Below are 144179 nucleotides of genomic sequence, written 5' to 3'. Positions count from 1 at the left end.
TTTATTTCATATGTTAATACTTAGTGGGGCTGCTTTGGCCCTAATGACATTGGATACTCTCTGTGACATACTTTCCACTAATGTGTGATACGCTTCAGCTTGTATTTCCCTCCATGCATCCTGCAAACATCTGCTGAGTTCTCTCAAGGAAGATGGACACTGTTCATATTTCCTGACCCGACATTCCAGTTCGTCCCATAGATGTTCAGGTTGGGTATCCTTAACCAAATATAAAACAGTGTTGATTGTGTGATAAGGCGCGTTGTCTTGTTGGAAGCATGTGTAGTGGTCCAGAACGTCTATTTCTGGCCCCTCCATAAATGTCATACATGTCATGTCCTTTGTGTAGATGCACTGTGCAAACTGTCTAGTCTCTTGCTATGTGTATTGCACAGCTGCAGCAAATGAAGGGTTAAAGGGGTTCCAGCGTCGAAACGTTCGGCGCGAGACAAACCCGATGCAGGGACTTTAAAAAAAAAAAAACGCACAGCGCTTACCTGAATCCCCGCGCTCCGGTGACTTCTTACTTACCCGGTGAAGATGGCCGCCGGGATCTTCTCCCTCGGTGGACCGCAGGGCTTCTGTGCGGTCCATTGCCGATTCCAGCCTCCTGATTGGCTGGAATCGGCACGTGATGGGGCGGAGCTACACGGAGCCGCTCTCCGACACGAGCGGCCCCATCGAGAAAAGAAGAAGACCGGACTGCGCAAGCGCGTCTAATCCAGCGATTAGACGCTGAAAATTAGACGGCACCATGGAGACGAGGACGCCAGCAACGGAGCAGGTAAGTGAATAACTTCTGTATGGCTCATAATTAATGCACAATGTACATTACAAAGTGCATTAATATGGCCATACAGAAGTGTATACCCCCACTTGCTTTCGCGGCACAACCCCTTTAATGTTTGCATGAGACTGGGAGATGTCTGCAAATGTATCAATTTATGTCTTGTCATGTGGTATGTGAGAGATGATAAGTATGAGTGTCTGAGAGCGGGAAAAGGTCTTCTTGGTTCCTGAGGAGTGGAGTGCCTGCCACATGGGGGGTACCTTCAACCCTCATGTGCTGAAGAGTGATGGAAGAGGAAGAGCGGTTTCCTGAGGGCTCTAATGCCAGGAACCAGTAGAGAGTGTGTGTGTGTGTGAGAGAGAGAGAGAGAGGAGAGCATGAACAGTGAAGAAAGTCAAGACCACCGTGCAGAGGTACTTCAAAAAGTAAGTGTCTGTGGAGAGTTTGCCCCTTCCCCTTCCAGGAGCGGTACCATACAGATAACGAGGACTATATGATCGGTGTCATCCTGAGTTCCTCCCTGACCTCCCTTCTTCTGTCTTGCCAGCACCAGTGTGTTTTACGTTGTACAAGTGTCAAAGTTTACAGGAAAGTTTTGCCAGGCCCTGACCATTCCTAGGGACTGAGGTGCTTAAACACTAAAGTGCATGTGGACTCTCTTTATTATTGCTGAGGTTATTTCCAGTGATTAAAGGAACGGTGGCGTCACGTGACAAGTTTTTCGGCATGTATATCCCTTTCTAGGGGTGTCCGGAAGAGGCCCAGCGCTGCTCTGGCCGAGGCTGTGTGTGTCCCTTAAGGAGGGAGCCTGGTCAGTGCCACCATGACAAGTGACAGCTTTACCCTCCCAGCTCCTCAGCGTGTACCCCATGTCCTGAGCTACCCTATGGGACGCTGCATATGGCCGATCATTCCCAGAGTATTGTCACACTGTCTGCAGCACATTAGTGTCTAGGATGTCACCTCTGTGTTAATGGTTCTTATTACTACAACCAACAGACTGAGGCCATGCCATGTAACACACCCCCAGACCAAAACAGAACCTCCGCTATACTTAACTGTTGGCACAACACACTCAGGTAAAAGACATTCCCCAGGATCCTCTACACCCGGGTACGGCCATCTGATGTGAGGATGGAGTAATGTGATTTGTTCCTCCATGGAACGTTCTTCCATTGCTCAACTGTTCAATCACGACCCTCCTTGCACCATTGTAGCTGATGACTCTTCTTTAAGAGTCCCGACTTGAACCCTACAGAACATATTTAGGACGAACTACAACGTTGGGTCGGGAAATTTGAACAGTGTCCATCTTCTTTGAGAGAACTTGCCAGATGTTTGCAGGATGAATGGAGAGAAATATCAGCTGAAGTGTATCAGACGTTAGTAGAAGGTGCCCTAAGGAGAGTGTCTGATCCCAGTGAGTATTATCATATGGGCATAAATGTTACTTGTGATAGTGGCTCAGGGGTCCAAATACTTTTGGTAGGACAGTGGTTTTCAGCAATGTGTCTCTGCTGTGGGATCGGGCCATTACAGGCTCATCTTTGCTCCACATGAGTATCAATGAACCTTTTTCACCCGACTGCAGCACGGTTACCGGTTCGCCGGTTGTCCTTCCTTGGACCACTTTTGGTACATAGTAACTATTCTAGAACCAGGAACACCCCACAAGACCTGCCTCTTTGGAAATACTCTGTCCTGTCTGCTTGCCTTCACAGTTTCACTCTTGTCAAAGACACTCAGATTTTTACGATTACCTTTTTTGACCATTTCTCAGTCAGTACCTCTAGTATTCCAAACCCCGACTCCACAGTATGTGTTTAGTCCATGGACAGATCTGCAGACACCTGTAGGCTCTTTCGCCTCTGCATGCCCCCACTGTCCCTACACCGGTCAACAAGCATGTCTCATGTTTCCTTATGAAGGACACATGCGTGTGCAAATGGTCTGGCAAGCAGCAGCTGCTGACAAGGAAAGCGCCATTTGGCTGAAACCTGACAGCACAACGAGTGGCAGCTGTTTTATCTCCGGCTGCTAAGACTGCCGGTGACAATCTGTAGGAGCTCGAAGGAAAAGTCCTGTACGAATGCGGAGGTTGCAGAACGTCCAGCTCAGAGCGGCGCTGGGTGTGATGAGGCGCCACGAGCCGAAATAATGCAGAAAAAATTACTAATCCGATTACTATCCAAGGAAGTGATGGTTTCGGAGGGACGGGGATAGGTGGGGGAGGGGGAAGGTTTTAGTCCCTTCCATTGACTTCCAGCCGCCTTGCAAATCTAAGCGAGCATCTGGAAATCAGGCAATTTTCGCGCACTGCAAGAGTCAGTAAAAACGCAGAATTATGGAATCAATGATTTTCAATGGTTTCCTTCACATTTGTGATGTTTTCACTCATTAGATGTTGCAAGTAAAAAAAATCGCGGAATGTTCTTTCTTTCTGCGATGTGCGATTTAAAAAAAAAAAAATTTCTCTCCCATGTTTCTGTCTAGAACTTCCTTGTTATCGCATCGCAAAGCACGAACTTGCGATTTTCATGTGATGCGACGTGTTTTTAACAATAGAAAGTCGCAGTGACTGCTGCGGTAAAAATATCGCATCAAAATCACAAGGGGCATTAATGTTTTTGCAAGAAAAAGCAGCACTGACGCTCAAAAATCGCGAGGGAAAAGTTGCGATTTTGCCACGATTTTCTCGTGGCGCTACCGCGATTGCCAGTGTGAAGGAGCCCTTACCCAATAGTGTCAGCGGACAGGAGAGATTGATGTATCGCTGTTAATGATGAGCGAGCATACTCGCTAAGGGCAATTGCTCGAGTGAGCATTGCCCTTAGCAAGTACCTGCCCGCTCGAGAGTCAAGGTTCGGGCGCCGGCGGCGGGGAGGAACGGAACGGAGATCTCTCTCTTCCCCCCCCCCCCCGCTCCCCCCTGCTGACTGCCGCTACTCACCGCTCCCCCGCGCCGGCACCCGAACCTTGTCTCTCCAGCGGGCAGGTACTCGCTAAGGGCAATGCTCGCACATCTCTAATCGCTGTCCTTATCCTTACGTGTGTAGGGGCGTCCTTGTGGGGTCTCTATTCCATAACTAGAGGATTGCTTATTTTTCGGATGTTCTATAGTTACGAGGTCATGTTTACTGATTCTTGTGTTACGGACACGGCTCGTGGCGTTCTGGTGTTCAAGTGTACGCACGTTTGGGACTTGATAAAAAAAGTGGGTGCGGTACGGATGTTTTTGTGTGCGTAAAATATACGCAAAACACGTAGAATAGAACGCATTGATCTGAATGGGGACGTTTGTGACCATGCACACAGAACAAAACAGAAGCTGCTCTATCTTTGTGCATTCTTCATCAAAGGCCCCCATAGAAGTATATTGGGGAGTGCAAATATGCAAGGGGAAGCGTGAAACACTGCGCAAAACCACAAAAAACCACATCTGGTCTTGATCAGGCTAAATAGCCTTTTATGTCACACACGCGTGTGAATTGGCTAAGCATGCGCAAAAAGTGCAGTACTATGCGCAGACGTGCGCAAATCGACTTCAACAACATCTTTCTTGCGCAAATACGTCTTGCTGATATAATGAACGCCGGTTACCATGCGTGACGATTGTTGCTTGTTTAATCTTGCTTTACACGGGCCGAGAATCAGCTTAACGGCTAACGATCACTGCTGCAATCATCTGTCCCCATGGGCCGGCTGTACATCGCCCGGATCACACGAGATGCCCTGCTGATCAGCAGGCGTTTTTATAATCACGTAAACGCGTCCATCAGCCAAAGAACAAGCCTTTGCTGGTTGGTCATCGGTCCCTTTACAAAGCCCAATTGTCGGTCCATATTTGGTCCATGTAAATAGACTATTAGGCTCCGCCTTCATCGCATGTAATATAAGTGAATGTGGGAGCACTGCAACTATCAAGTTGGCGCGACACAATAGTATAATAAATCCAAACTTGCTGGATTACTTCCCACTGTTGTGTCACAGTGGCATCAACTTGTAAGGCGTAACACAACCACATCCACTTACATTATACATGACGAAGGCGACACGACCCATGTGATGTGTACTTATAACACTTAGTTACAGTGTTTCCCGAGCATTAAAGAGCCTCTGTCATCTCTCCAGACACGGCTATTGAAGTAAATGCGTGCATTCTCCGTGAAATATCAATTCTGTATCATGTTTTCTTAAAACTTTGTTCCTCTGTTATTCCTCCTGGAAATGCATGAATAAATACATAAAAGCAACTTGGTTTTGCTATTTGCCTTGTCAAAGAGGTTTGTCCCTACTACTGATTGGACAATGTAAGATTCTGTGGGACACCCCCTACCAACTGGTAACACTTGGCTGTCAATTTATTCTGAAATTTCAAGGAGGAATAAAATGGCACAACGCAAAGTTCTAACAAACGATGCCTGAAAAGTTTTATTTCGTACAGATTATATCTAGCGGTCGAAGGTCTTAGAGCACCTGGATTATTTCAGTTATCTTTTAAATTAGCACAGTTCAAGTCCAGGAAAAATGTGAAATTGTTCAAAAGTTAGTTAATATATATATATAATTAAATGTGAACCTGAAACACAAGAATAGTCTGAATTTATGATTTTAGCCAAAGGGCTTTTTTCAGGGAACACATCAAGGTCCGCTGCTCTCTAGTACAGAAAATAAATGATGGTTTGCAATTGGATGCAAAATATCCCCACAAATGTCTCCAACTTTTGTAGATTACTTTCTAACCCTCTGATTCCATATAACCAGGGTTGGAACAGAATGCATTACAACACCCTGGAGGGCCGGATTTGGACAGTTTTGCCCTTCAGGACAGAAAACATTACTATCATAATGGCCAGAAAAAGGCAACTGACCAAAGAAAGAGACAGACCATTCTAACCCTTAGAAGTGTAGGTCTGTCCTGCAGAGACATTACCGAGAAAGTCAGGGTTGCGATCAGTACAGATTCATATGCCCTTGGGCACTTGGGAACTGGAGGAAACTCTGACAGACCGAAGACCACTACAAAATCACATGACAAGTTTTCCAGAGTTAACAGTTTCTCTGACCGGAGCCTCAAGGCACAACATTTCCGAGCACAGCTTAATGCAGCAAGAAATAGACAAGTTTCCATTTCAGTAGTGAAGAGAAGACGTCTGTCTGCAGGTAGAGTATCAGTAAGAAAGCCAATGCTAAGATTGCAAAATAAAAAAAGACTTGCCTGGGCCAAGCAGCACCTCCGGTGGACTACTGAAGAGCGGAAGAAGGTCTTATGGACTGAGGAAACAAATTTTGACATCTTTGGTACATCAATCCGGGAGTTTGTAAGCTGTCGATTAAGTGAAAGGATGGTTCCTGAGTGTGAGACACCAGCTGTCAAACATGGGGGAGGAAGCGTGATGGTCTGGGGCTCTTTTGCTGGATCTAAAATTGGCAACTTGCACAGGGTGACTGGCACACTGGACATAAAGGGCTGCCACAGCATTTTGATACACCATACAATACCCTCTGGTGTGCGCCTGGTTGGTCAGTGACTCATATTACAGCAAGACAATGATCCAAAACATACTTCCAGGTTATGTCAGAATTACCTAAGAAGACATTAAAAAGCCTGAAAGAATGGAATGACCTGCAGACATAAACACCATTGAGCTTGTTTGGGATGAACTGGACAGAAGGGTGAAAGCAAAGCAACCTACAAGTGCAGCACATTTGTGGGAACTTCTGCAACAAGTTGGCAAACAATTTCTGAACACTATCTGAATACAATTGTAGAAAGAATGACTCAATGGTGTAAAGCTGTTATGTCACCTGGAGGGACATCTGGAAAGAGTCACAATCTAGATCTAACTTTGTGAAACAAAGTTAGTCCATTATTTGTATTCATCTTGTTGATTTGTGTGCTTTCATTTCAAAGTACATTTAAGACATTAAACTGTAAATATCAATAATAACTTTTGATCGTTAGTGTAATTATTTACTAAAATAGACATGAATGGTGCGATAAGGGGTCTTCCGTGAATCTGAAGGGGGGAACTACAAGCTGCTGGGAAGAGAAGTTATATATTCCCATGTACAACGAACGCTTTAATGGAGCTGCGTCACGGAAGACAACCAGTTTTTAATTTGAATCTAGCCAAGTGTTCTTGTGATTGCGGCAGATCTGCCCTCCAAATCTCCCTGCCATCAACTTTTATTGCCAAAGGAGGCTGCAGCTGTTCATGCATTTCACCTGCAGCATTAGATCTCATTCAGACTAGCATGTATTCATGCACACACAAAAGCGCGCATCCACAGACGTGCCAAAACACGCGTGAATAAAGGTTCATGCCCATTGCTTTCAATGTGGCCGCTGTTGCTGCCGGTGACCCCATTGAAAGCAATGGGCTGCCAGCAACCCCTACAGTTATTTTCACGGAAGGGCTTTAAATACAAGCCCTTCCCTAAAAAATCACCCCTAGCTTGTGTAAAAAATAAAAAATATATATACTCGCCTCTCCGCTGCTGTCGGAGCTCGGCGCATCTAGCCGCTTGGTCTCCTTGTACTGCTCTGAAGCTCTTTCAGTCGGTGGGGATTTTAAATCCCTGCCTGCTGAAAGAGCTGTGTCTGATTGGCTGAGTGCTCAGCCAGTTACAAGCAGCGCTCAGCCATTCATTGAATGACAGCTGAGCGCTGCCTGTGATTGGTCACAGCGCTCAGCCAATCACAGGCAGCGCTCGGCCATGCATTGTATTCACAGTCAATCAGACACAGTCCTTTCAAAGGGTGGGGATTTTAAATCCCTGGCTGCTGAAAGAGCTTCAGAGCAGTGCAGGGAGACCAACAGAGAAGTTGCGCCTGAGCCCCGAGAGCAGCGGAGAGGTGAGTATATATATATTTTTATTTTTTTTACACGTTATGGATGATTTTCAGGGAAGGGCTTATATTTAAAGCCCTACCCCGAAAATCACTGCAGTGGTTGCCTGCATCCCATTGCTACCAAGCCCATAACATAAATACAGTACCATAACCAAGCTCATAACATAAATACAGCGGCTACACTTCTTAAGTTTGCTTCCACCGACGAGGGACTTCTACAGACCAATCACGACATTTCAGAAGGCCTGTCTGGGGTCAAACCCCCTCCCCCCCCTCTCTGTCAGTAATCTACTCCCTTTTGATCTCACAGCCAAGAGACTTTAAACTTCTTTATCTGAACAAGTGGGAGAAGGAGCTTGGAGTATCGTTCTCCTTGGCCCAGGTGGACAGGATCTATGAGTTTGTGCATAAATCCTCCATCTCAAGCAGACATCAGGAGGCGGGCTTCAAGCTCCTTTCAAAGTGGTACATGGTGCCCTCTTGACTGCACAAAGTTTACCCTTCTCATCCCTGATATGCTGGCATTGTGGTACGGAGATGGGTACCCTCATGCACGTTTTTTGGGATTGCCCTCTGATACGTGGTTTCTAGACGACTGTCCATTCTGCAGCCTGTAAGATCTTACACACACAGATGCCTATGTCTCCCTCTTACTACTACATCACTCAGATCTCCCTGCATGCTTTTATCGTAAATCTATACCTAAAGACCTTGTCAACACGGCCCGCTCATGCATCCTGGCCCTTTGGAAGTCCCCCTCACCGCCCTCTCTGGCCCTATGGACCCATTAAGTAGAAGATATTCCGTGGATGGAGGAACTCACTGTACGATAAATATTCCTCCTGGTATCTCACTTGGGCCTCCTGGATTAGTTTCCAATACACACAAGAATATTGGGGTATCCTGGGATCTACTTAAGTCATCAGTTGAGAAGAATACGAGTGGCTTAACGACAAGATCATCAGAGACATTCCTGAATGTTGGGTGTGACAGATGGGCACCTGTCGGATCCTCCTCTCCTCCTCCCTTTTTTCCCCTCTTCTTTCCTTTATTCATCCCCCCTCCACTATTCTTCCTCTTTATACCCAGACATGTTTCATGAATATCGTTCCCCTATTGCGACAGTACTTTATTTCTATTTCCATTGTCCAAGTGTTAAAAGGTTAAACGCCAACCAGTGGTACCCTGAATAACAATCTCTGTAAGCGAGCTCCATTCCCAGAGACTGAGTTGTATGGTAACACGCCTTGAGAGCTGCGCCATTCTTTTGCTTGAGGAATGGAGCATACTACGATTGGCACTCTCTAAGCTGTTTGAAATGTTACTGACTGCACTGCCCTCTCAGAGGGACCTGTTCTTTGTTTTCTTTTTTGGAAAATTGATAAAAACCTTCAATAAAGAATTTATTCAAAAAACTCAACCAAGCTCATAACATAAATACAGCACCAGAACCAAGCTTATAACATAAATACAGTACGAGAACTAACCTCAGTACAGAGAAACAATACCATAACCAACATACAGTACCAAAATCAAGCTCATAACATACATACAGCACCAAGCTTATAACATAAATACAGTGCCAGAGCCAAGCTCAGTGATAAATGCAGCACCAGAACCAAGCTAATAACATAAATGCAGCACCAAAACGGAGCTCAAAACAAATACAGCACCAGAATCAAGCTGAGTACATAGATACAATAACAGAACAAAGCATTCCATAAATACATCTATACAAAATAAAACTAATAAATATAGTAGCAGAGCTAAGCAATTGTGTTACAGGGACATCAATGGACTGAGAGCAGCACCTCAGAACATCATAGAGGAGACAGAGCCAGGAGGAAGAGGATTCATGTAGCTCCACAAGACGCTGCCATATGGAGGAGGAGGCTGATTTGGCAGGGTGGACCCAAGGGTGGTGATCGCCCTCAGCTTCCATCCGCCTGGTGTCCTCCTTACAAGCTGCTAATCGGCACCCTCTGCAACCGCATAGGTCACAAATAGCTATGGCCGGCCATGCCGAGCAACTCTCCGCTCTGGCCATAGAGGGGGCTCCTGAGTGAGGGACCCCTCTATTATGTTTGTATGTCATAATGGGGCATGTGGAAAGGATTCATCTTCACAAGACAACCGCTTCAAACTATTTCATCCAGGTATGAGAATTACATAAATACATGTGAGGTTTCATCTTAGTTTTATGTCAGGACCATGATGCAGGGTTGGGGGTAAGTGACTCAGTGCCCTAGGCAGATTAGGATGTTAGCACCCCTCCCCCGCTACCCCTAGAATTGATTAAAAGCCAATTTAAGAGCCATTTATATGGGATGATTATTGCGAGAATTTCGTTCAAACCAACAAATTTGCACGATAATCATCACATCTAAATGCACATCCATCATGTACTCTTCATTAACAGTTCGTTGGTTGCTCACTAGCAACTAGCATCATTGCTTTATATTCCGAGAAGTCAGCGATGATCTTCCTGTTTAAACGCTCTGCACAAGTGCTAACAACCTAGCAATGACGTCAACGCTCGTGCCGGCTTAGATGGCTGTCGTCTCGTCTAAATGGGACATTACTCTCTAATTAAACACATCTTAAAAGAAACGGATGCAGGCGGAGTAAATATTTAATGTAATGACTAATCTTATTCTCCATTGGGCCCAGACCAACCTGATGAGTTCTCCCAAAGACTGTAGAGTTTGCTGCAGAAACATCTCCCCTTTCCTGGGTTCTCTTCTGCTGTTGTCACCGTGCCACAACTTGACTATAATGCACACTACATCCCGACGTGAGCAGCGTTGGAGTTCAGTGCAGCAGCGGCATCTGGAGCAGAGGAGGATCAGCCGGGAGAGAGGATTGGTAAACAATACAAGAGATGCTCGTTGCTTCAAATGTCTTCTGTAACAATGAGCATTTCCATCACTGATGAAAGTGCTCGTTGTATAGAAAGTTGCAAGAAATTTTTTTTTTTTACCAATAAACTACCTGTGGCCAGGAAATGCCCTACGAGGGGTAGACTGGAGCCTAGGTGGTCACCCACCCTCATCCCCCCCTCGCCCAGAGCCTGCCTTGATACATTGCAGCAGGGTTTGACGTTAAAATCCTCCTAGCTTTGTATGGGCTCTGAGGACCTCCTCCCCTTCCAATTACTTTACAATGTATGTGGTGTGCGGGGAACAATTCCTCTCAGCTTACTACATAATAAATGAATGCTGCATAGAGGCGCTATAATGCCCGGCACCATAAAATATGTTAATATGAAGTGCAGCGTAATACAGAGATACAATGAATCCTCCCATATGATATACAATCGGAAAGAAAGGCCATCAATTATTTACATTCAGCTCATTATCACGTATGTCTGGTGAACGCCAACACATATCCCTTTCCTGTCATCTGAGGACACCCCTAACCCTCTCCTGCACTTGTTGGAACAGGTTGACATTTCACCTGAACTCGGTCATCGAATGTAAACAAGTCTATATACCAAGTAGCTTCATTTTCTATATACAGGGTGTCTCATAAGTCTGGAAACGCCCAAATAGAATGAAATCTGTTTGGAAGACGATGATGCAATTTTGAATACAAGCTGCAAGGGAAAGAGGGAAACCTGTTAGGCCATGTCACCAACATGACGGCCATTTTGAATGCCATCATCTTGAATTAAACTTTACTTTTTCTAATGGGAAGGTTGGTGTGTGATATATCAAACTGATAGGGAATTTCAGCAGAAAAACAATTTTGTCCTCGATTCCATAACAACTTTGTTCGTTCTCATGTAATATAGTGATTTTGCGTCATTGCAGACAATGTGAATGATGGCGTTATTTCAAGCAGAACGTGTTGAGATCGTCCTTATGTCAGGGGAACGAAGCACATGTGTCATTGCCACAGATTTCAATCAACGCTCCCCAAGTGGACCTCCAATTACCCACAATGCCGCGGCCAAACTTCTTTCCAAACTCTGAGAAACAGATTCTGTCACTGATAAAACAAAATCTGGACAACCAAAAACAGTTACTGATGAAGCATCGACAACCGCTGCTCTGACCTCAGGCATCGGGAACAGTTTTTGGTCGTACAGATTTTGGTGTGTCAGTGATAGAATGTGTTTCTCAGAATTTGGAAAGAAGTTTGGCCGCTGCACTCTGGTGGTAATGGGGGTCTGGTTGGGCGGCGTTGCTTGAGATCTGTGGTGATGACAAATGAGCTTCATTCATCTGACAAAAGGATAATCTCACTATGTTCTGCCAGTAGAACCCTGTTTTGGGTTGAGCTTTTCTAACAGAAGAAGAAGGAAATGAAAAAGGAAGAGAAGGAAAAAGAAGAATGGAAAAAGAGAAGATGGGAAAAAGAAGAAAAAGGGACAAGAAGGAAAAAGGAGAAGGAAGAAGAAGAAGAAAAAGGAGTAGAAGGAAACAGGAAAATGGAAAAAGAGAAGGAAAAAGAAGGAAATAAAGAAGATGGAGAACAAGAAGAAGAAATAGAAGGAGAAGAATGAAAAATAAGAATGAGAAGGAAAAGGAGAAGGGAAAGTAAGGAGAAAGAAGGAGAAGGAGAAGGAAACGAGAAGGGAAAATAAGGAAAGAAGAAAAAAGAATTAAAAAGGGGAAGGAAAAAGAACAAGAAAAAAAAATAAGGAGGAAATAGTATTTTTTCCTACTTTTTTCTCCTTTTTTCCTATTTTCCATCTTCATTAACCTTCCTAGGTGACCCAAGAGTGTTATTTGGGGCTTTTATGCCGCATAGACGGTGCTGCTTCAATTTGAACTAATTTGGCCTGTGCTGAACTTTTTACTGAAGATTGGTGAGCCAACCGAACTTTTCAAACGTTTGCTCCTCACTGCAGATAACGGCAGCGATCAGAGCTTTACTCGTAAAGTCATATATTTCTCTGGCATCACAGGCAACAATATAGATCATCCGTATCCTGCATTTGTAGTAATTCTGTTCCGCGCCTGAATACCTCCTGGTGATTGTGCTTATTCGGCTTTTCTCTTTATTTCACTCGCCTACATTCCATGATTCGCGGTGCTTTCCTCATGACGACTTCACCTCGGGCTTCCAGCTCATGACACATCAGCAAGTTCAGACGTCTTAGTCATTCATGTTCCTGGGAGACGTAACCAGTTAGTCATCACATCCTGATTACAGGTGAGCAGGTTAGTCCAGCATGTAGAGATGTGGCCCTTGGCACTCCGGGAAGACACTATAAGGACATACCGCAGCTACCATGTACCTACAGGACCCTGCAAAAGTTTTAGGCAGGTGTGGAAAAATGCTGCAAAGTAAGAATACTCCCAAAAATAAAAGTGTTAATAGTGTATTTTTGTCAATTAACAGAATGCAAAGTGACTGAACAAAAGAAATATTTGGTGTGACCGGCCTTTGCCTTCAAAACAGCATCGGTTCTTCTGGGTACACTTGCACACAGTTTTTGAAGGAGCTCGGCAAGAAAGTTGTTCAAGACATCTTGGAGAACTCAGCACAGATCTATAGATGTCGGCTTGCTACTATCCTTCTGTGTCTTCATGTAATCCCAGACAGACTGATGATGTGAGATTAGGGCTCCGCGGGGCCATATCCTCACCTCCAGGACTCCTGCTTTCTGCTCCAGAATTACAGACGTCTTATGGAATTGTTGTTGTGGATTTATAACATTCAGGAGATATAATTCTACAATTAAGGTCTGTGGAATGAAATGCAGGAAAACATTCTGCAGTTAAAAACGCAACAAAATCCGCACTAATTGCACAAATCCATATCTGCGCTGCGTCCTGCGGCAAATTCTGTCCCGTGTGAAAGGTCCCTAAAAGAGGTAATGATCAGCTGACAAACGAGCGATCACTCAGTGATCGGCTGATCGTTGATTTTCAGTGAGCAGGAAATTGGCATTTTTGGTGGGAGTTTTCTGCAATTGTGATGCATTTCAGCCTAAGGGCGCCCACCCACTGGCGTTTGCGATTCTCGTGCGTGAAAAACGCGGCGTTTTTGCGGCGTTTTTTGCCGCGTTTTCGCGGCGTTTTCGCGGCTTTTCCATTAATTTCCATTGACTTTCATGGGTGCATTAGGAGAAAAATAAGGACACATATGCAACTGACAGTTCCTATGTTAAAAAACGCAACGCAACGCAAAAAAAACGCCAGTGAACAGGAGTACATTCAATTCTAATTGCTCTGCAGGAAAAACGCAAAGAAAAAAAATCGCCAGTGGGTGGGCGCCCTTAAAGGGGTTGTCTCGCGGCAGCAAGTGGGTCTATACACTTCTGTATGGCCATATTAATGCACTTTGTAATATACATCGTGCATTAATTATGAGCCATACAGAAGTTATTCACTTACCTGTTCCGTTGCTAGCGTCCCCGTCGCCATGGATCCGTCTAATTCTGATGTCTTCTTGCTTTTTTAGATGCGCTTGCGCTGTGCGGTCTTCTTCCTGGTGAATGGGGCCGCTCGTGCCAGAGAGCTGGTCATCGTAGCTCCGCCCCGTCACGTGTGCCGATTCCAGCCAATCAGGAGGCTGGAATCGGCAATGGACCGCACAGAGCCCACGGTGCACCATGGGAAACGACCCGCGGTGCATCGTGGGTGAAGATCCCTGCGGCCATCTTGGTGAAGGAAGAAGAAGGAAGACGTCGCAGAGCGGGGATTTGGGTAAGTAATACATTTTTTATTTTTTTTAACACATCCTTTGGGGTTGTCCTGCGCCGAACGGGGGGCCTATGGAAAAAAAAAAACGTTTTGGCGCGAGACAACCCCTTTAAAAAGGCACGATTCACACCAAAATCCATGCATTTTTCATGTGTGTGAAAAAAATTCTGCATCGTTCATAGTTGAAATGGTAAAAAAATGTATGTGCACTCGCATCAAATCGCACGGATGCGAATGCATTGCTATTTTTTTTCAGACTCACATAGAAAATAATGAACGATTCTTAAAGAATTACACAAAAGTGCGATTTTCTTATCTTGGACTCTCGGTTCAAGAGAAAAATTGGTCATGTGTATTAACCCTTTCAATCCAATTGGTATCCTGGTTTTCCTAGGGGGCTTACTCTTTTTCTGCCGTTATACAACGGTGCTATCTGCTGGCTAAAGCCAGTACTGCATGAAGTGACACGTTGGATAGGCTCCGACAGCAGAGAGGCTGGCAATATACAGTAAGAGAATCCCGATGGACGTCTTACAACATCTGAGCTGTACAGCCTTAAATCATAATGTCTTCAGACAGTGGATTGGAAAGGGTTAACTCATTGAAACCAATGTGTTCTTCTCCCAGACAAGTTTCATCCATATCGCATTCAGGCGGAACCTGCATGGGGATATCACCCGTGTGAACACACCCTTACTGACCCTCCATAGATCGCCCCGTGCAACTGACGCTCCACAAGCTGATTCTCGGCCCGTGTAAAAGAAGATGAAACAAGCGCCGACTGACGCATCAGACAGATGACTCGCCTGGCGTACAACGACACTAAGGCTCGGTGCACACGTGCATCACAAAAATCACCTCGCTACGTCCGCAAAAAATGAGCATTCTTCCATCCACGTAGCCTCCAGTTGTGGTCCGTGTTTGTATTTTAACTTTTCTGCCATCAATGTTGTTTGTGGCATGTACAAGGTTAACAGATGGAATGCCCCCTTCTGCGATGTCATTGGCCCTCTGACATGAAATGGCAGGGGGCTGACAGGTTGCCAATCAATACTGTCTGGGTTTGCCATTGCTTGTCATAGTCAGGGATACTGATACTACACCGCAATACTTCTGTAGTGCAGTGTATTATCTGAGTGATGTTGAGATGACAGGTACAAGTCTTGAAAAAAAAAGTAAAAATACACCTTTTTTGTTCACTTTTCTCCTGTTTTATTTAAAATAAAATGTAAAAATTCACATGCTTTGTACAGTAACATCAGTGATGACCCCTACAATAAACTCGAGCACATTGTTTATCCTGCATGGTAAATATTCTAAAAAGAAAAGCAAAAAACTGAGCCAAAATGCTTTTTTTTTGTTCTTTTCACTTGCCAAAACATGCAATGAAAGTGATCAAAAAAGGCGCATGAACCCCAGAATGGTAACGATAAAAACGACAGATCGTCACACAACAAGTAACTGCTGACAGAGCGCCGACCGCGGAAAAATAAAATAGTTCTGGATTAGAGATGAGCGAGCACCAAAATGCTCGGGTGCTCGTTACTCGAGTCGAACTTTTCGCGATGCTCGAGGGTTCGTTTCGAGTAACAAACCCCATTGAAGTCAATGGGCGACCCGAGCATTTTTGTATTTCGCCGATGCTCGCTAAGGTTTCCTTGTGTGAAAATCTTGGCAATTCAAGAAAGTGATGGGAACGACACAGTGACGGATAGGGCAGGCGAGGGGCTACATGTTGGGCTGCATCTCAGGTTCACAGGTCCCACTATTAAGCCACAATAGCGGCAAGAGTGCCCCCCCCTCCCAACAATTTTTACTTCTGAAAAGCCCTCATTAGCATGGCATACCTTAGCTAAGCACCACACTACCTCCAACAAAGCACAATCACTGCCTGCATGACACTCCGCTGCTACTTCTCCTGGGTTACATGCTGCCAACCCCCTCCCCCCCCCCCCCCCCCCGCATGACCCAGTGTCCACAGCGCACACCAAATTATCCCTGCACAGCCTTCAGCTGCACTCATGCCACACCACCCTCATGTCTATTTATAAGTGCGTCTGCCATGAGGAGGAACCGCAGGCACACACTGCAGAGGGTTGGCACGGCTAGGCAGCGACCCTCTTTAAAAGGGGTGGGGCGATAGCCCACAATGCTGTACAGAAGCAATGAGAAATATTATTCTGTGCCACCGCCATCAGGAACTGCAAACGTGGGCATAGCAATGGGGAACCTATGTGCCACACACTATTCATTCTGTCAAGGTGTCTGCATGCCCCAGTCAGACCGCGGGTTTTTATAAATAGTCACAGGCAGGTACAACTCCGCAATGGGAATTCCGTGTGCACCCACAGCATGGGTGGCTCCCTGGAACCCACCGGCTGTACATAAATGTATCCCATTGCAGTGCCCAGCACAGCTGATGTAACGTCCGATTAAATGCAGGTGGGCTTCGCCTGTGCTTGTCCACGTGTCCGTTGTTAAGTGGACCTTGGCAGTAACCGCGTTGGTGAGGGCGCGTACAATGTTGCGGGAGACGTGGTCGTGCAGGGCTGGGATGGCACATCGGGAAAAGTAGTGGCGACTGGGAACCGAGTAGCGCGGGGCCGCCGCCGCCATCATGCTTTTGAAAGCCTCCGTTTCCACAAGCCTATACGGCAGCATCTCCCCTGCCCTGCCTCTACCCCTGGCCACCGCACTGGCTCTTCCAACCTGCCCTGCTGCTGCACTTGCCTCCCCCTCTGAAGACCTGTCCTCAGTAGGCTTAGCAAACCAGGTGGGGTCAGTCACCTCATCGTCCTGCTGCTCTTCCTCCGAATCCTCTGTGCGCTCCTCCCTCGGACTTACTCCAATTACTACTACCTGAGTGATACACAACTGTGTCTCATTGTCATCGTCCTCCTCACCCACTGAAAGCTCTTGAGACAGTTGCCGGAAGTCCCCAGCCTCATCCCCCGGACCCCGGGAACTTTCCAAAGGTTGGGCATCGGTCACGACAAACTCCTCCGGTGGGAGAGGAACCATTGCTGCCCATTCTGGGCAGGGGCCCGAGAACAGTTCCTGGGAGTCTGCCTGCTCCTCAGAATGTGTCATTGTAATGGAGTGAGGAGGCTGGGCGGAAGGAGGAGCAGCAGCCAGAGGATTCAGAGTTGCAGCAGTGGACGGCGCAGAATTCTGGGTGGTCGATAGATTGCTGGATGCACTTTCTGCCATCCACGACAGGACCTGCCCACACTGCTCATTTTCTAATAAAGGTCTACCGCGTGGACCCATTAATTGTGAGATGAATGTGGGGACGCCAGAAACGTGCCTCTCTCCTAATCCTGCAGCAGTCGGCTGCGATACACCTGGATCAGGAGCTCGGCCTGTGCCCACACCCTGACTTGGGCCTCCGCGTCCTCGCCCGCGTCCACGTCCTCTAGGCCTACCCCTACCCCTCAGCATGGTGTATTACCAGTAGTACAGAAACAGAACGCTGTAATTAAATGTGCCGCTTATTGGCCTGTGGTTGGAGGCTGACTTCGCTTACGGAACGCACAGCAGAGCCAGGAAAGAATTTTGCGCAAGCCTGCTGAAACACTTAGCTGGCTGCGTATTAATTAGGACTACTACCCCCAGCAGAGACGTAGTACACTGAGGACAGTCACAGGCAGCCCAAATAGATTTTTTTTCCCCAAATTTTTGGGAAAAAGCCCACTGCCTATATAGATAGTATATCTCTTTCACCTTTTTCACTGTCCCTGCCTCACCACTACTGGCCCTATACTATGTAAAATTACTGCAGACTGAGGACGCAATGCTCTGCACGGCCAATATACAAAAAAAAAAAGTGCAACACTGCAAAAAGCAGCCTCAACAGTACTGCACACAGTCAGATGTGGCCCTAAGAAGGACCGTTGGGGTTCTTGAAGCCTAAAATCACTCCTAACGCTCTCCCTATAGCAGCTCCGGCATCAGCAGCACTGTCCCTGATCTCTGTCAGAATGCATCTGAGGCGAGCCGCGGGAGGGGCCGATTTATATACTCGGGTGACACCTGATCTCGCCAGCCACTCACTGCAGGGGGGTGGTATAGGGCTTGAACGTCGCAGGGGGAAGTTGTAATGCCTTCCATGTCTTTCTATTGGCCAGAAAAGCGCGCTAACGTCTTAGAGGTGAAAGTGAAAGTAACTCGAACATCGCGTGGTGCTCGTCTCGAGTAACGAGTATCTTAAACACGCTAATACTCGAACGAGCATCAAGCTCGGACGAGTACGTTCGCTTATCTTTATTCTGGATCTTTGGAATCAGCAATGCAAACATTAGGCCGCCTGCGTGCGGCAGAGACGGATTTTGCATGCGGGAGCCTGCAGCTGAATCTGACCCTGCAGCAGCGGCGTCTGCACGTACTTGTAGTCTCTCTCCGTTCCCTGTACTGCGGATGTTCGGCTTGCTATTGGACATGCGCAGTACAATTTTTTTTAAAAACTTTTTTCCTGTGTCATCACCTAGCCATGATGTGGAATCCGCGATCCTTCGGCAATGTCAATTGCGGAAGGGTCGGGGGTCCCACGGCTTCCTTTGACTTCAAAGGAAGACATCCGTGCAAAAATGGAGCATGCTGCAATTTGTTTTCCGCGAGCAGAGAATCGCAGTCGCTGTCCACTCGTGCGAGCGAACATGTGGAGGCTGTGTTAGTTTGAATTGGTGCAGAATGCCATGGATCGTCCGTGCGGGAGACGAGCGCGGATTCCACAATTGAGACCCGGTCGTGTGCAGGGGGCCTTAATATGGAGAAAAAAAGGCTTTTATTGTACAAACGTAGAAAAACCTAAAAAAAATATAATTTTGGTATCATTCTAATCGTACCGACAAGCAGAAAGGAGTGATCTCTTCCTTTATACTGCATGGCGAACGCTGTAATACAATGATGGCAAAATTGATGTTTTTTTAACTATTCTTTCCAAAAAATTTATAAAAGTTGGACAATATATTGTATGCACCCAAAAAGGTATCAACAGTCACTGCAATTACTGCAGAGCACCACAACAATCACTGCAGCGTACCACAACAATCACTGCAGCGCGCCCCAACAATCAATACAGCGCGCCCCAACAATCACTGCAGCGTGCCCCAACAATCACTGCAGCGTACCACAACAATCACTACAGCTCGACCCAACAATCACTACAGCATGCCACAACAATCACTACAGCACGCCCCAACAATCACTACAGCGTACCACAACAATCACTGCAGCGCGCCCCAACAATCAATACAGCGCGCCCCAACAATCACTGCAGCATGCCCCAACAGTCACTGCAGCGCGCCACAACATACACTGCAGTGCGCCAAAACAATCACTACAGTGTGCCACAACAATCACTGCAACGCGCCCCAACAATCACTACAGCGCGCCCCAACAATCACTGCAGCACGCCACAACAATCACTGCAGCATGCCACAACAGTCACTGCAGCGTGCCACAACAATCACTACAGTGTGCCACAACAATCACTGCAGCATGCCACAACATACACTGCAGCGCGCCAAAACAATCACTACAGTGTGCCACAACAATCACTGCAGTGTGCCACAACAATCACTGCAGCGTACCACAACAATCACTGCAGCGCGCCCCAACAATCAATACAGCGCGCCCCAACAATCACTGCAGCGTGCCCCAACAATCACTGCAGCGCGCCACAGCAGTCACTGCAGCATGCCACAACAATCACTGCAGCGCGCCACAACAATCACTACAGTGTGCAACAACAATCACTGCAGCATGCCACAACATACACTGCAGCGCGCCAAAACAATCACTACAGTGTGCCACAACAATCACTGCAGTGTGCCACAACAATCACTGCAACGCGCCCCAACAATCACTGCAGCACGCCACAACAATCACTACAGTGTGCCACAACAATCACTGCAGCGCGCCACAACATACACTGCAGCGCGCCAAAACAATCACTACAGTGTGCCACAACAATCACTGCAACGCGCCCCAACAATCACTACAGCGCACCCCAACAATCACTGCAGCACGCCATAACAATCACTGCAGCGCCCCACAACAATCACTACAGCATGCCACAGCAATTACAACAGTGTGCCACAACAATCACTACAGCTCACCCCAACAATCACTGCAGCGTACCACAACAATCACTGCAGCGCGCCCCAACAATCAATACAGCGCGCCCCAACAATCACTGCAGCGTGCCCCAACAATCACTGCAGCGCGCCACAACAGTCACTGCAGCGTGCCACAACAATCACTACAGCGCACCCCAACAATCACTGCAGCACGTCATAACAATCACTGCAGCGCCCCACAACAATCACTACAGCATGCCACAGCAATTACAACAGTGTGCCACAACAATCACTACAGCTCACCACGACAAACACTGCAGCGCACCCCAACAATCACTGCAGTGCGCCCCAACAATCACTGCAGCGCGCCACAACAACCACTACAGTGTGCAACAACAATCACTGCAGGGCGCCACAGCAATCACCACAGCGCGTCCCAAGAATCACTACAGCATGTCACAACAATCACTGCAGCGCGCCCCAACAATCACTACAGCGTGCCACAACAATCACTACAGCGTGCCACAACAATCACTGCAGCGCGCCAAAACAATCACTGCAGCACGCCACAACAATCACTACAGTGTGCCACTACAATCACTGCAACGCGCCCCAACAATCACTACAGCGCGCCCCAACAATCACTGCAGCACGCCATAACAATCACTGCAGCGCCCCACAACAATCACTACAGCTCGCCCCAACAATCAATACAGCTCGACCCAACAACCACTACAGTGTGCAACAACAATCACTGCAGGGCGCCACAACAATCACTACAGCGTGTCACAACAATCACTACAGTTCACCACAACAATCACTGCAGCGCACCCCAACAATCACTGCAGTGCGCCCCAACAATCACTGCAGCGTGCAACAACAATCACTGCAGCGTGTCACAACAATCACTACAGTTCACCAAAACAATCACTGCAGCGCACCCCAACAATCACTGCAGTGTGCCCCAACAATCACTGCAGCGCGCCACAACAACCACTGCAACGCGCCCCAACAACCAATATAGCGCACCCCAACAATCACTACAGCACGCCACAACAATCACTACAGCGTGTCACAACAATCACTGCAGTGGGCCATAGCAATCACTGCAGCACACCCCAATAATCACTACAGTGTACCACAACAATCACTGCAGCGTGTCACAACAATCACTGCAGCGCGCCACATCAATCATTGCAGCGTGCCATAACAATCACTCCAGCGCACCCCAACAATCACTACAGCGTACCACAACAATCAATACAGCTCGACCCAACAATCACTACAGCGTGCCACAACAATCAATACAGCTCGCCCCAACAATCACTACAGCTCGACCCAACAATCACTGCAGCGCACCCCAACAATCACTGCAGCGTGTCACAATAATCACTACAGTGTGCCACAACAATCACTGCAGCGCGCCACAACAATCACTACAGCACGCCCCAACAATCACTGCAGCTCACCACAACAATCACTGCAGCGCGCCCCAACAACCAATACAGTGCACGTCAACAATCACTGCAGCGCGCCACAACAATCACTACAGCACGCCACATCAATCACTGCAGCGCACCCCAAGAATCACTGCAGCGTACCACAACAATCACTACAGCATACCACAACAATCAATACAGCTCGCCCCAACAATCACTACAGCATGCCACAACAATCACTACAGCGTGCCACAACAGTCACTACCGCGCGCCCCAACAATCACTGCAGCGCACCCCAACAATCACTGCAGCGTGTCACAACAATCAGTACAGCGTGTCACAACAATCACGCCACATCAATCATTGCAGCATGCCATAACAATCACTCCAGCGCACCCCAACAATCACTACAGCTCGACCCAACAATCACTACAGCGTGGCACAACAATCACTACAGCGCGCCACAACAATCACTACAGCGTAGCACAACAATCACTACAGCGTAACACAACAATCACTGCAGCACGCCCCAACAATCACTGCAGCGCACCCCAACAATCACTGCAGCTCACCCCAACAATCACTGCAGCGTGTCACAATAATCACTACAGTGTGCCACAACAATCACTGCAGCGCGCCCCAACAATCACTGCAGCGTGCCACAACAATCACTACAGCGTCTCACAACAATCACTACAGCGCGCCCCAACAACCAATACAGCGCACGCCAACAATCACTACAGCATGCCACAACAATCACTACAGCACGCCACAACAATCACTACAGCGTGCCACAACAATCACTGCAGCGCGCCACAACAATCACTACAGCATACCACAACAATCAATACACCTCGACCACAACAATCACTACAGCGTACCACAACAATCAATACAGCTCGCCCCAACAATCACTACAGCGTGCCACAACAATCACTACAGCGTGCAACAACAATCACTACAGCGCGCCCCAACAATCACTGCAGCGCACCCCAACAATCACTGCAGCGTGCCACAACAATCACTACAGCGTGTCACAACAATCAGTACAGCACGTCACAACAATCACTACAGCGTGCCACAACAATCACTACAGCGTGCCACAACAATCACTACAGCGTAACACAACAATCACTGCAGCGCGCCACAACAATCACTACAGCGTGTCACAACAATCAGTACAGCACGTCACAACAATCACTACAGCGTGCCACAACAATCACTACAGTGTGCCACAACAATCACTACAGCATGTCACAACAATCACTGCATCACGCCACATCATTCATTGCAGCATGCCATAACAATCACTCCAGCGCACCCCAACAATCACTACAGCGCACCCCAACAATCACTGCAGCTCGACCCAACAATCACTACAGCGTGCCACAACAATCACTACAGCGTGCCACAACAATCACTACAGCGTAACACAACAATCACTACAGCGTGCCACAACAATCACTACAGCGTGCTACAACAATCACTACAGCGTGCCACAACAATCACTACGGCGTGCCATAACAATCACTCCAGCACACCACAACAATCACTATAGCGTGTCACAACAATCACTGCAGCGCGCCACATCAATCATTGCAGCGCGCCATAACAATCACTCCAGCGCACCCCAACAATCACTACAGCATACCACAACAATCACTACAGCTCGACCCAACAATCACTACAGCGTGCCACAACAATCAATACAGCTCGCCCCAACAATCACTACAGCTCGACCCAACAATCACTACAGCGTGCCACAACAATCACTCCAGCGCACCCCAACAATCACTACAGCATGCCACAACAATCACTGCAGCGCGCCCCAACAATCACTGCAGCGCACCCCAACAATCACTGCAGCGTGCCACAACAATCACTACAGCGTGTCACAACAATCAGTACAGCACGTCACAACAATCACTGCAGTGTGTCACAACAATCACTGCATCACGCCACATCAATCATTGCAGCGTGCCATAACAATCACTCCAGCGTGCCACAACAGTAACTACAGTGTGACACAACAATCACTACAGCGTGCCACAACAATCACTGCAGCGCGCCCCAACAATCACTGCAGCGCACCCCTACAATCACTGCAGCGTGCCACAACAATCACTACAGCGTGTCACAACAATCACTGCATCACGCCACATCAATCATTGCAGCATGCCATAACAATCACTACAGCGCACCCCAACAATCACTCCAGCGCACCCCAACAATCACTACAGCTCGACCCAACAATCACTACAGCGTGCCACAACAATCACTACAGCGTAACACAACAATCACTACAGCATGCCATAACAATCACTACAGCGCACCCCAACAATCACTACAGCTCGACCCAACAATCACTACAGCGTGCCACAACAATCACTACAGCGTAACACAACAATCACTACAGCGTGCCACAACAATCACTACATCATACCACAACAATCACTACAGCGTGCCACAACAATCACTACAGCGTAACACAACAATCACTACAGCGTGCCACAACAATCACTACAGCATACCACAACAATCAGTACAGCTCGACCCAACAATCACTACAGCGTGCCATAACAATCACTACAGCGTGCCATAACAATCACTACAGCGCACCCCAACAATCACTAAAGCTCGACCCAACAATCACTACAGCGTGCCACAACAATCACTACAGCGTAACACAACAATCACTACAGCGTGCCATAACAATCACTCCAGCATGCCATAACAATCACTACAGCGCGCCACAACAATCACTACAGCGCGCCACAACAATCACTACAGCGCGCCACAACAATCACTACAGCTCGCCCCAACAATCACTACAGCATGCCATAACAATCACTCCAGCGCACCCCAACAATCACTACAGCGCACCCCAACAATCACTACAGCGCACCCCAACAATCACTACAGCTCGACCCAACAATCACTACAGCGTGCCACAACAATCACTACAGCGCACCCCAACAATCACTACAGCTCGACCCAACAATCACTACAGCGTGCCACAACAATCACTCCAGCGCACCCCAACAATCACTACAGCATGCCACAACAATCACTGCAGCGCGCCCCAACAATCACTGCAGCGCACCCCAACAATCACTGCAGCGTGCCACAACAATCACTACAGCGTGTCACAACAATCAGTACAGCACGTCACATCAATCATTGCAGCGTGCCATAACAATCACTCCAGCGTGCCACAACAGTAACTACAGTGTGACACAACATTCACTACAGCGTGCCACAACAATCACTGCAGCGCGCCCCAACAATCACTGCAGCGCACCCCAACAATCACTGCAGCATGCCACAACAATCACTACAGCGTGTCACTACAATCACGCCACATCAATCATTGCAGCATGCCATAACAATCACTCCAGCGCACCCCAACAATCACTCCAGCGCACCCCAACAATCACTACAGCTCGACCCAACAATCACTACAGCGTGCCACAACAATCACTACAGCGTAACACAACAATCACTACAGCGTGCCACAACAATTACTACAGCGTGCCACAACAATCACTACAAAGCACCACAACAATCACTACAGCGTGCCACAACAATCACAACAGCGTGTCACAACAATCACTGCATCACGCCACATCAATCATTGCAGCATGCCATAACAATCACTCCAGCGCACCCCAACAATCACTCCAGCGCACCCCAACAATCACTACAGCTCGACCCAACAATCACTACAGCGTGCCACAACAATCACTGCAGCGTGCCACAACAATCACTACAGCTCGACCCAACAATCACTACAGCGTGCCACAACAATCACTACAGCGTAACACAACAATCACTGCAGCGTGCCACAACAATCACTACAGCTCGCCCCAACAATCACTACAGCGCGCCCCAACAATCACTACAGCTCGCTCCAACAATCACTACAGCGCGCCCCAACAATCACTACAGCTCGACCCAACAATCACTACAGCGTGCCACAACAATCACTACAGCGTAACACAACAATCACTGCAGCGTGCCACAACAATCACTACAGCTCGCCCCAACAATCACTACAGCGCGCCCCAACAATCACTACAGCTCGCTCCAACAATCACTACAGCGCGCCCCAACAATCACTACAGCGTGTCACAGCAATCACTGCATCACGCCACATCAATCATTGCAGCATGCCATAACAATCACTCCGGCGCACCCCAACAATCACTACAGCTCGACCCAACAATCACTACAGCGCGCCCCAACAATCACTACAGCGCGCCCCAACAATCACTACAGCTCGCCTCAACAAACACTACAGCGTGCCCCAACAATCACTGCAGCTCGCCACAACAATCACTGAAGCGGCCCAACAATCACAGCAGCGTGCCCCAACAATCATTGCAGTGCGCCCCAGCAATCACTACAGCGCGCCACAACAATCACTACAGCTCGCTCCAACAATCACTACAGCGCGCCCCAACAATCACTACAGCGTGTCACAACAATCACTGCATCACGCCACATCAATCATTGCAGCGTGCCATAACAATCACTCCGGCGCACCCCAACAATCACTACAGCTCGACCCAACAATCACTACAGCGCGCCCCAACAATCACAGCAGGGTGCCCCAACAATCATTGCAGCGCGCCCCAGCAATCACTACAGCGCGCCACAACAATCACTACAGCGCGCCACAACAATCACTACAGCGCGCCACAACAATCACTACAGCGCGCCACAACAATCACTACAGCGTGCCACAACAATCACTACAGCGCGCCACAACAATCACTACAGCGTGCCACAACGATCACTGCAGCGTGCCACAACAATCACTACAGCGCGCCACAACAATCACTACAGCGCGCCACAACAATCACTACAGCGCGCCACAACAATCACTACAGCGTGCCACAACAATCACTACAGCGTGTCACAGCAATCACTGCATCACGCCACAACAATCACTACAGCGCGCCACAACAATCACTACAGCGTGCCACAACAATCACTGCAGCGTGCCACAACAATCACTACAGCGCGCCACAACAATCACTACAGCGCGCCACAACAATCACTACAGCGCGCCACAACAATCACTACAGCGTGCCACAACAATCACTACAGCGTGTCACAGCAATCACTGCATCACACCACATCAATCATTGCAGCATGCCATAACAATCACTCCAGCGCACCCCAACAATCACTACAGCGCACCCCAACAATCACTACAGCTCGACCCAACAATCACTACAGCGTGCCACAACAATCACTACAGCGCGCCACAACAATCACTACAGCGCGCCACAATAGACGCGCCGTCATGCGGCCGTGTCAACGGGAAAGTAAAAACATTATAACTTTTGAAAAGTGCAGTTGAAAATCGCTCAAAATGATTGCGTCCTTTGGGGCGCCCTGACTGTGAGGTGACGCCAGCCTCGGGGGGAGGGGAGCAGCGGGTTGTCACCCGTCCGGTGATTAGATCTTACTGACCATATTAATGGTTGGTATAAAGTAATTTCCTGCGTGCTGGCCGTATTCCCGGCTGACATACGCTGCTGCCTCGCGGCTTTTCTGCCTATCAGCAGTCTTTTTACGTGCGTAAAGAATCGCAATGATTTTGTGCCTCAGTACGCAGCGATTGCACCGCTCACCTGCGCATTTTCACACTCAGTAGATAATCCCCACCAAGATCCGACATGCCGCACTTTTTCGTCGTGTGACTGAAAATCGTGTGAAAAATACGCAGCTGTGAATAAATACATTGAAATCAATGGGCTCTATTCCGGGCTGCTTCAGACGGGCGCAAATCCGCTCGCCGCTATGAACCCGTCAGGAGGCTTTTTTTCCCCTTGTTTAAACTTCACACTATTATGAGCGGAAAAATAAATCAGAAGGATAAACTCCGCCCTGTTTTTTCTCACACATTTAAAAACTACACGCAAAAAAGATAGGGCAAGGTTTATTTATTCTCGCGCGTAGTAATACGGCGTGATAATCACACTAGTGAAAACGAAACTATTAAAATCAATGTTTTTGTATCGTCGCGTTTTGCAGGTGTGATCACCTGCAAAATTAACCAGGAAAAACAGCCGTCTGAAGAAGCCCTCACGCTTGTAATACGCTGCGTACTTACGCTCGTCTGAAAGAGCGCTTATACGGAAAAAAATTTTAAATTCCGATGAAAATCCCAAGAAATCATCATATGCTTAGGACCAAAATAAGTCCCGTCATTAAGGGGTTAAGAAGCCAAGTGTCTGACAACTTTACACAAGTTGGGCAAGTCATAAAGCCCCTCTTCTTTGTTTTTTTTCGCCCTCCCGCACGTCTTCCGCCCGGGGCAGCGGCTGGTGAAACACAGAACCCACGAGCGCACAGAGGCCGGGCCCGGCCGCGCCTCCTTTCTCCTCCGCCTCCGATGCTGTCAGTCAGTGAAGCTGCAAGCGGCCGGAAGCGCCGGGAAGATGCAGCCAAGTGCAGAGCGAGCAGCGGGGGCCGGAGGATACATATAGAGGCGGCTGGCAGGGTGGGCACAGGGGGCATGCATGCCCTGCAGGAGGAGGCCACAGCAGCAGTGTGTGAGCGGACGATCAGCGGCACCGACAGCCTCTAGCCGCCTGTCTCTTGCAGCAGCAGCTGGTGCAGCATCATCCGCTGTCAGCCAGCAGAGACGAGATGGATGGCAGCAGGCAGCTGCAGTGAATCCAACCCATCGGCTGGCATGAGAGGAAGACAAGAAGGGGGCACAGATCTCTAGTGGATGTGGGAGAGGAGACGCCCCTGTGCCCGCGCAGACCGGTGCCAGGCAGCCCACGTTGGCACAATATCGCTTCTTTTCTTGCATTGGCCGTCTATGAATCAGTGCAAAACTTTGCAAGGCTCGCTGTGCTGCCGCCCGAGGCAGGGGGCGCTGCGGAGAGCCCTCTAGGTGACGAGCCCTGCAGAGGACAGCGGGGGATCTGCCGGAGAAGACCATGGCTGCAGCAAGCAGCGTAGCCGCAACGTTGGCCAGTAAGACCAAGACGAAGAAAAAGCACTTCGTGGCCCAAAAAGTCAAGCTGTTCCGGGCGAGCGACCCTCTGCTCAGCGTCCTGATGTGGGGAGTCAACCACTCGGTAAGACAGAATGGGGCATTGATGGGCATCCCCTTCTTCTCTGATTGCCCCAGCCGGTGCCAAGACATCCTGGTACAAAACCAGCTGACAATGGGCTGCATGCAGTACAATAGGTGGCAGGGGACGGATGGGAAGCATCGTCAGGGGCATGAATAGACAACACAACCATTCTTATGCCACTCAATGCCCTTTATGTCGTGGGCTACCAGTCTTGTACTGCATTGTATTGGGCAAGGCTGGCATGCGTGAGGCTTGCAAGTTTAAAGACCATTTGTGATCTCCAGATGGAGTTATTTGATGTAATTGGGTGCTGCAGGCATTTTAATTTAACCCTTCCTGTGCTGCATGGTGTTACAGGTTGTCTAAAGGTCACTGCAGAACATTTTTAGAAGATGGCATGATGTTCCTCACCCTGGTGACCGCTTTGAGTACTCTGTGGTGGGCTGTGGACATCAAGGACCTGGTGGGTTGCCGTATATACCATCACCTCCTTGTTCCAAAGGGCTGCAGTCTGGTAGAATCTCCTTTGAGATCTTGAGATGTCAGGATGTTCCTCACCCTGGTGACCACTTTGAGTACTCTGGTGGTCTGTGGACATCAAGGTGGGCTGCAGTCTAGGCCATCACCTTCTTGTCTGAAGGGGCTGCAGTCTCCTAGAATGATCTTAAGGAACAAGAGATAAGAATTCCTGAGGTGGAGAACAATTTGGGGTGATTGGGGGGGATTAGTAGATGTTTGAGGCTGCACGGTCTGCAGTGAGGTTGAGCTGTAGATATGCTTCCTCTCTGCCTCTTGGATGAGGATGGACCTTGCGGGGGTCCCACACTGATAGTCTCTAGGCTTCTTTCATTGTGTGTAAATCCAAGTTCTCTAACCCTCCACAGTGTTTCAAGGATAACATGCACATTGTGTCACTACTTAACCCGGAGATGGACAGATCCCAAGTAATCACTAACCGGTGTGCCACAAGTGTGCCGCTGCTCTTACTCAAGTCTTGGGTGGTTTTTCTATTAATGTCTTTCGCAGAACTTTATAGTTGGAATGTAAAAAGGCATTTTAGGTCGCCGTCTGGTTGATCTCACTCCTAAGGTCCAGTATTTTGGCTTGCATGATAACTTGGACCTTCTTGAAGATGACCTGGACAGATCTCAGGTGGCAGAGATGTTTCCTAGAAGTCTGCCACCAGTACTTTTTAGGTTGTATTTTTTTGGGTGGTTTCCTGGGGTCCTATGAAAGTTCTTACTGCTTAAAATCCCCTGTTGGCTCATATTTCGTCAGTTGTGATGGAATGGATTTCTTTCCTTGTCCAATGAGCATTATCGGTCGTCTATTCTTTGATTGTTCAGCTCCGGTCAGGATGGATATAGGACAGGTAATAAATGTCTGGTGGGAGGGGTGCTAATGCTGTAAGACCCCCAGCTATTGGGGGAATAGGATCTCATGCCCTCCATGAAGCGACAGAGTTGGGGACAAGCAGGGGAGAGCCGGCCACATCTCTGGGGAGTCCCAGAAGCATCTGTTGTTGGAAGACCCCTTTAGCAGTCAGTATTTGAGAAGGTGCTTGATGCTTTCTTCCTTCTGCTTGCATCGTCTATCTATGATCCGTTATGTCCTTACAGTTCTGTATGTGGAGGATTTCCGCTGTAATTCCGTTATAACGCCCTAATATCGCACGTGTTTGGAGCATTAGGCCGCTTTCACACAGCGTATCGTTGCTCTGCTCAGGGTTCTTGTTGAGGGGACCGTAATAAAGAACTATTGTGAATCTATAGGGCCAATCACGGGACTGTATTTTTGCAGCCGCTTTTCGAAAACGCAGCACGCTCTATTTTTGTGTATCTGCCTCCGTATTTGTAGCCCTTTCTATAGGGCAAAGCCGTATTACAGATGTGCTTTTATTCGCTCGTCTGAAGGGCCAAGCGATGTTTCCTTTTTTTCGCTAAAGGAAGCCATATGAGGTTTGTGTTTTGTTGGACTTGTAGGATTTTTTTGTACTTTTTTAGGGTACATGTAATTTAACGATTATCATTTTTAGGGGGTAATGTAAAAATCGTAACCCTTCCGCCATTGTCTTTGGTGGATTTTTCTTTCTTGTTTTACCTCTTAGGCAGATGTTTATGACAGAGCAGGGATTCTCTGTCAGACCACCGTTGTGGTGGGCCGGTGACTGGACGGAGGAAGCCTCCCTCTGTTCTACCCCTTAGATGCCGTAGTTATTACGACCTCGCCATCTAAGCGGTTAAACCTAATGGAAATCAACATTATTGGCAGCCAATCAGTGCGCGAATCCCGAGGGTCGCAGCAAAATTACTTTGAACAGCCGCGTCAAAACATTACAGAGCTGGTATGAGGGGTTAATAATGTTTTGTTAATATTGGGGTGTGAAGAAATGTGACCTGATTTTATGTAATCTAGTTATCTGTGTATCCAAAATGTGTAACTTCTTGCTGTGAGTCCCGGGGCCAAATCTGTAGCAGGACCCCCAACTGTGATGCCTCATTAATAGTGCTGGTCTCCTGATATAGGAAAGAGATAATAAGGGGTTTCCTGAGATTCTAGGGGTCAAGTGCAATCACACCCTCTGTTCCCATTATAATGTCTCTGCATCTTGCTTGCTCTCTCCATCGCTCGCTCTCTGTCTCTCATCGCGCTCTATTTATCTCTCTCGCTCACTCTTGCTCTCTCTTCATCGCTTGCTCTAGCTTGATCTTCATCGATCACCATCTTTCCTTTCATCGCTCGCTATCACTCTTTCAATTGCGCACTAGCTCTTTCCTTCCATCACGTGCTAGCTATCTCTCTCTCACGTGCTAGCTCTGTCTCTCTATTGTGCGCTAGTACTGACTCTCTATCGCTCGCTCATTCTCTGTCTCTCTATCGCTCGCTCATTCTCTGTCTCTCCATCGCTCGCTCATTCTCTGTCTCTCCATCGCTAGCTCGTTCTGCCTCTCCATCGCTAGCTCGTTCTGCCTCTCCATCGCTGGCTCGTTCTGCCTCTCCATCGCTGGCTCGTTCTGCCTCTCCATCGCTGGCTCGTTCTGCCTCTCCATCGCTGGCTCGTTCTGCCTCTCCATCGCTGGCTCGTTCTGCCTCTCCATCGCTGGCTCGTTCTGCCTCTCCATCGCTGGCTCGTTCTGCCTCTTCATCGCTGGCTCGTTCTGCCTCTCCATCGCTGGCTCGTTCTGCCTCTCCATCGCTGGCTCGTTCTGCCTCTCCATCGCTGGCTCGTTCTGCCTCTCCATCGCTGGCTCGTTCTGCCTCTCCATCGCTGGCTCGTTCTGCCTCTCCATCGCTGGCTCCTTCTCTGCCTCTCCATCGCTGGCTCCTTCTCTGCCTCTCCATCGCTGGCTCCTTCTCTGCCTCTCCATCGCTGGCTCCTTCTCTGCCTCTCCATCGCTGGCTCCTTCTCTGCCTCTCCATCGCTGGCTCCTTCTCTGCCTCTCCATCGCTGGCTCCTTCTCTGCCTCTCCATCGCTGGCTCCTTCTCTGCCTCTCCATCGCTGGCTCCTTCTCTGCCTCTCCATCGCTGGCTCCTTCTCTGCCTCTCCATCGCTGGCTCCTTCTCTGCCTCTCCATCGCTGGCTCCTTCTCTGCCTCTCCATCGCTGGCTCGCTCTCTGCCTCTCCATCGCTGGCTCGCTCTCTGCCTCTCCATCGCTGGCTCGCTCTCTGCCTCTCCATCGCTGGCTCGCTCTCTGCCTCTCCATCGCTGGCTCGCTCTCTGCCTCTCCATCGCTGGCTCGCTCTCTGCCTCTCCATCGCTGGCTCGCTCTCTGCCTCTCCATCGCTGGCTCGCTCTCTGCCTCTCCATCGCTGGCTCGCTCTCTGCCTCTCCATCGCTGGCTCGCTCTCTGCCTCTCCATCGCTGGCTCGCTCTCTGCCTCTCCATCGCTGGCTCGCTCTCTGCCTCTCCATCGCTGGCTCGCTCTCTGCCTCTCCATCGCTGGCTCGCTCTCTGCCTCTCCATCGCTGGCTCGCTCCCTGCCTCTCCATCGCTGGCTCGCTCCCTGCCTCTCCATCGCTGGCTCGCTCCCTGCCTCTCCATCGCTGGCTCGCTCGCAGCCTCTCCATCGCTGGCTCGCTCCCTGCCTCTCCATCGCTGGCTCGCTCTATCTTCCCCTCGCTCACTCTTGCTCTCTCTTCCCCTCGCTCACTCTTGCTCTCTCTCCCCCTCGTTCACTCTTGCTCTCTCTCCCCCTCGCTCACTCTTGCTCTCTCTCCCCCTCGCTCACTCTTGCTCTCTCTCCCCCTCGCTCACTCTTGCTCTCTCTCCCCCTCGCTCGCTCTCTCTTCTTCACACACCAGCTTTCTCCACTGCACGCTAGCTCTCTCTCTATCGCTTGCTAGCGCTCTCTCCATTGCGTGCCAACGCTCTCTCCATTGCTTGCTCTCTGTCTCTCTCCATTGCTCTCTGTCTCTCTCCTTTGCTTGCTCTTAATGTGTCTCTCTATTGCTCCCTCTTGCTGTCTCTCTCCCTCGCTCCCTCTTGCTGTCTCTCTCCCTCGCTCCCTCTTGCTGTCTCTCTCCCTCGCTCGCTCTTGCTGTCTCTCTCCCTCGCTCCCTCTTGCTGTCTCTCTCCCTCGCTCGCTCTTGCTGTCTCTCTCCCTCGCTCGCTCTTGCTGTCTCTCTCCCTCGCTCGCTCTTGCTGTCTCTCTCCCTCGCTCGCTCTTGCTGTCTCTCTCCCTCGCTCGCTCTTGCTGTCTCTCTCCCTCGCTCGCTCTTGCTGTCTCTCTCCCTCGCTCGCTCTTGCTGTCTCTCTCCCTCGCTCGCTCTTGCTGTCTCTCTCCCTCGCTCGCTCTTGCTGTCTCTCTCCCTCGCTCGCTCTTGCTGTCTCTCTCCCTCGCTCGCTCTTGCTGTCTCTCTCCCTCGCTCGCTCTTGCTGTCTCTCTCCCTCGCTCGCTCTCTCCCTTGTGCTAGCTCTCCCTCTCCATCGTGTGCTAGCTCTCCCAATCAAGCGCTAGATCTCTCCCTCCATCGCTCGCTAGCTTTTCCTCTCCATCGCACGCTAGCCTTTTCTTTAGCACAGAGCGTTTTTTCTCTCCCATTGCGCGCTAATACTCTCTCTTCCTTTGCGCTCTAGCTCTCCCATCGCACACTAGCTCTGTCCCATCGCACGCTAGCTCTCCCCTTTTCCCACCGCGCGCTAGCTCTCCCCTTTTCCCATCGCGCGCTAGCTCTCCCCTTTTCCCATCGCGCGCTAGCTCTCCCCTTTTCCCATCGCGCGCTAGATCTCCCCCTTTTCCCATCGCGCCCGCTAGCTCTCCCCCTTTTCCCATCGCGCCCGCTAGCTCTCCCTCTTTTCCCATCGCGCCCGCTAGCTCTCCCCCTTTCCCACCGCGCGCTAGCTCTCCCCTTTTCCCACCGCGCGCTAGCTCTCCCCTTTTCCCACCGCGCGCTAGCTCTCCCCTTTTCCCACCGCGCGCTAGCTCTCCCCTTTTCCCATCGCGCGCTAGCTCTCCCCCTTTTCCCACCGCGCGCTAGCTCTCCCCTTTTCCCACCGCGCGCTAGCTCTCCCCTTTTCCCATCGCGCGCTAGCTCTCCCCCTTTTCCCATCGCGCGCTAGCTCTCCCCCTTTTCCCATCGCGCCCGCTAGCTCTCCCCCTTTTCCCATCGCGCCCGCTAGCTCTCCCCCTTTTCCCATCGCGCCCGCTAGCTCTCCCCTTTTCCCACCGCGCGCTAGCTCTCCCCTTTTCCCATCGCGCGCTAGCTCTCCCCCTTTTCCCATCGCGCGCTAGCTCTCCCCCTTTTCCCATCGCGCCCGCTAGCTCTCCCCCTTTTCCCATCGCGCCCGCTAGCTCTCCCCCTTTTCCCATCGCGCCCGCTAGCTCTCCCCCTTTTCCCATCGCGCCCGCTAGCTCTCCCCCTTTTCCCATCGCGCCCGCTAGCTCTCCCCCTTTTCCCATCGCGCCCGCTAGCTCTCCCCCTTTTCCCATCGCGCCCGCTAGCTCTCCCCCTTTTCCCATCGCGCCCGCTAGCTCTCCCCCTTTTCCCACCGCGCGCTAGCTCTCCCCTTTTCCCACCGCGCGCTAGCTCTCCCCTTTTCCCATCGCGCGCTAGCTCTCCCCCTTTTCCCACCGCGCGCTAGCTCTCCCCTTTTCCCACCGCGCGCTAGCTCTCCCCTTTTCCCATCGCGCGCTAGCTCTCCCCCTTTTCCCATCGCGCGCTAGCTCTCCCCCTTTTCCCATCGCGCCCGCTAGCTCTCCCCCTTTTCCCATCGCGCCCGCTAGCTCTCCCCCTTTTCCCATCGCGCCCGCTAGCTCTCCCCTTTTCCCACCGCGCGCTAGCTCTCCCCTTTTCCCATCGCGCGCTAGCTCTCCCCCTTTTCCCATCGCGCGCTAGCTCTCCCCCTTTTCCCATCGCGCCCGCTAGCTCTCCCCCTTTTCCCATCGCGCCCGCTAGCTCTCCCCCTTTTCCCATCGCGCCCGCTAGCTCTCCCCCTTTTCCCATCGCGCCCGCTAGCTCTCCCCCTTTTCCCATCGCGCCCGCTAGCTCTCCCCCTTTTCCCATCGCGCCCGCTAGCTCTCCCCCTTTTCCCATCGCGCCCGCTAGCTCTCCCCCTTTTCCCATCGCGCCCGCTAGCTCTCCCCCTTTTCCCATCGCGCCCGCTAGCTCTCCCCCTTTTCCCATCGCGCCCTCTAGCTCTCCCCCTTTTCCCATCGCGCCCTCTAGCTCTCCCCCTTTTCCCATCGCGCCCTCTAGCTCTCCCCCTTTTCCCATCGCGCCCTCTAGCTCTCCCCCTTTTCCCATCGCGCCCGCTAGCTCTCCCCCTTTTCCCATCGCGCCCGCTAGCTCTCCCCCTTTTCCCATCGCGCCCGCTAGCTCTCCCCCTTTTCCCATCGCGCCCGCTAGCTCTCCCCCTTTTCCCATCGCGCCCTCTAGCTCTCCCCCTTTTCCCATCGCGCCCTCTAGCTCTCCCCCTTTTCCCATCGCGCCCTCTAGCTCTCCCCCTTTTCCCATCGCGCCCTCTAGCTCTCCCCCTTTTCCCATCGCGCCCTCTAGCTCTCCCCCTTTTCCCATCGCGCCCTCTAGCTCTCCCCCTTTTCCCATCGCGCCCTCTAGCTCTCCCCCTTTTCCCATCGCGCCCTCTAGCTCTCCCCCTTTTCCCATCGCGCCCTCTAGCTCTCCCCCTTTTCCCATCGCGCCCTCTAGCTCTCCCCCTTTTCCCATCGCGCCCTCTAGCTCTCCCCCTTTTCCCATCGCGCCCTCTAGCTCTCCCCCTTTTCCCATCGCGCCCTCTAGCTCTCCCCCTTTTCCCATCGCGCCCTCTAGCTCTCCCCCTTTTCCCATCGCGCCCTCTAGCTCTCCCCCTCTCTTTATTGCACTCGATCTCTCTTTTCATTGTGCGCTAGCTCTCTTTCCATCGCACATTCTCCATTGGATGCTCTCCTTGCATGCTATGTCCCTCTGTCTTGTTCTCCATTGCTTGCTCTCTTGTGTGTGCGCTCTCTCTCTCTCACGTGTGCTTTCTCACTCTCCTCCACATGCTTTCCATTGCTCTCGTACTCTATACTCATCTCTGTCTCGTGCTTGCTTTCTTTATCGAGCACTCGCTTTTTTAATCACGCGCATGCTCTTGCCTTCTCTCTCTATCGATCTCTTCATTGCATGCTCCCCATTGCTCTTTCTGCATTACTCTCTCATCAACCCTTTATTTCTCTCGCAATCTCTTTTTCACTCTTTCTATGTCTATCGTGCTCTCTCTATTGCGCTCTCCCTCCCTCTATCACGATATTTCTTTCGCTCTCTGTCACTGTTGCATGCGCTCTCGCTTTCATTTTCTCTTGTGCTTCTCGCTTGCTCTCTCTCGCACCTCTTGCTTTCGCTCTCTCTCGCACCTCTCGCTGTTGCGCCCTCTTGCACCTCTCACTTTCTCGCTCTCGCTACGGTGCTCTCTGTCGCACACTCTCTCACCTCTCGCTCTCTAATCTGTGTATCTATCACTATGTATGTGTCTGTTTCTCCAACCCATTGCAGTTCCTGGAGTGTCACCCGTGTCATTTTAATCTGATTAGTGGATAGAAAGAAATCTGATCGCCGCTCGCCGGGGGCTGAAGCCATGAAACTTTAAATGTCTCTGCGGGTCTTTTTCTGCCCGTGCTGCGACTTATTAAGAATCGTAATCTTATTGGAAAACGCGACTATAAAGTGTTCTGACTGATCAGTAAATGAGGCAGATGTGGTTCTGCTTCTGGCCGACGGAGTTATTGCGTTTGCTCCATGACATTATCTTAAATTAGGACACAAAGGGAAAGCAGAAGTAGGCGGAGCTGGTACTAGAAGGCTCAGCATGTCCGGATAGTCCGAAGCCTGACGGAACTAGAAGGCTCAGCATGTCCAGATAGTCCGAGTCCTGACGGAACTAGAAGGCTCAGCATGTCCTGATAATCCGAGGCCTGACGGAACTAAAAGTCTCAGCATGTCCTGATAGTCCCGAAGCCTGACGGAACTAGAAGGCTCAGCATGTCCTGATAGTCCGAGGCCTGACGGAACTAGAAGGCTCAGCATGTCCTGATAGTCCGAGGCCTGACGGAACTAGAAGGCTCAGCATGTCCTGATAATCCGAGGCCTGACGGAACTAGAAGGCTCAGCATGTCCTGATAATCCGAGGCCTGGCGGAACTAAAAGGCTCAGCATGTCCTGATAATCCGAGGCCTGACGGAACTAAAAGTCTCAGCATGTCCTGATAATCCGAGGCCTGACGGAACTAAAAGTCTCAGCATGTCCTGATATTCCGAGGCCTGACAGAACTAAAAGTCTCAGCATGTCCTGATATTCCGAGGCCTGACAGAACTAAAAGTCTCAGCATGTCCTGATATTCCGGGGCCTGACGGAACTAAAAGTCTCAGCATGTCCTGATATTCCGGGGCCTGACGGAACTTCCTTTATTTGGGGTTATAGTGCTTTTCTTGTTCTGTAATATTTTGCTATCTTTAAAAAAATGGTTTCGCTTTCAATTTTAGTGCAGGAGCCGCTGCTGCCATGGCCGAGTCGAGTCTGCTAGAGCAGGAGCCGCTGCTGCCATGGCCAAGTCGACTCTGCTAGAGCAGGCGCCGCTGCTGCCATGGCCAAGTCGAGTCTGCTAGAGCAGGAGCCGCTGCTGCCATGGCCAAGTCGAGTCTGCTAGAGCAGGAGCCGCTGCTGCCATGGCCGAGTCGAGTCTGCTAGAGCAGGAGCCGCTGCTGCCATGGCCAAGTCGAGTCTGCTAGAGCAGGAGCCGCTGCTGCCATGGCCGAGTCGAGTCTGCTAGAGCAGGAGCCGCTGCTGCCATGGCCGAGTCGAGTCTGCTAGAGCAGGAGCCGCTGCTGCCATGGCCGAGTCGAGTCTGCTAGAGCAGGAGCCGCTGCTGCCATGGCCGAGTCGAGTCTGCTAGAGCAGGAGCCGCTGCTGCCATGGCCGAGTCGAGTCTGCTAGAGCAGGAGCCGCTGCTGCCATGGCCGAGTCGAGTCTGCTAGAGCAGGAGCCGCTGCTGCCATGGCCGAGTCTGCTAGAGCAGGAGCAGCTGCTGCTATGGTCGAGTCTGCTAGAGCAGGAGCCGCTGCTGCCATGGCCGAGTCGTGTCTGCTAGAGCAGGAGCCGCTGCTGCCATGGCCGAGTCTGCTAGAGCAGGAGCAGCTGCTGCTATGGTCGAGTCTGCTAGAGCAGGAGCCGCTGCTGCCATGGCCACGTCGTGTCTGCTAGAGCAGGAGCCGCTGCTGCCATGGCCACATTGAGTCTGCTAGAGCAGGAGCCGCTGCTGCCATGGCCACGTCGAGTCTGCTAGAGCAGGAGCCGCTGCTGCCATGGCCACGTCGAGTCTGCTAGAGCAGGAGCCGCTGCTGCTATGGCCGAGTCGAGTCTGCTAGAGCAGGAGCCGCTGCTGCCATGGCCGAGTCGAGTCTGCTAGAGCAGGAGCCGCTGCTGCCATGGCCACGTCGAGTCTGCTAGAGCAGGAGCCGCTGCTGCCATGGCCGAGTCGAGTCTGCTAGAGCAGGTGCCGCTGCTGCCATGGCCAAGTCGAGTCTGTTAGAGCAGGAGCCGCTGCTGCCATTGCCAGCTCGAGTCTGTTAGAGCAGGAGCCGCTGCTGCCATTGCCAGCTCGAGTCTGTTAGAGGGGATCTGCTGCTGTCAATGGCTTCCTGTTCTGGCTCATACTTTGGGATCTTTGCTTCTGTGATTTCCATTCACCCTATGCCTAGCATATATAGACTGAAGTTATCTATATGGGAAAACCCTTTTAATTATTGGGTTGTGACATTATGACATAAGTTATACATTGTATAGCCTGTGAGCCTCGTGTGGCGCAGAATGTTAAGGCAGCAGAAATGCAGGTTGCGAGTACAATCCCTGCTTGGTTCAGGTAGTCGACTCAACCTTCCATCCTTCCAGCGCTATACAAATAACAAGATTATTATTATTGGATTGTGTATTTGGATTCTGCAGGGATTCTCTGCTGTACCATTATAGTAAAAGTCTCTTAATCTGTCATCTGATAGTTCAGACAGTCCAGTACAGAAGTGCAAAATTTGAAGCAAAGAACCCATAATGGAGTTTGCTTCCTTTCGAGTCTTGAATGGCAGACCTGCCTCGGTTGATGCTCTATGTCTCGGGGTACACGGAGCCAAATTGGTTGTTCATCTGCCGCTGATCCTTATTAGTTAAGGCCGTATTTGATGTCCCCCATCTTTCTCAGACGCAGATATAACGTGGTTAGGCGCTGGGATTGACCTCGGGGTTGTGCGCCCTGCATCAACAAATGGATGGCCATCTGGAATGAGGCTTTAGTGGCATGTGTGTAATTGTAGCATCACTGAGCTGGAGATGGATCAGGGCCACGGTCTCATTTCTGACGTGCAGCTGCCCATTCTTGTCTGTCGCCCTGTTCACCCCATTGCCCTTAATATATTGTTACAGCAGCGCAGACATTAAACTGATCATGTCACTTCATGGATTCCAGTCATTGGTTCCCAGTCGTGGGTCTTAACCGTAACCCTAAACTCTTCGGCTTATCACCTAGTTCAGAAGTGTGGATTCTGTTCTTCAATCACGACCAATATAGCAGAGTTCAGTTTGTCATGTAACTTCTTGCCAGTTGTGATGACTCCAAATGTTTGGAGTTATCCCCATCTTTCACTTTATGATCAGTGGGGTCTGACCTCTGCAAACCTCCACCAATCCTGAGAATGAAAGTTCCGCTGTTCTGACTTAGCGCTGTATCCTCTTTCAGTGCTTTCCCCTGTGCAGCGGCGCCCTTTGCCACCCGCAGTGCAGGAAACTGCAGCGCTGGATTCAGTAAATTCTGCCCCATTAGGTTGGGGTTACATGGGAAGACGTTTCTTGTAAGACCAAGATCGCAATGTCGCACTACAATGTGGCATCTAATGATTGCCAATGGGGTCATGCTGGGACCTGACAGTTGCAGAAAATGCAACTTGGCTGGATTTTGGTCACAAGTCGCATGTGACTTCTCCACCAAGGACATGTTATTTAAAGGGAAGCTGTCATTACCTAGGAGCACCATAGACTAAGTTATAGTGCTCATAGAACGGGACCGAAGGAGTCTGGGAATGTGCTTTGCATACATACCTGGCTCTCCATTCCTGTCCTGTCATAGGTGGAAGTAGGTGGGCAGACTGTGCAACGGACTCTCCTCTGCAGGCTGTGTGCATGCACAACCATAGAGAACAGTGTATGTGCATGCACAGCCTGCAGAGATGAGTCCGCTGCACTGTCCCCACACCGACTTCTATGGCAGACGGCACGGAAACACGGAGCCAGGTGACTATGCCCCATGAGCCTGGACCTGCCCTATGAGCACCGTAGGTCAGGGTACTTATACAGGAGTCTACTCTCAGCTGAAAAATAACTCATAAGAGCAATCTTGGCCATTAGTTCTCCTGTGTAAAAGCGGGACCCATCGGGGTGCTGAGTGAGAAATCGCACCATAGCCGCTCGTCACGTCTTTTTCGCCCCATTCAACTAAGTGACTAGTGAGCGACTTTTTGCTGCATGTGAACAGGCAGTTGCTCATCTCTGAATGACTGCCTGTTCGCAGCGAATGGAGGTGGGTGGCCTGAAGAGATCTGCACCTCATTTACCTACCAAATGACAATTGCTCCTGTGTGGAAGCACAAGAGAGACCGTGGTCACGTGTAAAAGTACCTGAGTTTATGGAGCTCTCAGGTGCCGACAGCTTCCCTTTTCAGGGATTGTCCGGTTGTAAACGACTGGTGGCCTATCCTCGGTAACAGTCGGTCGCCCGGGGTCCGCCGCCCAGGTTGGTGCCCTTCGAGGACGTGGAGGAGGCAGAAGGTTTTCTTGTTTTTTGATCTTCACACGCAGATATTTATAGCTGACAGAATTGTAACAAAACCTTTTGTTTATCATTTGTATCATTCTGTGTTTCCATCTGCTTCCCCACAGAAGGTCTTCTGACTGCAGTCCTCACGACCCCCCGGCAGCTCCGGTTTGCCTTAGTTTTGCGCAGTTTTGACGTCATTATTATTGGTTACTTAGAAATTGACGCAGATATTCTCTCTAAAAGAAATACCCAAATCATGACTGGAGGACTGGAGATGGGAAATACTGCTTTTTGGAATATCTCTGTATTCATGGGCGGCCATAGCTACAAGGTGCCGACCGCTAGCTTACCGGGTGGAAGGATGGGGCCAGGCGGATGCAGGCTAGGGGCATTGCCCTCCTTTAGGTCCTCCTGTCATATGACAACATTGCTTGCCTCTGTCTCCTGTCCTCCGATGGTCCGTAGCGCCGCTGTCAGCCCATCAACACCCCTGCAGCACATTTGCTTAGTTCTACTACTGTATTTATGTACTAAGCTTTGTTCTGATGCTGTATTTAGTTATGAGCTTGATTCTGGTACTGTATGTACTAAGCTTGGTTCTGGTGATGTATTTATTCAGTGAGGTTGGTTTTGGTATTGTATCTATATACTGAGCTTGTTATGAGTTTGGCTCTGCAGTTGTATTTAGATTATTAGGTTGGTGTTGGTATCTATGTACTGAGCTTGGTTCTGGGGCTGTATTCATGTACTAAGCTTAGTTTTGGGGTTGTATTTATGTAGCAATCTTGTTATAGGTTGTTCTGCTAAAATCTTCAGTGGTCAGGTGGGATCTGCAATGATCAGTCTGCCAGCAAGTGTTCGGTTTAGCTGCAGCGCCTCCACAGGTGACATGAAATATTACATTGTGCCTATTGAAATCGATGAGGGATGCCATTTTTTTCTGCTGCTAACTGATAGATTCTGATTGCGGACTGCTTTCTATTAGGTTAGACGGTTCGAGGGCTTCAGCCGCACGCGGTTTTGGTACATTTCGTTTATTTTATAAGTCATGAAAGGTTACGGACGACGAGACGCGTTCATCTTGGTGTTATGTATTCACTGCGCCAAAAACTGCATGCGTGAATGCTGGCTGCAGATGGTTGTAATGTTGTTGCATTTTTGTAGTCTCCAGGTTACGGCTGTACTAGGCTTTATTCACGGGCGAGCGTGACGGCGGTCTGAGAAACGCAAACCAGTATTGCGCACATATAAAAATTGCATGTTATTTCCAGTAGGAAAAAATTGCATCGCACTTGCATGAAAACTGCGTCTGTATTGGTGCACAACACAACGTTTTTATTTTTTACTCCATAGAAAATAATAGGCAATTTTTTTTTTTCTTGAATTATTATTTTTTTCATATTTATATTTTTAACATCCTAGACTTTCACTCCGAGAAAAAAAATTGCTCATGTGAATCAAATCCTCCAACCCCACAGTACATTTCAGGAGTGATATCTGACCATATCTCTATTGGTTGGATATCGTGCGTGATAATCGCCGTATGAATGCACCCTAAATACAAGGTCGGCCCGCATGAAATCAGAGGTACAAGCAAAGGCTACGTGTTCCACTAATGGAGCCCCACAAATAAAGCGGTCATGTGCGAAAGGCGTAAAGGTAATGGCGGATGACCATGACAGACACATAAGAGTAGAGCATGCTGGGTATTAGTAGCCCCCCCCATAGGCGGCCGGATGAGCGCAGCTGAATATATCTGTTATAGGTATATAATGCAAAATCAGAAAAGCTTGTTGTAACTGCGGGTGATAAAGAGCGTTGAAGCGGGAAACGCGGCCGCTGTTCCTCCTGAGCCATCCAAATAGGCGCGATTAGCTGAAGTGAAGCATATCTCCCCGTGTAGCTGCACGCACCGCTGCCTCTCCTCCGTACGTGGAAATCTCCGCAGCGTTCTCTTCTACGTCTCCATCTGATTTCACTGAATAGATTTTTGCTCTGTCATGTCATCATCTCCTTCGCAGGCCGAGCGCCAGCAGCGCCGCAGAATAATCAGGATTACGGGCACGGAAAAACGAATGACATGTGCTGTATGAGCGGACGCTAACGGGTTCACACAGCGGATACACACGTATCGTACGTATTCACTACATTGATCTCAAGGGCTTATTCACACGAAGGCATGCGTTAATACGTTCGCCCGTACGGAATGTATATTCGCATGAATGAAGGGAGGAAATGGCAAGCAGAGCGCTGAGACGTCCGTGCCAGCAGAGCGATTATTTTTTGTATTTTTGCGATCAAAATGCCAGTTTTTACGCCCTTCCTGTGGAATAGAAAGGCGATTAATTGCTAATTCTGGCGAGCTGTATCCGCTGTACGCCGGGTCACTGCCTCCCCCTCCCTTTATTTCAGTTGCCATAGAAGTTCCTCCTCCACATCCCTGGATTCGGGTCATTGCCTCGGCCCGGTATGATGTGCTGCATTATGTACTCCGTGAACAGAACCTACAGACCCTAATAATGGGGGATACAGACTTCATGTGATCCTGGGAAGGCAAATCCTAAAACAAAAAAGTGTTTTCGGCGTACAAAAATAGCAAACCATTTTATAAAATGTATAAACTCTAAATCGCTGGAATCGTGCGAACCGGAGAATCGCGTTACCACATTATTTATTCTGCACGCTGAACGCCGTAAAAATGAAATCCAAAAACAAATACATAAAAAAATAAATAAACTGGAAATGAGTTGTCATTAAGGCGCAAACCGGCTTCGTCACCAAGGGGTTAAAAAAGATTTAGTAATTATTGGAAAAAAGGTCTTAAAAGTTAAAGAAAAAAAAACAAAACTTTCCCCATATCTATAATAAAAAATCAAAACAAACAAAAATATTCGGTGTCGCTACGTCTGATCTATGCGAGTAACCTGTTATCTATCCCGCCTGGTGAGCGTTGCCGGAAGAAAAATACACAACGGCAGATTCGCGCTTTTCTGGTCACCCGTCTCCAAGTGAAAAATAGCGATCAAAAAGTTATATGAACTTTAATATGGTACCAAAAGAAACTACGGAGCGTCCCGGAAACAAACGAGCCGCGCACAACCAGTCGGTGGAAATATAAAAAAGTAATGCGGTCAGGAGATGGCGGTCAGAAGATGGCGGTCAGAAGATGGCGGTCAGAAGATGGCGGTCAGGAGATGGCGGTCAGGAGATGGCGGTCAGAAGATGGCGGTCAGAAGATGGCGGTCAGGAGGTGATCTTATCATTTTCCAATTACATGTTTTAAAGGTAATAGAGTAAAAAAAAACCTCTAAGTTTGGGTCATCATCACGGTCCCGCCCCGCAGAATAAAGTTATCGTGTCATTGTCGCCGCGGTGCGTGCGCCGTAGAAACAAGATGCCCCCAAAGATGGTGGAATCTTGCTTGTTTTCTGTTTCTCTCCACTTAGTACAATAAATGGTGCCATTTACGACTCGTCCCACAAAAAAACACCCGCAGACAAATATGTCGATGGGGAAATAAAAGACATTCTGAAAGTTGGGAGAGAAAATTGAAAATGAAGAAAAAAAGGGCGCGCCCTTATGGGGTTAAAGTCAGTGGGCCGCGTGAGAACACGGTGACAGGTGACATGGCGGATTCATTGCGGATTTATGCATGAAATCAGTGGGGCTTATTGCAATTTTTTTTTGCCTTTGTGAAAAACGCAAAGCAAATGTCTATAGAAAACCCGCAACATGCAGGGAGTATTCACAGACGGAGACTAAATATGGCCGCGTGAATGAGCCCCAACAGATTAACAGGGGGTCACATGGAATTAAAGTTCTCATCTCGCCTTCTCAGTTATTATTAAGCTGCTCCATCGTTAAGGAGCCGCTAATTATGTAATTCCTTCAAATATTGCAAAAAGTGGCTGGAAGAAGGAGCTCCGTGTGTAGTACACAACCCTGCAGCACGAGGGCGCTAGCGAGCGCCGAGGAGCTGGAGATTTCTTGTAGATCACCATTAGGCCTCATTCACACGAGCGATGCAATTTTAAGCCAACCACATCGCGGCCAAAATTCTCGTAAGTGAAGAATAGCTGCGATCAAGTCCCGAGCATTGTCTCATCCATTCACACGGACGGATTGCGTAAAAAATACGCTGCAGCACAGAATTCCGTTGGTCGGCAGGAAACCTTGAAATGACCCAATGCCTAAATAGGCAGGTAAGCCCCCCCCCCCCCCATCCCTGTTTTTCAGCCCCCACAGGAGTCTACGGGAGACGAAGACGGTCGCTGATTTTACCTTTTGCCGGTGTGATTTTTGTATGTGCCCGAACATTGCCCATGTGAATGAATGCACTGGCGCCCAATGCATTCAGATGGTCACGGCGCCGCCGCACAGACTGCACGGTTTTCTTGCTCGGATTTCCCGGTTCGCGGCTGAACGTCTTTTATTTGCTGCAGGGACGTCTGTGGATTTTTCTCGTTTTTTCAGCAGTAAGTTAGACAAGTGGAATGTGACCGCAGCGCCGCGCCGAGCGCGAACAGGAAGTGGCTCGCTGGGCGGATTGCAGAAAACGCTTTAAGAATCAGCTTTTTTATTTTTCTAGTCGCTTATTGAGTCTGTTGCTATGTGGAGGGGAGTCTGTGAGAATGCTGGGACTTGTAGTGCAGCAGCGGCAAGGAAAAGATTCATGATGTTGGAGGGAGCCTGCCACCAATCCTATCCCTATGAGCTGAGCCTCTGGGCTGACAGCAGGTGACCGTGCAGTCCGGGGATGGGACTGTTATACTTACCTCCCCCGGTGTGAGCGCTCCACGCTGATAAGTAGTCGCCCCGTTATAAAATTAGACCGAGCGGACTCAGTTGGCATTTAATAAAAATATAAAGAAAAACAAAAAAAAACCTAAATCCCGCTACCATTGGGGGGGTGTCTTGTTTTCTTGTTTCTACGGCGTACGCACTGTTGCAAAAATGACCTGCTAACTTTATTCTGCGGGTCGGTGCGCTTACAGCGAGACCAAATTTATACAGGTTTTTTTTTTTTTTTTGCTGTACTATGTTTAAAAAATAAAATCTTTTCCTGCCGCCATAACTTTTTTGTTTTCCCATGGACACAGTTGTGCGCGCTCCATCCGGGGCGTCCTGCGGTTCCCATTGGCCCCATTCTGGACTGCAGATGACTTTTTTTTATTGCTTTTTACTACATTTTATTTTTAGAAATAAGATGACCAAAAAAGCCCAAATCTGGCGTTGATTTATTTTTATTAAATAGCGTTCATGGTTCGGGATAAATAATGTCTTACTTTAATAAATCCGACTTTTACAGACGCAGCGATACCAAATATGTTTTCCTTTTTTGTATAAATATGGGGAAAGGGCTTCTTTTTTTCTCTACTAATTATTAAAATGTGTTCTTTTCCATGTTGTTTTCCCTCCCCTCAGGGGACTTGAACCCGACGATTGTTTGATCGCTCATACTATATAATTAATACCATAAAACGTCATTCTACCGCGATCTGACAGGCAGTCTGTTAAGGCAATCAGCCATGTCGGCTACGGGGTCCTTCAGTGAGTCCCAGGCTGCCATGGCAATAAAATGGCACCTTGCGATCCCATCATGGGGGACATTCGGGATTCTGGAATACCAATCCGGGCATTTAAAGAGTTAGCAGCCATGAGAGTTCATGCCGATCGTGGTGGTGACGGGCAGGTGTCAGCTGACACAGACCGGTGGCACCCACATTGTATGTAGTGAGACCGGCTGCTGATCCGCCTAGAACATAAACATGCATCGTGTGACGTTGAGGGGTTAACAGGTGCTAACAACGGAAACTTTTGTGGCAAAATCCGCACTAATGGTACTCCAGCGCTCAAGCTAGGAAAGAAACACACGGCGTTCCTCCCTATTATCACGACGGGGTGAAATCATACGTTGTGATAAGCCCCGCCCCCTGACATGTTAGCTTTTGGGCACTCGGTCTCCAAAAGGTTCGCCATCACTGCTCTACCAGCTGAGACACTGAGATGGATTACAGGAAGAGGGGGCCTTGCTTTTCTACTGATGAAGCAACCCAAAGAAGCCTTTGAAGGAATGAGGAGGAGGGAGCCGCAGCTGGAAGATGGAGGCAGAGAAACACACTCAGATGGTGCTGCAGCTTCTAGTAAGTGATTTAAGTGAGCATAAAGGAAAGTGATAACATAAGAAAGACACTTACTGGGGAGGAGGGGGGTGTGTACGCTCACTGCTAAAGGAAAAGTGTTCTTTATACTTGCAGCGCGGTGACATATATTTTTCTAACATTAGTGTATTATACATTTCTCTGTGAGGGTTTCCCTGGACCAGGGAACCCTTATTATTGTCCTGCAGCTCTCCGGCTGAATACGCGGATCGGGTACTCGCAGAACCCCAGTGGAGTGCAATCGTCTGAAAAACCTTGTGGCGCATTTCTACCTTTCATACTCTATATGTAGTTGCTGCTTCTGTGTGGGTGAGAGAGATAGCTAGGAGAGCAGGATCTCCTCCATGTGCAGTGTGTAAGAGACATCACAGCAGCAGTCTGCACCCACCAGTTCAGAGAGAACTGAGGATTAGAGCTGACGCCTCCAGAGGAGGAAGCTGGTGGTAAATGCAGTTATCGCACGGTGACCATGTAGACTCCGGGTCCTTTTATACAAACCTCTTCGCTTTGTTACACGAGTGCCGATCAATGATATGTAGAAGCTGCAAAGACAGACGATGCCAAATATTTAATGAAACGCTACTAATTGTCAGACCAAATTACATGCGTTTAAAGGGGTATTTCCATCCCGGAATCCTGTTTCTATGTTTTTTAAATCGCGAAACATTGCAGCTATTGGTTCCTTTGGTTGTTTATTGCTTGTTGCCATGGAAACAGGCCGCCGCTATGGAAGAAAATAACAGCGGAGGCCGACGCTTGCGCACTTCGTTCATCCAAGTCTGGTGGCCGGGATCTCGGGAGCGGATGTGCACTAGCTTTCAGCCCGGCCACCAGCTATGGGTGTACTCTGCTGTTTCTTTCCATAAAGGTTGTCTGTTTCCATGGCAACAAGCAGAAAACAACCAGAGGAATCAATATCTGCAATATCTGGAGAACGGAGCATTCTGGAGGTAAACATCTTCCGGGTGAGTGAATTGTTTTGTGATTTTGAACACATTGAAATAGGATTCCTGGGATGGGAATACCCCTTTAAGTGAAAAAAATTGCCCTCCCCACCTAAAAGGTGTCTCTAGGCTCTAAGCAGCAGAATGAGCAGGAAGTGTTGCCATGAGGATCTAAGGCAGGAAGTGTTGCCATGGGGATCTGCGGCAGAAGACGTAACTTGGTGCAGAATATTTTTTTCAGAAGTGTTTGTGGTTTTTCTCTATAAAACTGAAAGGGAACTACATGTGAGAAGTTATCTGGTAACTCGGCGGCGGGGCGACTTATCAGGCTGGACGGCCACACGATTCACCGAGAAGAAGGGAAATGAAGCAAATTCTCTGTAATTCCACCCAGTTTGCAGACTTTCTGTACTTCAGTTTGAAGCTCTCCTACCAGCAATATAATGTCGTGCTGCAGTACCCAAGGCTTCCAGGCGAGCTTCGGGGGCGCTGAGGGTCTGGTGATTGGCATCACTGTATACATCTAGAACACCTATTTAAAGGGAACCTACAATCCGATCCTTGATGAACCGCTAACGGCGCTGCTCGTGAAATCTCCTTATCGCTATTTGGTTTTGTACTGCGGCCCAGAAACCTTCAGGCCGGTCTCACATGGGTGATGAAATCACGCGATTTTTGTGCGATGCGAGATCACGTGAAAACGCAGAATTATGACACCCGTGCTTTTCAACACACATTTGCAATATTTTCACTTCTGCGATATTGCGTGACAAGAAAGTTGCGGCTTGTTCTATCCCGCTGCGTTTTGCCCACGTTCCTCAATGGAACCTTTGTTTTATCGCATGGCAACGCACAAACTCGCAATTTTCGTGCGATGCGTTTTTAACATTAGAAAGTCCTATTGTCTTTCTCGCGAGAAAATCTTGGGAAGGAAACTGCTGGTGGCAGCGAGAAAAAGGGGCGCTGACGCTTAAAAATGGCGTGAAGAAAGACGTGATATTGCGCTCGCCCGTGTGAAACTACTCTTACAATCTCTTTTCCCGCACTGCGTTCTACTGAAGTCAAAAGAGTGAGATTTCCCCCTCAGCGCCGCGCCGTCCCTGTACTGCTGTAATGCCACGCAGGCGCTGGAGCAAACCTGCCCGTGCCGCACAGCTCAGCTCTCCCCGACTTGCTGAGACCTCAGCGGCGTACCGCGCCTGCGCCATGCAGATCGTTACTCCCATAGTCACCTGACCTCGGATGCAGCGGGAGTAACGACCCTCAAGGCGCATTCGTAGTGCGTGGCTGAAGTTACAGCCAGTATCGGAGAGCTGAGCGCCGCGTGCAGTTTTGCTACAACGCCTGTGCGGGATTACAGCAAAGAAGAGAAATTCTTGTTGGTTTTGTGCGTTTCGCTCTTCCAAAATATTAGCGTTTTTTTCTAACTGTGTTGATTGGCGAGACCATAGAGTATACGAAGAAAAGTCTCGCAGAGGAGAGAGCTAACACATGATGGCGGCTCAGTGATCGGCGCTGGCGTTGTATCCGACCGGGGACGACATCTTATGCCACATTGTCTATTGTGTATTTACGGACGCCCATTGGTTTCTATGGTGCGTAGCGCGCACGAAGACGGGACACGCCGCATACTCTTTTACATGATTGCACAGCGCGTGAAAAATACGCTTGAGTGAATAAACCAATCGAAATGCATGGGCTCTATTCACGCTAATATACGCCATAAATAGTGTGCGCAATATGTGGTGTAAGTACGCTAATGTAAACGAGCCCTTACACCAACATCCCCGGCGGTCACCTGACGCTAAGTAGGCGAAGAAACTCTCTAAATCCGTAAATCCGTATTTGTTCCAATAGTCGTAGAAAGCATCAGGCCTTCGCTCCCCGCATCTTTGGCGCATCCTGTTTCCTCGCTCACAAACAGTCCTTAAATTGTAGACCGTCTTCATGTGTTGTGCGAGATAAACAGTCTTATCTGCGGCCACCAGTGCGAGTCGCCGCGTTCGTTTCCTTACTTCCTGCTCGCACTTTCTGTACCTCGTTTTCATCACGTCTGTTTTTTTGCACATTTGGGGAGAAAAAGCAAAAATAATACAAAATAAGTAAAATGCTGATGCAGACAGGAAACAACAAAACGTGTCGCGTCTGATTATGGATGAGGAATATGGAATCTCGTGTCCGCAGCAATCGGGAACCGCCGCCGCGTAGAGGTCAACTAGCAGAATCAGAAGACATGAGAAGTTACCGACAACTCGCGCCCCTTTTACACGGGACGATAAATCGTTCAGGTTTCCGCTCGTTCAGTGCAAGGCCGGGCGCACTCGGGTGGATTCAAATGGCGCGCTGTATAAGGATCCCATGGCGAAGCGCAGGCGTTGAAAAACTTGAGGTTTCGCTTTTTCAGTCACTCTCATTAAAGAAACATTGCAGCATGCTCTATTTTGGCGCGCAGATGGCCTCCATTGACGTCGATGATGATAGTCCGTCCGACCCGCAGCCCAATTGAAGTCTATGGAGGCCGTCCGACTGTGAGCCACCGCGGTCATACACGTTACAGAAATTCAGGGACGCAGGTTCGCCAGACAGGCTCACTGACGCAATCTGCTGTGAGCGTCCCGTATGCGGAATCTGGGCTGCCCGTGTGAACCCGGGTAAATATATCCAAAAAACGGAACAGCGGATTGGTCCGTGTAACTTGGCGGTTATCACTTACGAACGGCGGCCTGTTTACTGTGAATGGAGTCTGGCGGACGGAACATTCCCCGATCGACCCGTCTCCATCCACTGAATGGTAATAGTACTGGAATGATTACCGCTGGGACGACCTGTCGGACAGCCGCGCCTGACTGCTCGTCTCCTTAGAAATCGTCATTCAGGCGCCGGTGGTCACCTTCCTGTCTCGGTGGCCAGCGGCCGGTAGTTGTACATATCGATACCCTCTCGGTGCTCCAGTTTTGGGATATAATTGTGTCCTGGGCCCAGGGGGTGGGGGGTGTATACCTGCAGTTGTTCTTCTCTGCCGTCCCTCCGATCCGCTGCTTCCAGGTTCTATTTTCAGCTGTCCAAGATGGCCGACACAATCTGCAGTGCACTGGCAGTATCGGGCTACCAATGAATTATGCCGACTTTCTGATTGGCCGGTGGTGATCACATGAGCAGCTCTGGCCAATAGCAGTGCACAGTGTGCATTAGTGTAGTAGGAAACTGCATCAGCCATCTTGAACAGGTGAATATAGGGGTACAATTACAGGTAAGAGAAGCTCTCCCCGACCCGTCCCAGGACAGAATCTTCTCCCGACACAAGAGGGTCCCTTTAAAGGGGTTGTCCGGCGGCAGCAAGTGGGTCTATACACTTCTGTATGGCCATAATAATGCACTTTGTAATGTACATTGTGCATTAATTATGAGCCATACAGAAGTTATAAAAAGTTTTATACTTACCTGCTCCGTTGCTAGCGTCCTCGTCTCCATGGTGCCGACTAATTTTCGCCGTCTAATGGCCAAATTAGCCGCGCTTGCACAGTCCGGGTCTTCTGCTGTCTTCAATGGGGCCGCTCGTGCAGAATGCCGGCTCCGTGTAGCTCCGCCCCGTCACGTGCCGATTCCAGCCAATCAGGAGGCTGGAATCGGCAATGGACCGCACAGAAGAGCTGCGGTCCACGGAGGGAGCAGACCCCGGCGGCCATCTTCAGCAGGTGAGTATGAAGACGCCGGACCGCCGGGATTCAGGTAAGCACTCTCCGGTTTGTTTTTTTAACCCCTGCATCGGGGTTGTCTCGCGCCGAACGGGGGGGGGGGGGGGTTAAAAAAAAACAAAACCCCGTTTCGGCACGGGACAACCCCTTTAATTGAACCTTTTATGACCCACATTGTTTCATTCTGCTAGTAATGCTCTAGTTGGACCTCCTTTGGCCTTCAGAGTCCCAACAATTTGTCGTGACGCAGATTCTACAAGGCGCTGCAATGGTTGTGCCGGAATCAGGGATGCCTAGATCATAGGGAAGCGATAGCGCCCCCTGCAGCAGTACCACTTCAGCTGGATCTGTGTCCTAAGAACAAAGTTCTGCTCACCCCACCGATGGGGTCCTTGCAGTCTTCTCACCTCCAGCTTACCTCCTGGTCTAAGCACACGACCACAGCAGACAACTGTCTCATTACTTATTGAGGTCGGTGATTGACTGCAGCAGTCACGTGCCAAGACTGCTGAGGCCAGAAATAAACCGAGACCACGGAGCCGCTGGGAGGAGAGCAGTCTACTAGAGCGGGTGAGTGTTAGCCGTCATTATTTTATTCTTCTGCTGAATGTAGTTCAGTGTCGGAAGGGTGCGAAGCCATGATGGAGGGAGTCAGAGCTCCTGAATTAATTCTTGTCAACTAGGCCACTTGGGTATTAAAACGACCCTGTAAGGAATATCGGCCCTTGCGGACAGGAAGCTTCTTGGAGTTCCCGCAATTTAGATGGAGGTGCTGACATGTTCTGACCAGCTGACAGGAAGGGGTCAGCGATTCATGCTGCTTGCACCAAATTCTGACCTCCCATCAGCAACAGAAATCTGGATCCATCTGACCAGGAGATGTTTTTCCGCTGCTCAGTGATACAAGTTTTGCGCTCTTTTGTCCGCCGCAGTCTCAGCTTTCTGTTTCTCTTAGACACAATGGCGCTGGAACTTGTCGCCTGCTGTTATGGCCCATCCATGTGGAGGAGCGGCGAGTTGTGTATTCAGACATGTTAGTTGAAACTCCAGCGTTGTATTCAGCTGACTGTGCAGCCTGTTGGTCACAACGATTCCTGACATCCTCCTCCGACCCCTTTTGGTGACGAGTTGTTTCCGTCCTCAGGATCCCCTGTCTTTGGATGTTTTTCCTGATCACGCCATTCTCCGTATACTCTCCGCACCGTTACATGAGGCAATTCCCCGTGGTTGACAGTGGGACCCCAGCTAGTCTAGCACCGATGACCGGGCCTCGTTGGAAGTCACTCTGATCGATGGATTTTCCCATCTAATGTGGATTCATGCTGAAACTGATCCACAGAATGCTGCACTCCGGGGTCACGGGGGAAATTTCCGTAGGGCGAAGAGCCAATCATGAGAGGGCCGGGGCTCTAATAAAGGGGCCACTCAGTGTATTTTGGAAGTTTCTCTACTAACTAAACTTGGTAATCCAGTATTTCTCATTATTTGCTGTGTCATCGGCCGGTTCAGGCTGGGGAGCGGCCGACTGTATTGTCAGTGGGATTACGGGACAGGATGTAATAAAACGTCTTGCATCACTATCCCGATGGTCATCAAGATACTCTGGAAAGTTTTAATCTGATTTCTTGAAAACAGGATGATTTTTCCTTTCGCCGTGCGAATCACTTGTGGCCGTCGGGTCTTGCTGTAGTGCTCTGCTGTTTTTGCTGTATTGTCTCTTTTGGTTGACTCTTGGCATTCGTCATCACCGCACTCCTTCCCCGAGCGTTCCCCTCTCCGATCGCTGCTGCTTTTCTTCTGTATTGCCTGTGGTCTTCTCGGCACTTTCTTTCGTACCAATTCTCTCCTTTAACCATGCTGACAGCGCTGGAAGTAGACAGCTCTGTCATTATCGCAGCGGCTCGGGTTGGTATGGCATTAAATTTAATGGGAGCTACGCCTGCATTACCAACCTTGGCCACTGCACTACGGTCAGAGCTGTCCGCTTCCAGTGCGGGACCGGTCATCCGTAGGTGATGTAGGGGAGTCTGCAGCTGAGGATCTCCGTCCATCAGCTGATCGTCTTGTATAGCGGCCAAACATCGTCATCAGTGGTTGTGCTAGCTTCACTCCCATTGAAATCAGCAGCAGCGCACTGCTCCAAGACTTCCTTCTTCTCTTACTGACATCCTGTCCTGGGCAGGAAGTGGGATAGCAATGCGGCGCTCCCACTGATCTCTATGGAAGTGACGCCAACGCTCCCACTTCCTCCCCTGTCTGCTGATGACGGAGTCCGGGCCGCTGTATTGGGCGACAGACTCAACAATCAGACGGGAATACTGAGTAGCGGACCACCGTCCGTCAACTACTGATGACCTATCTGGAGGGCAAAAATCCCCTTTAATTCCTGACATGTCATAGTGATGTACCAGAAGTCTTGATCAGTGGGGGTCCGGGTGCTGAGACCCCCGTAATCACTAAAACAAACAGGGCAGACATACTCACGAGTGCTACACCTGTTCTGCAGTGTACAAACCATAGACTTTCTATACAGCCCCCACACCGCTCTGAGCAAACCCAAAAACATCAGAAATGACACAGCATTCACATGAGCCGTTCTTAGTGATCAGTGGCGATTTCAGCACCTGGACCCCCACTGATCTAAACCTCTGATGTATCGGAAGTTTTTCAAAAAGTTTACTTACACTTTTAACGAAGTCACCAGAATTGAGTCTTGCAAACTGAACCTTACCCTGGGCTGATGCTAAAACACCAGTCTTAATATATCGTTCATACCCCTGCCATTCTGGAGAAGTTGGCATTGCTTTGCCCACCCCATCCCTTGTCTATTTGATGGGCCAGTTAGACTGTTCTCCGTTCTCTTCTTTCATTCTTTCCAAACCCCACCCCCTGCTTATTGAATGACGACTCCCAGACAACAGGCAGTGGTGGGGTTTTGGAAGAATGAAAGAAGAAATTGAGGACCAGTCCGAGTGATTGACCCCCCCGATGGTCTTCAGGTCATCAGCATACAGCGCATGCGGTGGATGAAGGTTGATTTTTATGGAATGGCAGTGGTTTCAACTCGTAGGGAAGTATGCTTCCACATCACAGAATCTAAGTGCTGACTACCCCTTAGAAGGAGGATAATTCGTCATACAGAAAAAAAAAAAGGTTTTCGTAAACCATGGACGCCACTGCTGAGCGTTATCAAGGTAAAACGTAATGTTTATTGCTAAAAATATAAAATCTTATAGGCAAAGGAGTGTGTAGAAAGGGGGAGGGCCCTGAAATAGGCCCTATAGTGCCCTGTACTGTCCGCCAACAATATGGAGTAGCCGGCCTGCAAGGGGCGACCCTGAGCTGGATTCTTGCCCTATATATCCCTGATGAACCCTGGATTAAGGGACAGAAAGGAAGAGAAAAGGGGAGAAAAAGAAAGAAAAGCAACAAAAAAAGACTTGAAATGTAAAAGAAGAGAAAATTGATGATTTTTTTTCATAACAGGCCATGTAGGTAGATGGTTATAAGAGGACGCCTGGAGGAGTAGAATCGGCCACCATGCAGGAATATCTCTAATGTCTCAATATAAGACAGAAACAATATTCAGTTATAGCCATAATGCAAACCATCCAATAACCCACGACACTCGTAGATAGTCCAATGATAAGACAATCCTACGCGTTTCACCAAAAGTGAACTCATCAGGGACCTAAACTGTAGGCCAGCGTCACAGTAAATAATGCCACCTCAAAAATCCGTCGTGAAGAACACATAAATGATTGGACGACATTTGAGATGACCGCTTCTGAGCCCGCGCCATTCATTGGATGTAAGTGTATGCCCATTCGTGAGAAATACTTCCCATCAAGGACGTACGTTTACAGGAAGGGGTTTTCGAGCCTTGTGCAAAGAATAACTTCTCAATAATTGATCAGTGGTGGGTGGTCCACCACCTAGAACCCCACTGACCAGCTGTCTGCTGGGGCCGGTGTATCAGTGCCTGTAACTGATTTCTGGGGTGAGCATACAGCTCCGTACGCTGTGTAGTGGCCAGGATTGGTATTGCAGGCGCTGTGTCAATTAAAGTGAATGGAAACCGCGCCTGCACTCCTGATGCGGTCACTCCCTTTAATTAAGACCATTTGCAGAGTTTCTTCATTTTCCATTCTTGATACATTAACTCAATAACAATGATTGCATTGGCGCAGCGGGCTCTCTGTGACAAAGCTTCCATGTCCGTCCCTTTCTCACACTAATTCGGCTCCTCTTCCCATCGCACTTTCACACGCCCAGCGCCATCCGCGGTTTGTGGGATAAATACTGCGGCTCTAGTGCTTCTTTCAGGAGGAGCTTTCCGAGGCTTAACGGCAGATTTTTGGCGGATCACACTCGGTCACACCTGAGTGCAGGTAAGAGTGTTCTCTCGCTGGATATTCTCCGCTAGGTTTTCCCTGTACACATTGGCTCCTATTGTATTGGTTTTACACCCAAGTGTAAATAGCAGCTTTTTCCATGTACTGAGCGCCACGAGATTCTGCACACCCCGACCTGCTCGCTCCACACCGACGAGCGCTACGGAAATGAATCGCATGTTTATCTGCAAACATAAACATGTAAAAATAGCCCAAGACATTTCCCAGCGCTGTATAAGGGCTTCCATGATGGCAGCGCTACTGGGGAGGTATTAACCCCTTAGTCACCACCCGTACGCCGCCTTTACACCTGCACATACAACTTATTGAGACATTCACTTGGCTGACTACTGACAGCCAGGCTCCTGCTCTAACAGCCAGTAGTGGGGAAACCGCAGATCCTGGCAGTTTAACCTCTTATATGCCACGATCAATAGCAGCTGCAGCATGTAAGCGGATGACTGGGAGAGAGCTCTTACTGTCATACAGCAGCCTTCTGCAGTAAGCTTGCAAAGGCCTCCATGTCTGCCATGTGACTCAGCAGATTGGACCCCACTGCGATATTTTCTTTTCCTGTGAATCTGCAGAAATCGCACTTTTTATTTTTTTTTCTTGCCAGGCGAACCAAAGGAAAATAGCAATTCTGGCATTAGTTTTAAAAATTATTTTACCGCCATTCACCATGTGAGATAAGTAACAGAATGGTTCCATTTCTGGGGTCGTTAGGAATGCGATAATACCTGCTATGTGCTGCTTTTTTTAAACTTTTTTTTTGTATTTTATCCCCCTTAGGGTGACGACCCACTACAGTTCTTTTTCACTGCGAAATTCGCAGCGTTTTTTTTTTCTGCAGGGGTCTATGGGACTTGTTAATGTTAAAATCGTGATCGCGCAAAATTGCGATATTGCGGTACATTGCGATTTGCGCGATCACGATTTTAACATTACAAGTCCCATAGACCCCTGCAGAGAAAAAACCGCTCCGAATTTCGCAGTGAAAAAAAAACTGTAGTGGGTAGTCACCCTGAGGGTGCATTCACACGACCACATATTGGCCGGGTTTTCACGCCCAGCCGATATACGGCATCTCTCTCTGCAAGGGGAGGAGGCTGGAAGAGCCAGGAGCAGTGCTCTGAGCTGCCACCCCCTCTCTGCCTCCTCTCCACCCCTCTGCACTATTTTCAATGAGAGGAGATGGGACGGGGGTGGAGCTAATTCCTGGACCTTGGCCCCGCCCCTGTTCCGCCTCCTCTCATTGCAAATAGTGCAGAGGGGCGGAGAGGTGGCGGGAGCTCAGAGCACTGCTTCGGCTCTTCCAGCCTCCTCCCCCTGTAGAGAGGGACATCGTATATTGGCTGGGCGTGAAAACCCAGCCGATATACAGTCGTGTGACTGCACCCTGAGGGAGAGGGTGCTGCAGGAGAGCCATTTAGTATTGTTGCACCATCTGTTTTGAAGTCTGTGTTTTTGGGGGTTTTCTTTAAGCATATCTGACCTTTCAACAAATTTTCTGCAATCCCCAAGGTTCTTCTTACCCTCGCTTGCTGCTGTTTGCTCCCTGTTTCATGTCTGTAAGTCCTGATTTTCAGTTGGTCTTCCCATTTTTCTGCTGTTTTGCAAACCACTATCATAGAGGAGAGGTGTAGCAAGCCTAGTATTCTGCCAGTAGTTCACTGTCCTGACTTCCTTGCCCTTACTTCCCATGCTGCATGGTCCAATCAGCAGGGAGGGAGAAACTATGGAGATTGTTATCGCAGTGTCTGCAGATCTGTCAGTCTGCAGTCTCTGAGCGCATTGCAGCTGCCTGTAAAGATAGCTTCCCCCCTGTTGCTAAGGAAACGTCCATGTGTCCTAGTTAGTAAGGAAGCTCTGTACCTAACGATAGAATGGATTGCAGAGAAGCTGGAAGGGAGCCCCCTAGTGGCAGCCACTGCAAACAGGATTTACAGCGGTAAAGCAACACAATTTTTAATGCAAGTATATTACAGAACTGATGAGACTAAGACAAGCCGGTAGATGAGCAGAAGTTGTCTGAAATGTTTCCGCCCCTTTAAGAAAACACTTGCAATTTACATTAAGGCATTGTTCGCACAGCTTTATTATGGTGCTGATTTTGCGCAGCATCACATGGAAAGCGACGCAATAGTTCATACAGCATGGATTGTTCTGTGAACAAATGTAGAAATCTACGTTGCGGAAAAATATAATTGCCAGTTATTGCCGCGGTTTCCCTGCAGAGACCGCATTGGTCAGCAATATGACTATTTGCGCCATTGACTGAGGCTCCATGCAGATCTGCAGTTTTGGTAAAGTCAGATGTGACCGTCTGAAGGATCAGCGATGGGAAAGTGGACACATTGTTCATGTTATGCAGTCATACATGAGAGAATGTCGCTGCTCTCCGTGCCGGTGAATCATTACCAGCGTCTGAAATAGAAGACATTGTGTCGTGTCGTGTACGCAGGGCGGCTGCAGGCGTTGTTGTCACTACAAACACACATGGAAGTGAATGTAACTCAAAGTCGTGTTGTGAGGCGAAGGAAGGTCGCGAACTCCGCTTGGTTATGTATGACTTATTCATGACTTGGGTCCCAGGAGTACCCTGTGCATTTAAAGGGTTAACAGCTGCAATCACCTACCATGTATGTCTTCCAATCCTGCTGCATAAAAACCCTGACTAGGACGTAAATGTGCATCCCGGGACATGAAAGGCTTAAAATGCTGAACGAAAGCCAAACGTCAGCGGGATCCATTCGGTTCCGCTATAAGACAAATCTGTTCAACCAGTGGATTCTACTTTCCTGCTCCCAAAGCAGTGGAGCAACACGGCACCCATGACGCAATATGGGCGAAGCCTAAGGGCTCGTTTATTCTGGCATGTGCATTTTGTGCCTGAGAATCAGGGGTGTAGCTATGGGGGCAGGTGGGGCATGTGCCCTGGGTGCAGTCAGATGAGTGCCAACCTACAATGTAACTCTTACAGCTTACCTGAAACAGAGCAGCTCCTTATCAATCAGAGAACATATGTGTTATCTGTCCCAGGTGGGGGTCTTTTTTCCCAGCAATGCCGCAGTCATTGCCATAATGGCGCCATGTGCTGTCCATGGAATACATAGACAGCAGTCAGTTGGAAAGTACGCGTGTGCGAGCGGGTCCTAACTGGCAGAGGATTTCATGGACTTCATACAACTGTTGAAAATCTCTCACCTGTGAAAAGTATTAGATGCGTGCGAGTTCTCACCCTTCGGATGGAAGCAAGAAGGTTCCTAATTAGTGACAGCAAGCAGAGATCTTGAAAATGGTGAAGAATGTAAGCATCAGAGGGTTCCAGAACCTTGCTGCGATCGACCTTTTATTTTATTTGAGGGCATACGTTGGCTTCATAATACACGTGATTTTTTAACGCATTCATTCCTAAAATGAATTACATTCGACCACGTAAAAAAAAAGCGGCATGTCCTATTTTGGCGCGTATTATAGGTGGTGGGGGTTTCAAATACTTAGCAAATACATGTTAGTGTGTAAAAAGTAGGCACATAATATGCAGCCCCTGCACGCCCGTGTGATTAACAATTCAAGCATTTCCTTCATTGTTGCTGCTGCTGATTCTTCTGCACCATTACCCCTTGCTGCGGCCGGAGCACCGCGTTCCCCTCGCCGCGGCCGGAGCACCGCGTTCCCCTCGCCGCGGCCGGAGCACCGCACTCCCCTAGCCGCGGCCGGAGCACCGCACTCCCCTCGCCGCGGCCGGAGCACCGCACTCCCCTCGCCGCGGCCGGAGCACCGCACTCCCCTCGCCGCGGCCGGAGCACCGCACTCCCCTCGCCGCCATGCGGACGACGATCAGGGATTCCGCAATTCGAATACACCCGTGTGAGCCCGACCTTATGCTTCAGCACTTCCATTTTAGTACTAAATAGCGTGAACGCTTCAGGTGAGACGTCCGCAGAGCGCAGCGCCGCCATGCTGGAGGTAAAGTTGGATTAGCTGGTTAGCTCGGACATGTAGTGTGTGAATAGACGCTCAGCAGTTGTTTTCTATCAGGCAGGCAAAATGTGGTGCCTGTGCACGTCCTGCTGGCGCTCTGGTGACGCAGTGCCGCAGCGCCGCGCCGCTGATCTCATACTCTACAAACAGCCGCTTATTGCTGTCGCTGTGTGCGTTCCATCGAGTACCGGGTGAGCGATGCCCGTGTAGATGTTCCCATTGTGAAGGGCACTTCATCTGCACAACTTCTGTGTTTTTTAAAGGCAGAATCCACCCATTAAAATCCGCGCCCGATCCCGCGGTCTCTTCACGGAATATTCTGCAGGACAATGAGGAGTCTGCAGGTATAAAGGGGGATTTTCACATGAAATTGCCAGACGAATTCTACCATTTTCAATTTAGCATTAAAGCTCGCACTTCAGACCTGCGGATTTTGGTGTGGATTTTTCTCCGAATATTCCCGCTCGCCCTGCGCGGTGCACGCCGTCCTGCGCGGGACACCCCAAAGCCTTTTTGAGTTTCTCTTTCCATTGATATCACAGTTCTGTATCTGAGCTCACTATTTGGAGTTCTGGGGTCTCACACTGGGGGGGATCATCTGTTATAACGCCCTATAAGGGGATTATATTTGTGAAGACAGCAGGGCCACCCTGGGGGTTATTCCCACCAGGCCAGAAGTGTTGTCATGGGGTTTTAGCTGCTGATGCTCATAGAAATAAGTTGTATAAAAATGGTAAAAGAAAAAAGTAAGAGAACCCGCACGGATACTGAGGTCTCGTTCCCACGGGGGGGATTTCAGTGTGTATTACATATGCAATGCACGCCCGCGCGATACGTGGTGAATGGGGTCAATAAAAATACATTGATGTTCATTGATCTGTTCGCATTAGCGTACAATACAAGATCGCTCTATTTCACCCCGTATTACGCGCGTATATACCCATTATTATCTGTGGGTAGCGTATTCAACACTGTCCATATACGCAATTGACTGTGATACATGTGTAACGCCGCTAGGAGACCGAAAAAGAAAAACAAGTCACACTGCGCTTAATGTGTGCGTACGTGAGAGACGCTGACATTCACAGTCCAGAATCGCTGCCATATGCAGTGCTAGCGGGCTCCTATGGTGGTTAAAACTCTGCGTGATCCACACAGCACCTTACATATCCGCCCTACTGTTCTGCTAAAGAGCGGCCTCCTCCCACCGGCATCCTCTGACCGGCCCCCTCTGACCGATGCCCTCTGACCGGCCCCCTCTGACCGGCCCCCTCTGACTGATGCCCTCTGACCGGCCCCCTCTGACCGATGCCCTCTGACTGGCCCCCTCTGACCGATGCCCTCTGACTGGCCCCCTCTGACCGATGCCCTCTGACTGGCCCCCTCTGACTGATGTCCTCTCACCTGCGCCCTTGACCGGCCCCCTCTTACTGATGTCCTCTGTCCGGCCTCCTCTCATCGTCATCCTCTGACCGGCCCCCTCTAAGCAGCCTTCTCTGACCCACGCCCTTTGACCGGCCCCCTCTAAGCAGCCTCCTCTGACCCACGCCCTCTGACCCTCGCCATTTGACTGATGTCCTCTGTTTTGGCCTCCTCTCACCGGCGCCCTCCGACTGTTGCCCTCCTGTATCATCTCTGCTGATCTGGGAAGAGTATAAAACATCGGAGCGTTCGCAGCGTTTACAGGAGGAAGATAAAAATCCTTTTCCGTCACTCACTGAAAGCAGCTTCTGGTTTTGTGTTAATGAGCCTCTTCTCCCTCTCCCTCTGACCCTCTATTTCACAACCGCGCTGATCAGATAACGCACTGAAGCGTCTCTGTGCGCGTCCTGCGCCGCCGCTGCGGGAGCGCTGGATTACAGGAAAGTAGTTTCCACTTCACTTTCACGCTTCCCCTCGCCACCTCCGAAGGCCCGTCCCGTGCGCGGGCGTTCTGCGGGCTGAACCCTGATCATACAGCCGGACGCTTTATTTAACCCCTTTGTGACCGGCCTAATTTGTGCCTTAAGGAAAAGTGATTTTCATCGCACAGTGCAAGAGCCGTACCTCGCTGGCCTCGTACGGACTTTATGCGACGAGTTGTATTTCTTTATCGCCGCAATCCGGGGCACAGATAATGTGTTGTAGAACTTTTATTACATTTTGGGGAGGGAGATGAAAAAAATGTTCAGGAATTCCGCCATTATTTTTGATGTTTTTATTTTTACTTTCAATATTCAGTAAAAATAGCCCAAAACGTTCTCGTTGATCGGCACGATTACTGCGGTAAGTTTGAGAATTATTGTTTTTCACATTTTTTACTATTTTAGCACACGTTTAATGAAAATCACGTGGCCTAAATCCGCAATCACACAAGCAGAAGCATATTTGCACGCGGTTTTGTCGAGTGGAAGTTCTTTATTTGTGCGCACAACTATGTGTTTCTACAGACAAAAAAATCTGCACCGACGCCCCCAGACATTGACACGGCCGCATACTTTAATGACTGCCAGATTCGCGGGAGCGCACAGCACGCTGTTTCTTCACATTTTTCTTTTTTGCAGAACGCAATTGCATGTGCAAAATGTTCCCTTGTGAACCAACCATTGAAATCAATGGGTTGTATTTTATGCGCAAGGCCAAAGTCCGGCTTCACAAAGGTGCATTCGCGCGCAGCACGCAGTGAATAAAACCCTGTGATTTTAGTGGGGGTCATTCACATGCACGTATTTTTCCTGCTTATTTCTGTCAATAATAAACGCAGCACGCTTTATTTTCCTGCACATTTGCGCACCACAAGTCTCCACAGACGTCACTGGGATTGCTCAAATGCGCGGGGAATACTTTAGGAGAGGCGGGAAACACTGCGTGATTGGACAGAAAAAAGAACACAGCTGGAACTCATTAGATTAATTAACCTCTTCAATGGCCGGGAGCATCGGTGCTTTTATTTTTGCGTCTGCAAATACACATGCCTGCAAATATACGCCAATGAGCGCGCAAGAAAGTATCTTAATTACACAAATACATGGCGCACAAATACGCCATCACTAGTGTAAACCCGGCATTTTTATTTATTCCGGCAGCAGAGCTCTGTGGCATCTCGTTTCTTTGGCTGCTGCCACAAGAGCAACGCAAGATCTCAGCAAGAAAATTGCAGTGATAGCGCACCTGTGTTCTGTGCGATACCACAGCGTTTTTTTAACGTTTTTTGCAATTTTGCCTGATTTTCTTAAGGAGGGGGTCTTAAAATTTAAACCCTAGTCCAAAAATAAGCCCTATCTGCAGTGAAAAAGAACAAAAAAATAATACATCACCTAAGAGGCGCTATCCTCTCTGGATTGCATCTCCTCTTCACCTCCTGCACTTGTCTTTAGTTTTCTGCCAGTCCTTTCTGGATTGGAGGATCAAAATATCTGCCTCCAGGAAGGGCTGGCTGTGTTTGATTCTTGAGCACCATGGCTCAGCCAATCAGAACCAGCGCTAGATGAACCAATCACAGCCATTCATTGACTAGCTGTGATTGGTTTATCAAGCGCTGGCTCTGATTGGCTGAGCACCACGGCACTCAGCTAATCAGAGGCAGCTCTTCCTGGAGGTGGGGATTTTCCAATCCCTGTCCAGAAGAGAGGCCTGAAGACAACTGTCGGGGACCGGAGAGAAGACGAGGCAATGATGACAGTGCTTTTTAGATGACGTATGGGATTTTTTTTTTTTTTGCTGCTAGGGCTTATTTTTGGAGTAGGACTTATATTTCAAGCCCCACCTGAAAATCCTCACATGTGGGCTCACAACGCACAAATCTCGCCCGTGTGAAGCTGGCCTTAACCGCTTTTTTTTTTTACAGTAAACTTTATGGAATCGGACCTTTACCTTTAATCTTTCAGTAGCTTTTGTTTTGTTGTCAGGTTGGAGTTTTCAGCATCTGTATTTAATGCCTTTTGCTACATTTGCGCGTCACGCTGAGCGTTCTCCGTTACGTTTTCTTGTTGGAAAGCCGCTGCAGACTTTGTTGCTGAATCCGTGAATGACTCCGGCCGCGGCGCCAACAGAAGGAAACAAGTATGAAGCAAGCGAAGCGTTTCTCGTCTTCACCCTCATTTACACCTCAGCTCCCTGTAACCCGTCTCTTTAGAACATTTGGCGCGGTGTCGCTATGCAGGGAATGCAGCGTCTTCCATAACACGCATGTAACCCTGAGCGTTGGCCACCCTTCCTGTGCCCGACTGCAGCATTCTCTGGACAGAGAAGAAGGAAGAAAACTTGGCAAGAAAGACGTTTTCTTCGGAGTAAAGTGACACGTTATTTAGAATGAAATGTAGATTTAGTGCTTTACGGGCCGAACGCCAACATAGCTGGACAGCGGCGCGGCCTCCAGAGCGAGAAACCCAATCCAGACCCTCCACCCACCCAAACTGCCATATTGGAATGCTGCAAACAAACAATGACATCAGGGAGCGCGGCGGCGGCGGAGCGCGCACAAAACCTCCAGCATGACCGGCAGTTTTCTTCCAGCCTTTCTGCTCATTAACTCTGTTCTTCTAACTTTGCCGTCTTCTATGGAAATGGGATATGTGTGTGATGGCATCCAACCAACAATCCTGAGAACGGAGGAGCCAAGCCCTCCAATTCCAATGGAGAGTCGGCCACACATGCGCCGTCATGCTCCGTTGAAGACCGTGGACATTGTACAGTGACGTGACTGCATGGGTGCCGCCACCCCTCCGTTATGCTCAGACACCCCGCTATTCTCATCGGCGTGAAGGCTCCCTATCAGTAGAAGAGATAGTATCTTAGGCAATATCGCAGCTGTGTTCCCGTTATTTTTATGCAATACGCTGCACTTTTTTGCGGTGATATCATGATTTTGTCGTGCACTTTTGCCGGGTTTTCCAAGGGGCTTGAAATATAAGCCCCAACCTGAAAATAAGCCCTAGCTGCATGTAAAAAAAAAACTGTACATTACCTAACAGGCGATATCCGCTCCCGCCACACTTTTCGAGCACCGCAATCAGCCAATCAATGCAGCACTCGATTAACCAATCACAGCCATTTAATTTGATGGCTGCAATTGGTTCATCGAGCACTGCAGTGATTGGCTGAGCCGTGGCGCTCAAGAACCAATCAGAGCCATAGCTTCCTGGAGGCAGGATTTATGAACCCCCTAACCAGGAAGCAGCTGCTGAAGCCTGCAAACAAGTGCAGCGGAGCTTCGGAAGGGGAAGTGCGGCGGAGCGGACAGCGGCTGTTAGGTCATGTATTGTTTTTTTTTTAATGCAGCTAGCACTTATTTAAGAGAAAACCGTAGGACTTCCTATTGTAAAAGTGGCATCGCACCGCACGAAATCTCAGTTTTTGTGCAATGCAACACAAAGGAAGGCTCCATAGGAAAACATGGGCTACAAAACATCGTAAATCGTGGCACGCCGCAATTTTTTTCTTGCAATGTAGCAGCCTGCAAAACATCACTATTGTGAAGGAACCCGTTGGAAAGCATGGGCTTCACAGACATGTGATTTGTAGCGCTGTCGCAAGAAACTGGCGTGATTTTATCGCCCGTGTGATAGCGGCCATAATAACATGTTACATGTTTTACACCATGCTACATCAGATGCCGACCCTTGGAGGTATCAGCCAAAGTTTGTGACGGGAACTGCACTACAGGATAGGTAATAGAAGTCCGATCCCAACTGGGGCCCCATGTTCCCCTCTCCTCCTCCTCACTGCAACCCTCAGTGATGCGGAGATTGAATGAAGTGGCGGTTGCGCTTGCGCTGTGCTGCTCCATCCATTTCAATGGGGCTGACGGAACTAGCCGGGCACTTGTGCTCTTGAAGGTGAATGCAGCGGCACTGTGCATGCATGACTGCCACTCTGTTCAACCACCTCCTTACTGCAGGGGGAGGAGCAAGCCTACATTGAGGAGGAGAATGGGGATACGGGACCCCCGTTCTCAGCATTGGAGGAGGACTTTAAAAATGAAAACTGAACTTTTTTTTGTAGTTTTTTTAGTCCCTGAAGGGGACTTGAATATGTAATTGTTTGATTGCTAGGATAATACACTGCATTACTTATGTATTGCATTCTACTATGCCTATAACAGCCTCCTATTGGACTCTGCCAGATGAGTGGTGTAATAGGCAGACATGGAAACCTTTATCAGGCCTCCGGCTGCCATGGGAGCCCAATGGTACCCTGCGATCCCATTGTGGGGTGACAATAGGTGACAGGAGGAGCCCCTTCTTCTGTCATCTTCTTACATGCTGCAGTTGCTATTAAATGGGAGGAGTTAAACTAGCAGATCTGCGGTTTCTCCGCAACTGGCTGTTAGAGCAGGAGCCTGGCTGTCAGTAGTAAGATAAGCCACCGCCTTAAAAAGATGTCTGTGCTGGATTAAAGCCCATTAGTGAGGTCCATAAAAAGGTGCATTGGCCGTCGCTAAGGGCTACGGTCCTTTCAGACATTTGAGACCACATTAGATTGCTGGACCAGAAAAGCCGCCGTATTGGAGACCTGTCATCCGTGGCACTTGTTCATCTCTTCTGTGGCCATCACACTCAATTTCATCCTTTGTCTGATTTTCCGAGCCGCTGCCTTTCTTTTCGCTCCGAACTGGAAAAATATTAGCTAAGGGCACAGAATGACAGCGCCGGCAATCCTTGACTGTTACTTGTACGATAAGCTCTGAAAGAGAAAGCCTTGTAGATACTGAACAACACTTTGTGTACCTTGGAAAGTGCCCGTAGGCGCGGCCAAGATAAACATTGTTCCTGTTTAGCGATCTAAATTAAGCTTCGGCTCCGTATGGGGTTAGTTTGTCATCTAACGTTGCTAACCTTTCTTTCTAATTTTCCAGACTTGTTACCTTAATTCACTTCAACAGTTGATTAAAGAGATTTGAAATTTAAAGGGGTTGTCCGGTTTGGGCCCTTCTACACGGGACGGCCTGTCGGTAGCAGATGCCCAATAAGTAGTCCCAGCCATGATCATTGTTGTGCTTTTACACAGGAATGAGCATCGCTGAGTGAATGTAGACGGAGCCGGACAGCGATCTTTTCGGGCCACCCACCTCCATTCACAGTGAACAGGCAGTTGTTCCATAGTTGAGTGACTGCCTGTTTACACGGCTGATCCGTTGCTCAGTTTTCTGCATAGAACAATAAACATTCGTTGTTCATTCATTGTTCAATCGGGGCATGCACTTACATTGAACTATGTATCGGCTTTTAGGGAATTGTGAGTTTATAGAGGGGGGTCATCATCTCTTAATCAGAGTGAAGAGAGGTTCTATCTCTCGAGGACCCATCCCGCCTTGCATTTACACAGGCAGACCATTTCCCTGTGGTGGCGCTGTGGGTAGATTGGACACTTAGGCCTCATGTCCACTAGGAAATTCGGGCCCGTCGTGGCCGGATCTTCTTTCCCTCTGCCCGGCGGATGTGCTTGGCATGCGCCGTGCACTCTTTTTTTTTTAACGCCTGAGAGAGAGCAGAAATTCAGCTGCGGGTGTACTGCGGATACGGACGGCTTCCATAGCCTTCGATGGGAGACCCGCAGAAAAGGAGCATGCTGTGGGTGTTTTCCCACACGTGTGAACCACGCGGCAGGGAAAATTGACATCTGCAGGTATTTAATTACCTGCGGGTGTCCAATGCATCCCTATGGGCGCCGATCACGCGTACGGGACACCCACGCGGATCTGCTAATTCTAATTGTCCAGTGAACATGAGGCCTAAGGGTTTGTTTACACCAAACAAAATATCGTTTAAACGAATGAACGAAGGCCGACTCGGACGGCCTGTTTATACAGACAGATACATTGTTGCAAGTTCAAGTGAGAAATCTTTCAGTTGTTCACATTCGCTGTATAAGTGAATGAGAATGACTGAATGATCGGTATTTAGGCTGAACGCTAAGTGAACGAGCCAACGATGAATTTTATGCCTGCATGAACTGAATGACGAGCGGAAAGTGAGCGGTTATCATTCGTCGTTAGAGCGTTTAGATTATTGTTCACTTTTGCTCATTTGAACGATTTTTTGAATGATAAACGGGTCCGACCGCGAGGTTCCCCACAGATTACAGCAGAGGGACACTTCGCACTCAGCTCGTCGTCAAGGAATATTGTCCAAGATTGTCCAAAGTCAACTTTAATTTTTACCGCACCCTCTAAGGAGTCAATAAATGTCCTGAGAGAGAAGAGGTTCCTGCAAGGGGGCTTACAGTTATGTCCTGCGGATGTTGGGGGCTCCGAAGCTGAACACATGCCAGCTGGCCTCCCGCTGCAACAGAAGTAGAAAAACCTAAAATAAACGATATCATTTTAGTATCATTGTAATCGTACCGAACTGCAGAAACAAATCTCATTTACTCTGCATGATGACTTCTGTTAAAAAAAAGTCAGAATTGATATTTTTTCTCCCTGTTCTCCCCCAAAAAAATAACAAATGTTATACAATACATTGTATGTACCACAAAATGCTATAAATGTAAGCTACAGCTCGGCACAAAAAAGCACCTCATACGACCGTGTCGATGGAGAAATAAAAAGGGTATGGCTTTTGAGAAGTGGAGATGAAAATCTCCCCAAAATTGTTGCGCTCTTAGGTGCAAAATAGGCCCCATCAATAAGGGGTTAAAGGTGTTGTGCAGGTGTAAGGCCTAATGTCCACGGGCGCAAATCAAGCCGCCATAGGGAAGAATAGGCGTCCACAAATTAATTAAAGCATGTGGCTTTGTTTTTGCTCGTGTGGCGCACAGTGTAAGCTCTTGCAAAACTGAAGGTTGCAAGTTCGATCCCCGCATGATTCAGGTCGCCGACTCAGGGTTGACTCAGCCTTCCATCCTTACGAGGTCGGTAAAATGAGAACCCAGCTTGGTCGGGGGTAATAAATAATAATTACCTGAAAGTGCTGCAGAATACGTTGGCGCTATACAAAGACCAAGATTTATTTTTATTTTATTTTGCTGACACTGCGGACGGGCCGCGGATCCCACAGGAAAGCAGGAGATTTAGAAACAAAATCGATACTGCGCTTGTCCGACAGCATGCCGTATGGGCCATCCGCAGTTCAGAAAATCCGGAAGTACCGCCACCTGCCCGCACAGGTTGCTGGGTCCTCGGCTGCGGGCAGGATCGTATTCCACTGCAGGCTTCCGCAAGCAGAATCCAACCCGCCCGTGAACATGAGGCAATTTTTGTTGGCCCAGGCATGTTAAAATAATAAAAGCAGCAGCGCTTACCCGTCCTCTCCCCGGGGATCCGGCGCTGCAGGCCTGCAGTGTTTCAGTCTTTGTTGTGGAATGGCTACTGCCTGACCGCTGGACCAAGTTGGAGGCCGCGGCGGTCCGGGACCGATCTCCTGGCATCGTGGCTGCCGGCATCTGAGCAGAACAGATTAGAAAAGGGAACATTGTTCACTACTTGGTTTCAATCAGTAAACAAATGCAGGTGATTGGTTCCCTATAAGATGTTTGCTGTGCTTCTCTCCGCATCTCTGCCGCGTCCCCTGGTCCCTTCCCGGGTGTCCTCCTCTCATTCCTACTACATGGTCAGCACTTAATTAGCATATAAAGGTCCCTAATTTGCATATGAACACTCCATATTCAGTATAGGCACATTTCAGTCTTCCCTCTAGTTCTTTAAGGGTGTATTCGTACTAGGAGGATGGCGGGCCGGCGATCAGGAAGCGGTTGGACCGCCGTAATGTAGTGCTTTCATACCTGGTGATTGGCTCTTTAGTTGGAAAGTCCCAGTAGTTGAATGCTTTGTGTGTAATGCTTCTATTATGTCGTCAGATCGTCCTTTATTGCGTTGTGTTTATAGTTACTCAGTTGGGAAGAGCCTTCGGGGCGGGAAAATCATTTGAAATTAGTTTCAGATCTCAACGTACGGATCCTAAGAACGTTGCGATATTCGTTCTACCTCTTCTATTTGTGTAATCAGAATACGTCTTTACAGAAACTCTTCGTACCAACAGATGAAGCCCGATTCTCTCTGCCCCTGTGGGACCTGTTGGGGGCCTTTTACATGGGGCGTCCTGTTGGTTGATCGTTCGGCCTACAGTTGTTGATGGTGTTTAGGCACTTCAATACATATAGACTTGAAAATAGAAAAACATTTGCTGTTGGCCACATGATACCAGAATGTCTTCCCAGATTTCTGGTAATGCCCTTTACATTCCATGATAGAGAATAAGGTTGGAAACCCCGAGAGGAAACCTAAGCAGAGAGAAGATAAATGATCATTGCGGATGGTCTCAGCACTATTTTCTGCCTAGTAGTCGGTGATGCACAAGGTTTGGGGGCTCCTCTGCGGTGGTTCCTCTGCTGTCTGGAGACAAGCAGTCTGGGTGGGTTAGTACTTCCTAACAAACTGTCCGCTCTCGGCAACAAATACTGTCCAGACGGAGCTTTTCAGAAGGTTTTGTTTATCTGGAGAGAAGTCCTGATGAGATTTACAGGCCGTGTTAGAAGCCCTGTGGCACAGATGTAACAGTCCGTGATCATCAGATGCCTCCACGGTCAGGCATTGCATACAGTGTCAGAGCTCTTGTATCAGTGAATGATCGCCGCTTCGCACTCACATAACACTTCTGGAATTAAATAATTTCCTATTTCCTTGTGTTTTTTTGGACTCTTCCATTGAATTCCTAAGAATTCCATTTTTAACATTCAGACTCTCCCAAAATGAATCTTCTGTGTCTGATCTCCTCGCGAGGCATTCTAGTAGCGGTGCCAAACGTGACTGCAAGCGCAAGTCTATTGTATTGTGCGTAAGAGTAATGCATTGTGTTACACTGTAACTTGGATCAATATACGTAATATTACACAGATTTCATGTTTAAAATTACCAAAAGGGATTCTGTCACCGAGTTCATGAAGTTTGACTCAGAGCTGAGCTTCCCAAGTCACAGAGTTGGGCCACCCCAGCCTATCGACACCTATATCAGCTACCTCCCGATACACGAAGGCGAAAAGAGCTGTCATGCTGCAGGCGGAGAGGCCGGCACGGCCCACCTCCGTGACTCAAAGCTCCGCTCACAACGCCAATCGGGGCATTTAATGGGTTAACAACCCAGATCGGTGACATCCTCGATTGTGGCTGCTGTAGGCGGATGTCGGCTGTCTTTGACAGCCGACATCTGCCATGTATGGAGTGGGCTCAGTTTCCAAGCCTGCTCTACAGACAGACACCCGACGTACATGTATGGAACACATCAAGGAGGGGTTAATCAACCCATGCCTGTTATTAGGAGAACTGAAAAGCAGCTAGTGAGTAAATTTTTGTTTGTCACCCCGTTGGTGGCTTGTTTACACGGAACAACTATCACTTACATTCGCTCTATCAAACAACTAGTCAGACAATAGTTGTCTTGTGTAAAGCCAACCTTCGCTACTGGATTTCTTCTAACCAGGCTGGCAGATAGAGAGTTGAAAGGACTTGTCAAGGGTTAGAAAAACATGCTGGCTTTCTTCCAAACACAGCGCCACCCTTGTCCGTGTGTTATGTGTGTGGTATTGCGCCTCAATGCCCATTCGCCATGGAGCTGAGCTGTACTATCACACACAACCCTATAGACAAGGGTGGCGCTGTGTTTGGAAGAAAGCAGCCATGTTTTTCGGAGGCTGGTCAAGTCCTTTAGGCTCTGATCTAGAAGAATGATGTCTTTTGCCATTTATTGTAACTTTCTTACTAGTAGAGGAACACTTAGAAACTTGTTATGTTCATGTTTTACCACTTGGATTGTTTGCAAAGCACAAGAGGTAACTAGGAGTCAAAGAGCCCCCAAGTGGTGGAGGTCCTGGGGCAATTCCTCCTTTTGTTCTCCCTGTAATCTGGAGCTGCAGACCACCCATTTATTTAGTTAGCGTGCACTAGTAAGGCACATGCCAAGGGCTTGTCTCTTAGATATCCCCCTTTAAGAAGGTTTCCTTTATTGTCTTGTTAAATCCCCTTTTCCGCTGTCCCGCGGCGGCTCTTGGCATGTCCTGCCGTGAGTTATGATCAGTGAAGTCATTACCGCCGTGTGGAATGTGTGACTTGTATTTTACTCCATGACAGATACAATAATACGGCTGCTCTTTTTCTTTCATCAGTAATCGCACATACCGATCTGAATTTTAAATGTCAAGAAAATAACCGAAAATGTCAAACGTGAAAGAAAATGTATAAGAAGAAGGATGGCGATCAGCCGAGCGGGCAGGGGGCTCGTCTTTAGTGTAGGAATCTGCCGAGTGTTTGCTTCATTCCTTGAGATGTAGCGAAGATTGTGTAATACACATGCTCTGTGTTATCGCCTGGACAGTCTCACTTCGTTCTCCATAAAACTCGCCTTCCTGACATTTATATGGATAATTTGACAGACTTAATTTGATATAAAACATATGATCTAAAAATAAAGAGAATACCGAGGTGTGAAACACGGGACAAGAGCGCCAGGAGGTCCTATTTACACGTAGTGGTCATTGGGGGGCCGGGTAACAAATTGACCAACTGTAGCTTCACTCGCTCTCAACCACATGGATAGATGGGATGGGACCAGTTGTAGGGAAGTACAGAGATCGTCAGGGAACGGATCAGTGAGGAGGGGTCTGTAAGGGCAGAAAGGGGGTCTCTAAGGGCAGTGAGGAGGGGTCTGTAAGGGCAGTGAGAGGGGGGGTCTCTGAGGTCAGTGAGGAGGGGTCTGTAAGGTCAGTGAGGGGGGTCTGTAAGGTCAGTGAGGGGGGTCTGTAAGGTCAGTGAGGGGGGTCTGTAAGGTCAGTGAGGGGGGTCTGTAAGGGTAGTGAGAGCGGGGTCTGTAAGGGCAGTGAGAGGGGTCTGTAAGGTCAGTGAGGAGGGGTCTGTAAGGGCAGTGAGAGGAGGGTCTGTAAGGTCAGTGAGGAGGGGTCTGTAAGGTCAGTAATGGGGGTCTCTAAGGGCAGTTAGGAGGGGGTCTGTAAGGTCAGTTAGGAGGGGGTCTGTAAGGTCAGCGAGGAGGGGTCTGTAAGATCAGCAAGGAGGGGTCTTTAAGGTCAGTGAGGGGGGTCTGTAAGGTCAGTTAGGAGGGGTCTGTAAGGTCAGCGAGGAGGGGTCTGTAAGGTCAGCAAGGGGGGGTCTGTAAGGTCAGCGAGGGGGGGGGGGGTCTGTAATGTCAGCGAATGGGGGGTCTGTAAGGTCAGTGAGGAGGAGTCTGTAAGGTCAGCGAGGGGGGGTCTGTAATGTCAGCGAATGGGGGGTCTGTAAGGTCAGTGAGGAGGAGTCTGTAAGGTCAGCGAGGGGGGGGGGTCTGTAATGTCAGCGAATGGGGGGTCTGTAAGGTCAGTGAGGAGGAGTCTGTAAGGTCAGTGAGGAGGAGTCTGTAAGGTCAGCATGACTTCTTTTTTTATTTTATCTCTTTCAGCTGTTTTACAATGTTTTATTTTATTACTATTGGAGGTTGTCTGAGTTAATTGTTTTTCTTACAATCTGTGTCGCCCGTATCAAACCTGTCGCAGCTCTCCGGCTATGTCGGGTCGGCTCGGGACCAGGGTAATGTCACATTTTCAACCCCAACCCACGTGATGCACACGCCAGCACATGCTCAGTGTAATTCCGACATTGGACACCGACATGAGCAGTGTCTAATGCTGATGTGTGGATGGATTGATGGGCTGAGAGGCGTGTCTCCCAGCTGACCAATCAACGCTTGTCACTTGTATACAATTATTCTGGCTCCTCCTCATGGAGGTCGCTGATTATACTCCTGGTCTGGAGGTAATTTTGTTCTAGTCAGAGGCTCCTGTCCTGTTCCCATGTCAGATAAGTCTATTTGTTATTGAGGATATTTGGGGTGTAACATATACCTCCTGATTAGTTGCTGTATCTGCATTGGTATTACATCTGGTTCATTACATGCTTGTTTAACACCTACTGTACATATTTATTGTAGTAAACATTATCCCTGTTTTCCTACTAGGGAGAGTCAGGGTCACCCCTGGTTCCTGACATGGAGTTACCCTCATCAGGGTGAGTGCTCCACTTTTAGGTAGGATTGCAGTGGCCCAAAGCTGTAGTGTGGATGTATATGGATGACTGTTGTGAGTAATTCCTGTGTGTGCCCCTTTAACAGCGTGAGTGACGTGGTTGAAAGATTTGGGTAGTTGAGAGGCAAAGTTTAGTGAGAGGGAGTTGATAAATGTAGTCGGAGGTGGTGGACGTTCCTGCGCTGAACTGGGCATAGGGTAACGGTTCTCCTGCCACGACAAAAAGAGGGAAGCAACTTAAGAAGCCTGAGAGCAAAATAGAAACTTTGAGTGAATGATGCTGAGTCGAAAGTGCAGACCCCACGGACGGTCTATCAGATGACTGAGACTGAAGATGTCTGGAGTCCGGAGGGCAGAGTGTAATATTAAAGGTGTGTAAGAGAAGTGAAAATCTGTAAAGACGATTGTTATTTCTGCACAATTTACTACTTGTTGAAGAATCAAATCTGAAAAGTTGTGAATAAAGCAAAAACCGCGCACCTCTGGTTGTTTTTCTGGACTATTAACTCTTTTTCTTTTTTGCGCCGTGTGAATAGCGGCCTGGGAGAGGTGCTGGCGTCACGTGACATTCATATTCTCTAATGCTCTGTTCACTGTGAGCAGCTGGAGAGATTGCAGAGCCACCCGTGACATCCATCTTGTTTCCCCATGGTCTCCCCCGTCATAGCGGGGCTTCCACTCGAGTCGCCGGAGGATCTCATCGCATTAGTAAATAAGGGTGTTAAGGTACTTTTACACAATGTGATTATTGCCTAAATTTTAGCTAAAAACAGCGAATTCGGATGACAGTATTGCCGTGTGCCTGCGGCTGTAAACAAGGCACTGAGCGGGGAATCCCTCACTTGTCAGAGTTGTTTGGTTTTAAGCAAAACTAAAAGGCAAGCGACTATCGGGCCGTGTAAACAGGAGAGGCTTAATGTCTGGGCGACTCCTGTTTACTGTGAATGGAGGAGGGTGGACTGAACGATCCTGTTCCACTCCGTTTCCATTCATTGAATGAATATTGCTCCTGTGAAAAGCACAGAAGTGACAGCAGCCCGTGGGAGGGCAGTTGGGCACCTCTGCGTCTGACAGTCGTCCCGTGTAAAGGTACCTTTTGTATATTGTTGTATATCCGTATTTTAGGACTACAGGTTACGTCCGATCCTATACTCGCCTTTCCTGCCTCCCCGCAGCTCCGGTCTCCCCTGTGTTTCTGGGGTGCCGGGACGTCACAGGCTGCTGAGGCCAATCACAGACCTCTTTGTTTGAGTGCTGAGGCACGGCATCCGCAACGAGCAGCTCTTGCTGCAAATTTGCAACCCTTGGGCCTTTCTGGAGCGCTTCTCCAACCAGCAATCACCAGGCGCGTCTGATGTACTTCACTTATGGAACTGCACTGCCATCCTTAGGAGGGATGCACGTCTCGTGGCCACTTACTGCCATCATGTGACTCCACCCCACCAATGAGCCAGGTCTACACTTAAACAATAATTACATAACTTAAAGGGGAGTTCTGCTTGTAAACTATTGATGGCCTATCCTTAGGAAAGGCCACCAAAAATAGATTGGTGAGCTTCGTCACCTGAAACCCTCGACAATCAGCTGTTCTCTGGGCTGGTGCACTGAGCTGATTTTCACAGGAAGCAGACAGCTCTGTTTCCACTGCAGTGGCCAGATTTGATATCATAAGCAAAATTCCCATTCACTTCAATACCTGCAATACCAAGCCTGGCCACTGCAGTGGAAACTGAGCTGTCTGCTTCCTTCAAAAATCAGTCCAGCTAATAAGCACACTGCTACAGAGAAATAGCTAATTGATAGGAGTCCCACTACTACTCTCTACTGTTGGTGGACTCTCTTGCAGATAGATTGTCAACACAACAGGACAACCCCTTTAAACATGTGGAAATATGTCCAACCACTAGGTAAATAAGGGAGATGGAATAAATCCTCCACAGTGCCACCTACTGAAAATCTGTAAAGACGATTGTTATTTCTGCACAATTTACTACTTGTTGAAGAATCAAATCTGAAAAGTTGTGAATAAAGCAAAAACCGCGCACCTCTGGTTGTTTTTCAGTAGGTGGCACTGTGGAGGATTTATTCCATCTCCCTTATTTGCATATTACCCAGAGGAGCGTGCGTGGCCATTTGAGTCTCCTCACTTATTTATAGTATATAGTTGCTCTCCCTAAGGAGAAAAGAGCGTTTCTGACCCCTGTCCCTGGCCTCTCACTAGCAAAAGCCAGACTCCTACTGTACACTGATGATGGGCAATAACCCGGAAACAGCTGTATGTACATGGGGTCTGGCTTTGCTTTTGATTCCCAGTCATTGTAGCAAGACTTGTATAAAAAGTCCCACTTTGACTCGAAGGAATGCTGCCTTTCAGTAGGTGGCACTGTGGAGGATTTATTCCATCTCCCTTATTTGCATATTACCCAGAGGAGCGTGCGTGGCCATTTGAGTCTCCTCACTTATTTATAGTATATAGTTGCTCTCCCTAAGGAGAAAAGAGCGTTTCTGACCCCTGTCCCTGGCCTCTCACTAGCAAAAGCCAGACTCCTACTGTACACTGATGATGGGCAATAACCCGGAAACAGCTGTATGTACATGGGGTCTGGCTTTGCTTTTGATTCCCAGTCATTGTAGCAAGACTTGTATAAAAAGTCCCACTTTGACTCGAAGGAATGCTGCCTTTCAGTAGGTGGCACTGTGGAGGATTTATTCCATCTCCCTTATTTGCATATTACCCAGAGGAGCGTGCGTGGCCATTTGAGTCTCCTCACTTATTTATAGTATATAGTTGCTCTCCCTAAGGAGAAAAGAGCGTTTCTGACCCCTGTCCCTGGCCTCTCACTAGCAAAAGCCAGACTCCTACTGTACACTGATGATGGGCAATAACCCGGAAACAGCTGTATGTACATGGGGTCTGGCTTTGCTTTTGATTCCCAGTCATTGTAGCAAGACTTGTATAAAAAGTCCCACTTTGACTCGAAGGAATGCTGCCTTTCAGTAGGTGGCACTGTGGAGGATTTATTCCATCTCCCTTATTTGCATATTACCCAGAGGAGCGTGCGTGGCCATTTGAGTCTCCTCACTTATTTATAGTATATAGTTGCTCTCCCTAAGGAGAAAAGAGCGTTTCTGACCCCTGTCCCTGGCCTCTCACTAGCAAAAGCCAGACTCCTACTGTACACTGATGATGGGCAATAACCCGGAAACAGCTGTATGTACATGGGGTCTGGCTTTGCTTTTGATTCCCAGTCATTGTAGCAAGACTTGTATAAAAAGTCCCACTTTGACTCGAAGGAATGCTGCCTTTCAGTAGGTGGCACTGTGGAGGATTTATTCCATCTCCCTTATTTGCATATTACCCAGAGGAGCGTGCGTGGCCATTTGAGTCTCCTCACTTATTTATAGTATATAGTTGCTCTCCCTAAGGAGAAAAGAGCGTTTCTGACCCCTGTCCCTGGCCTCTCACTAGCAAAAGCCAGACTCCTACTGTACACTGATGATGGGCAATAACCCGGAAACAGCTGTATGTACATGGGGTCTGGCTTTGCTTTTGATTCCCAGTCATTGTAGCAAGACTTGTATAAAAAGTCCCACTTTGACTCGAAGGAATGCTGCCTTTCAGTAGGTGGCACTGTGGAGGATTTATTCCATCTCCCTTATTTGCATATTACCCAGAGGAGCGTGCGTGGCCATTTGAGTCTCCTCACTTATTTATAGTATATAGTTGCTCTCCCTAAGGAGAAAAGAGCGTTTCTGACCCCTGTCCCTGGCCTCTCACTAGCAAAAGCCAGACTCCTACTGTACACTGATGATGGGCAATAACCCGGAAACAGCTGTATGTACATGGGGTCTGGCTTTGCTTTTGATTCCCAGTCATTGTAGCAAGACTTGTATAAAAAGTCCCACTTTGACTCGAAGGAATGCTGCCTTTCAGTAGGTGGCACTGTGGAGGATTTATTCCATCTCCCTTATTTGCATATTACCCAGAGGAGCGTGCGTGGCCATTTGAGTCTCCTCACTTATTTATAGTATATAGTTGCTCTCCCTAAGGAGAAAAGAGCGTTTCTGACCCCCAACCACTAGGTGGCGTGGTCATTAATTTCTCTTAATGAGCAGCAAAACCTGTAGGCAACATAATGTATAGAGGGGCTACCCCTCTACACATAGGATGGGTATAATACTGTTATTAGGGGACAGAGGGGGTGTTGTCTCTCCGTTGTGTCCCCCCTCTGCCTCCCTGCACCCCCACAGTAGGGGAGGAGCTCGAATGGAGTGTCAGCTGAATACATTTCAGTGAGACTGCCGGAGATAGCCGAGCCCTTGAATCCTAAACGAGTCCTACTGGCATTACTGATGAGCTGCTGTGAATTGTGGTGTGATAATAACCCTGTAACTAAGAGAGACATAAAGAAAATAAATAAGGCTCCACAAGTGGCGCCGGAAACCGCTCTACTTCCACACGGCTATATGTGACTCATGTCGTTATATTTTAGTTTTAAGGAAATGGAATTAAAAGTGAAATGCGGAACATTGTGAGCAAAGCTGCTCTAGAGACACCACAAAGAGGGGTTGTTGGATGTATACTTTTTGCAAATACCAATCCGGCCCCTAGAAGTTGGTATTTTTCTGCAAAACCTCAGCATGCGGCTCCATCTCAGCAGATCTGTAAATGATGGGAGTTGTAGTGATTAGATGGACGGTCTTGTCACTGGAGGCCCTATTAGTGGTTCCCCCCTTGGCCTATAAGAGGCTCTCGGAGGCTCCTTGTGTGCAGTGACCTCTTCTTCCACTTGTAGAGCTTGTTGACCACTAGATGCCTCTATGATGCAGAGAAGAGATTTCACCCCGTTACCAGAGGGGGGCGCATTATTGGGATGTGAGAAGCTGGAGGGTCGTATCGATGAATTGTCCCCCACCGGGCCGTTCTGACCAGACTGTTAGGAGGTGTTGGGGCCAGTGGATGGGGGCACACAAGGTGACTGGGCTCAGGACCCCCAACAGACCACCAGTAGAGAGGAACGTCTGACCAGACTGTTAGGAGGTGTTGAGAACAGTGGATGTGTGAGGGCACACAAGGTGACCGGGCTCAGGACGCCCCCTACAGACCACCAGTAGAGAGAATCATCTGACTAGACTGTTAGAAGGTGTTGGGAACAGTGGATGTGTGAGGGCACACAAGGTGACCGGGCTCAGGACGCCCCCTACAGACCACCAGTAGAGAGGAGCGTCTGATCAGACTGTTAGGTGTTGGGACCAGTGGATGTGTGAGGGCACACAAGGTGACTGGGCTCTGGGCGCCCCCTAAAGACAACCAGTAGAGAGGAGCGTCTGACCAGACTGTTAGGAGGTGTTGGGACCAGTGGATGTGTGAGGGCACACAAGGTGACCGGGCTCAGGACGCCCCCTACAGACCACCAGTAGAGAGGAGCGTCTAACCAGACTGTTAGGAGGTGTTGAGAACAGTGGATGTGTGAGGGCACACAAGGTGACCGGGCTCAGGACGCCCCCTACAGACCACCAGTAGAGAGAATCATCTGACTAGACTGTTAGAAGGTGTTGGGAACAGTGGATGTGTGAGGGCACACAAGGTGACCGGGCTCAGGACGCCCCCTACAGACCACCAGTAGAGAGGAGCGTCTGATCAGACTGTTAGGTGTTGGGACCAGTGGATGTGTGAGGGCACACAAGGTGACTGGGCTCTGGGCGCCCCCTAAAGACAACCAGTAGAGAGGAGCGTCTGACCAGACTGTTAGGAGGTGTTGGGACCAGTGGATGTGTGAGGGCACACAAGGTGACCGGGCTCTGGGCGCCCCCTAAAGACAACCAGTAGAGAGGAGCGTCTGACCAGACTGTTAGCTGTTGGGACTAGTGGATGTGTGAGGACACACAAGGTGACCGGGCTCAGGACGCCCCCTACAGACCACCAGTAGAGAGGAGCGTCTTATCAGACTGTTAGCTGTTGGGACCAGTGGATGTGTGAGGGGACACAAGGTGACCGGGCTCAGGACCTCCCTACAGACCAGCAGTAGAGAGGAGCGTCTGACCAGACTGTTAGGAGGTGTTGGGACCAGTGGATGTGTGAGGGCACACAAGGTGACCGGGCTCAGGACGCCCCCTACAGACCACCAGTACAGAGGAGCGTCTGACCAGACTGTTAGGAGGTGTTGGGACCAGTGGATGGGGGCACACAAGGTGACCAGGCTCAGGACGCCCCCTACAGACCACCAGTAGAGAGGAGCGTCTGACCAGACTGTTAGGAGATGTTGGGACCAGTGGATGTGTGAGGGAACACAAGGTGACTGGGCTCAGGACGCCCCCTACAGACTACCAGTAGAGAGGAGCGTCTGACCATCCGACAAGCACCAGCAGCTCCAACTGTTCCGTTGTCCAATATCCAGAGACAGGGGGCGCCATTGTAACAGGCCGCTGTGTCTGCTGGGACCATTTCCAGGCACTTTGCTGTAGGACTTTTAGTCTCAAGGCGCCCATTGTATCCAAGCTAGCTGCGGCCCAACAGGGTACTAAAGTCTCCATGCCCGCCCGTATCATATCTTGTATCCAAGTTGAAGAGGTTCAAAAGGGTACTAGAGCCTCCATGCCGGCCGTATCACATCTTGTATCTAAGCTAGAGGTGGTACAGCAGGGTACTAGAGCCACCATGCCCACTTGTATCACATCTTGTATCCAAGCTCGAGGCGGTACAACAGGGTACTAGAGCCTCCATGCCAGTCTGTATCACATCTTGTATCCAAGCTGGAGTCCTCCAGCACAGAAACTGTGCTTTGCTTTACTGTAAATGCCGCAAATCTTCCGTGCGGAGGGTTCCTCTGTAATATCAATGGCAAATATGTCCTGTGTGGACATGGCCTTAAAAATGATATCTGTCCCCTTTTTGACCCAATTTTTGGGAAAAGTGCAGTGGAAAACAAAACAAAACCACCACAAAAAATATGTTTAAGCACTCTGTATAATCCAACCAACTCAGTTTTTGCTGTTTTTCTATTTTTTTAAGCCCAAGGAGTGTATTGTGAAGTCTGAGGACGGCGCCCCTCATCTGCGCGGGTTCTCATTCCTTCCCTGATACTTCTACGTGCCGCCTGCGCCCATCAGACGCCGCTCTCTAGAATAATGCTCATGTTTCTGATATATATTTTTCTTTTTTCTGCGCGGCCGCTGTAATTTACTGCCGGTTTATGGAGGTCTGCGAGCCACTTGTAGGAGCCGGACTTAAAAGAGGAAACTCTCTGCAGCCTCTAATTCTATTCCTTATAGACTACCTGGCTTTCTGGCCTCATCTGGACGCCTTTTATTGGAACTTTTGAAGTTTTATTTGTAAGATTCAAAATGTATATCTGGAGTCAACTTGTCCCAAAGCATCCAGGCTGCAGATTTTGTATTTAACCCCTCATGTCCTGGTTTACTAAATGTCAGTTTGTAATGAGGAATATAATTTAGTATAGCATTTTAATTATCTGCCTATCTATCGTCTGTCTGTATATCTAACTGTCCGATGGCATACATAGAAGGGTCCTATAGCAAAAACTTAAATGGGGCCCCCCATTATAATATCCGGTTTTCCCACCCAGGACAGGAGGGCCTTGTGTTTGTTTCCCATTTCATACCCCTTAACACGACCCCCTTTGGCAGCTTTCATGCTGTTATTTTTGTGTACGCTAAATGTACACGTTTTTATGCTGTTAAAAAGTATTAAAACTGATACTTTGACGTATATGTAGAGTTTTAGAGGAAAAATGTAGTTAAACATTTCACAGGTTTGTGTTACATTTGGTGTATTTTGCGTTACACTGAAGCGCAGTCGACTACGTTATTGTGACTCGCAGAAATAGTAGACACTTGTATAAACCTTTCACTTTTCCTGTATTTCCCTGTAGTCTGATGTATTGTACGGTATGGGGGCTCCCGCTAGGAAACATCTGGGCTTTAAACTATACAAACAACTTTCCAAGATCATCATCATAATCATGTTCTTCCTCCAATTTCCTCTCTCCTCCTTTCTCCATTCTCCTTTCCTCTTCCTCACTCCTTCCCTTCTTCTTCCTCCTTTTCCCCTCTTTCTTTTCCTTCTTTCCTCATTCTTTTACCTCTTCTTCCCTCTTCGTACCTTCTCTCTCCTGCTTCCTTTCTACTAATTGCTCTGTCCTCCCTCCTCCATCCTCCTTTCTCCCTCTTCCTTCTTTCCTCTTCCTTCTACCTCCCTTCTTCATCCTTCTTCATCCTTTCTGCTTCTTCCTACTTCCCTCTTCCTTCCTCTTCCTCCCTCTTCCCCTTCCCTTCCTCTTCTTTCATCCTCCCTTCTCCCTCCTCCTTTGTAATTCCTCCTTCTTTCTTCTTTCCTCTTCCTCCTTCTTCCCACTTCATCTTTCCTCTCTCTTCCCCATTCCTTCCACCTCCCTTCTCCATCCTTCTTCCTCCTTTCTCCCTCTTCCTACTTCCCTCTTCCTCCCACTTCCCCCTCCCTCTTCCCCCTCCCTTCCTCTTCATTCATCCTCCTTTCTCCCTCCTCCTTTGTAATTCCTCCCTATTCCTTCTTTCCTCTTCCTCCCTCTTCCTTCTTCCTCCCTTCTCCTTCCTTCCTCCTTCTTCCTCCCTTCTCCCTCCTCCTTCCTTCCTCCTTCTTCCTCCCTTCTCCCTCCTCCTTCCTTCCTCCTTCTTCCTCCCTTCTGCCTCCTCCTTCCTTTCTTCCACTTCCTCGATACCAGACCGTGTTGTCATACCAGGCACAACTGATGACATTTTTTTTGCACTCTCTGTACTTGTCCGACATCCAAAGCTCGCTGAAAACTGCTACCTGCAGCTAGTAAACTATGGGATGATTGCTGGCATCAGTTTCCCTCCGATATTTCCCAACAAAGCCAAAGGACCGTACATGTGGGCACCCTGCCTTAGTGGTCCATACCATTGAGACCTCAGGACACGTTCACACATGCAGTTTTTGGATGCAGTTTTTGAAGCCACAACCAGGTGAGAATCACACAACAAGAGAAAAAATAAAGGTCGGCCACAACTTCTGTTTTTGGATCCACTCCTATTTCTGGCTTCAAAAACTGCATCCAAAAACCTGAACAAAACCGGCCCCCGTGAACGCCCCCTTAGAGAAATTGGTAAAAGGTTGACAGGTGAGGTCGTAAAAGGCCCGAGAACGCTCTTGTATTCCCTGGCTAAGCTTCGCTTTCATTGTGCTTATTAGCAGATTAGCCCGGAGTTTCGCCTGCGACGGCTCCGTATATTTTGCGGTGAAGTGCCATTTGCTGGTATACATTACAGAACCGAATCCCATCAGACAAGCAGCTGCGCACCTCCAGCTCTCATTACTGTACAATAGTAGTGTAACCGGACGCCGTGTTCGCCTTCTGTCGGCCTATATCTGCAATCTGATCCCTCCATTTTAAATATAAACATGTGGCGCTCGCTTTGGCGCAGCCAAGGTCACACACTGCCGGGCATGTTACCGCTGTCCGCGGCTCGTACACGCTGTAGGAACCCGCGATCAATATTTATGAGACTGCAGAATATCACTTGGAAACTAGAGATGCCAAAGAGGCAGGAGTTAATGCGCGCCTCGCCGGGGACGCTCGCCGCTGCCACATTGATTGGCTGTACATTACTGCAGTCTACCAAGTAGCGGTTCTTGCTGCGTGTGTGCGGGACGCTCGTATAGTCCGCCGAGGTGAATGGTTAATTCAATCATTATGTATTGAAGGGATTGTCCCGAACTGTAACTATTGATGATCTCTTCGCCGCTGAAGATACTTTTACACGTAACGAGAAGTCGTTTGCTTGGGCAAACATAAGGGTTAATAGTTTGTTTTAATCGCCGCAGTGATCGGCGCAGAGAACTGAGCAATCGGCGCTTAAACTGAATGATCGGCGAACGAGCCAATGGTGGTTTTATACTTCTAGAAAGCAAGCGTATTATCGTTAATCTTCAATCATTGGCCGTTCATCAGGTTCAAGCGCTCCGGCGATTTTCTTTTCTTAACCCTTTCCAATCCACTGTCTGACGTCTGAAGACATTCTGATCGAAGGCTGTACAGCTGCAATGTTGGGAAACGTCCGGCGGGGTATTCCTACTGTATATTACTGGCTGATCTGTTGTCGGGGACCTCCCCAGCATGTCCCATACTGCAGTACTGGCTCTAGCCAGCAGATGGCGCCATTGTATAATGGCAGAAAGAGAAAGCCCCCTAGTAAACCCTGAATCCAAAATTGGATTGCAAAGGGTTAAGCCTCTTTCACACAACCGTTAGTATCACGGCTAAGTTAGCTGTGCAATAAAATCGCGACCATTTCTGCAGAATATCGCATGAATGAAAACTTGGACGCGAGTCTTATTCACGTTTCTCCCATCCATTCACACAGCTGGCTGCAGGGAAATTGCGCCAAAGTCCCGTCAGTCGGCAGAACTACTAGTAATCACATTTAAATGCCTCACTAGAGGCGCTTGTCAGTGTTTAGCCGCGCTCGCCGCTGCTAAACTCCTCCCCCTCACTTTTTCTAACAGTTCCCATAGTCTCCCATAGGAGATTCCCCAGCCATCGCCATTGCAGCTCCCTATGTGGAGTACGATGTACTACAAGGAACATCTTGCTCTTTCTTTCTGTTTATCTGCTTTCTTTCCATTCGCTTCCAGCGCGATGACACGCGTCATACAGAATAAAGCGCGTTTCGCCGTTCTCCCAGAATGATGCTTAATGGCAAAATTTCAATGCAGTTTTATCACAAGCAAAAAACCCCAAATCCCTCCGTCTGCTCCGCTGGTGCGCCGCCACGCTGACGGTATTTTCTGTTGTGTTAATTAGTTAAATGACAGTTTCAAGGATGTAATTAATCATTGCAGGCAAATAAGGCCAGCAGTGATACAGCTGCTCGGAGATTGACACTACTGAGCGCTCCGAGAAGCTTCCCGGGTAATTCCAGTTCATTCCCCTTTAGTTATGCAAGAAGGGTCTTATTTCAACAGATCGGGTTCATTCAGATGTCTTCTTTTTTGTTGGCAGATTTGCTTAATGAAGTTGGGCGCAGTTCTTAAAGAGTATTAAAAAACCTCAAAACAAGTCCGGAAGATTCCAATTTTAACTCCTTAAGAACTGGCCTATTTTGGGTCACCACAGCCTTTTTTCGGAGCGATTATTTTTTCCTTGAGGTATTCCAAGAGCCATAACTTTTTTACGTACCTTGTTGACGCAGCTGTAGGATGGCTTATATGTGGAAGAAGTAGTCGTTTACCTGTAAGTTGTGGTTCAATCCCTTTCATTAGCATCATAAAAAGTGGATATAAAACAAAATCAGAATTAGAGTAAATTCACATCTGCTCTAGGATTCCGTTATGGGAGCAGGAAAACGGAATCCCCTGGAGGAACGGATCCGTCTCATAATGGAACCAAACTGTGCCGGATGGAACCATTGGCGATGATGGGATCCATTCGGTTTTGTACAAGTGTCTGGCAATTTTTACTGGATGAACAAGTTTTGCATGCATGACCTTTGGATCTGAACGGAACGTCCATCGTAGATGTGAATAGAGCCTAAGACCACAGCATGTTGCTTCTATCAAAGCTATGCAAGACCTAACTTAGACATTTTGTAACATTGTATATAAGAAAGGAGGAAGAAGAAAAAGAGAAAAGTAAGAATAGAAGAAAACAACAGGAGAGAAGACGGCCGAGGGTGACTACCTAGACTGAAACAAGATATAAAAGGATTTGGAAAAGGGTCAAAGCCATGAGAAAGCCAGGACTGGAAGACCTCCAAACCCTTAGGCCACATCCATGGAGTCCACAATCTCAGGAAGGATTCTGACTTATCCATGTTCTGGGCCAGGAGCTTCTCCATCCCATAGATATCAGATTGGGTGTCCAACACTGTCGCAGTAAATGTTTGCCTCAACACCTTAAGGAGAAATCTCAGAAGGCTTTTTTCACAGAGGAGCTAGTTCCAGGGATCATAGAAGGGAGGGCGATCTCTGGGGACCAGGGGAAGTCACTGGAAAAGACTTCATTATCTATCCGGTTTTAAGCCTTCTAGACGGGGACAATTTTGCTATCGCTCCACCCTTTATGAAGAAGGGTACCTACTTCCATCCCGCCTCTCCAACAGATGATAGAACATTGAGGTAGAAGCCCCGTAGAGCTGAGGCTGTTCTCCACCATCTAGATAACACTTGGTCATTTTTCTCCTGTAACTTACAAGAGATAGAAGACTCGAGGCTCAATACTCATCGGATTCAGTTATGGGAGCAGAGAAACTGAATCCCCTGGATGATCGGATCCGTCTCATAACGGAACCAAACTCTGCCGACTGAAACCCATTGACTATAATGGGGCCCGTTCAGTTGCTGCACCTGACCGCCATTTTTACCAGATGACTTCTGCATTCCTGACTTTTTCGTCCAGCATTTCCTGCCGGATCTGTGCCGGAGGTTCTGAGCGGAGATATGAATAGAGCACTACGATGACCGCCTTATGCCAATCCTCCCGAGAGAGAGATTGTTGCAGCTTGACTTATCATATAGAAATAAACAGAGGGTGTCTACAAATGGTGGATGAACGTTTAACAAGCCTTATAAACATAATTATAAGCCAAAGCCCGAGTCTTGTCCATGCATGGCTTGTCTTCTGGAGAAGACTCTGGTTTGACTTACACTCTCAGCGAGCGATTGTTACAAAGCTTGCTAAAAGGTCTGATGTTGACTTGCAGGAATGCTGCCTTCCAATAGGTGGCGCTGAAGAGACATTGCTCCATATTCACATTTGCATATTTCCCAGAGGATCATGCATGGCCTTATAAGCCTCCTCACTAGGAGCTTTCCCAAAGGAGAAACCATACCCTTCCCAACCCATATCTCCCATTTGTATTCCAAATTTCCCAGAGGAGCATGCATGGCCTTTTAAGTCTCTTCATACACAACGAAAAACTTTACCCTCCCCAACCTTTTGGAGAAACACTACTACCCATGACATCTGTCTCTAGGTGGGTATCCTTTCCTTATGGAGAAGACTCTGCTTTGGCTTATATCCTTAGTCACGTTGTAAGGCCTTTGGAAAGTTGAACATTGACTTATAGGGGAGCCACCTTCCAGTAGGGGGAGGGGCATTATAACATCCCTTATTTGCATACCTTATTTCCCAGAAGGCACATTGTGTTGACTATAAGTCTCCTCACACCTACTTGGCGCTCTCCACAAGGAGGAACAGTTTAGTACTTCCCCAGATATGGATTCCGGTGTGCTCTGTGGATTTTAACGACATCCTCATACCCATTATAGTACAGAATAACCAGCGCAGAGTTTCCCATGGATTCACAGTAAAATCCATGGTAGAAAGACTCAGCCGGCTCTGAACCTCGACAGCTCTGTGATCTGGTTGGGATTTGAGAAATTCTTTTCTTGCTGCCCAGCTTCTTTGATGTGGCAAGCATCACTTTGCTTTCCTGCTGCCATCTTCCTCTGACCAAATTCTAAGGAACCCCAAGATTTTGCTGAAGCTTGATTTGCTCTTTAAAGTGATTTTATTGTTGTAAACTATTGATAGCCTATGTGAAGGATAGGACATCAGTAGTAGATCAGATTAATGCTCCCTCGGTCCCCCATCGATCAGCTCATCTCTAGGTTGATGTGCTCATTTCTGCAGGAAGCAGACAGCTCTGTTGCCACTGCAGTGGCCAGGCTTGGTATTACACCCATTCACTTCAATGGAAACTTGGCTTGTAATACCAAATCTTGCCACTGCAGTGAGAATGGAGCTGTTTGCTTCCTGCAAAAATCAGCTCAGTGCATGAGCACACCGCTCTAGAGAACAGCTGAACACAGTAGGTCCAGGGCAGAGGACCCCTTCTATTCTATTATCAATAGCCTATTCTAAGGATAGGCCATCAATAGTTTACAGGACAGCCCCTTTAACCTCCTGTGATATCATTAGTCTGTTCGCTTTTACGGACCATCGCACCGGAGACGCTCGCATTCGATAAACTTGTAACACAGACTTTTGATGAATGAACTTTTCATCTGTGTAAAATCAGGGAGTTGTGATGTGAGGTCGCTGGAGGGAAATGCTTCAGAGCCGCCTGACGTCTACTTGGCAGCGGGCGCACCGCTGCAGCCTGATCTGGCCCTGTGGCAGGGTTGGTTATCACTTAGCCTGGGCACGGCTATCCAGTGAAGTTTCCATTGCTAATCTGATATCTTCTTTTGTTACTGGATTTATAACTTGCAGCTTTTCACATAATCGTTCTCAAGGTGAGAGGAAAGCGACTTCTACCGGAGCGCCGGCCGGCCGCCATCACCCTGGGCCACATATCACTACTAGGACGTGTTCTGCTGCGTGTTTGCTCTTGCAAATGGATTTCTAGGTGTGCGTTACGGGAAGGGGATGTTTAATTAACCCCTTAGGGTAGTTTACACGGGCGATCGTGATATTGCCGTGAGAAAATCGTCTCTGTACCCGCCGTTTTCGAGCGGCAGCGCTGCTTTTTCTCGTAAAACCATCGCCGCCGCTTGCGATGTTCGAGTGTAATTTTTCAAGCGAAAGTCAATAGGACTTTCTAATGTTAAAACGCATCACATTGCACAAAAATCGCAAGTTCGTGTGTTGTGATAAAAAGGAGGCGCCATAGGGAAACGCGGGCAATGAAAAATTGCGAAACGCAGAAAGATAGGACAGACTGCGATTTTTTTATTTTTTATTTTTTTTTGTTTTTTCCTCCCATTTCCAGATCATCATTGCTCCTTTATTTTCTATTTTCCTTCCATTGACGTTGCTGTCTGAGGGCTCGTTTTTTGCGGGATGAGTCGCACTTTTCATTGACGCTATTTAATGTACCGTATAATGCACTGAAAAACCTTGATAAAGTTCTAAGGAAAGTGAAATGGGAAAAAACACAATTCCGCCATCTTTGGAGGGTCTTGTTTTTACGGCGTACACACTGCGACAAACATTACATAACTTTTTTCAATGTATCGGTATGACTAAAACGCCACATTTATATCGGTTTTTGTTTTTTTTGCTGTATTACGTTTAAAGATATCTGACAAAAAATAAAATAATTTTCTGTCGCCATAACGTTCTATTTTTCTGCATAGTTGTGTGAGGGCTCATTTTTTTGACACTCTTTATTACATTTTTTTCTTAGAGGCTCATGACCAAAAAAAAGCCGTTTTGGCGTGTTTTATTTTTCTGATGACGTTTACTGTGCGGGATAAATTACTTTCAGAGATCAGACTTTTACGGATGCAGCAATACCAGATATGTTTTTTTGGGGGGGGGAAGGGTTTGCTATAAATATGGCAAGAGTTTTTTAAAACTTTTAATACCTTTTATTCCAATAATTAATAAATTTTCGAAAACTTATTTTTACCTTTTTTCAGGGACTTGAACTTCTGATTGTTTGATCGCTCACAGATTATAATGCAATACCGCAGTATTGCATTATACCACATTCTGACATGCAGTCTATCAGCCATGGCACCCCATGGGGCCTTCAGAAAGCTCCAGACTGCCATGGCAATCAAGCGGCACCTCCAATTTCATTACAGAGAGGGCCACTTGGGACCCCCAAATACCGATTGTGGCATTTAAAGGGTTGTTGATGGCCGTGATCAGTGTACACGCTGATTGTGGCTGTTGCAGGCAGGTGTCAGCCCCCACCATGTATGGGGTGGGACTGGCTTCTGACTCCGCTCTATACGAATCCTGCACGCCCAGGATGTATCTTTACGCCCCTTGATCATGAAGGGATTAAAGGTGTTGAAAAAACAATGGTCTGTATTTTTCATTGGGAAAGGCGCCCCTCTTGTCCGTGGACTGTGTCTGGTATTGCAGTTTAGCTCCATTCATTTGAGTGGCGAGGATCGGCAGCGCCATACGGAAACCATCTGCCCTTGGTAGAATTATAAGACCATCTTCACACTTGCTGAGTGGAAGATCCTCAGCGTTTCCATTCAGAGCATGAGGAAAGCTGCGATTTTCAGTCGCGCTGTGGCCGTTACACGGCCGGTCGAAAATTGCTGCGCCCGTGTAAAAAGAGCCTTAGGTTGTTGCATGGCTGGCGGGCCACATAAAATGAGGCGACGGGCCTTGTGTTTGCCACGTGTGGATTAAAATCTCCATGATCCTAAAAATGACACCTGAATGGAACCTATCCTGGCCATTACCAATTACTGCTGGAGTGGAGAGCAGTAGGCAGGAGGCCTCAGCGCCAGCAGGCTCTGTTTGCTGCGTCTTGTGCGCCATATTATTCTTCCTGGCATCAAATGCCAAAACAAGTGGGAACCTGCCGAAATGGAGCGCTGTTGGTCTCTGTTTCAGCAGTTTTCATCAGCGGCCGAGGTTCTGTTCAGAGACTTTAAAGGGAAACCTCATTGGGAATCCTGGAGGCCGTAACGAGGCATGAAGAGGCCCTGAGGGTCCTTTTACACGGATCGGTTCCCGTTCAGTATAATTGATGCCAACGACTGAACAACAAATAATAATAAATTGTTCATTTGGCATCCGTCAGTCACTTTATGCAGGCATGAAAATCAAACGACGATCGGCCCCTGTGAACAGGCAGTGGCTCATCTATGAATGACTGCCTGTTTACTGTGAATGGAGGCGGACGGAAGTGATCCCCGGTCCGCTCGGCCTCCATTCACTGAGCGAGCATTGATTCTGTATAGGAGCGATCATCGCTGGGACAGCTAACCCATATAATTTGTCCGGGTCTCTTAGGAAGTCTGTTCTAAGGATTTAACACCCTAAAGAATCCCAAGTCCTGGCGGGCGATATGAAGGGCTGTACAAACATTCCTCATTTTGAGCTAAAAGTGCTGCAGTAACCCCCAAATTGCGAATTTTTCCAAGCGCACGATATGTAAATTAATTCCACAACATTCGATGGCTGTCGTCTGGCTTACAATGCCCTCATATCTTGGACCTCCGAAACTCCACCCCTTGCAATATGGCTGCCATCTCCAGCTTCTGCTTGCGCCGCACCCCCGTGGCTAGTTGCATGTGTACTGAACTGCCCTACTGTGGGCATCTCTGACATTATCTTGTGTGCATCTAGGCCCCCGGTGTGCGGTGCAAGCAGAAGCGGCTCATTCACTGACAGCAAACAGAATATTGTGAAAATGGCCAATAAATGTAACAAATTATGTCAGAACGTTGTAGAACGTTTATAGTTACACGCCAACTGAGCTTCACTTACATGAAACCGTAGAACTCCTCTAAAGGGTTAAGAGCCAAATATTTTTATTAATTCGCTCTGAATTTTCCATTTGTAAGCGTAGCGTCGAGTGGAAGTGGCTGCTCCGGGCGCGCGGCCCAGTTATTGAGGAAGTCCAACGATGTGTTTCACTGCCTCACAATTATATTGTATCCTGTTTATCTTCGCTGGGATGACCAGGAATTACGGCTTTAGAGGAGCGTTACGCTTTAGAGTCTATTCTGCGGGGTCTAGTACTGATATACATTGTCCATAGGTGTAATATGTCCCTGATTGGATTGTTCCCAGGGGCGTAGCTACAGGCTAGTGGGCCCGGGTGCACAAGTTCAGCTCCCCCCTAACACGGCAGTCACCATATAGCTGTCAGCTTGCAGTTGTGGTGTGATAGTGATTACAGTGCAGCTACCTCCACTCATCACAGTGTATGTCTCCTCTCATTACAGTCGTCCATTAGCCTTCTCTTCCCCGGCCCAGACTACCATGAAGACCTCTTCTAGTCACAACTTATTTCCATATAATTTCCCCATTCTGTTGCTACCCACACGGCCCCTCTCAGTGCTTTTTTTGTGCCCCACAAAGTAATAGTGCCCCCTAAAGGTGACTGGGGCCCAAATAGTGTCCCTTCCCCCTCCTCAAAGTGACATTTTCCCCCTAAAGGTAACAGAGCCACCAAACAGTTCCTCCTCTCTGCCCTCAAAGTAACAGTATAAAAATGTTCTGGGCGACCAAGAGTCAATTGTTTTTCTTTAAAAATGTGTTTTTATTGTGCAACGTTCACTGTGCGGGATAAATAATGTTATATTTTAATAGTTTGGACTTTTAAGGATGTAGAGCTACCATCTGTGTGTTATATACGTTGTGTATATGTATGTATGTGTATATATATATATATATATATATATATATATGTATGTATGTATGTATGTATGTGTGTGTGTGTGTGTGTGTGTGTGTGTGTGTGTGTGTGTGTGTGTGTGTATGTATGTATATATATAAAAATGGGTGAAAAGTAAAGATGAGCGAGTGCGCTCGGATAAAGCAGTTACTCGAACGAGCCTGCTCGGACCAGTATGCAGTTACTCGAGAAGAGCGATGCTCGCTCATCTCTAGTGAAAAGTTGTGGGTTTTTTTTTTTTAGCTTTTTTAATATCTTATATATTTTTAAAAACTTATTATAGTGGCTTTTTAGTCCTCATCGGGGACTTGAACTTGCAATCACTTGAACATTTGTACAATGTGCAGCTGTACTTAACTTTATTGCTGCATATTGTAGATTTCAGTGTTATTATATTAAGCCCTGCTACAGGCAAGACTTAATAGACTACCATATATGGCAGCCCTGAGAGATTCACTAGGCTATGGACTGCCATCTTGGTTGCGCTGTCAGCATTGACCGTGGCATCCGAGGAGCTAACCAGCTACAATCAATGCTAGCTCGTATGTGTCAGCTGTCAAAAACAGCTGTCATCAATTGGATATAGAGCGGACTCCGCTTCCGAGCCGGCTCCATACATGACCTTTGACCACCCACCTAAATTTCTTGAGGGTGGTCGTAAGGGGCTAAAAGGATATTCCCGGAATGAGACTGAACTTGCAGTACCATTACATAGCAGTGCACAATGTACGGAACGTGCAGCACGGCTCCTGCAAACAGTTAATCAGCGAGGGTACCGAATAGGGATTGTCATCACTCACATCAGTTAGTATTGGAACTCACGATATATACTCCAAATTGACCTATCGGTATATTTATGGCTGCTGCCATAACGGGTTCTATTGGGCGCCGTATGAATCGCATTTTACCCAGTGGTAATGCTCCTCGGGTATAATGCCTCTGGACATATGGAGGCCTTATGGAACCTAACAAACCAAAGCCTCCATATGCCAAGGTATCAAATTGGAAATACGGTAGAGGCCCCCGTACCCCGCCGCGGTAACATTGTGTTGTATGTGAGCCCTCCCTCCTCCGATGGAAACAATGTACCATAACATTGTCCTTTTTGTCTCCGTTGTCGTACCATAATGTACCATCTTAGAACACAAGTGTTACAAAGTATCTTCATGTCCTTGTTCTCCTTCACGCTGCAGTTCGGAGCTGTCAGAATATAAATTAGATATGTAAATATCAGCATCAAATCTGTAACGTATTTCCTCTTCGCGCCACACGTTTGTAGCAATCTATTTCATCTGCCGACACGCCGGCTGCCAGATGACATTTTTCTGTATTCTGAGGTTGTGATAATTTTGTCTTAAAAGAGCAAAGAAATTTGTCAAAACCTGAATATCCAGGAGGGAAGGTCGGATCGGACGTTCACGGGCGGCCTGTCATTTCTTCATCCGTCTTGGTCTGAACGCCTCTTCTCTCTCCTTTTCTTCCAGATCAATGAGCTCAGCCACGTCCAGATCCCCATCATGCTGATGCCGGACGACTTCAAGGCCTATTCGAAAATTAAGGTGGACAATCACCTGTTTAACAAGTAAGTTATGTGTTCTTCGCGCTAAATCTGTCTATACGTTATAGATCCGTGCTCGCACCTCCTTTCGGTGGGACTCGCCATGGGAGTCCTGAGTTGTGACCGTATGTACTGGTGATTGACAGGACTGCAGACCTATCCTTACCTACAAACAGCGCCAATTCAGATGACATAATACTAGATGTAATACTTTCTCCACTTGTATGCCAGGTCTAAATGGCGGCTTTTGGCGCGGCGCGTGTCATGTGGCCAAAGGTTGCACCATAGCCCTGCTACATTGTATATTTGGTTTTGATTGCTTTTGATTGTCATGGCAACTTGCTATTGCTTGCATTGGATCACCAGTAGATCCACCATGGGCGTACATACGTACACACAAACAGATGTAGACGGGTTTACCTTCTCTCTACCTTATCGGGATCCAGGCTATCATGAATTTTCCAGCAACGACTCATTTCTGCACACTCTTCGCATCCTGCAGCTACCCACAATGCCCCAAACTATTAATGCCCCCTTAATAGCCTTGTAAAGTAACAGTGCCCTCTCTGTGGTCACGTAAAGTAACCATGACCCTTCTGTAGCCCCTCAAAGTAACAGTAACTCCTCTGTGACCCCTCAAAGTAACAATAAGACCTCTGTGGCCTCACGAGGTAATAGTGCTCCCTCTGTGACTCCACAAAGTAACAGTTCTCCATCTATGGCCCCCGTTAGGGTCCTTTTACATGGAAAGATCGTTACTCCTGTGCTTTCACATAGGAGTGATAATTGTTCACTGGATGGAGGCAAAGTTCATCAAAGATTGCATCCAGCCACTCGCCTCCATTCAGGGGAAAGAAGCAGTTGTTCATAATTGAATGACTGCCCGTTTACACTGGCCAATCGTCATATAATTTTTATGCCTGCGTAAACTGAACAACGAATGATAAGCAAATGAATTCAATCTGGCGGTGTTTACACTGACTGAAGGGCCTTAAGGTATAATGTCCCTCTCTGTGGCTCCACTTAATAATGGTGCCCCCTTTGTTGCCCCACTTAGTAATAGTGTCCTATGCTTACCTGAGTCCAGCAGTGACAGCATCTTCAGAGCAGACACCGGGTCACATGGTATAGATCTCGTCCTACCTCTCTTGGGGTCGGTGACGTCCTTGCAGGGGTTCTGAAATGGACTGGCTTAGTTATTGGTTCGAGCCAGTCAACAGGCTCCTTGCAAGCATGTCACTAACCCCAGGAGGGGTGGCACAAGATATGTGCCTAGTGACCCAGTGTCAGAAACAGGCTGGAAGAGGATGCCGCACCGCTGGACCCTAACTAGATTTGTGTTCGTATATGTCTCTGGATCATCCCTTTAAATTCATTTGCAGGATTCTGACTCCAATCGATTCATCATGGGCAGAGCAGGAAGAGATGTTAATTGCTACAGCCCATTACTTCCTTTAATTGCTGCAGCCCTTTACTTCCTTTAATTGCTACAGCCCTGTACTTCCACCCTGCTGAGAGATAGAGTAAGGGCCCTTTTACATGGGACGGCCTGTTGGGTGCAGATGCCCGATAGGTCGTCCCAGCAATAATCGTTCCTGTGCTGTACCCAGGAATGAGCATCACTCAGTGAATGGAGACAGAGCTCACTTCCATTGACAGTAAACAGGCAATCATTCATAAGTGAGCGACTGCCTGTTTGCACGAGCCGATCTGTAGTTCAGTTTTATGCATCCCGGAACTGAATGACAAACGAGAAGCAAACAAATTCTTATTCTTCATTCAATTGGGACATTTACACTGAATGATAACATTCAGATTGTTGTTGGATGCAGGAATCTGAACGATTTATCGGCCGATGTAAAAGGGCGCTGCATGAGGGAGACTGAAGAATAGCTTCAATAACTTGCATATCCTACCCAGAGAGGGAATTGCACGCTGGTTGTGTGTCTGTAGAGGGAATCTGCTGGCTTGGAAAGTCCACTGTTTCAAGCAGGTAACCTCTGCAGCATGCCAAGGAGGGAGGAGAGGCAAGAGTAGCGTCATCCAGCAGGGCTTAACCGCAGTGACCGGGGCTGAGCCGCAGCTCTGCTGTAACACGGCAGGCAATGCTAACGACGTCCTGCTAGCGGTTTAGGATGAAGGAGCCATCTCCACATACGGAGCCTTTACGCTAAATTGCCCACGGCGGTTCTGTACGTGAGGGTCCATTGTTACATTCCAGTTTTGCGCTCTCGGTTGGGTAACCTGCAGTGTAGTTAAACAGCGGAGGTCTTGTTGGTTTGTAGAACACGGACTTCTTTGCCCTGTACAATAATTTTAGTAAATTAAATATCATCTGAACTGACGAGATGCTTTTCTTACCAAAATCACAAAATGATTTCTCTGCAGTTCGGCTACGCGGCGACTTTATTAGCGCTCGGCTGAGATTTGCATTTCAAAGACTTTCTCCGGCAGCACAAAAAAGCTGCTTGATCCATAATTTACATCTGCAGAGCCGCGCCGTGCGGTGGAGTCTGCGGTCTGGGGACCGCTCTCTGTCTCGCTTTTTTTTCCTTTATAAAACACATAAGTGAAAGATGAAAACCCGGGAATTGCGCAGCAGCCGCTCCGCATTGATTGTAGTTGTTTCTGCAGCAAACGAGGGCTTCGTCTGAAGCAGAAGATGAATTACGGGCGACGCCGGATTGTGTTGGCTTTAGTGATGATAAACAAAAAACTGTTTGTTCTCGTGTTATGTGGGCAGATATTGTCCGGGTTTGGGGATTTACAGGACTTCGGCTAGGAAAGACAAACCTCAGCGGGTACTTATTTTGGAAATTGATTTCCATTATGATGGGCCAAGGCTGACCTCAAAGAAACCCGGATGGTAAACCTTAAGTGAAGGGTGTCACCCAAATACAACGCTCTACGTTGACAGAAGTATCGGGACGCATAGAAGGGAATGCCATCGGATTTTCTTCACATTTTCCATCCGGCGTTGGCCGCCATTGGCCTCAGTCACTGCAGTAACCCTACTAGGCTGCTTTCCAGCAAATTCCCATAGGTGTGAGGAGGGATTTGCCTCCATTCCTCAAGGAGCTTCAGATAGGAATGCGGGGGATGATGGGTGTGTTGGGTCTGCATCCCAAAGATACTCGATGGGATTAACATCCGGACTTTGGGCGGCCAATGAAGTTTGAAGACGTTCTGCTCCTCAAACGAAGACTCAACACTGTACTGTATGACATGGCGCTCTGTCATGTTGGTGGAGACCATTGGCTCTAGTCCTTCTTAGCAGAAATTTCCCCACACCATAACAGAACCTCCTCCATACTTCACTGTTGAGACGATGCAGTCACGTAGAAACCGCTCTCCAGGCAACCGCTACACCCAAGTGCAGCTATCCAATTGGAAGATGGTGTCCTGTGATTCAGCAGTGCACAACATTTCCTTCCACTCACTTACAGTCCGTCGCTCCAAGCCCCATCTTAGGCGTCGCTGTGCTTTCACTGCTGTGATATTGTGTGTAGCGGTCCATCCATGGTAACCCTTCACATGCCGTTCCCTGAGGATGGTTCTGGTGCTAATGAATGTTCCAATGTCCTGTGAGACCCCCTGAGCGAGGGCAGATGATGTGTGTGATGTCTTCACAGCTCCTGCAAGGCTTCGTTGTCCACTCTTTTTTATATCTTTTTTTCACGGACTTAGTTTTCCGTTTTTTATTTTTATTGGGGGGTAAAAAGCTAAAAAGAAAGATTTTTGTTTAAATTTTCAGTTATTCATTTTTAAAATAAGTATATTTCTGTTAAAATTACGTACAGGAATGGGTTCCTCATGACGGTTTTGGTTGGCGTCGGTGATGGATCATTTTCTGTTTTGTGTATATATATTTTTATTTTATTCTAAAAATGTTTAAACTTATTCTTGTAACTATTTTTTTTACCATCCATGACCCCATGAAATCATATAAGACCCCTGGGGGTCATTCACAGTGTATTTTTTTTTTGTATTACGCACTTTTCCACTTTAGCTGGGGCATCCATAGGAGCCCCAGTTACAGGGAAAACATCCCCCAGTAGTGACAATAGACACTGGCAGAGCTGATCTGCGTCTGCTAGGACCCTGCAGCTCTGCTGTAATAGGGGCTTCTAGCAGTCACGTGATTGCCAGGTAACATAGGGGAAGTAATACTTCCGCTTTAACTCTGTAGTACTTAGCACTCATTGAGCGCTATGTAGCATGGAAAGGCAGAAGCTTTTAAGAACAGCTTCTCCCCCGGGTCATCGGCTGTGTCTGACAACTGAGGACCCGACCTGCTCCAGCTTGATTGTATGAGCAGAGGCTTTTTATCCTGCACCATACTTCTGCTATCGGCGGCATTAAAGCCCAAGACCAAGCAATTTATATTTACCGAGCTTGGTCCTAAGGAGGTTTTTGAAAAGTGGAGATGAAAATCCCAAAAGATCCTAATTTCCTTATATCCAAACTAGGCCGCGCTCCTAAGCGGTTAAAGGAGACCTGCCGCCAGATTCATGCTGCTTGAACCATGGGCAGTATGACCCAGGACAAGTATATATGCCTCGGTGTTTCAGAATAAACCTACTTTGAAGATATTGTCCAAACAGCTCCGAGTCTTGGGGGCCTACCTTGGCGGGTGGCTAGGGCGCCGGGTAAGGCTGGCAAAGCTGAGCTACCAAGTGAGCTGCTGAACAGAGCAGTGTGGTGGTGTGCTGGAGCTTAGAATCCAAGATGGCACCCACTCCCTGTGTTGGCGCCGCCCCCTCTGCCACGTGCTGGCTGAGTACTCTGGGGAAAGTGGAGAGTCGATCCTTCTGTGTCCGGACCTCATTGGGGACGATGATATGGCGGTCTGGATTTGATACATGTGGTCTAGATGATTCGGGTGGAGAGAGGCTGTCGTGGCCCCCAAGACTCGGAAGTCTGTTTCGAAGTAGGTTTATTCGTAGGATTTCAGAATAAAACATACATGGATGTTCTGCACCTTCCTGACCTGCATTCATGCTGCTCCTCGTTTGGGCATTATGAACCTGGTGACAGGTTCACTTTAAGAAAGGACGTGTCATGTCCCCAAGTCAGCGGGGCCGGATGCATAGCTTTGCAGCTGCAGCCCATCTGACTCTATAACAGCTGACCTTTATGGATACTACTTCTTATCCCAATTCAGGCTTTTCTTAGACTCTGCCTCTGGTGTGGTAAATGTGTCAAGTGGGCGGTGCTCATATTTGGTTGACGGTGAGTGGTGGGCACCACCCACTTAACACAGGGAGCTGGAACAGAGATATGAACACAAGAAAAGTGTTGATAGCGTCAGCGGGGCCATGACTGCAAAGCTATGCAGCCAGACCCGCTGAAGGGGATATGACGGCTCTATAAATCCCTGTCCAGTGAGCTCCCTCTAGTGGTGGCAGCAGGCAGACAGAATATGAAGGGAAGCCGTAGATTTGGATCTCTGGTCCCTTTAATTATAACATACTAAGAGTTCTGCGCTTTCTGTGCTCTCCAGGTGCTTCCGTCTCTGTATGTTCCATCTGTTGCTTTATGTATATGTATGGGAAAAGGCGTCGTGTGGGAATGAAGAGACTGCTGGCGCCATTGCTGGTTAAATGACACATTGTGATTACATAGCCCTGACCACCAATGTTTGCTGAAGGCTTCCCAACATTTCTGAAACCTACAGCAAACAGGAGACACTAATCCAGTAGTCGCACCCATAGTTCAATAGTCACAGAGCCATCTAATCCACCTCCAGGCTGCAGCTCCTTCTGACGTGGCCCGCGGGGATCTGCTTTGGAGCGTCTGGTGTAACTGTAGCTTTTGTCTTTTGCTGTTGCGTTGACCACTTGAGTTCTCCAAGCCGTTATGCTGCCTGAAGTGAGCTGTGAAATGGTGCAACCCCCCCCCCCCCCCCTCTGATGCAGAAACCCCACTTACAGGCATTCAAAGCGCCAATACACAAGATACCCAACACATATCTGAACCATTGAGTAATAATGCCTCCGGTAGTGGACCCAATAGTAAGAGTCCCCTTTAGTGGCCCCAAAAGTAATTTTAACCTCCTTAATAACCCCAGTACTTATAGTGATCCCATTAGTGGAGCCCAGTACTAATTGTGACCCTGTTAATGGTCTGAGTAGTAATAGTGACCCTCATGGTGGCTCCAGTAATAATAGTGTCTTCCAACGTAGCCCAGTAGTTATGGTGACTCCCATAATAGTAATAGTGTCCCCCCATTGGCCTCCGGCACGGCAACCTAACAGGCAATTTCGTCACCCAGCCTGCAGTTCATGTATGCTGGCAGTTGCTGCTCCTGTGACCCCTGACCTCTTCCTTCGGCATCTCTGCTGCATACAGGCCGGAGCGTGCGAGCAGGAACATGCTTGTTGAGTTGCTACCCAACCTGCTGGCAGCTGGCAATTATTTTTAAAGGCCAGTAAAAAATAATCACCAGCTGGGTTGCAACCTGCCGCCCCTCTGAGATCCTGCAGGCTGCCACCTGAGGCAGTAGGCTCAGGTCACCTCATGGTGGGGTCGCCCTTGTCACAGTGGGGTATTTCTGCTTCTTCACGGTTTCTACTGTTTTCACGGCAAGAATGAAGAATGGGTTACTTTTCCTTTCAGGAGGAGCTTCTGCTTTGTCTAATATGATCCAATTTGCATCTTTTTCCCATGGAGCATTGCCTGAAAAATAAGTCTGCATACTCTCGTTGGGTCGCCGCATGCGACCCTATTTTTTTTCCTTCAGAATAATGAAAATCACAACGGAAGCTTGATGGAACCTGTTATAATCAAAAGCGCCATTTGGTTTCCGTCATTTGACTGATCCGGAATGCTGTTAAACGACAGAACAGAAAAACTGAAATTTTGAGCAGAAGTGTGAAATCATTCTTTTAGCTCTAATACCAGAATATCTCTCTGATTGTAACTAGAGATGAGCGAGCATACTCTCTAAGGACAATTACTCGATCGAGCATTGTCCTTAGCGAGTACCTGCCCGCTCGGAAGAAAAGGTTCGGCTGCCGGCGCACCTGAGTTGCAGCAGTGAGCAGGGAGGAGAGAGGGAGAGAGATCTCCCCTCCATTCCTCCCTGCTGCCTCCCGCCGCTCCCCGCCCGCCGCCGGTAGCCGAACCTTTTTTTCCGAGCGGGCAGGTACTCGCTAAGGGCAATGCTCGATCGAGTAATTGCCCTTAGCGAGTATGCTCGCTCATCTCTAATTGTGACGAAATTAGTTTCTACAATCACTCTAAGAGAAGATTACTATTCCTCGATGTGACGGACGTTTCCATTTTTCGCCTCATTCATTGCTAGACCTCATAGCCCCTATTTCTGGCCGAACCCCAGAACTCTGCCTCCTAAAAATCCCAATTTTGGCGCATGCACCAAATCTTTGACTTTTAAGCCACGCACGTTGCACCCCACCACTTTTTCAAAAAGTGGGCCCAACCCAGCTCTAACAGGTACGACCACGTGCGGCCCGCCATATTTACTGTAATCCACACCAGAAGCTGGCGTCAATTATAGCAAAATCCGACTCTAGTCCCTAGTTGAAGTAGGTTTTCATCTGGTGCCGCCAAATTAACCAGACGTATTAAGAGACTTCGCCTCCTAATACGTTTGTCACTCACAGCCGGATGCCGCCTCTTTGTGTGAAACTCTGCTCCAAGTAAATACCCCCCAACATTCCTATTATTAGAGGGGATATCCGGATAGAATTGGCTTTTTAATATCAGAGCCAAAAGGGTTAAAAGAATAAAACTAATGGTACTTACCCATCTTCGGCCCTGCCGATCCAGCGCTGCAGTCCTGCAATAACCCCCGTCTGTGAAGACAGCGGAAGTCAGGTGACCTCTGCCTGCCAATCAGAGACCACTGTGTCACTGTTCAGAACTCCTGATATCACAGCGCCCAGGATGTGAGTGCTGATGCCAGGAGAACGGGCAGTGATGCTACGGCCTCTGATTGGCAGGCAGGGGTCACCTGACTTCCGCTGTCTACAGAGACTAGAGGAATCACGGGCTGGAGCGCCGGGTGCGAGGACGGCTGAGTATCTTTTTGTTTTATTGTTTTCTCTCATTTGGCTCTAATTTTAAAAAAAAGTTAATTCTAATCAAACAACAACTTTAAGTTGCATGATGGGACTCGTGTGTCAGTACCACATACATGTAAGAGTCTGGGGGTCAAGGAAAGACGATGTCCATGATCGAGTAGCATCCCCATCACGGCTCGGAGCTCTCTAGTTCCTCCGGTAGATATTTAGTATATATGGTTGTTTATCATTATCATTATCATCATTACTACTGTTGTTATTATTATTATGTTGCTTCTTTTTCTTGATGATGTTTTATTAGATATGTGTTATTAAAAGGAACATGTCACTAGTTTTTCCGTTAATAAACCGGGGCCACAATGTTGTAGCACTTTGAGGCCTCGTTCACACGAGCGTGCATTTGCGCGTGCGTATGTGCGCACAAATCCGCGTATCCACGGACGTGCCAAAAAACACGTGAAAGAAGCTCTGTACCCATTGGTTTCAATGGGGCTGCCACTGCTGCTGGTGGCCCCATTGAAAGCTATGGGCTGCTGGCAACCCCTACAGTCATTTTCAGGGGAAGGTCTTTAAATATAAGCCCTTTCCTGAAAATCATCCCTAGCATGTGTAAAAAAAAATGGAAAAAATATATAATCGCCTCTCCGCCACTGTCAGGGCTCAGGCGTGTCTAGCCGCTTGGTCCCCAGCACTCTGAAGTTTTTTCAGCAGGCAGGGATTTAAAATCCCCGTCTGCTGAAAGGCCTGCGCCTGATTGGCTGAGCGCTCAGCCAATCACAGGCAGCGCTTAGCCACTCATTGAATTATTCACAGTTGTAGTCCTTCTCGGTTCAAGATATTCTAAGAACATCCTGTTTTCTTTCCAGGGAGAACATGCCTAGCCACTTTAAGTTTAAGGAATATTGTCCCATGGTCTTCCGAAATCTAAGGGAAAGGTTTGGAATCGATGATCAGGATTTCCAGGTAAGGCTTCTACGGAGCGCAATACTCTACCCATCCGGACAAGAGCTTGTTCTTAGTGACTGAATGGTCGTGTGACTGGTTCTCCCAGCGCGGTATTAGGATAGCGCTATTACTGGATGGTCTTGGTCAGTTAGTTGAGGTCCGCTCTTGGCCGCTCATTCTCAGTGGCGCAGTTATGGCCCTAAAAAGGATCATGTAGAGTGTAATGTTGTTTGGTGATCCTTTCTTGCTGACTTCATTACTATCTTACTGAGAGAATTACCCTGGTGCACGGCGCAACCTGTCGGTAAGAAACTGATGTGTAGAGATGATTCTTTCATTATTGATTGTGAAGTACCGGCTATAAAACACATTTCGAGTTGCTACGCCTCTTCATCAGTTGAAGGAGATGTCCAAGTTGTACCCCTTCACATTGAGTAACATAACAAAATGTCAAATACTCACCTCTCCCCGCTGTGTGCGCCGCCGGTGCTCGGTACCCCGCTCCTAATTTACGGGGCGTCACATGGTCCACAGCCAATAACAGAGCTCAGTGAATGAGTGCGGGGGACCGAGACCCCTTGTAGGACACAGCGGGAGAGGGAAGTATATGACAGTTTGTTATGTTACTCAATGGAAACCTCGGGATGACAGCCCCAATCTTGCCTTTGCTGTGGATCCGCACACTGCCCCCTGCTGGTGTGATGGTCTGGAAGGCCATTGCCTCTTACAATCGGACACCTATAGTGGTGCTCCGAGGGACAATGACAGCTCCGTGATATGTTCAGGACATCCTGCAGCCACATGTGTTCCTCTCATGGCGGCTTCCAGCAGGATAATGCTCGGCCGCACACAAGGGGTCACAGGAGCCCCCACAACATTTTCACACTTCCATGGCCGCCCAATTTATCACTAATAGAGCATTATAGGACCATCTGGGATGCCAACTTCAACAGCCCGGGAGTTTACACGATCTAGAGGTTAAGTTGACGCAAATGTGGATTGATATGTGGCAGGATACCATATAGAACCTGTATCCCTCCATGCCCGTCCGTATCACATCTTGTATCCAAGCAAGAGGTGGTACAACAGGGTGCTAGAGCCTCCATCCTCCCCGTATCATATCTTGTAACCAAGCTAGAGGTCGTACAACAAGGTACTAGAGCCTCCATGCTTCCCGTATCACATCTGGTATCCAAGCTAGAGGTGGTACAACAGGGTACTAGAGCCTCCATGCCCACCCATAACACATCTTGTATTCAAGCTAGAGGCGATACAACAGGGTACTAGAGCCTCCATGCCCGTCCGTATCACATCTTGTATCCAAGCTAGAGGTGGTACAACAGGGTACTAGAGCCTCCATGTCCGCCCGTATCACATCTTGTATCCAAGCTAGAGGTGGTACAACAGGGTACTAGAGCCTCCATGCCCGCCCGTATTACATCTTGTATCCAAGCTAGAGGTGGTACAACAGGGTACTGGAGCCTCCATGCCCGCCCGTATTACATCTTGTATCCAAGCTAGAGGTGGTACAACAGGGTACTAGAGCCTCTCTACAAGGGTTCGGTTCTCCACAATAAATTATGGTTTTGCTCTGATGTTGTAATCACTTATATCAATGTTACAATCACAGAGAAAGTCATTCCATCCAATGACAGCTTCCAGGGGAGGGATGTTACTGACAATGAGTATGTAATGTAACTTCCTGATGTCCTATAAGTGTGAAATTTGGCACGCCCATTCTTTAGGTCCTAAACAGGATAAGTGAAAGAATCAAAACTCGATTATTCAATCCTAAGTGCACCCCTATGTTATGTAACTTCCCGGTGTCATACATGTGTGAAATTTGGCACAACTATCTAACTGACCTCTGCCTGTATACACTGAGGAGAATATACTGAAAGGCTGTAAAATACATAAGGAAGCGGCCATGGACTGTAGGGATGAAGCCTTTAAGGCTAAGGAGGGGCTGCATCCTCCAGTCTGAGGGTAAATTTGAATAGAAAGGAGTGTTACATTTAAGGGTAAAAAGTGAGTAGAGTGGAAGGGGTGGCACATTCTGCAGAGGGACATCGGTACATGCAGTCTGAGGAGAATCTAACGCTGCTCTATGTATATACATATATTCCTCAGTTCCTCTGAAGTAACCGCAACTTCGTAAAATTTTCAGTGCGAATGACACGTAAACACCTGTACCAAATTATCCCTGGCGAAGCTGGGTATATCAGCCAGTATATGTGTACATACATACATACATACATACATACATACATATATACACACATACATATATACACACACTCCTTCTAGTGAAGGGATGTTACTGACACTGAGTGTGTGTGTGTGTATGTATATATATACTCCTTCTAGTGGAGGGATGTTACTGACACTGAGATTATCTTCATCCTTCCGATTTGCTTCTCTTACTGTAAATTCTGCAGACAGAAGGGAATGAAGTGACTTTTAAAGACGAGATTTGCAGCTTGGAGCATAATGACAAAGACGACGTGACTCCCAGATGTCACCTGTCTTTCGGGGCAGAAGTACAGAAGTGTTGCTTCACCCGCCGCTGACATTTCTGTCGTCCCTGTCTCCAGCTAGAGACCTGCCGGGGGTCACACCGAGCCGAGAAGTCAGACGATTTTTGTTAAGGTTTTCCTGTATTAGTTATAAATATGTCACCTGTAAATATCCATTCTTATCCCCCCTGATTTATATTCTCTGTTCCTGAGAACGCGGAGCGGCCGCTCTGATGCTCTTATAAGTTCCGCCGGAGTCACTGGGTGTCTGGAGTCCAGTCCTGTAAATGCATGCTGTGTATACCTAGACAACTCCTATAGGAGCGTATGGAGGGTTATCCCACAAATACATTATCGCCTGTCTGCAGGATAGGTGCTAAACACATGATCACTGGGGGCTGACCACGTGAACCCCCACTTATCATAAGAATGGCGCAGCTGAGTCTCCCTGAGTGGCCGTGGGCATGCGTGACCATCACTCCATTCAAAAGTCAAAAAGAGTCTGATTTTCAGACCATGTGCTGATTTCACGGGTATACAGCGTGGGAAACGGGGAGGCGGTCAGTATAAAAAATACACTTCCCCCGCGCCCCGTTACCTCCCCTAACAACACCATAACTTACTTTATGCTCTGTTCGGTGGAGACACTGTCCCTTTAATTCCAAGGACCCTGCATTGCTGTGATGATTTGTATACAGTTTACATATTGAGAATCCTACTTAAGGCCGCCTGCAGACGAGCGGGTCGGATCCGGCGGCGAGAATTCTCGCCGCGGGACCCGACCTGAGCGCCTGCAGAGACGAGTACGCGCCGGCGGCCCCGGCTCATTCGTGTGCCAGCAGCCGGCGCATGCGCAGACCGGAGCCAGCGGCCGGGTGAGTGACGTATCTGTGCGAGGCTCTGCGAGCCCTGCACAAAAATACGACATGCCGCTGTTTGTTTGCTGCGCGAGATTTCGCGCGGCCGTCTGCATAGGAGTGCGTATTGTAATGCACTCCTAGGCAGGCTTTGAGCGGCGGAAATCTCGCGGGAAATCCCGCTGCGGGATTTCCGCCCGTGTGCAGGCGGCCTTAAGGCATGAATCCTACTGAACTTGTATGACAAGTCTGATAAATGCGGGTCCCACCTCTGGGACCCATCCCTAGCTCCCAATGCTCCTGGCCTGACTACAAGCGGTGGCCAGGGATTGTCAGGAACTAAGGAAACAGCCAAATGTGCTGGCTCTGTAGCTGCCATTGTACATGGTATGAGGTAGTCAGGAGGACGGCCACATACGACAGTTGTAAGCTGTATCTGTACGTCCTATAGAAGTGCATAGAAGATGTCTCCGCAGCTCTCAAGTTATAGAAATCGCTCACCCTGCTGTACTGTTTCCTTAATTCTCATCCACTTCTATGGGAGTTACGTTAACAGTCGCATGCGGCTGTTTCGGTCCTGCCAACCACCTCGTCCCATGTTTGGCTGAGATGGTACACCCTCATTTGACACTTTTATGCTCGTTTATAAACTGTAACATGGTAAGCAATGGAGATTTCGGAATCTGATTACAATCCCACATGGCCCAGTTGTCTTCGTAGTAGGGGATCGATGATCCCCCCCCTATATGCATCCAATATATCAGCTATTCCTCATGGAGTGGTTGAGAAGCTGAGATGGCGTCCGTGTATTGTAGCGGCGGTGTATGTTGTTCTGGTGAAGAGTCTTTATCTGGCGGTTCCCCTGTGTGATCACATGGCTGCCGATCCCCTCGAGGCTTCCAGACTGATGCTAAGAAAACCACTTTGTATCATCTGCTGTTGGCTCCTAGATAAACCGTGCGACGCGCACATTACATTAGTTTTGTTTTTCCTGCAAACATAAGATTTCTTTAAATTTTATCTGTAATAATATTTCCCCTGCGGCCGCGTTCTGTCACCGAGATAATCATTACTCAAAGTGAGAAAACCGTCATTTATGACTGTATCGTGCCGGCCCGAGGGCAGATGGCACCCTCCATCTGAAAAAAAAGCAATATATTGATAGGCAGTTTGTCTGCATTGTGCTTGTGCAGAAAGCAGCAAGATGGCAGCATACCCACACAGCTCAGGGAATAAATACCAGAACCAAGCTCATAACATAGATACAATACCAGAACCAGACTAAATAGGAGCATGGTTCTGGTACTCTAACATAAATACAACACCAGACTCAAGCTTGTAACATAGATCGAGTACCAGAACCAAGCACACTATATCAATACAACACCAGAAAAGCTCAGTGAATACATATTGTACCAGAACCAAACTCAAGACATAAAGCCGCAGAACCAAGCTCAGTACATAAATACAGCAACAGAAACCAGCACAATACATAAATACAGCACCACAACTATGCTTGGCATATAAATACAGAACCAGACACAACATTCCCCTAAAACCAGACAGAGTGTCCACTTTAAGAGAGCCAACCACAGCACCCCCTATAACACAGTCGGGCACAGTGCCCCCCTAGAACAGAGCCATCCAGAGTGCTCCCTGTAACAAAGTAGGACACAGCACCCTCTATAAACAGAGCCTGATACAGCACCCCCCTAGACCAGAGCCTGATACAGCACCCCCCTAGACCAGAGCCGGGTACAGCACCCCCCTAGACCAGAGCCGGGTACGGCGTCCCCCTAGACCAGAGCCTGATGCAGCACCCCCCTAGACCAGAGCCAGGTACGGCGTCCCCCTAGACCAGAGCCTGATACAGCACCCCCCTAGACCAGAGCCTGATACAGCACCCCCCTAGACCAGAGCCAGGTACGGCGTCCCCCTAGACCAGAGCCTGATACAGCACCCCCCTAGACCAGAGCCTGATACAGCACCCCCCTAAACCAGAGCCGGGCACGGCGTCCCCCTAAACCAGAGCCGGGCACGGCGTCCCCCTAAACCAGAGCCGGGCACGGCGTCCCCCTAGACCAGAGCCGGGCACGGCGTCGCCCTAGACCAGAGCCGGGCACGGCGTCGCCCTAGACCAGAGCCGGGCACGGCGTCGCCCTAGACCAGAGCCGGGCACGGCGTCGCCCTAGACCAGAGCCGGGCACGGCGTCGCCCTAGACCAGAGCCGGGCACGGCGTCGCCCTAGACCAGAGCCGGGCACGGCGTCGCCCTAGACCAGAGCCGGGCACGGCGTCGCCCTAGACCAGAGCCGGGCACGGCGTCCCCCTGCAACAGAGCCTGATACGGCGTCCCTCTAGACCAGAGCCGGGTATGACGTCCCCCTATAACAGAGCTGGACACGGCATCTCCCTACAACAGAGCCGGGCACGGCGTCCCCCTATAACAGAGCCTGATACAGCATCCCCTATACCAGAGCCGGGCACGGCGTCCCCCCTATAACAGAGCCGGGCACGGCGTCCCCCCTATAACAGAGCCGGGCACGGCGTCCCCCCTATAACAGAGCCGGGCACGGCGTCCCCCCTATAACAGAGTCGGGCACGGCATCCCCCCTATAACAGAGTCGGGCACGGCGTCCCCCCTATAACAGAGTCGGGCACGGCGCCCCCCCTGTAACAGAGTCGGGCACGGCGCCCCCCCTGTAACAGAGTCGGGCACGGCGCCCCCCCTATAACAGAGTCGGGCACGGCGCCCCCCCTATAACAGAGTCGGGCACGGCGCCCCCCCTATAACAGAGTCGGGCACGGCGCCCCCCCTATAACAGAGTCGGGCACGGCGCCCCCCCTATAACAGAGTCGGGCACGGCGCCCCCCCTATAACAGAGTCGGGCACGGCGCCCCCCTATAACAGAGTCGGGCACGGCGTCCCCCCTATAACAGAGTCGGGCACGGCGTCCCCCCTATAACAGAGTCGGGCACGGCGCCCCCCCCTATAACAGAGTCGGGCACGGCGCCCCCCCCTATAACAGAGACGGGCACGGCGCCCCCCCTATAACAGAGACGGGCACGGCGCCCCCCCTATAACAGAGACGGGCACGGCGTCCCCCTATAATGGAGCTCGACACAGAGTTACAGTAACAAAGTTTGCCAGTGCCCACCTTCTGTACTGTCACCCACGGTGAGGCGGCTACAGCAATCCACCGCAGCAGAGTCAACCGCAGTGATCCACCGTTTGGAAGAGTCTCTGGTTTGGCGACATGAGTTAGAGGAGTTGTGCTAAGCTATAAGTTATCTCCTGTCTGCATATGATGATTGGTGGGGATCTGACCACTGAGACCCCCACCAATCCCAAGAACAGGGGTCCAGTTGGTCCCCGAGCAGAGGTCACACAGGTGACTTCAGTGACAGCGCCAGAGAGTTTACCAAACAAAGTTGAACTCGGTGTCTTTGAAGTGGTTGGAGCAGCAGTGCCCCCGTGTGACCTCCGCTCCAATCACTCAGGTACTAACTGGACCCCCGGTCTTAGGATCAGTGGGGGTTATATTGGTCGGACCACTATCCTGTGGATAGGGAATAACTTTATAACTTTCCATAACCCCTTTCATTTATCTCCCCCATGACAAAGCCAACCCAAGTGTTCCCCATAATACAGGGTTTGGTCTAAAAGCCGGATCCAGCGCTATATCTCACTACGGGGGTCCTACATATAAATAAAATGGCGTACTCTCTAAGTCCGGTGGGACGGCTTCTATGACTGCAGTAAGGGAAGCGTACTGGAAGTGGCTCCTTCTACGATACATGCAAGGAGCCGTCGGACAGGGCAGTCCAGGACTGATGCAATCATTGCGGGCCGTTTTAGTGAACAGCGAAGCGCCAATTCAGTGCAGATGCAATGCAAATGACTAGTAGGAGCACGAGCCATCAGAAGACAAATTTCAACTTGAAGGTGTATGTTGGAATTTGGCGTGATTGCCTTGTTGGACCCGTGTTCATTCCAGGGACCCTCAGAGCCGATCAGTGCCAAAACCTCCTGCAGACGACAGGATGACTCCCTGGATGATCGGCCCCTATTGTAGCAGTAGGGGGCCACTGCAGTCCTGTTTATATGTATCTGTGAGTTCTTCTTAAGATGGTCACCTACATGACCAGTGAACCCCCCCATTGGTTAAGTGCACCTTACTGATCCCCCATTATCAGCTTTATCGCCCCCACCCCCGTGTGTCTATGAATCTTTAACCTCCATGTCTGGATCAGATGTCACCGGTTCAAGAACTTGACTTTGAAGCTGAGAACGTCAATTTCAAGACGTTTTATTGTGACTGCCCTACAAGATTGGGAAGGCTTGTGGCATCTGACTCCTTGGTGCCCGCTGTGTTCACGATCATCCGTATCCAATCCTGAAAAACTCTTTCTGTCTGTTTGCTTTAATCTTACTGGAGAGTAATTTGACCTGTGCATTTACAAGCAATCTGGTGCTGGATTCCTGCTTTCATCTTCTTCCGAGGATCATGGACTCACCTGCCACCTGGTGGACATCACAGGACATGTGCACTCCGGTCACTGACGGCTGCCGCCCGCACCGCCGCCTGGACGCTGCACAGTAGGCCACTCGTGTGAAATGCAGCAGTTTCTGAATATGTATGAGGCAGCTAATGCAGCCGTGTAAGAGGCATGAAACGTAGATGTCAGGCCTCATATATGGAAGCCATCAAACATGAATCAAGTATCGGCTCCAGGGAGGTAAGTAGTACAAGATCAGTTATAGGAGAACAAATTGCTTATGCAGGTATACATAGAATACATAGGGCACAGGCTGGACCAAAACCGTCTTACGGTGCTGATCCCAGATCAAACAGAACATGCAACAGTATTATATACTAGCCTACCAAAGTAATTGGACCCCTGAGCAAGAACCACAAGTAGTATCTATATTCCATATGATAATACTTAGTGCGGCACCTTTGGCCCTAATGACATGGCATACTTTCTAACATCTGATACACTTCTGCTGGTATTTCCCTCCATTCATCCTTCAAATGTCTGGTAAGTTCTCTCAAAGAAGATGGGCGCTGTTCATATTTCCTGATCCGATGCTCCAGTTTGTCCAAAAGATGTTCAGTAGGTTCAGGTCAGGACTCTGTGCAGCCGGTCCAATCAGAGAACATCCATATCCTCGAACCAGCATAAAACATCATTGGATGTGTGACGAGGCGCGTTGTCTTGTTGGAAGTATGGCCGACCATTCCCAGAGTATTGGCACATTGTCAGCTGCACATTATTGTCTACAGTGTCAGGCTCACCTCCGTGTTCATGGTTCTTATTACTACAACCAACGGACGGACCGAGACCATGCCATGTAAAACATCCCCAGACCATAACAGAACCTCTGCCGTACTTAGCTGTTGGTACAACACACTCAGGCAGGCAGCGTTCCTCCGGCGTTCCCCACACCCGGGTATGTGAAGATGGAGCAGCGGGATTCATCATTCGATAGAACAGTCTTGCATTTGTCAACTCTCCAATGACGACACTCCTTGCACCATTGTAGACGGGCCGATTCATGTGCTGTGTGATAGACGGCATAACCCATATATGCATCAGGGTGCCGTTCCCATCACAAACTACGGCTGGTTTTACTGAGCATGTGTGACCACCAGCACTGGGTACATTAGGGGGGCGTTCTAAAAATCAAAGCCATAGCGAGGCCGCCATCACAGGAATGTAACGGCCTCATCTGGAGCATTTTTAAAATGGTTTCAATTGAAACCTTTTTTTTGCCTGATCTAGCAGTGATATGTCATAATTAATCAATTTAGTGATTAAAATGTGTGTTTGTTACTTTACTGTGTCTTTAACTCACAGTAAGTTGGAAGGGAGCGCATGGAGTCGGCTCAGAATAACTCCAAGCCTGGCTTTTAAACTCCTTGGATGCCGTGGTCAGTAGTGAACTCAGTATCAAAGTGGTTAGACAGAGGGGAAGCTTCCTTTGCCACTCAGTCAGCCCCTGGCAATGCAGTCACAATTTGCCAAGGGGTTGTCATGGCAACTGGGATCAAGTTATGGTCCACAGGTTTACCATCTTAGGGCCCTTTAACATGGGACGATCTGTTGAGCACAGCTGCCCGACAGGTTGTCCCGGTAGTGACGGTTGCTGTGCTTTTACACAGGCATGATTATCACTAGTAAATGGAGGTGGAGCGGGTTGGGGAACGATAGATGGGCCAGTCTGTTTTTAAGTTTTCTGCACGCACCTCTCATTTTTAGGCCACCTATCCACAGCCGAGGTGGAATATCGCTATCAATATTCCGCTGTGGTGGAGGAGGGGGGAGCACTGACAGGTTTCCGAGATAGGCTTACTGTGGAGAATCGCGCCAATCGCAGCATGCCGCGATTTAAATCCCGTGAGCAGAGAATCGCTATGATTCTCCGCTCATGGATGCCAGCGCTGTGCCTTCCATAGTTATCCTATGGAAAGCTTTCAGAGGGTGATCCGCGGGCAATTTATCGCCAGCGGATCATCGCCAGGGGACAGGCAGCCTTAAAGTCGCCGCAATTAACCTATCATTATCGTGTAGATCGGGCTGCGCTTTTTATAGTTATCCTATGGAAAGCACTTCATGCGTTACCCGCGTACTGATTATCGCCGCAGATAACGCAATGAAGAATCGCCCGTGGACAGGAGGCCTTACTGCACCACGAACCCTGTAAAAATATACTCCTCACACACAAATGGCGCAATTGTTTTTTTTCCCCCCACTTACAAATTCTTAACGTTTTTCCAACACATTAGATGGTATGATGTTAAATTGTATCACTGAAGAACACAACTCGTCACGTAAAAAACAACAAGCCCTCGTTTAGCGATGTCACCGGAATATAAAAAAGTCGTGATTTTTTTAAAAGTGGGAATACCAGAACTGCAGATTGTGGCTTGGACGCCGGCGCATCAATAACCTCTGGTCATGGAAGAGTTAAGTATTGCACTATTTATCCCACACGGTGAAGGATGTACGAAAAAAAGTTATACATTGTCCGAATGGCGTGTTTTTGTAACCCATCTCCCAAACAATGGGCTAAAAAGGATGAAAAAGTCTTGTGTGCCCAAAAATGGTGGCAATGAAAACTAAAGCGCTGCGGAATATGTTGGCGCTATACAAATAAAGATTTATTATTATTATTATTATTTGCCCCGCAAAAAATGAATTTGTCGATGCAAAGTAATTTATATAATATTGAGCACACACCTGCATATACAGAACAGAAAGGGGTTTCATTTTACAAAAGTGTCAGGACTCGGGGTCCGGGAGTCTGGAAGTGCCTGAAAATACCCGCAACCCCTGTCCCTACCTACTTGCCCCCCTGGGTTAAGCCCCAGGGCGACGGTCCCTACACTCACTAGGGAAGGGGAACACCGGGACTAACAAACAGACAGACACTGGAACAAACAACAGCAAGGAGAGTCAGACTATCCGGGGCGGCAGTGAGAGGGTGCGCGGTACAAGAGGGTCAGGCAAAGGCAACGGCAGGTTCAAAAACAGGGAGTCAAAAGTCAGGAGTCACAACAAGAAGTACCCTGGTGTAGCAGGAAGACCAAACTAACACTAGCACTGGTCTGCAGACACAAGCAGGTTTAATGCTGTCAGAGCTCCCGCCCCAGCAGCTGATTGGGACGGGGGGGGGGGGGGTCTGACAGCAGCTGATTGGGACGGGGGGGGGGGTCTGACAGCAGCTGATTGGGACGGGGGGGGGGGGGGTCTGACAGCAGCTGATTGGGACGGGGGGGGGGGGGTCTGACAGCAGCTGATTGGGACGGGGGGGGGGGGGGTCTGACAGCAGCTGATTGGGACGGGGGGGTCTGACAGCAGCTGATTGGGACGGGGGGGTCTGACAGCAGCTGATTGGGACGGGGGGGGGGGGTCTGACAGCAGCTGATTGGGACGGGGGGGTCTGGCAGCAGCTGATTGGGACGGGGGGGGGTCTGACAGCAGCTGATTGGGACGGGGGGGTCTGACAGCAGCTGATTGGGACGGGGGGGGGGGGGGTCTGACAGCAGCTGAGTTTATTCGGCAGCACTGGGGAACCCACCCCCAGCCCTGCAGGAGGCAGGGAAGGAGACACAAGCCTGGTTGCCATAATACCGAGGACGCAACGCGTCCCTAGCAACCCGGCGGCCAGGGGAGGTGATGAGGACCGAGGCTCCCCTGTGACGCCCAGCAGCAGCCTGTGTGACAGGACCGGTGGTGCGGATTCTTACAAAAAGTCTTAAAGTAAAAAATGTAGAAACAAGGTATCGTCATAGTTGGGCCATGAAAGAAGCTAACGCACCCGCAACCTCCAGAGAAGAATGGCGCAATTGTGTTTGATTGAATTTCACCCCACTTAAAAATGTTTTTAAAGTTTTTAAATCTGAGAGCAGCATGCAATGTCTGACAACGGATCAGAGGGTGAATCAAGGAGTACGAGGAGCGCTGGGGCCATCTTGGACAACCAGTGAGGGGCCCCACGGTCAGGCGAATCATAGGTAGTATAACTTCCCGCTCTGGACCCTGTCACTTCATGGACCATCCTTCTGTACGGTCTATATCTCATGGCGGTCTGGATGTCTTGCAGTTTATGTACTAATTCTACCTTCTGTTTCACAGAACTCCCTGACCAGATATGCCCCTTTGGCCAACGACTCTCAGGCTCGCAGCGGAGCTAGGTTTCACGCTTCTTGCGACAAGCGGTATATTATCAAGACTATTACAAGTGAAGATGTGGCTGAGATGCACAATATACTAAAGAAATACCACCAGGTACGTTAAGGAAATAAAGCTGTTAAAAGTTCAAAAACATCCTACTTTTCTAATTTTTCCTATACAAAAGCATCCATATTTGGAATCACCGTATATGTAAGAGTCCGACCTATTAGATTATCGTAATAATATGTATCGCACATGGTGAAGGCCGGTGAAGCAAAAAAAAAGGACGGAATGCCAGAATTGTGATTTCCCCCCCCCCCCCCCCCCCCCCCGACTCTCAAAAACTTTAAATAAAAAGTGATCAATAAGATGTATGCACCCAAAAAGGGTGGTAATAAATACCGCAGCTCACACCGTAAAAAAAGGGATCCCTGACATAGGCAAATCAATGAGGAAATCAAACGGTTACGGGTCTGAGGATATGATGGCGGAGCGCAATTCTTGTGTAAGAAAAAAATTCATTAACTTTTTAAGACTAGAAAAACATTTGTAAAAAACATTTGGTATCCCATCATCATACGGACCCACGGGACAACGCTCATGTCCTTTGTGTTGTACTGTGAACTCTTTGAAAAATAAAACTCGCCAAAAATGGCGCAATTGTATTTTTTTTCTTCATTTCTCCCCACTTCAAAAATGTCCAACCGTTTCCCGTACATTAAATGTTACCATTAGAGCATGCAGCTTCTCCCGCAGGACAGGAGCCCTCGTAGGGTATGTCAGACGAAGAATTAAAAAGTTATGGCTATTGAAACCCGTGGATGAAAAGACTGGACTGATGCCGGGGTGACCATGAGGTTCAGCGGTAAATGAGGGACTTTGTCTAGCTCCACCTCTCAAGGAGCACCATCTACCCAGAGCCCCCCTGAACCGTCTTGTCCTACAGCCGCGTTACCAACCATAATCTACTGTATGTAGTCTGAAGTTCTCAGGAACTTTCACCATTGATGACCAATCTTCAGGACAGGTTATCACTCAGAATCGGCTGTCAGCGCAGAGAGCACCAAGCAGATAGCGCTGTCCACATTGCATCAGCCGTGCTTGCTACTACAGCCATTCAATTCAATGTGAGCTCTGCCTGTAGTACCAAGTCAAGCCACTGCAATGTTGACAGCGCTATCCGCTTCCAGCAATGTCCACACTGACAGCAGACGCAATGATCAGCGGAGATCCAGAACAGTGGACCACCGTCAAGCGGTTGGCAGCAGAAATGCAGTCCTAAGCTCTTGCTCACAACCTGAAGTTTGCAGGTTCAATCCCCACTTGGGTCAGGTAGCCGGCTCAAGGTTGACTCAGCCTTCCATCCTTCCGAGGTCGCTGGGGGGTAAAAATGACTGGGGAAGGCAATGGCAAACCATCCGGCAAAACCAGTCTGCCAAGAAAAGGTGACGATAGGACGTCACCTGAGGAGTCGGTCATGACTCTGTGCTCGCAGCGGGGGACTCCACCTATCCTGAAGACCGGTCTCAGATAAGTTGCTAGTTGTTTAACCCTTTAGTGACGCGGCCTATTTTGAATTTCACCGCTTGTTTTGAGGATTTTCATTTCCAAATTTCTAACCCCATTCCTTTTTTATTTTTCCATCGGCCTGGCCGTATGCCGGCTTGTTTTTTGCGCGGCGGACCGTGGGCTTTTATTTGTACAATCTTTTGGGGCAGAACTGATGTGTTTTCTCTCCCTCCTGCGCGACGCCTCATCATACATTGTATTGGATCAGTTTTAGTACATTTTTGTGGAGGGCAGGAAGAGAAAACCTACTGATTCAGTAATAATGCCACAAAAATGACACAATCCTCTTTCACTGCCGCTACGATTACCACAATACCGAAGCGATCATTTTTTTAGGTTTTCCCACTTTTGCACAATACAAACCCATTTTTTAGAATTTTTCTTATTAAATCACTGCTTCAAAGTCCTGTAGTTTTCATTGGTACAGTTTTGGGGCCCCCATGTTTTTGGGTTTTTTTTATCACTTTTATTACTGTTTAGAGAGGCAAAATGAACAAATGAAGCTTTTTTTTTGTTTTTTTGTAATACATTTTTTGTCCTTTGCAGATCAATAGTGTGTTTTACAGATGGTTATGGACTCGGCGATCGCAAACAGACCCATTTTTGTATTTAATTTCTTTTTCTAGAGGGGAAAGCGGCCAAGAAAGGCGGTGATAAATCAACTTTTTGGCAATTCCTCGCAAGGAATCTTTATTATTTCCTGTGGGATCTTTAAACAGCTGGCATCGCCCTCGCATGTCATGTGATCTGTATGCGAGTGCGATGAGATGTTTACCATTCAGAACTATTTGCTGCTCTTGCGGTTTTCATATATGCGGGGCGATGTGTTTTTTAAGCACAAATGCGCCGTGTTCGCATCCAGAATCACAATTTTACAAGCGCGATGTTGGTCTTAGTTTCTTGGACTGATATCACGCTCACTCATGCGAACGCCCCCTTAGGACTCGTTCACACAGGTGTGCGCAGTTTCGGTGTGAGAAAATCGCAGCAATTTTGCTTCGAGGGAACGTGCGTATTTTGTGCGTTTTTTACAGACGTGTTGCGGGCGTATTCACTGCATTTTTTTCATGCGCGCAAAAACTCTAGAAGGCCCAATTTTTCCCACTGTTTCCTTGCAACATGCATAATTGCTGAGTAGTTCCACACAATGTAGCAGAGCTGAGTTTGTCATTTAACTCTTTCCTTTGTGCAAGTTTACATTGATGCCACAATGACAGATTCGTCCCTCAGATAAAGCCGGCGACACTTACTGACGAGGCCTCGTAAATTGTTCCTCTGCCCAAATCTGAAAATCGGAATGAATCCCTGAATCATTTATCGTATCGGAGGGCTCTGATGGCGATCGCTATTAATATTGGCGGCCAAACAGCTTTCATGTTCGTTTAACAAATAACGATCAGCATCCTCCCCGGAGACGCCCGGATCTCACAGTCTTGTAGGCAGTAAAGGAAGACCCACGGTAAATCCTCCTTGTTATATTCTGAGGGTGGAGCATAAAAAGCGCTTTAACCAGTTGTCCTCCATTATTACATTCCTGTAGAATATAGACTTCAGCCTTACTGATGTTTTCACTACCTGTCAGTAGAATGGATCATACCTTATCAGCATGTTACATGTCCTACACCATGTACATGATATGTAGACCCTTGGAGGTGTCAGCCATAGTCTGTGACGGGACCCGTGTGCTATTGGCTATATGGGCTATACCGCTGCACACAAGCCGCCCATCACAAAGTGCAATCATCTACAATGGAGCAAGGAGCGTGGTCACTGGAGAGTTGGGCAGTAGAAGAACGTTCTATGGAGTGATGAGTCCCGTTACTCCATCTTCAGATTAGATGGACGTACCCGGGTGTGGAGGACGCCGGGGGATCGCCTTTTTCCTCAGTCTGTTGTGCCAACATTTAAGTACAAGGTGTGTTTATAATCAAAGAGCAAAGTTGATTCATTTTTCATTTTAGATACATTGTAGCAATACAAGCAATGACTGTGACGTGTTCTCTGCCTTTTACTAAGTGTTTCTACTCTCTCTGTACTTCGCTACTACTGGGGGCTCTTCATACACTGAGCAGGGGTCGGACCTGATGACCCTGGGGGTCCCTGCCATCTCTACCAGTCTATGATTCTGTAAAATACCAAAAGGAACTCCTTGTGGATTGGTGAATCTGGGATGAGACTTTGGGCTTCGGTCGTCTCCTCCTCGCTCTGTAGCGTTGCGGTCATGGATCCGGCTGGCTGGGAATCTTCCTCTGTCTGTTTCACGGACGATGTTCTCCTGAGATATAAATAATGTATAAAAGGAATCCATAGATTGCGCTCGGTTGTTGCGAGCAGGTCGGTGCGGGGGGAATGTAATCGCGCTTAATAAGCTCTCAGAGCCCCCATTTAGCGCATTTAGGATGGAGGATGTGCTGAGTTCATCATCTGCCGCCCTCGCCAATATGATGAAACCGGCCGGCGCAGCGGAGGTCATTTATCATGTGCAAATTTAATGACGTGTTTTTTGTCTGTTTTAATTGCTTTATATATTGTGTCTCGTTTAGAATGGCGCTCCGCTTGTACGCCGCTGCCACGTGGATTCTGCTCCTCAGAAATAGACAGTATTTATATAGGAGAGAAAAACACACGAGTTCTGCGCACTTGTGAGAAGCAACTCATGTGCTGTAATAACCTATTATTTATGTGTCCTACGTGGCGATTTTTCTCGCGCAGCGTGTCCTATTCTCTTGGCCGTATCACCCATTATTTTCTATGGGAGTTAGCACACACACGCAAAAAATTGTGCTCATGCACAGATGTAATTGTCATACGAGTGCGATGCAGTTTGAGTGATACACGTATGTTGTAGCCCAAATTGTAACGAGACGTATAATAAATTCTCTAAGACTGTAAGTTATTGCTATGACTGCCGGTCCGGGGGCTGAAAGCGCAATACGCTTAGATAATCTGCGGACTCTAAAATGGTAGTAATAGAATTTAATAGAAATTCCATCTCGCTGCCCTAAACACCAGCCCTGGAGAAAGGGGGGAAATTATGGTTCTTAGGATATGGTGACACAACGCATAAAAAAAGTGTTGTTTTTTTTTTATTTTGTAGAAGTCTTAAAACAGCAAAAATGAGTCCAATTTGGCATCGCTGTAATCAGAGACCCGCAGATCAAAGTCATGATGTCATTTTTACTGCACAGTGAACATTGGAAAAACATGTTATATGATGCGTCCATCAAAACACGCTAACCTCTTTAAAAGATGGGAATGAAAAGTGGAAGGGAAGGGGTTAAAGTGCTAGTATTATAAAATCAGCCCCTTTCCATTTTCCTAATTTTGGTATACGGGTGTCTTCATGAACTAATCCCTTTAAATTTCAATAGGGTGTGGTGAATTTGAAGCTTTTCGTTTGGATTCGGCCCATTTCTAGTTTTCCGATGGAGTTCTCTAATGTCTGTGTACATCTCCGGCGCCAAACCTCAGCCCATCAATAGGACCTCAGCGCCATATTAATTAAAGAGGTATTCCGGGATAGCTGATTGATGGGAGTCCAACGCTCTGGATTTCCAACGATCAGCTGATCCTCTGATCTGCTGTCACTGCAGTGGGGCCAAACATCATCCTTGGTGGTCGGGGCCAGAAGTGTAATGGGAGGGAAGCCGTTCCAGACCTGACCACCGCTAACAACATCCGGCCTGCTGCATTGATAGTGGCCCAGACCATCAGCTCATTGGTGGAGATCTGATGTGGTATACCCCTGTTGATCAATAGTAAAAGTCCCAGAATACCCCTTTAATTAGAACTAGCAGGTCAGCAATATTGAGAACCTTGTTTGTGTGGAAAAACCTTCTTGGACTGGAAGACATCTTTAGCAGCTTAGAGGGATCTAAATGTTTGAAACCCTAAGTGCATGTTCACTCCTTCACCTGCGGTTTCCGTCAACCTTGTTGTTTGGCTCCACCCTCTGAGCCGAGCAGAGAAAATACTGGAACTGCTGGAGCAGGCACATGCCAGACCAAATGCCCACCGCACTGCTCTCCCAGGATGATTCAGACATTCTGAGACATTCTGGTCAAAAGGTTAGTAAACCCAGTATAATGTGTGTCCAAATCCCTAAACTGTAACAGCAGGAGAGGCAGAGACTGTGGAGACCCTTATCATGTTGTCTGCAGATCCGTCAGCCTGCAGCCTCTGAGTGCTGGGGAACAGCCTGTGAAGATAGCTCCTCCCCTTGTTATGGAAACATCCCTGAGTCCTTGTTACTACAGAAGCCCTGTACCTAACAGAGAGTGGACTGCAGAGAAGCTGGAAGGGAGACTCCTAGTGGCAGCTACTTCCAAAGTGACTTACTGTGAAAAAAGCAGCAACATTTTTAATGCAACTATATCACAGAACTGATGAGACTGACACAAGCCGGTAGAGGAGCAAAAGTTATCTGGAAAGTTAGTGCCCCCTGTCAGGTAGACGCCTTTCAGAGCTGTTATTTTAAATAATATCATGCGACTAAAAGTGTTTTTTTACTAAATGTTTTGTTTTTTATACTTCTTATGTTTTCTGTTCTTGTGTTTTGTACATAGTTCATTGTGGAATGCCACGGGAACACTCTCCTCCCACAATTTTTGGGCATGTATCGGCTAAATGTGGATGGTGTAGAGACGTATATGATTGTCACAAGGAACGTATTTAGCCATCGACTTTCTGTGTATAGGAAATATGACCTAAAGGTACGTACAACGTTTATCTTTGTATAGTGATATATATGTTTTATGTCTCTGGACATTGTAAGTATCAGATTTAAAGGCGTTTTCCAGGAAAGTACCATCAATGACCCAACCTCAGAAGAGGTGAGCAATAGTTGATCGGCTGGGGTTCGCCACTCCTGACCCGTCTGATCAACTGATGAGGCACCCGCGGTCAGCGCTGTAATACACAGGGGTCAGAACCAACGTTGCTGCTCCGACCGCGGTGTAGTGGCCAACACTTGTAACTGCAGGTTGTGCTCTCATTAAAATCGATTGGAGCTGCAGCAGAAGTGGTTAGGTAGCGTACCGCTCACCGCAAACCGTCTGAGATTTGGGGAACTTGGCAGCACTGGAAAGAGAACTGCGGGTAGGGATAGAGACACCCCTACCTGTTTATAAGGGGAGCAGATAGCTACGTTGAAACACTCTACAAATAGTCATTATCAGGATAGAGCTGGATGTTAGATGCATTTTCCTCTGACAACCCTAGATTTACTTTTATTCTTTCTCAGTGAGACCATCAGTTGTCATTTTCAGCTGGCATGTACTTTACTGCACCAGTTTGCTGTCTTAGTAGTACATTTAGAGTGCAGAATATCTTGTTGGCGCGCCGCCCGGCCCCGTGGCACTACCCTCCTGAGAGCTTTATGTTTCTGTATTTCTGCCCGCTATATATTCTCATAAGTTCTAATAACTCCATTGAGTAACTTAGAAGAAAATCTTACTGATTAAACAAAGTGGAGAAAGGAAAGATCGCCTTGGGGTGACGCCTCGCGGCGCGGGAAGGTTTTCCTTCATTCCCTCTTGTGGAATTTTTCTGCAATCAAGCTGAGAAAGTCTCCGTCGGCCGGCCGGGGTTGTGGATGCGCATCTTCTATCCTGCAATCAGCATTTAGTCTTCAGTTGAAGGTTTTGTGAAGTTCCTGAATTATTCATAAGAACTTTCTCAAACCTCCCCTCCAGATAATGACTTCTAGATCTTCAATCAATCATTTCTATATGTAGAATAAAAGTCCAATTTAATTGCTCTTTATAATGAAGTCACTGAAGGGTCTACAGGTCTCCTCTCATCATGCAGACCTACTTTAGGGTTCACTAATATGGAAAATGCAACAACCCCATTCTCCCTTTGTCATGTTCATCCAAGCTGGGCTTGTGGGTTGCATATCAAGCAGCATCGGTAGCCGAGCCCGCTGCATACCTGATGGGTGCCTGCTTTATACCTAATGGGTGCCCGCTGCATACCTGGTGGGCACCTGCTGTATACCTGGTGGGCCCCCGCTGCATATCTGGTGGGTGCCTGCTACATACCTGATGGGTGCCTGCTTTATACCTAATGGGTGCCCGCTGCATACCTGGTGGGCACCTGCTGTATACCTGGTGGGCCCCTGCTGCATATCTGGTGGGTGCCTGCTACATACCTGGTGGGTGCCTGCTGTATACCTAATAGGTGTCCACAGCATACCTGCTTGGTGCCCGCTGCATACCTGGTGGGCCCCCGCTGCATATCTGGTGGGTGCCTGCTACATACCTGATGGGTGCCTGCTTTATACCTAATGGGTGCCCGCTGCATACCTGGTGGGCACCTGCTGTATACCTGGTGGGCCCCCGCTGCATATCTGGTGGGTGCCTGCTACATACCTGGTGGGTGCCTGCTGTATACCTAATAGGTGTCCACTGCATACCTGCTTGATGCCCGCTGCATACCTGGTGGATGCCCGCTGTTTACCTGGTGGGTGCAAATGTATACCCATGCCCCCCACTACCACCACCGCACACACACTTTACCCTTTCCGCAAAGATTGAGCGCCTACACACCCCTTACGACAGAATAATTTTAAAAAGTTATGGAGCTCTAAATATGAAAACAAAAGGGATTTTTTTTTTATTTAAGTTTTTTTAAGTCGTAAAACACAAAATCCATAAACATTGCATCGTCATGGCGGTACTGACCTATAGAAGGAAGTTGACATCTTCTTACCTCACCATTCACGCTGGAAAAGTAAGACACTAATTCACCCCACTTAAAAAGTTTAAAAGTTTCCCTATGCATTACATGGCGCCATTAAAATGCACCTCATCCAGCTAACACAAGGCCTCACAGCTGCTGGTGGGAAAATAAAAAAAGTTATCTCTTGGAACACAGGGAGGAAAAAAGGCGAAAGTTCAAAAAATGGCGGGTGGTTACAGGGTTTTCCCATCCCGGACATATAGAAAATATTCATAAAACTCCATAGACTTCAGTAGAAAGAGTCTTTCATGTGTGCCTGACCAATCGCTGCCTGGATCAGGTTGTCACCGACCACTCCACATGATGTAATGGATGTCAGAGAAACCCTTTCCTTGAAATAGATGGGGGTTCTGTGGCTATGCCATAGTTCTCTGACTCCCTTCTCTGCCCTGTATTGCAATCTATTAAGCTCTGCCTGATACTAGAAGTATTGCAGTATATTATAGAAGTGATCAAAGTATTACTAGTTTAAGTTTTCTATTGGGACCAAAAAGACATGTAAAAATAAGCTAAATGCAATTTTTAAAAAAAATTTTAAAAAAAACCCTTTTCCCATTTCTCATAAAAAATAATGAAAACAAAGATCTGGTACCGTGTCGCCAGTAGAGCAAAATGTGATTGTTCTCAGCAAGAGAAACCACGTAATCTTGTAGATATGATACCTTTTAATGGCCAACAAAAACACATGATGTAATAATAGTGAGCTTGCGAACCTCTCAGGCTCTTCATCAGGCTAAAATGGAATAGATCTGAAGAGGCATGGATATTTATACACACTTATAACATATATACTTATGACAAGGCACAGACATGGATATATATATACTGTGTTTCCCCGAAAATAAGACAGTGTCTTATATTAAAGGGGTGGTCTCGCGAAACCAAGTGGGGTTATACACTTCCGTATGGCCATATTAATGCACTTTGTAATGTACATTGTGCATTAAATATGAGCCATACAGAAGTTATTCCACTTACCTGCTCCGTTGCTAGCGTCCTCGTCTCCATGGTTCCGTCTAAATTCGCTGGCAGCTTGCTTTTTTAGACGCGCTTGCGCAGTCCGGTCTTCTCCATTCAGCACGAGCCGCTTCAGTGTGCTCCCCGCTACAGCTCTTCTGCGCATGCGCAGACGAGCTGTCACTGCTCGGGAGCGCGCTGAAGCGGCCATTCTGCACCATCCTCTGTTAGAGGAAGGTGCAGAAACTGGAGCTGCCCAGCGGAGAAGACCAGCCCAGCCCAGCAGCCCCGAGAAGCGTCCCAGGTAAGTGATGGGTCGGGGGGGGCTGCCGCTGCGCCGGGGGGGGGCTGCCGCTGCGCCGGGGGGGGCTGCCGCTGCGCCGGGCTGCGCCGGGGGGGCTGTCGCTAGGCCGGGGGGGCTAGCGCTAGGCCGGGGGGGCTGTCGCTGCGATGGGGGGGGCTGTCGCTAGGCCGGGGGGGCTGTCGCTAGGCCGGGGGGGCTGTCGCTGCGATGGGGGGGGCTGTCGCTAGGCCGGGGGGGCTGTCGCTAGGCCGGGGGGGGCTAGCGCTAGGCCGGGGGGGCTGTCGCTAGGCCGGGGGAGCTGTCGCTAGGCCGGGGGGGCTGTCGCTGCGCCGGGGGAGCTAGCGCTAGGCCGGGGGGGCTGTCGCTGCGCCGGGGGAGCTAGCGCTAGGCCGGGGGGGCTGTCGCTGCGATGGGGGGGGCTGTCGCTAGGCCGGGGGGGCTGTCGCTGCGCCGGGGGAGCTAGCGCTAGGCCGGGGGGGCTGTCGCTGCGATGGGGGGGGGCTGTCGCTAGGCCGGGGGGGCTGTCGCTGCGCCGGGGGAACTAGCGCTGGGGAGCCGGGGGCTAGCGCCGGTTACCTGCTGTCTGGTCGGCGGCTGCGGGGCGTCTGGTCGGCGGCTGCGATGCGTCCGGTTGCCATGGAGACACAGCTGGCGGCGTCTCGGGAGCGCGCACGTCGGGCTGCAGCGAGCGACTGGGAAAGAGCCGGCGGCCATCTTGAGGAAACTTTTATAACTTGCTGAAACGCTGGAACGGTAAGTACGAACCAGCTAGAAATGTAATTTACAGGGGGGCTTAGTAATGTGTACTTAATGGGGGGGACTGGGCAAAAAAAAAAATTAACTGCTTCCTCGAGACATCTCCTTTAATTTTTGTTCAAAAAGGTTGAACTTTTTTACATGTATAGCTGCCTGGACACTATTTAAATTGACTTTTTAAATTAACTGTTAGCAGGGCTTAATTTTGGAGTAGGGCTTATATTTCAAGCATCCTCAAAAAGCCTGAAAAATCATTTTGCATCCTCAACAATTCTGGAAAATCATGCTATGTCTTATTTTCAGGGGATGTCCTATTTTCAGGGAAACAGGGTATATAAACACACACATACGTATGACAAGGCACAGACATGGATGGGATTGGTTCGCACTTAAAAGGAATTCTGCAACAGCAAACAAACTCTTTTGTCTAGGCACTGATAGCGGAGTGAAAGTTTTATGGTCCCTGAATTACTGTTGGGGGGGGGGGGGTCGTAAGGCCAGGAATGCTACAAGAGGTACACAAACATTTTTAACTAGACACTGATAAGGGATTGGAAGTTTATGGTCCTTGAATTACTGTTGGGGGGGTCACCAGGCCAGCAGTGTTATCTGTGCTATAGATGTCTCATAGCTGCCATTCACGCATTAATCCAGGGAAATAATTTAACCCACTATTCAGCGTGTCAAAGGTTGTTATCAACTTAGATTCCCAAATTCTTCTGTGGTTTTGCGACTTGAAACCACCCTTCAATATCAAAACTCTCATATCTCCAATGTCATGTCCATGGTTAGAGAAGTGTTCGGCCACAGGTAATTCTCTCTTTCTGTGATTAATTGTGTGGCGATGGGATCTCATCCTCGCTTTCAGTCTTTGCCTTGACATAAAGCCCCCCGGATCAGGTCCACAACATCAGTACGTGGAACATGTGAAAGTCCCTGGGATCTTATAGTCCTGCTGTGTGTTGGGGTTATGTATCCTGTCTGCGGTCCGTACATGCCAGCAGGTCTTACAGCCTCTTACATTACAGGGATCTTATAGTCCTGCTGTGTGTTGGGGTTATGTATCCTGTCTGCGGTCCGTACATGTCAGCAGGTCTTACAGCTCCTTACATTACAGGATCTTATAGTCCTGCTGTGTGTTGGGGATCTGTATCCTGTCTGCGGTCCGTACATATCAGCAGGTCTTACGGCTCCTTACATTACAGGGATAAGTTCCTTTTTCTGTGTCAGAGGGTAATGCACTCCTGAGTATAAAGTCCCTTAACTTAGGAGGTTGCCTGTAACACAGAAGCGGAGGGTCCGGGAATATGGTGGTTAGACGGTCATCCTTGCTGGGAACAATCATAAAAAATAAACGACATATATAAATAAATATAATTGGTATTGTACATTTTCGATACATTATATGGTAGATTAAAGAGAATTTGTTAGTTACTTAAAGCCCTAGAAGCCACACTGATGGACTCAAAGTAGCTAGCCCGCTGAGTCTGGGGGTGCAAGTTTTACATTGACCTTCCCTGGTATTCCCCCCTTGTCAGCGCTCTAACCAGCCTCTGCAAAGCATTGAACAGCTATATAGTCCTATTCTATGCAAAGAACTGGAAGACTACTTAGTGCGTTCCTCAATACTTTCAGTGGTGGGTCTGAATACTGACAACGGGGGAACGGCAGGGAAGATAAGTATTAAACCTATATCCCCGGGTCCATAAACTTAGCTGTAAGGGCTCAAGATAGAAACTACAACCCCTCCCATAGAAATCTAGCCCTCAATGCAAATCTATCGATAGAAAATATATAAAAGCTAGATTTCTTGAAAAACAGCAAAGGGAAAAACAAAAAGGAAAATTTGAGAAATTGCTGGTCATTAAAAGGTTAAAGCTACATGGACAGGTTTGGTAAGGTAGTCAAAAATGAGCACTACAGTGCAAAACCGCTTCAGATCGGCGTCCGCGGTGATCGTGCCTTATACTGGGGGCAAAAATCATTGGCAGCATAAGGGAATAAAGCCGCCCTTCCATATCAGCCTATTATTATATTATTGTGCATTTTTCTGTTCAGGTTTACCATTATCATTAATGTTTAACCCCTTCTCGTCTATTTCATAGGGATCTACTGTGGCAAGAGAAGCCAGCGACAAAGAAAAGGTACAGTGCTCAATAATGATGATGATTAGTAACCATCATTGGAACATTTAGAGGGGTTGTCCAGGTGTAAACTATTGATGGCCCATTCATAAGATAGGCCATCAATACTAGATCAGTAGGTTTCCGCTACCCAAGACCCCCACTGATGGGCGGTTCTCTGGGTCAGCGCTCTTGTGCACTGAGCTGATTCGTGCAGGAAGCAGGCAGCTCCGTTCCCACTACAATAGTCTGGTTTGGTATTACAACACATTAACTTCAATAGGAACTTGGACTGTAATACCAAACCTGGCCACTGCAGTGGGAACAGAGTTGTGTGCTTCCTGCAGAAATTAGCTCAGTGCATGAGCACATCGCCCAGCAAACAGCTAGTGAATGGGGGTTCCCGGTGGCTGACCCCTGCCAATTTACTATTGATAGCTTATCTTAAAGGGGTTGTCCCGCGGCAGCAAGTGGGTCTATACACTTCTGTATGGCCATAATAATGCACTTTGTAATGTACATTGTGCATTAATTATGAGCCATACAGAAGTTTTAAAAAGTTTTATACTTACCTGCTCCGTTGCTAGCGTCCTCGTCTCCATGGTGCCGACTAATTTTCGCCCTCCGATGGCCAAATTAGCCGCGCTTGCGCAGTCCGGGTCTTCTGCAATCTTCTATGGAGCCGCTCGTGCAGAATGCAGGCTCCGTGTAGCTCCGCCCCGTCACGTGCCGATTCCAGCCAATCAGGAGGCTGGAATCGGCAATGGACCGCACAGAAGAGCTGCGGTCCACGGAGGCAGAGGATCCCGGCGGCCATCTTCAGCGATAAGTATTGAAGTCACCGGAGCGCGGGGATTAAGGTAAGCGCTCCGGTAAGCTTCCTTTACCTCCCTGCATCGGGGTTGTCTCGCGCCGACCGGGGGGGGGGGTTGAAAAAAAAAAAACCCGTTTCGGCGCGGGACAACCCCTTTAAGGATAAGCTATCAATAGTTTACAATTGGACAACCCCTTATGCCATAGGAAGGAAGCAGATCACCTGTCCTGGTGGATCTAAGAAGTGGGGAAGCCCTCCCTTCAAACTGGTGGCTGGTACCTTGTGCAGCTGTACGGGTTGCCTATAGCTAAGGTCAGCCATGGATGAGCGCTTCTGCCCATTCATTCTAGCAACACTGGGGGTCTCAGCACCCTGACCCTCACCAATCAAAACTTCTGACATATAACTATCACATGTTAGATGTTTCTAAAAAGTTTTGTAATATTTTTAAATCTAGTTGGAAGGCCCCCATACCCATTACATTGGCTGAAATCACAAGTCATCCCCTATCTACAGGATAGGGGATAACTTGCTGATCCGTGGGGGTCTCGCCGCTGAGACCCCTGCCGATCTCAATTAAGGGTCCCGTGTCCCCCATGCTCCTCACCACAGAGTTACACCACCCCCTGCAGTGAGAAGAAGACTGAATGGAACGCTGGTTGTACAGGTGAACTAACACTCCATTCACTTTCAATGGGACTGCCCAGATAGCCAAGCGAATGTTGCTCAGCTATTTCGGTGAGCCTCATTAAAATGAATGGAGCGCTGACCGCCCATGCTCAGCCAGCGCTCCATTCACAGTCATGTCACTGCGGGGTGAGAACCAACCCCTGCAGTGACAGGTAGAGCGAGTGGGACATAGGAGTCCCATTCTGGAGATCGGCAGGGGTCTCTGTGGTGAGACCCCCACTGACCAGCAAGTTATCCTGTGGACCAGGGGTAACTTGCAGTTGTGGTACAACTTCTTTAAAATAAATTATGGGGGTTGGGGGGAGCGAAGAGCAGCGTAAAATAAAGAAAAAACTCTAATCCCCTTTTAAATGCTTCCGCTCCCCGCTTCCTTCTGAAGCGACTCCAGCTGTTATGTGTCGTTCATTGCTCACATGATCACTCAGCCAATCGTTGGCCTCAGCAGTCATGTATCGCTCATACAAGACGCCCGCTGAGGCCAGTGATTGGCTGAGTGGTCACATGAGCAATGGCCGGCACATGACTAATGCAGTCACTTCCAGGACCTCACTGGCAGGATCGGACTGGTGGTGCTGGACTGGTTTGCACCCTGTAATTTTTTTTTAATCTCAGAGAACCCCTCTAACTGAGTCATCAGGATCAGTACAGATAATTGTCACAAAATATGGTATTTTCTTTTCCACTTAATTGTATCTTTGCAGTTTCTTTTATACTTTGTATGCCTTCATGTAACCTCATCCGGAATTGGCACATAATTCAACATGGAGAATTGTGCAAACTTCCTAAAATCCCTCAATGCGTTTCCTTCTATCCGATTCCTATGGAAGCGCCGTCTTCTGGTCGGGATATAATTGGTTGATTGAGGTTGTTTTCCCGCGCACATGTTCTTCCAGCCGTGTCCATATGATGTGCCATATTGTATTGAGTATTTATAGCCGATTGTCTCCAAATATGTTCGTCCTCCACTTCATCTTCGCCGACCTCCTACAGTTGACACATTCTTGCATCTGTTTTGACTTTTTCCCTTCCCCCAGAAGATTCATTGTTCATTGATGGGGCATCACTCAGGAGCCCGTTGCTCAGACAGATTAGTCTTCTCCCCGGCATATGAGGAAGCATTTAGCTCCCCGGTGGCCTTTTCTTTTCAGCGAGGAGGTGCAGCGCCAGTATGGTATAAAATTAGTGGTTTTAGTTCAGCTTACTTCTTTTTTAGTACTGACAGTCTGGGCACGGTGCCAGGACATAAGAAGTCAGCTGCTCAGCGGAGAACTGAAAATGCAAGAAAGGGTTGGAAAATAAAAGGCGATTATAGGCAGGACACATTCCCCCGGGATGGAACATCTCACTAAATACATTGTATTGCTTTTCCTAACAGCTCGAACACATATTCTTATCCAATCAGTGCATGTCATTGCTTGTAAATTGCTTGTTTCCCTGCAGCGTTGCTCTTGTATACCGTTATTGAATCTAAATATATGATGCGTTAACTTAAAGTGATCCTTCAGTTTCGGTAAAATAATTCTGCCCCGGGCAGGGGGTATAATACCTGCAGTTGTTCTTCTCTGCCGCGTCCCCCCTGATCCATCGGGACCCATTTTCGGCTGTCCAAAATTGCTGCATCAATTTTCTATCTGCTGAATGCACACTGTGCGCTGCATTCTGATTGGCCCCTGCTGGCCACATGAGCAGTTCTAGCCAATCAGAGAGCAGGTATAGTGCATTAGTAGTCTAACACTACCAATGCACTATGAGAATTAAAGGGAATTTCTGACATATAATATGGATGGCCAAGGGTGGAGGAACTAGATATAAGAGAAGACATACTGCAGCGGTCACATGGTTGTTTACCCACATCGCCACTGCAGCCAACAGGAGGCTCGATATTGAATGTCATTTGTGACATCCTGTAAACAAGCCAGGGCTTCACCTGGGCTCAAATGTAGAAGCCCATTTGCTTACGGGATGTCACCAGGCCAGAAGACCTGATGATGTCACTTGTAAGATGCCGTAGTGTCGGAGGGTCGGAAGAGTAAGTATATTCAATTATAGATTTGTATCCCCCTGCCTCAAATTGCAACAAAATAATAACTTGGACAACCCCTTTAAGTAGTCTTAAGACTGTGTAGGCAATCTTGGACAGCTAAAAATAGGACCAGGAACCAGCGGATCGGAGGGACAACAGAGAAGAAAAATAGTAGGTCATATACCCCCAACCTCCTTTGGTCCTCGGACAGAATCTTGTTTTCCAAGACATAGATATTGATAAGCTGCCCTTAGATCGAAGGGGGCTGCCACTCGGGACCCCCACCAATCAACTGTTTGAAGCTGTTGCGGCTCTTGGGTGTGCATTGAGGCCACCTCGGTGCTTACTAGGTGCGGCGCCATATATTGTATACTGGCTGTGCCTGGTATAGCAGCTCAATATCATTCACTTGAATGGGACTGGGATGCTCTCAGGCCATATGATCGATAAACATGAGATGGTCTGAGGAGAGGACAGCTGATTGGCCATGGTGATGAGTGGCGGACCCCCACCAATCTGATGTTGATGCCCTATCCTTAGGATAGGTCATTAATATATTAGTTGCATAAAATGCCTATATAAAGGCTGTACCACAGCTGAATTTTATTACCTACCCATAGAATAGGTGATAAAAGTCTGATTGGTGGGGGTTTCACTACTGCAACCTCACCGATCTCGAGAATGGGCTTGCTGCACCCGCCTGCAGTGAGGAGGAGACTGAATGGAGCTATACAAGGTTATATAAAAAGAAGGGGCAGATTTGGAAATGTATTTACAATCAAACTACAAAAGAGACGGATACAATCCACACATCACTGAAAAGAGGAAGGCTCAACCTTTTTAATGACATTAGTAAGTTCCATTTTCTGCCACACTGCAGCGCTGTTTCTTGTTGACAGTTTATAGGAAAAGGCAACACTTGAGTTTGCTAAGTGTAAATCACACTGTGCATTAATCTCTAATTGGTCGGTGCTGATCACATGAGCAGCTCTGGCCAATCAGAGAGCAAGTATATTGCACTGGTGGTCTAAAACTAGTAATGCCCTGCGGGGATTAAGTAGTCTGAAAATTATGTCAACCATCATGGATGGCAGAGAACGAGACCTGATGGATTGGAGAGAGGGCGGAGAAGAACAACTGGTGGTAACATAGTCCCCTCACCGATTCTGTAACTGAATTTGGTCTCGAAACCAAAGGATCACTTTTACTAAAAATTTTGTGTATTTTCCTCTTCAGTGTGTCGGCCTTCAGACTGGGATCTCTTGACATAATGGAAACGGTTAATGACATAGACTTGGTCATAAAATGCGTTAGCCTGATACCGGTTGCTACTGAACTGTTATCATACAATGTTGTTACTGTTGACTCTGCTCCATAATAGTAGCTCATACTCAGCGCAGCATGTATAATTCTACACAGTCTCACATTTATGCGGCATTTTCTTTTAGGCCAAAGAGCTGCCAACATACAAAGACAACGACTTCATAAACGACGGACAGAAAATCTATATTGATGAAAACAACAAAAAGTTGTTCCGCGAGAAGCTAAAGAAGGATGTAGAGGTAAGACTCATAGTGGGAGATTCATTAAGACCGATGGTTCATATGTCGTCTTTATGTTATCCTCGTCAGCACATGATGCATCTAATATATGAAGAGGCACGCGGCTCTTTATCGAAGGCGCACCTTGGCTCCTCCTTGCACCCACGCAGGAAGCTTTAGATTTTTTGTATATTTTGTTGCAGTGTCTGACATAAATTATTCATAAATGTGTTGGTCTAGGGTGGTCAAGCTTCCTTCCAACAAGTCACACATCCTTTAGGGGAAAGTAGTACAAAAAGTTGTGTATCTGTCAAAAAGTCACAATATTTTTGTGCAAGCAGGACTCCCACAAAATGTTGCCACTTTTGTACCCCAGAATCTGGCATTGGTAGTTTATAAATTTCTCCCATTGTTTCATGTCTACACCACATCAGATATTGGACGCAGTTTGAGTCCATTGGGTACACAGAGTCCATTAAAGAGCTGTCCCTCAAAAAGAAGCTATCCATTATCCATACAATAGGCAATATCTATCTGATCGGTGGAGATATGACCCACACTGAGCTTGCCTATGCTCTCCATTGATTCAAATCAGAACTGTAATTCCAGATTTGCCCTGCGGAAGCGCTGCTGGGGAATTGAACACTTGTTATCAAGATCCCTTGGTCGCTGGGGATTACAGCAACGGGCACCTTGTGATCAGCTTATTGTCAGGGAATCCTTCTAACTAAAGTAAATATTACCTTACTGCCGCCTAACTAGTAAGTGCATTTCTTCCTGCAGTTCTTGTCCCAGTTGAAGCTTATGGACTACAGCCTCTTGGTGGGTATCCATGATGTGGAAAGGGCAGAGCAAGAGGATGTAGAGAGTGAGGACAACGATGGTGAAGAAGAAGGGGAAAGTGATGGAACGCACCCTGTTGGCACGCCACCGGACAGCCCTGGGAACACATTAAACAGCACAAGACCACTTCCTCCTGGAGAGTTTGACCCAACCATTGATGTATATGGAATTAAATGCCATGAAAGTAGGTTCTAATCCAGTTATCACATATTATACTGATTAGTCCTTACCTGGGACTGCTAATGTAGGTTAAGTGGTGTTTGTGTTGGTTGACTTAGATGAAGAGGTTGGAGTTGATTTATATCAAGGTTTCAGATTGGCACCAGGAAAGGAAAATTTTTGTATTGCCAGATTGCAGTATTTTTACCTGGATGCGAATTCCTTCTACATTAACCCATCCCCCTCTGTTATGCACATGTACGTCAGAGGTGCAGGTTGGGTATGAAGTGGACTTGGTAGTGAAGCCCTCCATACCTTGCAGGTCCAGTCTGTTTCACAGCGGCCAACACCTGCCAAAAAGAGCCACGATCGGAGGTTTGACAGCTTACATTTTCTGTCAATCCTGACTGCGGCATGTAAGCTGTCACCCTGAGCAGGGAGGCCCCCTTTGACTTTCCATCAGCCACCCGTAAAGTGATTATTGGGTGCCGATGGTTACCACGGTAGGCCTGGGCCTAGTGAAGACTCCGAGAACTGCCACGTACTTAATCAAATTAAGCCCTGTCTGTGGATTAATATGTAAACTTTAACAATTCAGTATGCTGCAATACTGAGGTAATGCTATATACTGTGGAAGTGACCAGTTGATCGCAAGTTCAAGATCCTAAGAAGACTAAAAAAAAAAAAGTAGGATTAGAGGGGTTCCCCCATCACAGCACTTCCTAGCCAAGATGAGAAGTCCGCAGATGATTTCCCGACCACTTTGCCAGGTGTTATGGAAATTGTCAACTATGGCAGCCTTACACTGTGCTACACTGTTTCCTTAACTTCCATTCACTTCAGTGGGAGTCATAGAAGCAAAGTAAGGTTGATGAGCTCTGCTTTTTTCATAACACCCAGCAAAGTAGTCAGGAAACCAACCTCAGGCTTCTCTTCCCAGCCAGAAAAAGCTGAAATGGGAATACTCCTTTAAGTCTAATACATTTTTAAAAATATAAAAAACATTTTAAAAAATGTAAAAAAAAAAAAAAAAAAAGCCCACAAAAACGTAATAAAAACAACCTAAAGATTAGAGATGATCGAACGTACTCGGATAAGCACTACTCGTCCGAGTAATGTGCCTTATCCGAGTACCGCTGTACTCGTCTTGAAAGATTCGGGGCGCTCCGCTGCTGACAGGTGAGTCGCAGCGGGGAGCGGGGCAGAGCGGGCGGGAGAGAGGGAGAGAAAGATCTCCCCTCCGTTCCTCCCCGCTCTCCCCTGCAGCTCCCCGCTCCGCAGCGCGTCCCGAATCTTTCAAGACGAGTACAGCGGTACTCGGATAAAGCACATTACTCGGACGAGTAGTGCTTATCAGAGTACTTTCGCTCATCTCTACTAAAGATGCATTAGTGCTGCTGGACGGGACAGGACTGCTCCAGGAATGCTGTACAAGGTCATGACTGTTTTGTGTGCTTCGCCCCACAGATGCACCCAGGAAGGAGGTCTACTTCATGGCCATTATTGATATTCTAACTCACTATGATGCGAAAAAGAAAGCAGCACACGCAGCAAAAACTGTTAAACATGGAGTAAGTATTTTGGGAGGGCTGGTCTTGTCCGCTACGCCATTCTGCAGCGCAGTACGCATTAGTTAGAAGTAGGTTGAACAACTTGCATGCACGGTCATCTGGTGAACGGTGCTTACAGGGATGCAGCTACATACATATGGACTCTTACTGGCGTTCTAACTGGCGGTGTATAGTCAATGACACCGGTGATCGATCTTTCACTGGAATGTTCTTCCTTTGAATGAGTCTTTATGATGGCGCCAGCTGCACCCTATACCATCAGAGAGTAGCGACTATTGGGTGAGGATTTAAAACACGACCAACTTTTGTCCCGATGATAACGGCCTGGCATTGGTCGGCTAAAACAATACTTTGTTGTTACACCATTGTAATTTTCACCTGATGAACAGACATTTTCCCTGAAATTGTCCTTTTTGATCAGCTTTAGACTAATGTGTACGGACAAGTCCAGTTCCGGTCTCCAGTGGGGTTCATGATCTACTTCCCCCTCTCAGACACGCCGATTTCACAGGAAGCCAAATAGCCTATGGGAATGATTGTAGAATGTGGGAGGAAACTGCAGGAAACACACATAAATCAGGAAGAACATGCAAACTCCGTGCAGATGTCATGCAGAGCTGGCAATGTTATACCCACCGTAATAATCTATGGAGATGCAGAACATGAACACCCATCCTCGTCATCAGAGGGGTCCGGCAGGCAGACCTTTCACCAAGCCGTTGGGATACCCCTTTGAATTTGTAGTCAGAGAAGATGACAAACTTTTACTTGCATCACGATGCCATTATCATCTCATGTTGTAAACGCCATCATTCTCTTCTGTCCGCAGGCCGGTGCGGAGATCTCCACCGTTAATCCAGAACAGTATTCTAAGCGCTTCTTGGACTTTATTAACAACATCCTGACGTAACGTCTTCTGACACCGAGACGGTTCTAGGAGACGAGGCAGACGTTGATGCAATATGGGTGGAAAGACGGACAGACCGTGCTGTAACTTATGCTCACCATGCAGACAAAGACCCCTGGCAACTTACATCTTCTGGCAAAGATGACACACGTGGGGGATTACTAATATCCGTCGCTTCCTGGCATAGTCCTAGTTATTTTTTACTTTTTTCATGTTTTAATTGAAGAAGATAAAAAAAACTGCTTTAAAAAGTTGCACAAAATAAAAAAATATAATGCACAGACGCAAGCCACATAAAATCAATGGATGAAGAATACGGAACCCCCCGGGGAGAGGTGCATCTGAAGTCGGTGTCAGACAAGTAAACTGTAGATCAGTTTATTTTATGTTATTTTTATTCTTTTTTTAATTAGATTGTTGAGTCAGTATTCATTGCAGAAAGCGAGAATGTTTAAGATCTGCAAGACATGGCTGGGGAGAGCTGGTGCACCGGCAGGAAGACCCTTGGTGGCGGACTAGGAGGATTCGGGATGGAGCAGATTTAAGGACTGCTTAATGTCGACATGTTGGGAGCATCGATGCCATAATGACAATTACACACGTCTTCACACTTTTGCCACAGTAATCTGCACTTCACATTACCAGGGATGGCATTGTCATTCGCCGTACCATCCACTTCAATGTTACGAGACATATTTGCTTGCATAGTTTTAGACGATAACCTGTTGATTCTCCTGTAGCTTTCCAACCGGCGAGGCCATCTTGGAGATTGATGAAGAACAACCGTTTACATTGTAACTCGAGGGCATTTCTCTTCATGTTCTCAGTCTGTGATATTCATGTCTGTAAAAAGTTCAATAGACTTTTTTCAATTTATGTGTTACAACAAAAAAAAAATACAGCATCGAACAATGAAGCCAATTCGGTGTCCGGGAGCTTTTCACATCTTGCTAATTTTGTCATTTTCGTCCTTTTACAAGGTTACAATTCCCTGATTTCTGTTACAATATTACCAATAAAACAACTCACAACCATATTAAAACAAAAACAAAAAACATTTTCTGGGTACAAAGTTTCAGGTTTTTAAAGCTCAATTCCTTGCATTATGTAATGTACGGAGTGATTCAATGGCAGGGCCACCCAGAATATCTGCTGGACAAAAAGAGATACAAGGAGGAAACTTTGTAGAACACTTAAATGGGGGGAAACATATTGGTGCTATGGTGGAGCCTGTTGGCTATTTTGGCGGCGGCCACCCTGGATTCAGCCAAAGAAACTTCAATGGATAGCGGGTCATGGGATACAGGATTTAGGAGTAGAAGATCATAATAAATTGAGTCATTCTTTCAATACTAGCAACCATTTTTGAGTTATGGCTGAAGTCATGTTGAGTATTAATAAAGTTGTTACATTGAATCATGTGGTATGGAAACAGCAATCACATCTTTTCAGGTACCAGAAGATGCCATTAACAATCCAGGACAGAGCTGAGATCATCCTGATGGTCGGTAACAGAAGTTCACATGAGGTGGCTTTCAAGCAAGAAAACCCATGAAGATGTCAGTGGGTGCAGGAACTGTCGAGATAACCTGAGGACTCGTCATCCGAACGGTGTTTACGATCCTCGGGTGTTGACTGCTTCGCTAGCGGTTTTCACATAAAAGCACAGCGGTCAACATCCTGAGATCGGAAACAAACCCTGCTTGGACCACCAGTTCTTGGGTTGTCCTGGACACTTCTGAATCTGTTTCTTGACCGTTTCTACACTTGCTGGCCGTCTTCCTGGATGATTTTGAGTAAAGCTTCGGCTACCTCACGTCCACGTCTATTACTGACCATCAGCATGATCTCAATTCTGTCCTGGATTGTTAACTCTTCCGCTACATGAAAAGACGTTTTGAAAAACATGTCTCCACCCATCAATTTCTGATGAAATTCTGCCCTTAAATTATGTATCACATGACCCTCTTTCCACAAAGTCTCTTGGGCCAAATCCAAGATGGCTGGCACCAAGATGTCTGACAGGCACCACCATAGTGCCAAAAAGTTTTCTCCCAACAATCTAAGTCTTCTACTACGTTTCCTAGTTTTATACTCTTTGCGTTGCCTGACGTTTGACTGTACGGTAACAGCTATTAAAGGATTGGTTGTTGGAGCACACTGCAAGTTGTAGTTTCACAACAGCTGGAAAGCCATAGGTTGCAAATCGCTATACTAAGACAACCCTTGTCTTTGTGTACTAGTAGGACATGTGGACGTCATGGAGGGTGGTCCCAACTGCAGGGAAATTGTACACTAACTGCCAGATTTCAGCCAATGGCTATGAGTCCCAGGGCTTTTTGTGATCTGCTTATTGGTAAAGGACCTGTCATGAACGTTCCGTTCCACTGAGACAGAATTGCCAATGTGCAAATCTTTGGGTCTGGCTACAACTTCCTCTTACAAAGAGAAGGGATGTGAGAGAGGGGTACAAGAGGTCACCCTAAACTGACTACCACCCTAAAAAGGGCGACCCTACGTAGAGAACCTAACTAGATTCCCTGTATGACCTTAGTTGGCGATAAGGCAGGGAAAGATGATAAACAAGATGAGACCAGTATGGAAAAGCAGGAGAGGGGGAAGAACACCTGCAAGGGATCCATGGTTGGGCAGGCAAAAAATGTAGGAGTGAGGGCAAACAAGACCAGACTAATGTATGAAAATCAGGGTCAAATAAGGCAAATCGGGAATGTACACAGAAAAGTAAGAGTTAATCTTCACTTAACCAGGATACCTGGAGTATTAGCGCTCACTTACACGGCGCATGTTGTCTGGGTATTACGCCGTGCTAAAAGCCCAAAGATGTACATCGGGCCGATCAGACCTGCATTTTTCCCACGCATGTCCTACTTTGGTGCGTCTTACATGCATTATAGGCTATGGGTGCTTAAACTATGCTGTAAATGCACATGCTATATGTATATTTGCTGTGTACTATGTCTGTGTGTGTGAGCCCTTACTGGCTACCTCTACATGGAGGCGCTGGACTAAATACCCCCCAGGACACACAAATAGGCTGAGACAATTGAACGCAACATAACAGAAGGCATGTGGGACTCCCCCAGCGCAAAACAACAATGTGCCGGGAGCCTCATCATATGGTGCAGCGCTCGTGATGTCACACAAGACCCGTGAAAGAAAGGGAAGAGGACAGCCTGGGGAGCGCCATGGCAGGACCCTTCTTTAAAGGCAAAATCCAACATCTATTTGCTGAGGTGCAAACAGTAAGGCTGGGTTCACATGGGACCAAAATCCCACGGAATGACCGCACAGAAAATACTGCGGGAGAAATGCAGCTTCAAAACCCGCGGATTTTGAAGTGGCTTCGCTGCTTGCATTCCGCTGTGGCCATCTCTCACCATAGAGAGGAGAGCGTCCGCCATGGAAACGGGGAATTGACATACCACGGCTTTGAAATACGCATGACATGTCAATTTCAGCGCAGCTTGGTCGCAACGGATGAGCCGCAGCATGTTGACGAGATTTTTGCAAATCTCATCCACTTTACTGGCTATCCCGGTATAATAAGTCGCGGGCGGAATGTCCGTGCAGAAAGTATGCACGTACATTCTGCGGCAATTACGCCCGTGTGCACCCAGCCTAATACGTGAGCGACAAGAGAGAAGCTCGTCAGATTTTGTTTGGGTTAGAAGGGTCGTCCGGTATTAGAAAACAGGATCTGCTTTGTTCCAGAGGCATCACTTCATCTGCTCGTTGGCTGCGTCTGGTGTTGAGGTTGAAGAGGGATGAGAACCAGACACGAGCCGCAGACAGGTGTTTACTGCTCTATAAGTTGAAAAAGTACAATAAAATGTCCAGATCCTTACAACTCTACCTACTACAAGTGGTGTCTGTCGGAGCACGTGTCCCCCCACCGACGGGATCTGTCAGCACCAACGGGCCCTTCTCAAAAACTCTGGTTTACAATTCTGGAATTGGTAGTAGAAGAGGACTATCAAGTGTCTGGTGATTGCCCTGGATGGGTTGGTGCTGATCTAGAAGGCGTGGAGCCAGGCACCAGTTGGCTCTAGGAGTTGAGGACTACATTGGGTTCTTGCTGTAGCCACTCATCCTCCGCTGAGACCCCCTGCAAGAAACTGTGTTTAGAATGTAGCAATCACTCTAAATAACCATTCTCTGGCCAAGAAGATTTCCTAAGACTGCAGTTTGTAAACGTGGTTGTCAGGATCAGCGGACGTGGACCGCTCTCGCTGAGGACAATCACATTTTGCTACTGGCTAACACGGTACCAAACCTTTTTTCATTTGACCCGCTCCGCCACACACCGGTTTGACTTAGGGCCAAACCCAGAGGCAACACCTGAGGAACTCTGCGCTTCACACTTTAACCCAGGTGTGTCAAACCCATTGTCATCGATGGCCGCATCAACATTATGCTCCATATTACACGTGGTATACGGACAGCTGAAACACCATTGGGGTATACAGATGTGTGTTTTTCAAGAGCATGAAAAAAAATCATAGCATGTCCTATTTTGGTCCATATTACAGACCGAAATTGCCCATTAAAGTCAATGGGATTGTGTATATATGCAGTGAATATGCACAATACATGAGAATTCACTGCATATTTACGCATGAAAACTGGAGAAATCTACGGGACCGTCATACGTTTTGTTTTTTTGTGCACATGACAAATGCATTGAAAATGCACGCAAAGAAACCTCAAGGTTCAAATGCACAGTAAATATGCACAATTTCGGTCTGTGAAAACGCCTCTTGACACGGCTGTGGCGCTCTGTGCACTATGATCGGATTCTCCCCTTCCACTTCTTTTGTACGGAGCTTCCTTCGAGGGTGGCTAGTTTGCCGGCTAGGGCTGGCAAAGCTATGCCACCACCTGTGAGCTCCTGAGCAGAGCGGTGGGTAGGTGCGTTGGAGCTCAGACTCAAAGAGGACACCCGCTCCCTGTGGTGGTGCCACTCCATTTGTCAAGTGCTGGCTGTGTCCTTCGAGGGAAAGTGTAGAGTCGGTCCCTCTGAGTCTGGACCTTGTTGTGGGCCATATGAAGTGATATGGCAGTCCAGATTTGGCCTACGGGTCTGGAGTTTGACACATTTTTTAACCCCACCAGTTCAGGTCTGGGCTTTGCAGCGGGGTCACCAGCCCATTACTCTGTAAGTGATCCCGATAATGTGCCAACTGACGCTACTATACACCAAGGCATGGTACCTGAGCATCTGAAAAAGAGCATAGTCAGACAATTTGGGTCAGGGCAGGCAGAGTAATTTCAGAACAAGCTGGACATTAGGACACACAGATCAGGTTCAGTGCGGTATAAGAGTCCGGGGGTTGAGTTAGGCAGCAGACAGTGGTCAGCATAACAAGCCATGGTCAGGAGCACAAGGTGCAGTAAAGAATAGCCAAAGTCAAGAAGTGGAGAATCAGAATACACTTGACTTAGTACCTTAAGCCAGAGCAAAAGACCACAAACTTAGGCACTCACCATAGGAGGCGGATGTCTGATATAGCCAAGGGTACCACGTGATTGGCAGGGGGGAATTAGCAAGGTGCGTATTTGTCCTTTAAGAGCATGGCTGCATGCGGCTGTCAGCTGTCTCTTACAGCTGAGGTCCGCCCGCAACAGCCCTGATTAGCACCACCACTGATGGCAATTGTTAACCCTTCAAATGCCGCAGTCAATACGGACAGCGGCATTTAAATATCGCAATCAGACTTCAGGGTTCCCGAATGGCCCCCCACGATGAGCTTGCGGGTTGTTGTTGGGGGGCCATGGCAGCCAGAGGGCCCTCTGAAAGCCCCAAGGTTGTCTATGCAGATTGTATATCAAGCCATGGCTGTGGCTTGCTGGGTACTATGGTATTACATCAAACTGCAGGAGCGATCAAATTATTGCAAGTCCTTGTCCCCCCCAAAAAAGTAAAAATCTGTTTGAAAAAGTTTTATTCTTAAAAAAAATAAAAGGTAATAAAAGCTTTGAAAAAAAACCTTTGCCATATTTATAATTACAAAATCTAAATAAAAATAACCCAAAACATATTTGGTAATACTGCATCCGTAAAAGCTCAATCTACCAAGGTAACACAATATTTACCCGCACGGTGGACGTCATCAGAAGAAAAAAAAACACACCACCAGAATTGTGCTTTTTTGGTCATCCGATCTCCAAGAAAAAAACTTTAATAAAAATCAATTAAAAAGTTATATGTCCTCTAAAATGGTACCAATAGAAACTATAGAACATCCCGCAAAAAATAAGCCGTCGCACAACTAAATCGACGGTAAAATAAAAAGATGGCGGCAAAAAGTAACTTTTTTCAGAGATATTTTATATAGTAACAGTAGTCCGGCGAATAAAATAACTATAAAATAACTGTATAAATATATAAACAACTATATAAATAACTGTATAAATTTGGTATCGCAGTAATTGTCCCACAGAATTAAATTATCAGGTCATTTTTGGTGCAGAGAACACCATAGAAACAAGGCGCACCCACCTGCACCCCCAAGATGGCAGAATTTAATTTTCTTCCATTTCCCTCCACTTAGAAGTTTTTTAAGTCTTTTAGTAAAAAAAAAAAGGTACATTAAATAGAACCACTGAAAAATACAACTTGTCCTGCCAAACACAACGAGCCCTCAGACAGCCGCGGCGATGGATAAATAAAAGAGTTAGGCTTTGGTAAGGAAAAAACAAGAATGAAAAAAAAAAGGCTGCGTCCTTAAGGGGTTAAGTAATTGGTAATTGCTCTGTATCTACATAAATGGCTGCAGGAAGTTCTTCATGGACTTGGATACAAACAGATGACCGGCACACTATAGCTCTCATCATATACTGTATACACATTTGGGGGTTATCGCGACAATGTTTACAGTCACATCTAGTCGGTCTTGCTGTTTAATCCAAGTTGTAACATTTACTACACCAGCGATACATTGTGAGCAATGAGAGGAAACCAAACCTGTAGCACTCCGTTTCAGGTCAAACTTTTCTAAAAAGTTCCATTTGACACAGAACCGAACCAATGTCAGATTGGGGCACCGTGTGTCCACAGAGGGGACGGCCATTATTACCTATGCTAGTGCTCTTATTATGTTATTCCTTATAGTTTTTTCCAGCTTTTTTTTAATTGACACAGATACTTTTAATACTGATACTTTGTATCCATTTCCATACATGTATTATATGATGTGAGGACATTGTGGCATTAGCTCTAGTGCTGGTGATAACAGAAAGGTAAGAAAAAGATACTTACTGAAAGTATTATAGAAAAAAAGCAACCAAAACAACAAAAATATTGTTACAGCAACATGTAACCTCTGCCTTAGTGGAGCAAACACACCTGGCCACAAGGGGGAGACAAACAACGTATCCAGATGAAGATTCTCATTGTGACACCATTTACATGCTGATGAGCCGCTCTGCTGAAAGCACAGGATTAGCAGCACAAATGTGTCAGGAAATGTTGTGTTTTTTGTTTTTTTTCAAGCAATTTCCAAAAAATGAAGACATTTAAAAATTTTCATTTTAAGGTTTCTAACGTAAATCTAACAATAATAACACAATATCGATTGTCAAAACACTTTAAATACATCAGTCCTTATATCATTTGTATATTTTCACCAGGTTTGTGTGAGTTTTACAATTATACCGATGGGTCGTTGGATTTCTATGATACTGACAGCAGGGTAAAGGCGGGTTTAGACAACGATTATCGCTCCAAAAATCTTTTGAGCGATAACTGTTGTGTTCTTTTTACAGCGCAAGGTGATCGCTCAAACGTTGAGCGATCACCCTGCGCTCCGAGCGGAGAATACAGAAGACAAGCAGGGTGTTCCCGCTTGTCTTCTGCATCCAGCTGTTCTCTGCTCGGAGCGCCCGGCTGTTATACAGCTGAGCGCTCCGGGCAGGATATGGAGAACACAGCTGGACCGCTCTGTTCTTCATACGCCGCCTGTCTTCAGGGAGCGGGATACAGCTGAAACAATAGTATCAGCTGTATCCCGCTGGGAATAACTGATTGCTGATCTTTCAGCATGCTGAAAAATCTGCGACGGCGTAACGAAAACTGCACGAG

At 48.1% G+C, this 144179-nt stretch overlaps 1 protein-coding gene across 1 annotated transcript; it reads left to right on the top strand.

Annotated features, from left to right (window-relative positions):
• Positions 1-28242: 28242 nt before the first annotated feature.
• PIP4K2A (phosphatidylinositol-5-phosphate 4-kinase type 2 alpha) lies at positions 28243-137135 on the top strand. Its single transcript, XM_066585780.1, has 10 exons — positions 28243-28924; positions 93963-94060; positions 102948-103044; positions 115042-115194; positions 121215-121361; positions 127513-127551; positions 132506-132619; positions 133382-133625; positions 135068-135171; positions 136001-137135. Exons 1-10 carry the CDS (start codon positions 28784-28786, stop codon positions 136079-136081), a joined length of 1218 nt encoding a protein of 405 aa, XP_066441877.1. The 5' UTR covers positions 28243-28783; the 3' UTR covers positions 136082-137135.
• The last annotated feature ends 7044 nt before the right edge of the window (positions 137136-144179 follow it).

The sequence above is a fragment of the Eleutherodactylus coqui genome, chromosome 12, assembly GCF_035609145.1.
Source record: "Eleutherodactylus coqui strain aEleCoq1 chromosome 12, aEleCoq1.hap1, whole genome shotgun sequence".
Taxonomy (NCBI): Eukaryota; Metazoa; Chordata; class Amphibia; order Anura; family Eleutherodactylidae; genus Eleutherodactylus; species Eleutherodactylus coqui.
This window is presented reverse-complemented; position numbering and strand designations above follow the sequence as displayed.

Excerpts from the sequence above, each read along its gene's own strand:
- PIP4K2A (XM_066585780.1), top strand. The coding sequence starts at position 28,784 with ATGGCTGCAGCAAGCAGCGTAGCCGCAACGTTGGCCAGTAAGACCAAG. Across the intron at positions 127,552-132,505 it reads AAGCCAGCGACAAAGAAAAG|GCCAAAGAGCTGCCAACATA; the intron begins GTACAGTGCTCA and ends ATTTTCTTTTAG. Across the intron at positions 133,626-135,067 it reads TGGAATTAAATGCCATGAAA|ATGCACCCAGGAAGGAGGTC; the intron begins GTAGGTTCTAAT and ends TTCGCCCCACAG.